Source organism: Sprattus sprattus, assembly GCF_963457725.1.
Source record: "Sprattus sprattus genome assembly, chromosome: 6".
Lineage (NCBI taxonomy): Eukaryota > Metazoa > Chordata > Actinopteri > Clupeiformes > Clupeidae > Sprattus > Sprattus sprattus.
Window position 1 is genome coordinate 29,476,037 of NC_137925.1, and position 144,179 is coordinate 29,620,215.

General features: G+C 42.5%; 6 protein-coding genes across 7 annotated transcripts; 2 read left to right on the top strand and 4 right to left on the bottom strand.

Moving 5' to 3' along the window:
• Positions 1 to 7,820: 7,820 nt before the first annotated feature.
• Positions 7,821 to 8,786, bottom strand: ora2 (olfactory receptor class A related 2; the record flags this gene model as incomplete). The annotated part of the gene is made up of 1 exon (XM_080841279.1): positions 7,821 to 8,786. The coding sequence occupies one exon, from the start codon at positions 8,784 to 8,786 to the stop codon at positions 7,821 to 7,823; it is 966 nt and encodes a 321-aa protein (XP_080697405.1).
• A 3,369-nt stretch (positions 8,787 to 12,155) lies between these two features.
• psma5 (proteasome 20S subunit alpha 5) lies at positions 12,156 to 20,746 on the bottom strand. The gene is made up of 10 exons (XM_080841257.1): positions 20,661 to 20,746; positions 19,223 to 19,266; positions 18,851 to 18,917; positions 18,036 to 18,162; positions 17,627 to 17,694; positions 14,981 to 15,088; positions 14,514 to 14,572; positions 14,303 to 14,405; positions 13,420 to 13,506; positions 12,156 to 12,647 (listed from the first exon to the last, which is right to left on the bottom strand). Exons 2-10 carry the CDS (start codon positions 19,249 to 19,251, stop codon positions 12,570 to 12,572), a joined length of 726 nt encoding a protein of 241 aa, XP_080697383.1. The 5' UTR covers positions 19,252 to 19,266; positions 20,661 to 20,746; the 3' UTR covers positions 12,156 to 12,569.
• Positions 20,747 to 27,596: 6,850 nt separating this feature from the next.
• Positions 27,597 to 96,326, top strand: myot (myotilin). Its single transcript, XM_080841023.1, has 17 exons — positions 27,597 to 27,755; positions 32,783 to 32,818; positions 33,304 to 33,427; positions 54,153 to 54,206; positions 54,326 to 54,467; positions 54,665 to 54,688; positions 66,427 to 66,546; positions 71,024 to 71,171; positions 74,026 to 74,889; positions 81,995 to 82,139; positions 85,651 to 85,752; positions 86,976 to 87,013; positions 89,016 to 89,151; positions 90,969 to 91,176; positions 91,447 to 91,612; positions 93,703 to 93,836; positions 94,730 to 96,326. Exons 2-17 carry the CDS (start codon positions 32,811 to 32,813, stop codon positions 94,858 to 94,860), a joined length of 2,544 nt encoding a protein of 847 aa, XP_080697149.1. The 5' UTR covers positions 27,597 to 27,755; positions 32,783 to 32,810; the 3' UTR covers positions 94,861 to 96,326.
• A 15,422-nt stretch (positions 96,327 to 111,748) lies between these two features.
• Positions 111,749 to 125,664, top strand: lnx2b (ligand of numb-protein X 2b). The gene is made up of 9 exons (XM_080840374.1): positions 111,749 to 112,198; positions 114,353 to 114,540; positions 116,279 to 116,475; positions 120,330 to 120,800; positions 121,115 to 121,246; positions 122,622 to 122,796; positions 122,934 to 123,177; positions 123,644 to 123,802; positions 124,379 to 125,664. Exons 1-9 carry the CDS (start codon positions 111,777 to 111,779, stop codon positions 124,512 to 124,514), a joined length of 2,124 nt encoding a protein of 707 aa, XP_080696500.1. The 5' UTR covers positions 111,749 to 111,776; the 3' UTR covers positions 124,515 to 125,664.
• A 4,363-nt stretch (positions 125,665 to 130,027) lies between these two features.
• On the bottom strand, positions 130,028 to 137,202 carry chic1 (cysteine-rich hydrophobic domain 1; the record flags this gene model as incomplete). 2 transcript variants are annotated; one of them, XM_080840120.1, is made up of 6 exons in its annotated part: positions 130,028 to 131,522; positions 131,801 to 131,834; positions 132,432 to 132,488; positions 134,541 to 134,696; positions 136,035 to 136,089; positions 137,060 to 137,202. In XM_080840120.1, the coding sequence occupies 6 exons, from the start codon at positions 137,200 to 137,202 to the stop codon at positions 131,443 to 131,445; spliced, it is 525 nt and encodes a 174-aa protein (XP_080696246.1). In that variant the 3' UTR covers positions 130,028 to 131,442. The 2 variants fall into 2 exon arrangements, with proteins under 2 accessions (XP_080696246.1, XP_080696247.1); XM_080840121.1 differs by having other exon boundaries at positions 131,775 to 131,834.
• Positions 137,203 to 138,728: 1,526 nt separating this feature from the next.
• On the bottom strand, positions 138,729 to 141,251 carry cdx4 (caudal type homeobox 4; the record flags this gene model as incomplete). The annotated part of the gene is made up of 3 exons (XM_080841051.1): positions 138,729 to 138,971; positions 139,069 to 139,214; positions 140,816 to 141,251. 3 exons carry the CDS (start codon positions 141,249 to 141,251, stop codon positions 138,729 to 138,731), a joined length of 825 nt encoding a protein of 274 aa, XP_080697177.1.
• Positions 141,252 to 144,179: the final 2,928 nt, after the last annotated feature.

Here is a 144,179-nt window from a genome sequence, read left to right on the forward strand (position 1 = left end):
CATACTAGTCGCATGTCTGTACTCTGAAAAGCATTTGATGATCGGATCAACAGAATTCTTTTAAAGGGGGGGTGCATATCACGACAGGCCAATTTCATACCATGCAGAATAAGCACCCCCTGTTCAATTCTACTAGGAAGGTGTCACATGCATGAAACTCACTGTGCTTACTCATACTAGTCCCATGTCTGTACTCTGAAAAGCATTTGATGATCGGATCAACAGAATTCTTTTAAAGGGGGGGGTGCATATCACGACAGGCCTATTTTCACACCAGTCAGAATAAGCACCCCCTGTTCAATTCTACTAGGAAGGTGGCACATGCATGAAACTCACTCTGCTTACTCATACTAAAGGGGGGGTGGGGGAGGGGGGTGGTACTTATTCTGACCGGTGTGAAAATAGGCCTGTCGTGATATGCACCCCCCCTTTAAAAGAATTCTGTTGACCCCAACATCAAATGATTTTCAGAGTACAGACATAGGACTAGTATGAGTAAGCAGAGTGAGTTTCATGCATGTGACACCTTCCTAGTAGAATTGAACAGGGGGTGCTTATTCTGACTTGTGTGAAAATAGGCCTGTCGTGATATGCACCCCCCCCTTTAAAAGAATTCTGTTGATCCGATCATCAAATGCTTTTCAGAGTACAGACATGGGACTAGTATGAGTAAGCACAGTGAGTTTCATGCATGTGACACCTTCCTAGTAGAATTGAACAGGGGGTGCTTATTCTGCATGGTATGAAATTGGCCTGTCGTGATATGCACCCCCCCCCCCCCCCCCCCCCCCCCCTTTAAAAGAATTCTGTTGATCCGATCATCAAATGCTTTTCAGAGTACAGACATGCGACTAGTATGAGTAAGCAGAGTACTGTATCATACTGTATCTTATACTATCTCATTATGTATATACCACTGCCATTCATATGCACATATTCTGCACTTTCTGCTTATTTGCACTTCCTGTTAGATACTAAACTGCATTTCGTTATTTAGTCTTGTGAAACACCGTGTCAAATTCATTCAACTTGCTCATTCAAAATTACATTAATTCATTTTGTAGTCATGGCTGGGGTAGGCTATATATTTCCACAGAACAAAAAGGTGTTCTTTTGCGTTCGCTATTATCCGAGGCTTTTGGAAGAAAAACATCGGTTGTTTGTACTCTTTAGAACAGTTCTAAAGACTGTAATCACTTGTGTTCTTCTCTTCCATCTCTTTCACAAATAATGAAATCGTAGTATAGTATTTTCCCATGCGTTTATTTAGGCGACCTGCTTTCCTTTCCGATCAAGCGAGTGGTGCGTCAAGGGGGTGCATAGAAAAACATCGGTTGTTTGTACTCTTTAGAACAGTTCTAAAGACTGTAATCACTTGTGTTCTTCTCTTCCATCTCTTTCACAAATAATGAAATCGTAGTATAGTATTTTCCCTGCGTTTGTTTAGGCGAACTGCGAGTGGTGCGTCAAGGGGGTGCATATTCTGACGGGGGTGCTGAATCGGGTACAACACCGGGGCTCTCGGACGAAATGGGTTGGAGAAAAATACGGAGAAAAAAGACGTGTAATCAAGGGATCAGCCTAGGCCTAGTAGAAGGCTTAAATAACAGTCAATACTAGTTATATTAAAATGACAAGGCTTCGTGGCAAATACGTAGGTCTATCTGAGTTATTTAATTTAACTTTCCACCTCACTTGACTCCGTAACCATAGCCTGCAAAATATTGTTACATTCGCGGCAGCCATGCCACTATCTAACAAAATCACAGATTTCCCTACAAAGTTCAAAGTTCAAAGTACTTTATTTGTCATTGCCACAAAGACAACGAGACAGTAGAGGCAACCAGACTTCTTACACAGCTAAATAATAATAAATAACAATGAATAAATAGATTCATAAATATCATACATAAAATAATAATAATAATAAAATTTCCATAATAATAATAATACATTTCCATCAACGAGAAAACTTCCATTGTTAAAGTTGATAGGCTAGAGAAAAATATCGAAAAGGAACGTATTGTGCATCCCTGGTGTTTCTATCGGCGATTTCGAAATAGAGGTTGCTGACCTGACCTCGTCTGGCATCTGGATGGGCAAGTTCAAATCACTGAACGATCAGCTGGAAGGAATCGCACGTCAGCGAGCACAGCTTGCGAGCGAACACAAGTGGACTGACATGGGAAAGCTTCCATCTCAAGACGAACTGCTTGGAAAAACTTGGAATGAACTGCCCATTAGGCTACATATCGCACATTGCAATATGTTAGTATTCCTGTACATATCGCACATTGAAATATGTTAGTAGGCTATTGCTGTGTTACCCATGTTCGGTTCCACTTATCCATGCGAGAAATCTTTCTCACATATGAAACATAAAGACGAACCTGAGCTCGTGTTTAAATGACGAAAGCCTCAATGCTTGCATGAAGCTTCACCTCACTGAATATGAGCCATACTACAAGGCCATCAGCAAGTCTATGCAGCACCAGAAGTCGCATTAATCTCTGGTAGGCCTAATGTTCAATTTCGAGTGTTGTGTTGTCAACGTTGTTAACTTCATGTCGTTGTTACGCTGTAACGTTGTTAACTTCTGTCATTTCCCATTGCCATTTACATTTCAAGTTAGTACAATAACTTTTAAAACTAGTAGAAAATGTATTTAAAAAATTCTGTTGAATAAAAGTAACTGTTAGTTAAATATCCAAACTTTTTCTTGTAACTCTCTTTTTGTGGCTCTTCTGAGATAAAAAAAATAAAAAAAATGGTAAAAGTGGCTCTCCAGGCAAAAAAGGTTCCCGACCCCTGCTCTATGGTTTCACAAACAAAGTCCTTAATAAACTCCAGTACATACAGAACTCTGCAACCCTTACTTACAAGTACCCACTCAAGTGACCACATCATCCCAGTCCTCCATGACCTTCACTGTCTCCTGCAAATATCGAGGACCAAATGCCTGTGGAACTCATTACCTATGCCTGTGGAACTCATCACCATGCCACATAAAAACTGCCCTTCACTGTCATCATTCAAAAATGCCCTCAAAACCCACCTCTTCAGCCTTGTCTTCCCCAACTACCACCCCCCACACCCCATGCTTTTATTCTTCTTTTTAGTTTTACCTTATTATATCTTTATCACAGAGTTTATTGTTTGTTTTCTTTCATCCCACAGTATCGAAAGTGTCTTTGAGAACTTTGAAAAGGGCTTTATAAGTCTGATGTATTATTATTATTAGTATGTATAAAGGCTGCACTTGTAAATTACTATACTTCATCTTACACATCCAAACTGGAAAACCATCTATTCATTCACTCTTATGACACTATGGAACAACTGGCCCCTACACAGAATTTGTATCTGAGTTTTCCGACATCCTATACACCTTGGTTGTAATTTTTGATAAAATAGTGGGAGTTTTTAATATGCATATAAACAATGAAAATAAGAGCTTTACAAGCTCCCAGATAAAAAAATCAGCTTTAATTAGCCAAGTAATAGCGCTCTGTGACGTGGATGCCCTGAGAGCAGAACCACAAAAGCAGCTTTCATTGTTTGGGTGCCACCAAATCCCTTGCTGGAGTGAGATATGCAGCGCGTATAGTCCACAATGTGCTCCAGACCAAAGCTGACACCCTGCCCTTTCATGTGCAAGGCTTTTAGCTGAAGGAGTACAAGCAGTTCCCACTGAGCAGTTTATAGAACACTGCAAGCTCTTAGCAGCGCTGGAATGCATTCATTCATCTCATTAAGGTCATGTCTGTGTAACCAAGGTTAACTTTAATATTTTAGATTCTGTAAATATGAATAAATAGTGAACAATAGTCTAATAATAAGCATTTTGTATTGGATGGATATTTATAAGTACTTTATGAATTTAGTATAGGAATTTAGTATATTGTAATGAATTAAATTAAATGTAATGTTGGAGCGCCCTCTGCAGGACGTAGCGCGTGCCTAATAGCTCGCGCAGCTTTTATTTTGAAAGAAGAAAAAAGACGTTGAGACTAACAGAGAAAAATACGGTTTCAGAGGCTACGGTCACTTTTCCAACGGTTCAACTTTTTAAACTAACAAGAAGTTAGCGTTTTGATGACATTAGTAATAAGAAGAATCAGTTCAATGATATTTTGACGTTTTATTATTTTATACAAGGTTATTGAAAGTTTACAGTTTTAAGTTTTAATTTATGATTGATGTTTTGATAACGGATCGCTAACGTGTAGCCTAGCCAGCTAGCTACAGCAAACGAGATCAGGATCTGCTGGATGTTTCTTCAATGATTTTTTGATTTGAATACCGTACCTTGATCGAGACGAGGATTGTCCTCCTGGAGTAATGATTACTGGATTTTGACTGACTAACTGACTGACTAAATACCCGAACTGGAACGACAACTGGATGGCGAGCTTCCCACCGAACTAGACACAAGTGACAGTTGCTAGCTGCGTAGCTGAAGACCAACGGAACCGTAAGACTATATGTTTTTAATTTAAGAAGAAACCCAATGAACTCTGATACTTTGAACTTTGAAAATTGAACATCGATTGGATATTTGAATGTATTAATTGTAAATTGAATTATTTATTTATGCTCAATGCTATTTACTATAAATGTATAGCCTGTAGGGGTGGGAATCTCTTGGCACCTCACGATTCGATTCGAAATCGATTCAGAGGTCAACGATTCGATTTAAAATCGATTTTGTAATTAAAAAAAAAAAAAACATTTTTTTTTTTTTTTTTTTTTTTTTTTTACACATCCATTTTATGTTGAAATGCAAGCTGCATCGACTATTGCATTGCTCATAGAAAGTTAAAATTGTGACCATTAAAAGCTTTTACTCTAATAAAGCAAATAGCGAAGGTAATTCATCTGTTGATTTTCTTCAATTTAGACTCTGAGTTGCAAACTCAAATGATTCAATAGTCAAAATGCATCGATAATCGTTTTATCGGTTTCAAATTGATATTCGATAATCAATCGATAATTGCATTTCAACATAAAATGGATGTGTAAAAAAAACGATTATCAATTCTAAACCGATAAAACGATTATCAATCCATTTCGACTTTTAAAACATTTGAGTTTGCTACTTAGAGTCTTTGCTACACTTCCTACTTTGTGTTTGATAATTAAAGAAAATCAACAGATGAATTACGTTCTCTATTTTTTATGAGAGAAAAAGCTTTTCCTTGTCACAATTTTGACTTTCTATGAACAATCCAATAATCGATGCAGCTTGCATTTCAACATAAAATGGATGTGTAAAAAAAAATTACAAAATCGATTATGAACTTTTCTGGATCGAGACAGAATCGTTTTAGAGAGAATCGATTAAAATCGAATAATCGATTTTTTTCCCCCCACCCCTAATAGCCTGTATAATTGTGTTAGGTTGTGAATTTAGGTTAAGAAGTAAGGTTAAGATTTGCGTGATCATTTAAATGAGATAAACCGTATTTATTAGATAAATAATATAAGAATATAATATATGATTAATCTAGATAATTAAATTATGTATTTATGTATTTATTAACTATTTATTAAATGCTATACATAATTTATATTAAAAGATAACTACATTTAACTCTTGTAAAGATTATAAAATAGAGATAAATAAGAAGCAAATAGATTATAAAATAGATATAAATAGGAAGCAAATAGGTTATAATAGAGTTAAATAAGAACAAATAGGAATTAATAAAGAGTTTGAGGTTGATTTAAGGTTCTGATATTGAGTTATTTTGATGAATGTTTTTATTTTACATTTTCTAAATGTTGACAGATTTGAGCCTTGTATACAGTATGTGTAAATAATAATTTGTCACTAAAATCTTATAATTATAAAACCCTGTTGTGGTGATTTGACTGCGCACCTGAAAAGAACAGAGATCTTCTGATAGCCCAGATCCAAGAAAGTAAGTAAACAAGTGTTTCAACTATATTGTATGACCACAAGTGTTACATCTGGGCTGGATTAAAAAGGTTTAGAAGAAGATACAAACCTTCATTTTACTTCGAATTCAGTCCGTTTTCCTTTGCATGTTGCAAACTGCTAGACAGCATAACTGCGCGACATGACGTATGGAAGAATAGCTTGTTTGGAAACTTGCTACTCAAATAATGAAACAACTGGGTTAAAGGTAAGTCACCCAGCGGCTGTAAGGTCTCTGACTAAGAAGCCCACTCTATACCACTTGCCCTTGAGACACCCTTGAATTTACGTTCATGTATTTGGCTGAGATTGTAAAACACATCTGATAGGTTGCAGAGAATGTCTTTATGAAAAAATAAATGCCTTTTGTGAATCAAGCCATTTAAAAGATGTTCACAAATGGTGAGCAGTTTGTAAATGTGAATTGTGTGACATTTATTTGTGAACTATTCTAACTCCCTAGAGTTAGGGACTCTAGAGACTCTTGAAACGCCCCTTTATGTTCATTCCCAAAATTATATTAATTTAAAGCCTCCGCCTTCTTGGCCAAACATTTTGGTTACTTCTGTGATGGGATATAAGATAATTCTACACACTACACACATATCCTCCATAAGTGGCCAAATAACTGTTTTGAAGGATTGGAAAAATATTATCGATAAAATATTGTTTACAGACTACTAAAACTAATGAATCTAAGGAAACAATACATACTTGTTACACTTATGCTGCATGGCAGGTAGAAAACATCCTCCACTTGGCTTTGTATTGTTCTGTTTCTATGTCTCATTCTGAAGATCCAATTTTTCTAGTTGCCTCTTGCAGTGACTGGAATCACACAAACAAAAAGCATTTTTTGGCAATGTCTCCTTCTGCAACACCAGCATCAGAGACTTGCCTCTTGTTCGGTCTCTTGCTTGCTTCATCTGACAACATCTCCCTCGGTTTCTTCGTCCCCTCTCCTATGATCCATACAGAGAATACTGTGCCAGCTAGCAGATGGGTCTAATTGTTGTTGCGTGAGCTGGTGCCATAAAGCATAACGCAGTCTTGCGAGACATGTTGTGTCGTGTCCACCAAAGCTGCATTGTGCATAGGTACCAGGGGTACCAGGCGTGATGTGGCACTGGCACATTCTCTGTATGACAAGTTAGTGTAAAAGGTCATAAAGTCAAAGTGAGTTTGAAGCTGTTATTTTCAGGTGAATTGTTACATAATGTTGATTAAAATGTGTAGTCTTAGAGAAGCCTCCTCTCATTGCAATGATGTGTGCCTTCTGCAACTATTCAATTAAGTAACATGATGAACATACGGTCTCAGTTTGGAGCGCTTCTCTCATCCATCTCTGCTACTGGATTTAATCAGTAAGGTTTGGAAATTGTAATCCTTTTCAGATTCAATCTGATCATTAAATGTGATATTTGTGTATTTTTCACCAGTAGACCAGCTTTTATCAAAACAAGCCCTGTTTTCACATTTTTCATAATGCTGCAATTACTCAAATACCCTTTCAGTGATACCAAAGATTTTTATTTACATTAAATAAAATTTTCTAAAATGTAGATAGCCACATAAGAGTATAGTATAGTTCCACAAAGCACAGATTATTTGAAGCACAGTTCTGAGAATTGTTTCATTATGTCTGGGTGGAAAATATTGTACATACCACACCCAAGCTTCATAAACACGTCCACTAAAACACTTCACAAACAATTTGAGAGCCAAAATGGTGGCTAGTATTAACGTTTAGAAAACCATGTTTAAAAAATGTCTATCACATGTGTGTAATGACACAAAGGCGAAAGAAAACTGACATGGCCACCTTTGAAGATTGAATGACCTTTATTCTTGCAGTGACATTGATGCATCATAGATGATCTTAGACGGTGGAAAGACCTGTGTCTGTACTCTGCTGAAGCTTCTCTTCAAGGCCACACTTCAGAAGTCGGTTGACCTTCTTGTTCGAGACGATGATGACAAAGGGGCTTACAGCAGCATACAATGAAGAGAAGAATATGCGCAGGTCTGACACCATTGATGACCTCATACTTCCCTTTACTGTGAGTGTGTACACCCACAAACCGTTGTCCACACCATAGACTATGACATACAAGGTCACCAAGGAAACCACTGTAATGGCTGCCCTCCGCTCTGCTGAGGGGCCTCCTCCCCTGCTGCTGGTGCTGCTGCGGAGGCCTTTGACCTGGTGACTATGGCGGTAGAGGAAAACCAGAATAATGAGACTGGCTGTAAACATTAGAGTCATTGGCACCACGTCTCTGCTCACCTGCACTGCTCCGTTGGCATCACGGGAAAGCTGGGAAGGAAAGCGCACAAAGCAGAACTGCACATTAATGTCATGTTGCATGAGGCTTGAGCTGTTTCTTGAACCCAGAGAGAAGAGAATAGCTGCCGTGCTCATGGATGTGTTGATGAGCCACAGCACCAGAAAGATGCCACCCAGGCTCCTGGCAGCGAGGGCACGGAGGGCAGCCCAGCGGGAGCCTGGGGCAGCGGTGCTCAGGCACTGATATAAACTCAGCACAAATGTCAGCCAGATGGAGAGGGAGCGGGACGTACGATATACAAATATGACCGCCTTGCACCCAGTGTCACTAAAGACATTAGATATCTGGAAGGTGGCAAGGCTTTCCAGAAGACAGCGCACCCCCACCACGATCAGGTTGGCGGAAGCTAGGTGTAACACAATGGCATCGGCTGGCAAGAGGTGACGCTCAAAGTACGCCAGCTGTAGAAATGCCCAGATCACGACGCTGTTGCCAGGGACACCCACCACAGTGAGGAACAGGTAGAGCAATCCACGGGTGAGAATCTCAGACTCCATTTCTGGTCACACATATGTGCAAGACATTACTGTTTTTATGCCCAACAAAGCCAGTATTTCTGTTCCTATGTTACTATGAATGAGAGCAAAGGAAGGTATAAACTGTATTTTTTGTAATATAGTTCAGTAGTGCGCAAGGCAAATAACAAGCTTCATATAATCTCAATAACTCAATAATCTTAAAAACACGCCTCTCAGACGTGTTCCTGTCCTGTGCAAGCTTCCTTGAGTTCTTTATGATGATGTCGTCCCATCATGACAAACACTCAGTATCTCTCTCTCCTTTTATAACCCTATGGAGGCACTGTGTAGTGAGATGGCATTAATCTGTTGCTTACACTTGACAGCAATAACTGCAATCTATCTGGCTGAATGATTCATTAGTTTACTAGACCAGATTGCCTTATTAGTTTCACTACAAGAAACGGCAGAAAGAACAAACAAAAGCATTACCACACTGGGCTGTGTTTCAGTTACAGTCGACTCATAAGGTATACTTTACTGAAAAGTTTCTTTACGGTTTTCTGTTTATGCCTTACTGCAATTAAGTAGTCATAAAGCACTATAGATGTTTAAATATTTATAATGTATTCATAATGCATTGTAGTGACTGGCAAGTCTATATAACTACTTAAAGACATGACTGCACTCATAAAATGTTAAGTCCTATACAACTATTAAGCTTGCATACAGTCACATACTCTATGGCTCCATGAAGCATTTGGTGAATACGTTTCATTTAACATAAGGCAAAGATGTCATCAGTATCATTATATACTATAAGTTTATATAATATATACCAAGAGCTAAAAGAAGCTTTACTATGCATTCTGATACTTCAAGCTGTACAGGCTTACACTATAACTTCGTAACGCTTTATGAGTAGTCATTCCTGATCATCGATAGACTTATGCATATTTAATAACCCTGCATGAATGTCTTTAAAATGCTTAAATAGCCCTGCATGTATGTGTTTATAATGCTGGAATAGCCCTGTATGAATGTCTTTATAATGCTTCAATAGCCCTGCATGAATGTGTTTATAATGCTTTGTGAATATTGCGTTTAGGTAAAGTTTTTCAGTTCTCATCCCAAATCTAGCCTAAGAGTTACCTAGACATAAACCATTCATATGGCAGCGTGTAGGTGTCTTGTATCCGCCTCTGACCTGACTCTGCTATCCACACCTTTCCCCTTGATGTCACCTCAAGCACCAGTTTGGCCCAATGATGATAAAGCCCTGAAAGTGACAATGGAGACACCAGCTTGCCTGCATTTGGCCCAATAGTGGAAACGCAGCTGTTGAAGGCAAAACCATGAAACCCCCAATCCATGACTGGGAGCAGGAAAGGGTTTGAAAATTGTCTGCAAAATTCCAAGCACAGACATTTTTCAGAGCCATACAAAACCACCTAATCTTGGAATTACATTTGGACTAATTATTTTCCAGTCCCCTTACTACAGAGATACAGACATGAGCATTAATCATACATTAAATTCATATTGTTCCAGTCTCCATGCAAGTGACTCAGTGGTAAACATGTTTGTGTCATTTATTTTCCTTTCCTCCTGAGGTGTTTAACTCAAGTACACTCTCATCAATAGAGACTTTATGAGATAATCCATAGAGACATTATAACTAATTAATTCACTAATGAGAAAGGCAGAGAGGAAGAACATGTTTAAACCCATCCAGGAGTCAGGAGGGGTTTGAGGAACCCACATGGCATCTCATATTATGACACACTGACACTGGAGAAAACAGGGAGGGCGATTCTTTAATATCAATTAAGTCATATCCAGATGGAGCTTTAGGCAGGTACCTTAAATATCAATAGTCACCCCAAATGGAGCTTTAGGGAGGTACCTTAAATATCAATAATCAAACCCAGATGCTTGACTGTTAGATTTCCACAGCTTTACTCAGTAAGCCGTGAGCAATGTGTTATTACAAAAGAAAAGGCTCGTGTGGTCAGTGTCATGTCACTTCTGTTAGTGTTATCTGTTTTTTGAGTAGTAAATACATTGTTCCATTTTGAACCAAGATATGCTTTGTATAAAGTATAATGCTAAAATATACAGAAGTGTTTTATTAGTGCATTACTCAATGATGTGTTTTAAATGGAAGTCCAGTTTTAGTGGATTAAAACAAAATATAAATATTACAAATACACTTATTACAGGTACATTTCTAAAACATATATAAACAGACACAATTTACTTGTTTCCCGGCAGTTTTCGCCATCTAGTTATCTTTTTTTACCTGTTTACACAATTATCCTTTTGAGCACATTTTATGGTTCAGGGCTACATCGTCAGTCACCCCCTCCTCCTACTGGCTTCCTCACACCGGGTCTGCACTTAAGGGGACGAAGGCGACAAGCAGCCATGGCGCCCGGGAGGGGTTCTTCTCTGATTAATTGGAAGCTGACCCTCAGACAGGCGAAGCCCCGGGGATGGGCTGTGCCGTTAATGATCCTTCGGCAGGTTCACCTACGGAAACCTGGTTACCACTTTTACTTCCTGTAGCTAGTCAGGTTTGATTGTCTTCTCAGCGCTCTTGGCAGGGCCGATCTGACAAGTGTGTACAAAGGGCAGGAACTTAACACAAGCTCATGACTTATGCTTGTTTTAATCACCAGTCCCAATCATGAATGGGGCTCAGCCGGTTACCAGAGTAGACACGCTGGTCTAGGATCAGCCAAAATGGAACTTCTCTGCCAGTCACTGGCTCCCAATTAAAATGCTAGAATTCAATCTCACACTACAGTCTCTTTAAACACTATGATTCAGCTCTATTCCTACACTTGACCACTTCTTTTCTCTAATGAGCTGCTGTTGTCTTAAGCCTCACTCAGCAGCAAAAGAGATTGCAGTCAAGACTCTAAGTGGTACCTAGTGATGGAATGCCCCACGCAGTGCTGTCTGTTCCAGCCACAGCCTTAATCCATTTAAAAAGCTTTTAAACAGCATTTATTCAATTAGTTAATTTGTTTAAGGCATACTTGTTATACATGAATCCATAGTTTTGGAATTATCATTATTGCATATTTTACTCTATATTGTTTTACTTAATTATTGATTTAATAAGGCGTATTAGTCTTGGTTAGTACTGGTTATTATCTCGCTTTGGACAAAAGCTTCTGCCAAATACCTTAACTATAAATATAACACTGTAATTTTTGAGCAATTAAGTTTGAAATGCATATAATAGAATGACCACATAGAGTGAACAAACAGTTTTCAGATAGAGAGCTCTATTGTTTTCAAATGCATATTCTATTGCGTTCTGCAGGAACCAAAGGCAATGACCTGAAATGTACAGTATAATTCAGTTTTTGTGTCCATGTTCTTGTCAAACAATGGTGAAAAAACAAGAAAGGAATTTTGATCTGAAATGTATTACATTTATTTTAACAAAAGCAGAAAAGCCCATAAATGACCACACAACACGGAGCATCTGGGTATTTGGCCCGAGATCCGGCCACCCAGCTGCTTATGGAATACAAATAGCATTTTTTTCTCAAACAGAATCCATACAAGTGATTTATGGACAGAAAATGTTATGTATTGTGAGATGCAACTAAACAGATCCAAGAAAGGGATTTGATGACATCAGTTCATCAGTTGATTCATATGAAGATGTCATCTATTACAGTTTTACTGGACTTAAAATGAAACTGAAAAATGATCCATTGAGGCCTGGAAAACAGCGGAGATGTTGGACAGGCTGTGTGATGATCCCCAAACCTCAAAGTGGAGCCAGTAGCATCATACAATCCATCAAATGTCCTTGATGACATCTTCCAGCTCTTCTTTGGAGTACATGTGGAAGGTCTTTCCAGGCTCAATTGTAGCGAGCTGAGGCATGGAAAGATAGTGCATTACAATTCGTAAGTTCAAGTTAATAAAACAATGCATCCATTTACATTTGTGTACACACTACTTCAAAAACATTTTAACAAGGGTTCATAGCGTAGAGTCAAACTCCAACTCCTTAGCATATAACAATGTGCTGCCACGCAACGAATGTTCTTAACCCTGACAAGGTACATTTCAACTCATCTTTTCCAATTATTTCCTAATCATCAGGTAAATAATTCATTCACTTGCACTGTTGCATTGAAAAAACAGTCTGAAGCACCTTATGAGAAATAGGTAGGTGTTCCAAAACCGCAGCTCTGTTGTGAAAATCCTACCCCAGCCACTAAAGCAAAACTAAAATGCTTCTACATATCACCATGTATTAACACAAAAGTGGGCTTGTGATCTCTTTTAATCATATTTCAAACTGCATTTTATTGACTTTATACCCGTACTCTGCACAGTGACAGTTAAGTTGAATCGGATCTAATCCTTCTGTGTATATATACGCCCACCATGAGTGTGTTCTAGAATGCCAAGTGCCAGTATATACGCCCAAAGAGCATCATTATTGGCATGGTGACATTTAACCAATTTAAACATTGGTACTGTGCTGTTACTACAGTGATGGTAAATATATCCCCCCCCCATCACCCCTATCTACATTCTTTTTTTGCTTTTGTATATAAATATACAGCTTAAACAGCTATCCAACAGCAAGGAATATTAATAGCCGAATAATGTAAGTGGCAGAGCAAACAACGGTTACCTCAATGTTTGTAGAATTCAGTTTCTCCTCCATAACTTGTTTCAGGATCGTGAGGGAGGACTTGATGGCATCTTTTAGTGTCATGGACTGGAAAAACATGGTAAAAATCACAAAAATATATGGTAAAACAATCAAACATTTTCCAACATTTTAAACATAGCATCAGTCATCGCAAGATGAAAGTATTATACCAACACTAGTACACAACAGAACTAGTACAGAATAGAAATCTAGGCAAACCTAAAAAAGGGCGTGCTCTCGGCACTAGCTATAGAAGCATGGAATGGATCATGCCAATCTCTGCATAATATGCTTTAGTTTCAGTCTGTGATGGAAGGCTAGCCAAGGAAAGGTTAACATGTTTTGACCCACATGGTATTCACATGGCATCAACACCTCTGAGAAGAGGAGCTCAAGTATCCACCTGACCACTGTGGTTATGTTGCCATTTCAAGTGCTAACAGCAGTCAATAGGCGCCTTTCCAATGTAGGAACAGGACGTTTTAGGGCAGCCGGCACTATGTGCTGGCTCAGTTTGCCTAACAGGACAGCAAACTCCTGGATAACTCCAATACGCTCTGTACTGTACGTAAATGTATAGGAGTATGGCAGTCCAGGTTAGATTAAACTCCCGGATAACTCCAATAATCTGTGTAGTGTACGTAAGTGTACAAGAGTATGCCAGTCCAGATACACCTCTTTAGGCAGCAAGGGTGAATTATGCCACCATGGTTAAAGTACCTTGTGATAGACCTCCATTATGCCAACACGGCTATAGTACGTTATGATAGACCTCCTGCAGCGAGGGTGAATTATGCCACCATGGCTAGAGTACCTTATGATAGACCTCCTGGAGTGAGTTATGCCAATACGGCAAAAGTACCTTGTGATAGACCTCCTGCAGCGAGCTCTGGGCCCCCTCTGAAGCGGAGCCAATGGCTCTTGCATCACACTGAACGAAAGTGCCTGATGGGTCCATGTGGTATCTGGGAACATGTCTTTGGTTAGCACGGCACCACATCTTTAAACCTATATAAAGTTTTTAAATATCCATAAATGACAGTTGGATGGGTGCATGCATGCCTGGCACTTACAGCTGGGGTCCTTTCTCATCCATGCCTCCAAACAGTAGTGCCACACCAAATGGACGACTCTGAACACAGAACAGCAATGAGTGAGGCGCAGCATATGTGGAGAATCATGCCTTTATTACCACTACAAAAAGCTTAAGGATAAATTAATATAAAATAATCTTTTATGGGAAAATGTGTTTTGTGTGTAACTAAGTTTCCTATAATGTTTGTCTTGCTTTTAAGAAACAAAAGTGTGATAACAAAATGGTGGCTGGTGAACAGATTTCATGTGAAAACACCACTGTTATACTATATTATAAAATAGCTCTATTTTAGCTCTGAAGTTTGTGTCTGGGGTATTCAAGAGGACAACAATAAACATGGAGCTCTCTTTACACATTTTTACCTTCTGATTTTCATAAAGCATAATTCATCACATGATACAAGAATGCCTATTCGAATTATGAAATAAAACCACTTCAACTTGCCATAGCTCCAGGGTCAGCGTCCTCCTCTCCAAACTGCAGTGCCAAGTTGGACACGGCTTGTGTCACAGCCTCAGTCGTCATGGTTTCATTGTACGTGAACCAATGGTTCTAAAAGAGCAGGAAAAAGCTTGCTGAGTGAAGTCCAGATAGAAACGTAAAATGTAAATCAGGAGTCATATAAATCAATCTATCTATCTACTTTTGCACTGAATCATTTAAATCTATACACTATGTGCACAATTATTAGGCAAGTGAGTCTTTTGACCATATTATCATTTGTATGCATATTTTCCAACTCCAAGCTGTATAAACTTGAATGCTTATTGGATTCAAGCATATCAGGTGATGTGTATCTGTGTAATGAGGGAGGGTGTGGCTTAAGGAGATCAACACCCTATATCAAGGTGTGCATAATTATTAGGCAGCTTCTTTTCCTCAGGCAAAATGGGCCAAAAAGAGATTTAACTGACGAAAATTGTAAAAAGTCTTACAGAGGGATGCAGCACTCTTAAAATTGCTAAGATATTGGGGCCTGATCACAGACCAATCAAACGATTTGTTGCAAAAAGTTGACAAGGTCGCAAATAACGTGTTGACAAAAAAAAAGCAAACGTGAAGCTACCAGGAACCCATTATCCTCCAGTGCTGTCATATTCCAGAACTGCAACCTACCTGGAGTGCCCAAAAATACAAGGTGTTCAGTGCTCAGAGACATGAGCAGGGTATGGAAGGATGAAACCCGACCACCACTGAACAACACACATAAGTTGCAAAAGTTGAAACGTCAAGACTGGGCCAATAACTATCTGAAGAAAGATTTTTCAAAGGTTTTATGGACTAATGAGATGAGAGTGACTCTTGACGGACCAGATGGATTGGCCTGTGGTTGGATCAGTAACAGGCACAGAGTTCCACCTGGACTCAGACGCCAGCAAGGTGGAGGTGGAGTACTGGTATGGGCTAATATTATCAAATATGAGCTTGTTGGACCTTTTCGAGTTGAACATGGCTCAAAATCAACTCCCAAACCTACTGTTAGTTTTTAGAAGACACTTTCTTCAAGCAGTGGTCCAGGACAAAGTCTGCATCTTTCAAGAAGACCATGATTTTTATGCAGGACAATACTCCAGCCCATGCATTAAAGTACTGCACTGCATGGCTAGCCACTAAAGGCCTTAAAGATTAAAGAATAATGACATGGCCCCTTTCCTCACCTGACCTAAACCCTACTGAGAACTTGTGGAGCCTTCTTAAACATGAGATTTACAGTGAAGGAAAACTGAAAACCTCTCTGAACAGTGTCTGGGAGGCTGTGGTTCCTGCTGCACAAAACATTGATAGTCAACAGATCAAGAAACTGACAGACTCCATGAATGGAAGGCTTATTACTGTTATTGGAAAGAAGGGTGGCTATATTGGTCACTGATTTTTTTTTTTTAAATGTCAGAAATGTTTATTTTTTTAGTTGTTGTTTATTATTCTCACTTTAACAGATGGAAATAAACAAGTGAGATGGGATTTTTCATTTAGTTGCATAATAATTCTGCACACTAATAGTTGCCCAATAATTCTGCACACATAGATATTCTCCTAAGAAAGCCAAAACCTCACTTTCACTTTCTTAAATATTCAGGTTTGAGGTTTACTGACATTTTGAATTGGCCGAGAGCACTGTAGTTGGTCAATAATAAGATGAATCCTCAAAAATACAACTTGCCTAATAATTGTGCACACACTGTATATCTATCTTCTATTGCACTGAAAGTTATGGGTCCTAATTACCTAGGCCTAAGGTCTCCTTGCCAAAATGACTCATACTATGATACTTAAACATTAGTTATTAACAAATGACACTCCTCCTCATACTTAAACATTGGTTCTGAAAAACAGGAGGGTTAAATACACTGGCCACATCTGGTCAACATTTCTGTCTCTGAATAGTTGAGTGAAAAGATTGTTAAAAAATGATCTCCAAAAGGCATACTGTTTAAGAAAAGAACAAGTTTTCTTTTCAATAATCTAAGCTTTAGGTTGGTGTATAACTTGATTCGTTTGTTAGGGCTATGGCTTGTTCACAATCATTAGGAAAGGGTGCATTTTCATATTTTTAATCAATAAACCTGTTTGTAATGTTTTTTCAAGAAATTAAAAAGAAATTGTTCTGGCTTTCCCGGGCAAGCTGAAAAACGACACAGCTTTCATGTAGGTCGAGGGATAGTGTTGATACAATAGAGAATGTAGGGCAACATTGGCTCCCTGAATGAGAGCTGCTCCACCAAATGGCAGTTCAAAGATGGGCAGGCCAAATCAAGGGAGATGCATGCAGGTAATATGGTTTTAATAGTCCACTAGTCATATATGTGCACTGTGCATGTCCTAGCAAACTACAATGGCTTGGAATTAAAAGAACATAATTAGCCAGATAAGATATGGTTATTTACTTTTAAAGGCTTCATATTTACCCTGGGCTCTTTAAAAAAAAAAAAAAAAGACATGTATTACTATAACCTCACTTCAAATCTGCATAATACTAAAAAGTGATTTCCAAAAAGAAAATTATATGTGTGGAATTATTGTCTCGTGCACCCAAATCCACACCAAAGTTGAAAAATAAAGTTAAATAAATTCTGCCTTATTTACACATACCTGTGTTTCCACTCTTGCTTTGTCTATAAGTGTTTTGGCATCAGCAATCAGACCACTCATGGCACAGCCTGACAGGAAAGGAAAGAGGTTTTTAAGACACTTGGCACACTTGCACTGGTATTGTGGACGTCCACATTGTTAAAAGGGGCACATTGATCTGGATCTCACATGTATATGTACAGAACAAGCCATTCATAAATCAGAAGCAGCTTTCAGTATTGTAGCCAAATATATGTTCACTTTCACAGAAACATTCAATACATTTCAACTTGAATTTGAAATCCTATACATAATAGCCAATTATATATCCCCAAATGAATGAGACTGTGTAACATTAACACAATTTCATTCAGTGTTACAATGACTAGTAGTGTTAACACATGTCATTTTCATGATCATAACTATTTACCTATGTGAGTATCAATTTCCACAATCTTCTCAATGCTGCTGGGCTCCATAAGAGGAGAGGTGATCCTCTTCTCCACCGCTAGACAGACACCTTCTGCTGTCTGAATGCCAATGGCTGTGGAGCCCAACTTTAAAGGAAAGAGGAAGCAAACATGATTCATTTTTACTCTTTTAAATAAATAAAATATATTGCATATCTATTAAGGTTCAAACTAAAATGTAAAACATTAAATGGTACTCAAATCTATACATTGTATATATTATTTACACACACTTAAATGCAATCCCATTATTGTTCACAAGTTCTCAGGGGTTTCAGCAGCGTAGCGTAGCTGAAGGAGCTCTATTGGTTCGGTTTTGATGATCACTACTTTTCTTTTCTCTGCAAAAGTGATGGGGCAGCAACAACTGTAAGGCACATGCAATTACATTCATTGACCTCAAAGTGGCAATGTCATTTTCAGGTTTACATTTTCACCATTATCTTGAAACTGCTCGATTAAATCAAAATTCTTACATAACTTTAATTTTCCCAAGTCATCTGCACCTTTGCTTAATTTCCTCTGCTCTAAATATTCTCAATTTTCCAAAAAAACAAAACCATCCAATCACATTTGGATATTAATATTTTGTGGGGAAGCTGGTCTGGCTGGACATATCAGATGCTCAGTCTTCAAGATTGAGCTGAAGATCTGAGGTCACTGAGGCATGCTGAGATTTGAGTCCAAACTGTGGCATTCACCACACACTCAAATACAAACATTGAAATTAATGAAATAGATGGACTACCGAATGTGTGAAGATGGAACAGCTTACCTTAATGGCCTCAATAGCATACTCCACTTGGAACAACCGTCCCTCTGGAGAGAAGGTGTTTACTCCTCTGAAAAAAACAATAATTGATCATTTCATTAGAAGCATTCGTGGACTAAACACCAAATCTGAAAATAAGCTATGAACAATTGAAATGTCATTTAGCCCCCCAATATGATATTTGATGTGACAAAATATATGTTACAGACTATACTGCAACGTTCCCAAATAAACCAGAATATATCAACAGACTTGTTAGGTTTGATCAGTGCTGTGTCTTGTGTCTGATGCCTCACTGCTTTAAGGTGGGCAGCAACCTGACTGATGAATGTTGGTGTGTATCATGAAAGTTTAGAAAAAGGTCACGTTACTTACCGATCATACTCGGACCTTGTCAGGAACATATTTGAGGATGTTTACTGGGAAAAAGTAAAATAATATGAATACTACTAATGTGATACAAATTCACATTGAGTGAAGCTTAGATTTGACTTTAGCAGTGAGTCATCATTATTATAACTAACATCATTAACTGCAACAACAATCACCAAAACAACGAAACAGCCCATTCAGTTTGGAACTTGAATTGAGTGCAAATCCTCCTCTTGTCTACATATGTGTCATCACACAAATTGGTATCGAATTTCATTGACGCATGAAGCTCATACACTTCATACCATTTTATTTTTCCGGTAGCAAAAGCACCAAAATTGGGCACTTCCAACAGTAAAACTTAAGAGTAAGATCAAGACGGATGAAAAAATGTTCACCATCATTAGACATGAAACGTCCCTTGAACAACTTCTCTAAATTAACTAACATTTAGATTGTTACGTTTTGGCACAGTCTACATGTAAAGTTTTCACACTAAGGTCTCCATCACGCAAGTAATGTTAGTGGGAATCCCTATGCACCTATATAGACCCTGTGCCATCTGGGGTCCCTATGATCCTGAATCGAAGGACCAGAGATGCAGAGCTGCATAGATACAGACGGAACTGCGACTCTTGCTCTCATTTTGCATATGAGCCAGCCATGCCACACAAGTTAGAAAACTTGCGGGGTGCATGACCAGCCGAAATGAAAACAAAGCGCACGAAGCCAGCGTAAACGTCTTAATTTTTGACGCAGCCACCATGCGCAAGAACGGGAACGGCAAGTATTACTTTTGCTTTCAGAGTGACGGTATTTCCGCTGCCGCGCATCGGCGACCATAAGTTCCCCTAACAATATTAACTGAAGAGAAAATACATAAAAACCTCAATAAGGGTCCAACCACCGAAGCTTACTCCCGGGATCTTTACCCAATCTGGTCCTTCTGCCCGTACCCCAGACGCGTTTATAAGCGCGCCAGAGTTCATAAGACATAGACTTAATACAATTATGAAAACTTGGATTCGCACAAAATAGTGTGAACACAAGACAAACTACTCTGGCAAGCGAGAAGAAATCGGTCAAACAAAACTCGCTTAACAGTTTCGGGTACCTTACCCTACATTCGGCGAAATAAAATCCTACCCTTTGATATGATAAGAACCATTCAGAAAAAAAGGCTGGTTTGATGTTAGAAAGGTTATTAGTTTACACTACATACAGAACATCAGTAACAAACGTGCTAGCAAGTTAGCTAAAGTTAGCGTGCCGCCTTGGCTCACAAAAAGCTACCTCTAGACCGGTCACGTTTACAACCAAGTTCTGTATAATGGCATATTATTAAATCAACAACTACATTTCGCGAACGTAGATAGGTAGACTCAGTGCACGACGACTTATCGCAGCAATTCACAAAATACGATGTTAGTGCTGCACATACCTGTCAGTGTACAACAATGAGTTTGCTACTTTCAACCGATTACTGAGGAAGTGCACTGAATTATGTGTCCGACCACTGGAAGTTCCATACAAATGTAACGTTCCGTCTGTGTTACACGTGAGTCGTTTCAGGCTTCGGCTGCTTTAAGGGCTTTCTTAAAGGCACCCAGTGCAACTTTATAGGCTTGAGACTCGAATAATAAGCATTCAATTTCTAGTCTTTTTTACACGTAGTAAGTTTCAATAACCCCATACCATTAATTATCGACATTCAAGGAGTAAAGATGAGACGTCGTTGTGTGGTGAGAACTGATAGAAAATCGTAAACAACAACAATCGCCGGTGGGGAGAGGCCATTTTTCCATTGACTGGAATCCTGCTTTATTTATTGGTGGCACCAACATTTTTTTCGTCATTTTTATTTTATTTTAAAGCTCTTATCAACATGGAAAAGCAATGTTATGCAATGTTTTATTTTATTGAAAAACAACATTGCCAAACAGGGCGGTACAAAATAAAATTATAAAGTGCACATTTCAGATAAACAAGGACTCAGCAGTTAATCCATGGCTTAATATTTTATTTTTTTCAAGTTTGCTGTGAACAATGAACCGTAACAGTTAGGTTACCAATAAAATGTAAGCCTACTTCTGTGCTTTCAGCCAGCTGCCTGTTGACATTTTCAGACAACAGTGAAGCTTGCTTCTTTTGCACAACACAACTTTTAAAGGTAAACTTTCTATTCAGAAGCTTTTTATCTTCCGTTTCGCCGTATCGCGCTCACCATTCACTGTAACGTAACGTTAGCCTACTACACATTAATAGCGTTAATCGCGCGATAAAATAATTGACAGCGTTAAAATGTGTTTGCGTTAACGCCGTTAATAACGCGTTAAACTGACAGAACTAATCCCAGATGATGAAAATGAAAAGCTTGAAGGTGAAGCAGCTCAGAACCTCTCTTTATCATCCTCAGACAGACAAACTGGTGGAAAGGTTCAATAGAATGCTGAAACAGCTGCTGCACAGGGTAATAGGCGTTGATGGGAAGAATTAGAATCAGTCGCTGCCCTATGTTCTATTCTCTATCCATGAAGTTCTGCCTGGACCTGGCAGCCTGGGAGCAGCAAGCCACCGGCGTGGCATCACTAAGCATGTGGAACGCACCAACGGATGACTCAGGTCTGGCTCTTTGTTTGGGAGCACATGTAGCAGACCCGCGCGCAACAGGCAATTGGTCCTTACGGCTAACATGCCTACCCAGGTTACACCCTCAGTGAAGATGGCTGTTCAGCTGTCGCACAGGCAGATACAACACCTCAGAGCTCCTTGACGGGAGAAAACATGGTTTCTCAGAGATCCCAGCTTGTTTAGAGGTTGGGCCTGCTCGGTTCATCTCACATTAAAAAAAAAAAAAAACTCACATTTTTCTAAAGCAGCTTGCACACTGCTCGACAAACGCCAACATTCTCCAGCAAACGCCAGCAGTTGGTGTTTGTTGGTCATTGTTGGGTACTGTCGGAAGAGTTCAACATGTTCAGTCAGATGATCTGGCTCAGATCGGGTAAAGTTGCAAAATGTCTGCCAATGTAGAGAGATCTTCAAAGAACTCAAACATCCTGACAGCTTGTTACCTTGAAAACAAGGCTCATTTTCTTGAATTTCTTGTGTTGTTGAAGTTTGGCAGTGATGGGAAAAATTCAAATGCTCATAGAATTTTTGTTTTTCAAGATAATCTCATTAAATAAATGCCATTTTGTATCTTGATGTGGCAAGCAATGCCAGGTCTTCAGCCAGTTAGCTACTGTAGACTTTGAAGTGATGAGAGCATACATGACAAGAACATTTGGGACTATTCCTTAGACCCAGTCAAAGTATGAATCACTCACTTCTGCAGAGAATGTAAGTCAGCCACCTCAATCTGCAGGTACTTTATAGTTCCAGAGCCTACCTCTAACAAGATGTTTATTTATAGCGCCAGAGCCAGAGCCTACCCCTAACAAGATGTTTAGACCTATTGTTCACCCACACTGAATGTTACATGTGCATGTAGGCCTATAGGCCGCTCCGTCTGGGTTGTTTTTATTCAGTATTTTTAATATTTTTTTACGAATGCATTTGATATTTTGTTAGATTTTCAGTTTAGTAGTTTAGCTAAGTGTAACAGTTATATATATAGTCCCTATTAGTTATTTTTTAGTTTACTTGTTTTACGTGTTTTGCGTTTCGGCTGGAGTCATCATAGTGCTGCGCTGACCTGCGCTTCTGAAATTGGTGGACGCCTGAGAAGTTTGACCGAAATAGACCATTGCCAACAGCAACATTGACTGGATTAGCCTGGGAATGAGGCAGCAATACACACCCAGTGAACTTTACAGTTTATGGGGAAACTTTGAGCCTCCTGCAGAGCTCCTATTCCAACGTGACATTCTCCGACGTCGGAAGTATATCCACCGCGGATCCCGTCTTAACAAGATTACCAACAAGGCGATTCCCTCTCTCTGGTCTGCTAACCGCTGTGAAGTGAAGCCTGATCGACGAGTTGATCACCGTGTACTAGCCTCCTTGCCCAGGTCAAATGTGCACACTCACTTCAACCGACGAAAAGTTGGACTTTACAACATCAGATCCATCTCCAACAAAGCTCCTTTGATCAACGAGTTTATTACAGACCATGAAATTGACTTTTTGTGTCTCACTGAGACGTGGCAGTAAAGCAATGACTTCTTCCATCTGAATCAGGCTGTCCCGTCTGGATTTGTTTACATCTGCAAGCCTCGCACCTCCGGGAGAGGGGGTGGTCTCGCCCTGCTCTATCGCGAGAACATCAAGTTAACACCGCTTACTCTGCCTGATCAATCCATGTTTGAAATGCTGGCTGTCGAACTTCAAGGAGCTACACCCACCATTATTGTGGTATTATACAGACCTCCTAAACCATCAAGTGTGTTTATTGCTGAACTGTCAACTGTCCTCACTGAACTGAATGCAATGTCTCCCAACATTATTTTAGTGGGTGATTTTAATATACACATGGATAAGTCTTCTAATAGATGCACAACAAAGGTCATATTTTAGATCTGGTCTGTTGTTCTGGTATAACACCTGCCAATTTCAGTACTGCTGAACTACCCATCTCAGACCACAAAGCTGTGCTATTTGACACCTGTCTGTCCATTAGAAAAGCAAAAGTTCAGCGTGTCATGTCTTACCGCAACATCAAAAAGGTAGAGCCAGAGGCATTTACTTCACTAGTTGCCTCCTATCCTTGCCCTTCTTCCAATGCTTCAGCAGCGGATCTGGTTGACCACTACAACAACTGTATGTCTACAGCTCTTGACAGTCTTGCCCCCTTAAGACACGGACTGTTTCATTTGTGCACTCTGCACCTTGGTTCACTCCTGATCTACGCCAAATGAAGTCCATGGGTCGACGTCTGGAACGACTTTCAAAAAAGACTGGTCTTGCTGTCCACCAAGGGATGTACTTGGAGCACATACTTCAATACAAAAAAGCACTCTCTTCGGCAAAGAGCTCACACTATGCAAGGGTCATTAATGAGGGAAAAGGAAACACCAGGGCTCTCTTTTCCACTGTGAATGGCCTCCTCAAACCACCTGATTGTACCATCCATCAGAGTGTCTCTGTTGAACGCTGCTCAGCCTTCCTGAACTTTTTCCATACAAAAATTGAGGCTATCCACCAGCAATTGGAATGTTCAATTTCTCAGCTGAAACAACCATGCTTGATGAACACTCTGGGATCTCACAACAATGAACTCTGTGAATTCAGTCTCCCTGCTGAAAGTACCATCTGTGGCCTGACCACCTGTCAGCTGGACCCTCTTCCAACAAGCCTGGTTAAGAGCTGCCTGCCATCCATTGCTCCGTTGATTACATCAGTACTCACCACCTCTCTCCTCTCTGGCACTGTACCATCATCATTTAAAACTGCTATTGTCAGACCAATGCTGAAAAAACCTGGACTGGACTCTGACAACTTCAACAACTACAGGCCTATTTCCAACTTGCCTTTTCTCTCCAAAGTTCTTGAAAAGATAGTGGCAACTGAACCCCAGGATCACCTGAAGGCCAATTTGAGCCATTCCAATCTGGATTCCGTCCTATGCATAGTACTGAAACGGCCATGATCAAGATTACTAATGATCTCCTCTGTGCAGCTGATGATGGACTTATCTCCATTCTGATTCTCCTTGATCTCAGTGCAGCCTTCGATACTGTCTCTCACCATCTTCTGCTGGAACGTCTAGCTAACATCGGAGTGTGTGGCAGTGCTCACCAGTGGTTCACCTCCTATCTCTCTGGAAGGACACAGTACGTTCAAATGCTGAGTTGCAAGTCTGAGAGTACTGCTGTGACAAGAGGGGTGCCCCAGGGGTCTGTGTTAGGCCCTCTGTTGTTCATCATCTACCTCCTCCCACTTGGCACTATCCTCAGGCAACATGGTGTTCAATTCCACTGTTATGCTGACGACACCCAGCTCTACCTTTCAACAAAGCCCACTGCTACTCTTCCGCCAGCTGTACTTACTGCCTGCCTCCATGACATCAAATTATGGATGACACAAAATTACCTGAAGCTTAATAGCAGTAAGACTGAGCTGCTAGTGGTTGGCTCCAAATCAGCTCTTGCTAAGATGGAACCTTTCACCATATGTGTAGATGGCAGCACCATCCCTTGCTCCAACCAGGTCAAGAGCCTTGGTGTCATACTGGACAATACACTTTCATTCAGTGCACACATAAACAGTATGTCAAGAAGTGCCTTTTACCATCTAAGGAACATTGCACGACTTCGCCCAGCGCTCACCCAGCAGAATGCAGAAGTCCTTGTGAATGCATATGTGACATCCCGCCTTTACTACTGTAATTCCATCTTGTCTGGAATCCCAAATAAGCTACTCCACCGGCTCCAACTCATCCAGAATTCTGCAGCAAGGATTGTAACACGCTCCAAATCCATCAGCCATGTAACACCATTGCTTATGCAACTGCACTGGCTTCCAGTATCCTACCGAATTGACTTTAAAGTCCTGCTCCTGGCCTACAAGTCCCTACACAACAGTACCCCCACCTACCTCTCTGACCTCCTGGAAGCTTACAATCCTGCCCGCTCACTGAGATCCTCCTCAGCAGGCCTACTGCATGTTCCTAAGGCGAACCTCAGCACCCTGGGAGAGAGGGCTTTCAGCTACATCGCCCCCAAGTTGTGGAATTCACTGCCAGACTAAATCAGACACTGTGACTCAATTACTGACTTTAAAAGCAGACTTAAAACTCATTTCTTCAAGATAGCTTATGGACTGACTGACTGACTTTTATTTTTCTTATTTTTATTTATTTCTATGAGATGTTTTGTAATTCTTACAACCTGTTTGTGAAGTGACCTTGGGTGTCATGAAAGGCGCTTTAAATAAAATGTATTATTATTATTTTTTTATTTAACATTGTTCACCCACACTGAATGTTACATGTGCATGTAGGCCTATTGTTCACCCACACTGAATGTTACATCTGCATGTAGACCTATTGTTCACCCACACTGAATGTTACATGTGCATGTAGGCCTATTGTTCACCCACACTGTTACATGTGCATGTAGGCCTATTGTGCACCCACACTGTTACATGTGCATGTAGGCCTGTTCACCCACACTGTTACATGTGCATGTAGGCCTATTGTTCACCCACACTGTTACATGTGCATGTAGGCTTATTGTTCAACCACGTTGTTACATGTGCATGTAGACCTATTGTTCACCCACACTGTTACATGTGCATGTAGACCTATTGCTCACCCACACTGTTACATGTGCATGTAGACCTATTGCTCACCCACACTGTTACATGTGCATGTAGACCTATTGCTCACCCACACTTTTACATGTGAATGTAGACCTATTGCTCACCAACACTGAATGTTACATGTGAATATAGCCCTATTGTTCAGCCACACTGTTACATGTGCATTTAGACCTATTGTTAACCCACACTGTTACATGTGCATGTAGACCTATTGTTCACCCACACTGAATGTTACATGTGCATGTAGACCTATTGTTCACCCACACTGAATGTTACATGTGAATGTAGACCTATTGCTCACCAACACTGAATGTTACATGTGAATATAGACCTATTGTTCACCCACACTGTTACATGTGCATGTACCTATTGCTCACCCACACTGAATGTTACATGTGCATGTAGGCCTATTGTAAACTACAGCAAGCCTTGTCAGAAATTAGTTTTCCATGCTATTGCATTGTGCTGCTGTATACTGGTTTTATGTAGACACATTTTAAGGGGGATTTGGGTTTTATTGTTATTCTAATTTAGCCAGTAAAAGCCTTTCACATACATTGACCACAATTAATTAAGTTTAAATATTAACCTTAAAATGCATGATCCTGCATTACAATTTGTTGAGCAAACAAGGAGAACATTTTAACAAAATTACAATCAATATAATAATAATAAAGCTCTACCAGCATAATTGTGAAAAATATTCTTTGAGGTGCAGCATGTTCACTGGAATATGTCTACTACTTTTGAGTATGGAGGGGGGAAATCAAACCCACAGCAGCTAACTTCTACAACTCCACCGCAAAAAAGCCCAAGCCCCTTTCAAACCCAAAGCAGGCAGGGCAGCATTTCACAAGTATGCACACAATGATTAACTAACACCTGCGATTCTCCTCACTGGCCACCGGGCTGACAGTGGGATGAGTCTATATTTGAGGTCTGACCAAGGTTTCAACCATAACTTGTGGGGTCTATTACTGGGGGCTGTAACTTGACACCACCCTTATCTTTCATGCCACACCCCCATCCCCACTCCCTCCATCTTGTTCTATATTAGTAGCTTCAACGGTTTGAAATAAGCTCCACCCCCACATCTGATCCACTGCATATCTCAACCCCTGAATGACTGAAGTCATGAGAAAGACCTGTGGATGTTTGAGCAGTGAGAGGGCGTCAGACGAGGAGACCAAGGGTAGAGCCCCTGCTGCTATCGCTTCTCACTCTGTCAGCCTCCTCTGGGATTAGTATCATCGCTGGTGGTGGCAAGTTGTGGGTAAGGGTCCCAGGGTTATTATAGCATACTTTTACATTTCTTTCAGTTGTAATTGTCTGACTTTAGTGCACAGGATGAACCTGAATGAGGGAATAGGACATGATTCAAACACCTTCATTAGAAATAGAAATGTAGAGAGGACATCCATGTTGTTATTTATTTTTTATTTAGATTGTATTGCTTTTTGGTGTCCTGATCTTCCAACTGTTTAATCTAATATCTTGATATCCATACCCGCGTAGTGAATTAATTGAACATAGTGATAGTGCCCATCAACTTTGAGTGGCTGTATGTGACTAGCTGTTGACTCTAGGAATGGTTGCACTGTATGATTACAAAGGCTGGTGCAGGCTCAATAATAGGCTTTAATAGGCTCTTGTGACTTGATTTGTGCATATAACATTTTGTGAAGGACCTGGAAAACTGTTGGCTTACTAAAGTTTATTTGAGATGCATTCAGTTTGATTCTGACTTTTCAAATCATGATGACTTTAATTGTTAGTCTGTGTAGGTTTGTAGAATAGTAGTTGCCAGTAACTAAAAGGTCAAATAAATCCATGGAAATAGCACGGAGGACTTGAGCTATACTTACTATGCTACTGGAAAAACCTCATGCTTCATGCAAGTCTATTTGAACACATCTTAATGAACTCATACTATAGTGACAAGGTTGTTAACTATCAACAACTATATGGTTGTTGTATGAGTTCAATCACATTTAATAGAGCAGTATAAGATTGACCACAGAAAAGGCTCACATGCTGTGATCTTATCAGTGTTCCACTGTGGTGGTTTATTGAATAATATTTATGAAATGTTATGATCTGCAAAATCATTCTAATATTCTCGAAGCGACATCCAAAAGGAAAAGATTGGCCAAACTGTGTCTCAAGCGGTGTAATGTGCTACAGGCCTAGGGTTAGGGTTAGGGTAGAAACCTGGCACTTGACAAACTGACAAGACACAGTTGGGCCTGCTGTAACTTTGTTGTTGGCCACTCTGCTATATTTAGTTTGAACAGCACTGGTATACCGAGTTATTTGTAAATACTAACTTGCTTAAATTTATATTGTTGTTTATGGTTGGTTTTGAGGATTCTCATGATTCTTTGTAAAACTACATCTAGCAGGAAGTGTTAGGAAGATTTATCTGAGCACAAGTGTTTCTAAATTCATCACACCAATAGCAAAACTAAATTAGACCAGCATTTGTCTCAAATTTCCCCTTCCCCCATTGGCTGCCTCACCCACTGGATATAAGCGGCCTCGTCCTCTGTCCAAAGAAAGACATTGGATCCTCCAAGTCAGCCTTATAAATTCTCAATGATTGAATCACAAAATGGCTTAGGAAATATCACATTCTCACAAATATATTATCTAGAGAAAGGGAGTGAAACAAAAAAGGAAAAGGTAGTCTACAAATGCCTGAATTCCCCCCAGTAACAGTGGGGTGCATGGTGTCAAACAATTTCCCTACCTTTCATATAGTGTTCAAATATTGTGCTGTTTTGCTGTATATAGTGCTGCTCCAGGCGTAGGACATTAAAGGCACAATATACAATTATGGTGAAAGGTTGTTGTTGCTAAACAGCCAAGTAAACTATACCCCTCCTTCCTGTGCTCCTGAATGAAATACTGGAACAGTGTATTAGGCTTGGTTCGAGCCTCTTTGTTTGTTTCCTATTTACAAAGCCAGGACTGTGTACAAACACCAGAGTCTCTTTTTGAGCACACACACAGAAGAGACAGCAAGAGGACCAGAAGGAGAAATGTGCTAAATTTGACAAAAAGTGTATTGGATTAGAATCACACACTGTGTCTTTAACTCATATTTAAGACAACATATAAATATATATATATACATTCTTGTGTTGATTATACCATTTGTGTAAGTGAAAAAGATATACGTTTCTTATGGTTATGGTTAAGGTATTTAGCAGACACTTTTGTCCATAGCGACTTACAAAGACATTACACACAACAAAAGGTAAAACAATCAATTAACATTAACAGCAACAACAATAATACATATTCCTCAAACAAAATAGGTAATTAAACAGATGATGAAAAGGTTAGTTTCTAAACACTTTTTAAATGTACCAAGGCTGTTCCTGGAACAGATTGCACTATTCCTGCTTGTCTCAGGGCCAACATGCTTTCATAACTCATATAGTTATCTCCACTGACAACAATGTCTCTAAACCTAAGACCTGGGACACTTTTTGTCCAAAATGACTTACATAGCATAACATTACATAACACTGTAAACAATACAATTCTAATTGTAGTATTTGGGTGAGACTCTAATTTTCAGAATACAGAGTTAAGTGACAACGCCTTAAGTCCAAAGCCAAATGCTCAGTGGAACCAAATTGGTCAGCAATCATGATGTCCACATTTCTTGTCTAGTTGGGGTCAGTGGTGATGAGCTCATTATTTACAAGTTCATTATTTATATTTATGTGGGATAGCCAGATTGGCTGGGAGTCCCAGGAGCTCAGTCATTGAAAAGGAGCTGAAGGTAGCAGTCCTTCATCCAGATATGATGAGATATCACTGAGGAAGTAGGAGATTTGAGTCGTTGTTGTGAAGGAATGGGGTGGGTCACTGGGACACCTGTGTGCCTGTTGCACAACTGATAAAGCAACTACTAGAGGAAGATGCTTGGCAGCCGTATCATACCAGGCCTTCTGGTGGGTTTGGGCTTGCTCTATGTTGGCCCGCACTAAGTCATTCATGCTCTCCATTTTCTCCATGAGCCAGGATGCTATTGGCCTCCTGTGTTTTAGGCCCCTCTCAGGCCTCTCTAAGCTGTCTTTCCTATAGTAGTTCAAAGGGCGAGAAGCCTGTGGATTGATGTAAGCAAAGAGCAAGTAGGGAAGCCAGTGGTCCCAGTCCTTCCCATTGGCTGCCCCAAACCTTCTCAGCACCCTTCACCGTCTGTCTGAATGGTCCGAATCCCCTTAATATCAAGCAAGCTATACACTTGCCTGAGCGTTTTTGATAAAATGGCTGTGCCCTGATCTGTAATAATTCCCTTGGGGATGCCTACCCTAGAAATTAGCTGGAACGGGGCCTGTGCAAAGGGGAAGGCAGCCACCTTACGCAAGGGAAAAGCCTCAGGGTAGCCGATGGAACAGTCACAGATGACTCAAATGTATTTGTACCCTCCTAAGGTTCTTTCCAGGGGTCCAACAATGTCCATTACTATGCGGGTGGATGGGACCTCTATGACTGATAGAGGCTGAAGGGCATAACTGTTAGCTTTCCTGCTACTGGTGATTTGGCATTAGTTTTACCATATTCCTGTACATCACTATATAGTCACACAAACTGGTTGATAACACTGCGGGAAAAATTTGCGAGCTGAGGATTATCATTGTTTTCAGTACTCTCGTCCATAGCCACAGAATACGCACTGTAACTTTGCCTTTGACACACAGCTTTATTTTCCGATAATTAATAATAATCCCGATTATTATTCGGTTACTTGTCAAAACGATAGAACACATTCCTCCTCAATACTTATTTTTAATGATTTTGTTGCCATTTCGTGACTTCCGTTAAGGAAAAAATTGTTCTTCATGCAAAAGAAAACTTTAAAGTTCAGGTGCTGCGTAGCAACCCATTACTTGCTGACTTCAATTAAGTTTCCATTACGTTAAATGACTGGACTACTTGCGGAATGATATGAAAGATGAGAATTAGAAGCATAAAACCCGTTGCCAATGGCAGCGGTGAACGTTGTGGTGGCCCATTCAAATCAACGGAACTATTTGCAACATTCTGAGGAGCTGGCGGACCAGATGAAATCGCTTGGCGGGCTGGGAGTTTAGACCCCTGATGTACACAAAACAAAAAAAATATATCAAAAGTCAAAAAGTAGTCAAAGTACCTAAAACTAGTTACACAGTAACGCAGTTATGCAGTATTTACTTAACCTCACAGCAGGCTAGTACTCCTTCTGACGCCCCCCCCTCTGAAGGAATGAGGCACCCTTTAAATAATCCTGCCCTTCGAGCCAAATTGATCCAATCAGCTCCACATTAGTCCCATAGACAACATGTGGCATTAACAAGTTAACCAATGCACCCAAAACCATACATTACATTATTTACACACCTTAAGCACACAACACATATTATTAACATGGCCATGGATGGTGAGCATAATAAACGATAATAAACGAGGTGAACAGTGACCATTGTGAACAGTGACCCTTGTGTTTTCTGTATACCATAGGAAAACCGCATTGCGACCTTGTAATGGAGTCAGCACATGAACTTACTTAACTCTCACTTGGTTTAACAATGTAGCTACATAGCAGTATGGAAAAGGTGGCTAATGATATATGTGGATATGACACATAAACGTGTGTGTATGTGTGAGTCAAAGTCTGCCTCCCACTCTTGGGGGGCAACGCAAGTCAGACTCCATTTTGGTGGGAGTGAGAAGCGGTGAGAAGGGGGGATTTCACCTTCTCATACTTGTGTACAGAATTGTTCATAGTGTTTTGCAAAAAAAGTGGTTTAGAGACAAGGTTTTGCATATTGAGTTTAATGAATTTTGAGTGTAATAGATAATAAAGGTTGATCTAATGTCCTACTTCCTGAGATGGCTGCATTGTGAGATGTTGGTTGCCAGCCAGCGGTTACAGGCATTGTGCCTCAACTGTTGAGTGTTGACATCTTGTTGTCATTATGTATTATCAATGATGACAGAGAACCAGGGATCTTTAACTATTGAGGAGCTCATAATGTATTATCAATGGAGATAGTTGTCATGAGGGTCCCCAATACTATCACATGGTCAGAGGGTGACAAGCTTTGTTGAACAAATGTATTTCATAGAATCATTTTAGCAGGTAAAAACTGTACAAGCATAAGAGTCTCCCTTTGCTATAGACACCAACAGCCGCTGTATTATCATTTGCTGACCAATTCCATTCCAATTTTCAAAACATTATTTGAAAAGATAATTTTGTGGTTACCAAGCTTAACAGCTTTACTTGAATCTCTCCTTGTGTAGGAATAACCAGGAGCTCGTCCCCTTAAATATGGCACAGTAAGTATTACTCTACTGTCAATGGATCTAACCCTAATCCTTAAATATGGCACAGTAAGTTCTACTCTACTCTCAGTGGATCTAACCCTTACACTAACCCTTAAATATGGCACAGTAAGTATTACTCTACTGTCAATGGATCTAACACTAACCCTTAAATATGGCACAGTAAGTATTACTCTGCTGTCAATGGATCTAACCCTAACCCTTAAATATGGCACTGTAAGTATTACTTTACTGTCAGTGGATCTAACACCAATTCTTTACTTTGCTATTCTAATCAGTAGTTTAAGTATAATTATTTGATCCGTACTATTAAACTAATTGTGTCCTTAGGTGATACTGCATTTATATATAAAGTAGAATGAGGGCTGTGAATGTCAATGAAATGTAAATAAATAAAGTAGTATGAGGGCTGTGAATGTCAATGAAATGTAAATCTAAGACATGAATATCGGTCTAAAAGGAGACTGTCCTTATTCTAGGGTTCAAAAGAAAACCAGTACGGTGTCCTTGACCATCTCTTCGTGCACCAGAGAGGCGTCTTCATCCACCATCACCCAGCAGAACCCAAGCCTGGCTCAGCCCCTTTGCACCAAACCTGAGAGGGTGCGCACACACCCAAAACACTTACACAAGCTTATACATTCACAGGCATTGAAATTGAATGTCTTTTTATATTACAGGATGTAGTTTTTATATAGGATTTTTATATAGGATTGATTTTTTCCTTGGGGTTCTCCGTCATTCTTTATGAATTCTCTGTGTGGTAGAAGGGGAAGGGAAACAACAAGTGGTAGATGTACACAGCATGCATTTGGTAGATGTACATTGTATATATACAAACATCGTATGTTTTTTCATTATACATACAAAAACAGCTTATTGGGTATGCAGTGTGCTCATAGGGTTACTGTTACAGGGGCAAGAAGAGTAGGAACAGAAAACCATGTTGGTGGTGGCAATGATATATATTGCATATAAATGCTACCATAGGGTATGGGGTAGAGTAAGTGTTCAGCAGTGACGTTTGTATATTTCTTCCTGATTAACGAAGAAGGTGAACCCCTGATGTAGACCCCATGTAGTCAAACCATTTATTTATAGCGCTGTGAGAAGCCATTTCTGCCAAGGCTGTATACCACTCAGAGTGAGAGGGAGGGTCTATCTACTGCCAGAGTCTAAGAATAATATCCGTCAGTGGTTGAGATCACGTGAACCACTACCGTCTCCCTCGGTATTTGCAGAATCTACAGAATAAGTTGGGGACTGACGTCTTTCAAAGAGAATAGTATTATTGTACCATACTATTCCTCGTCTTGAAAGATGACTTCAAAGTCTTCCTTTTAGACAGCTTTGGGGCATAAGCATTAGCATTAGCACTAGCAGGCCTACATGAAAGTGGTGGCTATTTATAGCTCCAGCCAGTGGTGGTTTGCCACACAGATGACATGTGAAATGAGCTAGGGCTCCAATGCACACAGAACAAGAAAACAAGACAATTGGTGCCTCGAATATTTAGCATTGATAGAAACACCATTGCCAACACAGATAGAATTACCGGTAGTATATTTATCAATTTGTTTTGCTTGGACCAGTCTGAACTACCTTCACTCTCCCTGCTGCTTGTGTGCTTACCCAGGGAGAAGGGACTGGGGATGGGGGTGGGGTGAGGTATAACATGGCAAGTATGAAGAAAAGAAACAACAACATAAAGAAAGGAAAGGAGGAGAAAGGGAGGGGAGGTAATCAGAAACATGGCAGATGCTTTCATACATACATGTCAAACTCCTACTGTGTTATTGGATGCTCTTGGATTCACAAGAAGACCAACACTCTGCAATTCAATTCGGTTTTTTATCTTTATCTAGCGCCAGTAACAATAGAAATGGTCTCAAGGCACTTTGCAGAGCCTGAGCCCCTGAGAGCAGGCACTGAGGCAAGGAAAAGGTCTAGAGCGGACCCAACTCATTATAGGGGGCCCATCTGTTTGGGACTAGCTGGGTAGAGAGATAGAAAGGGGGGTATAGAAGGGGTGGGAGGAGTAGAATGCAAATCAGAAGCAAGCAGATGGATTTATACATGCATCAGGATAAAACATATTAGCATACATGTAGTAAATACACTCAAGGGCACATCAGGATTGATAGTGGATAGAAATGAAGGGAGCCAGGATTCAAAGTATTGGTTGTAGAACATTTTTGTGGGTATACAGTGTTCTCATAAGGTTGCTATTATAAGGATAAGCAGAGCTATGAACCATAAAAACTATTTCAATGGAGGCATCTGTGGTAAAAAAAAATATGGGTAAAAAGGCTTGCACACAATATGTATACAAGATGTATCATAAGCAGATTAGAAGTTGTGCAGAAAAGTTTGGTGGGAATAGGAAGGAAGAGGGTTTCAGGAAGTGGATCAGGTTTAAAAACAGCAGCAGCCTCCCACAGTGGAGACAGTAGGAAAGGAAGGGAGAAAAGGGACTATCCTCAGTGAGTTGAGAGGACCTCAGGGATAAAAAAAAAAAAATACTAACCTCAGTGAGTTTAGATGACCTCAGGGAGAAAAGAGACTAACCTCAGTACGTTTAGATGACCTCAGGGAGAAAAGAGACTTACCTCAGTACGTTTAGATGACCTCAGGGAGAAAAGAGACTAACCTCAGTACGTTTAGATGACCTCAGGGAGAAAAGAGACTAACCTCAGTACGTTTAGATGACCTCAGGGAGAAAAGAGACTAACCTCAGTACGTTTAGATGACCTCAGGGAGAAAAGAGACTAACCTCAGTACGTTTAGATGACCTCAGGGAGAAAAGAGACTAACCTCAGTACGTTTAGATGACCTCAGGGAGAAAAGAGACTAACCTCAGTACGTTTAGATGACCTCAGGGAGAAAAGAGACTAACCTCAGTACGTTTAGATGACCTCAGGGAGAAAAGAGACTAACCTCAGTACGTTTAGATGACCTCAGGGAGACTACACGCACACACCTACACAAGCACCACACACACCCACATCCACACGCATGAACACAGCTGTACATTAGAACATTACACACATTAGCCCTGAAGAATACAACCCCATAGCTAGGTTGCCTTATGTGTATATGTAAGTATAGGTTAGGGATGATGAGGAATAATGTTATAACAAGTCCTACTATATGGGAGAGAACAGAGACAGGTTAGTAAACAGAATATCTGTCATGTACAAAAAAAAATATTTCAGGCCCATATCTCAGCATCTGAATGACACCCCTGTAAGCAAAATGATGTCCCCTCGACGTCCTGTAATGATCTCTCTGAACGTTCTAAAAACGTAAATGTGTATGGTTCCCTTGACAACTCTACGACGTTTTGCACGACGTTCCAAGACCGTACCGAGGACGTTGCGGTGAAAATTGACCTGTCGCTAAGCGCCCCCCTTAGAAAGCAGATGAACCAATGACATTTCAGCCTGAACTGGACTCGGACATCAGCTCCGATAACTCCATTGAAAACAACAGGGAGGAGACCTTTTTCAATAATTTAATGATCAATTGATGTTGCTTATGAAAAAAAAAAAAACATGGGTCAAACGATGTGCTTGGGGTACATGTAACACCGACAGTAGGTATCCCGATAGGCTGCAGAATGGGGTATATTTCATCCCTTTTCCCCAAGCCACAACGGGACAAAAACAAGTGTGTAATTGTGGTAATGTAGTTTCAACATAAATGGCCAAACGATGTGCATGGGGTAGATACAACACTGATACGAGTTATCGTGAGAAGATAGGCAATGGGGTATATCTCATTTCCTAAATGAAAACAAGACCGGTCCAAAATATCTCCGGTGGATTAAGCTGTGTGACAGACCACTCAGTGAACGCTACGTTCATTAGCTTTCTGCCATACTCTTGTACTAGAATTTCCCTTTGCTAAAGCAATCAACTAAGCCTACATGATAAAAGGCATAGGCCTACTCATTATTGACAGTACCTGCTTACTTTCACCACTGATGTTATGCTAGGCTTAGGCAAGTTATCTCTGGTTCAAATTAGCTAACGTCAATTATTCAATAGCTGCGCTAGCGTAACTTTGTCAGTTATGGGACAGTTTGTTAAAAAATCGGCCATTCTATTAAACAAACGATAGGTTTAATAATGGATTAACATGACAACGTGAACGAAACACACGCATGCCGGTAATTAACAAGGTTACATTAACAAGCTAGACAGTTAGGACCATAGCCTATGGTTAGGACACTGTCCTGTCAGGGGCAGGTTCCTGCTAGTTAATAAATGTAGGTGTAGGCTACGGTACCTTCCAGATTAGTTAAATTAACTGACTGTGAATTCATTGTATCTTCCCCATGCGGTGCATGAACAATGCTGGTATTGGATGTATTTATCTGCAATCGCGATGACCGTGAGTTGAGGCTTCTCCCTCTTGCATTGAGCTCTGTAAATTCTCGCCTCAAATTTAAGCTTGTTATCCACCATATCGAGTTTTAAATTGTATACATATCCCTCCATTGCATAATTAAGTCCCTTTAGAAGGCTTCTAGGCGAAATCAGGTCCTTTTCTCTCCAAAAGTTGTCTAGAGCCTCTTGGGATATAGTTTTGTCACTGATAGCTGCCATTGTAAACTCTAGTCAGCTCTGATAAAGTGTACGATTTAGCAACTGTCACAATGGGGGGCGGGGCTTAGCGATAGGTCAATTGGGAAACGTTTTCTATAGGTCCTGGGGACGCTCTGCAGGACGTTGCAAGAACGTCCCTAGGACATTCCGGTGACGTCTGGAAAACGTGTTTCTATAGGTCCTGGGGACGTTCTGCAGGAAGTTGCAAGAACGTCCTGAGGGCATTGTGGTGACTTCTGGGAAACGTGTTTTAGACGTCCTGGGGACGTTATTCAAGGCCGCACCACGGACGTAGCAGGCATGGTGGGGGTAACGACCTTTTGCTGAGCTAAATGATAAAAATAAAATAATAATAGATCGCGGGCCGTCATTTTGCTTACAGGGCACACCCACACACACACACAAGTTCAAGTTCAGGTTTATTTGTGTAGCGCCCCCTAGGGTACAGTGACTACGCCACCCCTTGAGTTATTGAGCAAGGGGAACTCGGTATCAATAAGCTGTACAGACACAGGTTCTTTCAAAGTATAAAAATACAGTTTTTTATTAATACAAAGTGGGTTGGTTGGTCAACAGAATCAAATTCATAAACAAAGAAATAAAAGGGGAAAGGAGTCGCCAAGCCTGCAGCAATGGAGCCAGAGGAGCAAACAAAAGACTCATGGACGGGTAAGAGTCCCAATACAACACGTGTTCACTGTCAGAAGACACACTGCAAATATAGATCACTCTGATAAACTTGATATGAGGATTAAAGAATTCACTTCACCGCAACTTCACATGTCTATTCTACTCCTTGAGTGCAAAAAGGGGAACTAGGGAGATGCCTACTCAATAGGGCCCTATAAGTTCCCCTGGCTCCACCACCACTGAGGCTGGCTATCCGAGAGGGAGGGGGGTGGACAAAACAAAAGAATAAAGAAAAGAAAGAAACCACTCTAGCCTGTGATGTGCAATTGATGCACTCTCACTACACTACAAACTACAACCAACAGGCTAGAGGAAAACTATAACAAAGGACATAAACCACACAACAATCACACACATGTAGAGAACAGCAACCCTAGCAACGCTGGTTGATCACTGTCTGAAAACATAAACAGACAATTAACACAGGTAGTCACATTCCCTTGTCCATGATTGCCTCACCACACATTACAGGGTAAATACGCAATATAACAATAACAGACAATTAAAACAGGTAGTCACACTCCATTGTCCATATGATTCACTCACACACAACACATTACAGAGTAAATACACATTACGTCAATAAACCGCCATCAGGCTAACGGGGAAATAGCACCAATGCGCTCGTATCCATTGCACGTTCGTCAAGCCGACAAAGAGAAAGAACACTCAAAGACATACCTGCCGCTCCTGCTGTAAATACAAATCGCTGGTAGCGGATACACCACGCACCACACAAGCCACAATACCCAGTGGGTGCTGGTGGAGAATAAATACACATGTTTACAATACTTTAGTTAAAAAAACAGTGTACTACAACAGTTACATTTAATTAGTCATTATCGTACCTTTGAACCGCAAACGGTCTCAAACCCAGGTACAGCCTGGTGCAGTCAGCTTCTGCTTTGAGTCACACACGCACTATTAAAACAAACATCGCTTAGCATGCTAACCGTCAGTGAAAATAAGAAACAAGAAAGCAGCCGCTTTGACATACCTCCGCACTTCAAGAGCGTGCCCACGCCTAGCTTCCTCACCCGTGTGCCAGCAACAGTAACAGACCTGTGTAAGGACCCCAGGTGCCTAAATATATACGCCTACCTCCCGTCAGGTAGGTGGCCAACTAGGTGCCCACTCCACCCCCCAATTAATGACGTGCTTGTACTGGGGAGAGCGAACAGAAGGGAGAGAGCGAGAGACAGAGAGAGAACCTAGGGGAACCTAGGGGAACCTAGTCTTAACCTGGTGCACAGGCTACAATCCACCCCCTCCAAATGAATCGGCGACCCGACGATGGCAATTCACACCCCCCGGTCCGGGGCTCCGCCCTCTGCAAGTGACCCCTCTTCATTCCTGGTGGCAACGGATTGAGGGAGCCGGTAGGGGTTGGAGTGCTGACCTGCTGTCGACCTGGCTGAGCGCCGCAGGGTTTCAGCCTCTTCTCCAGGCATGGTTTCCACCTCAACGGAAGCATGGGGTTGGGGGAAATCCAGGACCTCCTGAGTCCCGCCTGGTTGTATAATGACCACATCTTCTTGCCTTCCATCATCGCAGAATTGGGAGTCAACAGGTCGGCCAGTGTGGTTTGTAGAAGGGGCAGCCGCCTCTGCCTCTGACCGCAACCCTTCTGGAATAGCCCTCAGCTCGGACCGGTGGACCTGCCGGGTTGGCCCTTCCCCATCTCTAGGGGCCACAGTGTACACTGTTCCAGTCCCAGAGGGCCGCCGACACACCTGAAACACAGCAGGGTTCCAGTGATCCTGGATTTTATTCCGACCAGGCACATGGTTACGTAGGTACACTAACCCCCCCTCTTCAAGACCGGAATCGTTCACCTGGGCATTGTGGTTTCGGTTACGCCGGTGTGCCAGCTCCTCTGATCTCTGCCGGACGTGCTCTCGGGTGATCCGCACACTCTGTTGATGTTCATGAATCCAGTCCTCTATGGTGCCCGCGTCCTGTCCTGCCACCCCAGCACCAAGGAGGAAGTCCACTGGTAATCTCGGATGGTGCCCAAACATGAGATAGTATGGGGTGTGGCCAGTAGTCTGGTGAGGTGTGGTGTTGTAGGCAAAGGTCAGCTGTGGCAAGTGTCGGGGCCAGTGCCGTTTCTCAGCTGGCGGTAGGGTGCGCAACAGGTCATGTAAGGTACGGTTAAATCGTTCACACTGTCCATTACCTTGTGGGTGGTAAGGTGTGGTTCTACTCTTCTGTACACCATACATCTGGCAGAGTTGTTGAATCAGCATGCTTTCAAAGTTCCGCCCCTGATCTGAATGGATACGGCCTGGGGGCCCAAACCGATGGAACCACTGCTGGACCAAGACTTTGGCCACTGTGGGGGCTCTTTGGTCTTTGGTGGGGAATGCTTGAGAGTATTTTGTAAAGATGTCAGTCAAGACCAAAACATTCTCCCGACCATCACTTGCAGTTTCCAACAAGGTGAAGTCAATCGCTAGAATCTCATTTGGCTGGGTCGCCTGCAACGTTCCCCAATATGCACGCACCTTTGGCTGGACAGCCTTCCCCAGTACACACCTTTGACACTGTTGGCACCACTGCTCAGCATCTTTGGTCATGCGTGGCCAGAAACATCGATCCCGTAACAGCTGGAGGGTCCTCTCAGTGCCCTGGTGCCCCTGGTGGTCATGGACACTACGGAGGACTTCTTCCTGCAAGCACTGGGGAAGGAGCAGCTGGAAAGTGTCTGGGCCTCCACCTGGGGCATGGACAAGGCGGTACAATACCCCCTCCTGAGTAACCAGACGGCTCCATTGCCGCAGCAGTGCCCTGCAAGGGCTGGACAATGACGTCCGCTCTTCAGTTCCTGGCAGTATGCCGGCTTGATGATATTTGCGCACAGGCCCGATGACTGGGTCAGCCTCTTGCAATAGGCGCAGGTCTTGAGGCCTACGGCCAGGCAGCGCCACCACTTCTCCACAATAACCCTCGGCGACGGGCGGCTGGCCCATATCGGCTAGAGCTCCCAGCAAGGGGACTTCTGTCCCAAACGCAAACCGGTCCAGGTACTGACGGGACAATGCATCCGCATTCTGGTTGCTCTTTCCCGGGCGGTACTTGATGGTGAAATTGAAGGATGCTAGTTGAGCGGCCCACCGCTGCTCAATTGCCCCCAGCTTGGCAGTCTGCAGATGGCTGAGAGGATTGTTATCGGTCAAGATAGTGAAATGATTCCCTAACAGGTATTCCCTGTACTTCTCAGTCACTGCCCATTTTAAGGCGAGAAGTTCGAGCTTCATGGAGCTATAATTCTCCATATTCCTCTCGGTAGGTTTCAGTCCTCGGCTGGCAAAGGCGATAGGGCGAACTTTCCCGTCATGCTCTTGTGAGAGAATAGCCCCCAGGCCTCCATGGCTAGCGTCGGTTTCCAGAATGAAGGGTTTCTTGAAGTCGGCATAGGCCAAAACTGGGGCAGAGGTAAGTCTCTCCTTCAACGACTCAAATGCCTTTTCACAGGCCTCATCCCATGCTGTTGTTAGGGGAACTGGAGGGGTCTTCCCCTTTCTCCGTGGTCCAATGAGCTTCCCCACAAGATGATGTAGCGGGGCTGAGATCTTGGAGAAGCCTTCGACGAACCGCCGATAATAACTTGCAAAGCCAAGAAAGGACCTCAATTCAGCCAGGTGACCTGGGCGCTGCCACTCCTTAACTGCCTCAATCTTCGCAGGGTCGGTAGCTACCCCCTCTGACGAGACCACGTGGCCTAAGTAGCTCACCTGGTGTTTGAAGAACTCACACTTAGCCAACTTCACCTTGAGGTTCTGTTTCTTCAGTCGTGTGAACACTTCCCCCAGCCGCTCAAGGTGTTGTTCCACTGTCGACGAATATACAATCACATCATCTAGGTACAAAAGGACCGATTGGTTACGGCAATCTCCAAACATGCGCTCCATGAGGCGCTGAAACGTGCCGGGAGCATTGCACAGTCCGAATGGCATCCGGTTGAACTCAAAGAGGCCAAACGGTGTGCAAAAGGCAGTCTTCGACTTGTCTTTCTCGGCCATCGGGACTTGGTGATACCCACTCGCAAGATCGAGGGTGGAAAACCATCTTGCCCCGGACAGGGCATCTAAGGACTCTTCTATCCTGGGGAGGGGATAGGCATCACGCCGGGTCTTTGAGTTCAGCTGCCGATAGTCTACGCAGAGACGAAGGCTCCCATCTTTCTTGGTGACAAGAACGATTGGAGAAGAGTACGGGCTGCTGCTCTCTCTTATGACCTGACTATCTAAGAGCTGTTTGATATGGGCCTTCACCATGTCATACTGGGTGGGCGGGATTCGACGGTAAGGTTGACGGACAGGGGCATCATCAACTAATGGAATCTCATGAGTAATCAGAGACGTACATCCCAGATCTCCATCACCCTTGGAAAAGATATCGTCGTACTGAACAAAGAGGGCTTTGGCTTTGGAAGCTTGCTCAGGAGTCAGGCCCTCAAAGTCAGGGAAGGGAGATTCATGGACGCTGGAGCATGTGGTTGCCTCCTGAGTGGAGACGTAGGCGGAACACTCTTCCCATGAAGGCTTACCGTCAACAAGGTTGGTTCCAGCAGAGGTCGCCATCACTGCCTGCACAGTTCCAATGGTGCGTCGGGGGGAAAGCCACACGTCAGTAGACCCGACATTAACTACAGGAGCACACAACATGCCCCTTTTGGCAGTGACAAGGGTGGGGGACACCAAGAGACCTTCAGGCAGTTGCCCATCTTCATTACCTAATGGCTCAAACAAGAACTCCGCAGTATCTAACTGGGGGCATGTAACCGCAACCATAGTCAGGGCACCAGCCCCAAGGCAGACCGGAGACTTCCCCTGGACTTTGACCTTGAATGGCTTGGGGGCATTGAAGACGGCTTGGATCTTCTCACAATGTCGCAAAGCCCGTAGGGCTGCTGGGGCCGCCGACTTAACCGGAGGGGAGTGGAAGAGCTGTGCACCATGTTGCTCAAAGAGAACTCTATAGCACTCCGACAGTACGTTCATACCTAGTATACCAGGGGTAGCTACCTTGCGGTCATGAAGGGTCACATTGGGTGGGTCTCTGACAATCAATATTCCCCTCTCCGGAATACGCTGTCCCAAAACAAAAATATCCAGCTCGATATAACCAGTGTAAGGTATGTCTAGCCCATTAGCTGCCTTGAGGCCTAACCACTTGCAGTCTTTCTTCTGCAGATGACTGAAATATTTATTAAAAAAACTCTCAGTTACAGTAGTAACCATTGACCCAGTGTCAATTAGACAGGGGACCATCAACCCTCCAATGTCCACATGTAAAACAGGGCATTTTCCAACTAATTGTCTAAAAGACGGAGAACATGCAGAGCCAAAACCCTCCCCTCCCAGTGTGTGGCTCTGCACACTGGGAATTTCTAGTTTCCCGGCTGGCTACTTGAACTACGGGCAAAAGGCACTGACCGCTCGGTGGGATCTAGAACTGTGTGAGGGGCTGGTCTACGGTTGCTCGAAGGGGGAGCGGATTGACAGTACCGGGCTATATGTCCAGGTTGCTCGCATCGAATGCAGATGGGCTGACCGTCAGGGGTACGCTTAAAGCGTCCCTCCCGATATGGCTGCGGGGCGCGAGATCGACTGGTGGGCTGCCCTAGATGTTGGACCAGCATATCAAGTTGGGCTTGTTGTTTCAACACCAGTTCTTTTAACTCTGCCATCTCTGAGGGTTGTGCAGCGGTGGCTTCACACTGAGACATATAAAGCGCTTCACTTCTACGCCCTGGAGCACTTTGACTCCGTTCGCGACTTGTCTGTCCCTCCTCCACCCACCTAGTGGCTTCCCGTCTTACATCTAGCAGGGAAGAGGCCTCATTAGCCCGTACCATTCTTTTAAGTTCCCGTTTTAACGTTGGGTCACGAACATTTTCACAGAATTGGTCTCTAAGCAACATGTCTGCATTAGCAATAGAATCTTGTTTGGATTGTTTCACCTGTGCCATAAGGTTCATCAATGCATGTGAAAACTCAAACAATGACTCATGTTCTTTCTGCTTTCGGTCAAAGAAGCGCTGCTGCCAATAAACATATGATTTAGAACATCCATATACTTCTTTTAAGACGGAAATCATTTCTGTTGGGTTTTCTCTAACAGTAGCAGGTCTATATTTGATCTCGTTTCGGGCTTCGCCCTCTAAGTGATCATATAAAAACATTGCCTTTTCTAGATCGGACATGTACCTTGACCTAATACAGCCTTGTGTTTCTTCAGTCCACTCCTCAATGGAAAGGGTCCCAGTTGTTCGGGAGCCAGAGAACTTAGGGCACCGTCTCTCTCTGGGCAGATAGAGTGTCTGTTCTCTTCGCACTGGAAGGGGATCCCCCCCCCCAGCATCGTCACCTTGTGCACCGGATAGTCTCTGGTTTTCAGCTTGTAGCTGGGCCACACGTTGCCGTAGCTGCTGCAGCTGCTGTGCCCCAGAGCCTCCATCGTTGTCCTCTTCGCCGCTCATGTTGCCAGTTGCTGTTCTCTACACACAAACACACACACACACACACACACACACACACTCACACGGTGCTGCTCACTGTGACCAACCAACAACACTTTAAAGATTAACAGTGATCCTGCCGGCTACGCCAAAATGTAGCGCCCCCTAGGGTACAGTGACTACGCCACCCCTTGAGTTATTGAGCAAGGGGAACTCGGTATCAATAAGCTGTACAGACACAGGTTCTTTCAAAGTATAAAAATACAGTTTTTTATTAATACAAAGTGGGTTGGTTGGTCAACAGAATCAAATTCATAAACAAAGAAATAAAAGGGGAAAGGAGTCGCCAAGCCTGCAGCAATGGAGCCAGAGGAGCAAACAAAAGACTCATGGACGGGTAAGAGTCCCAATACAACACGTGTTCACTGTCAGAAGACACACTGCAAATATAGATCACTCTGATAAACTTGATATGAGGATTAAAGAATTCACTTCACCGCAACTTCACATGTCTATTCTACTCCTTGAGTGCAAAAAGGGGAACTAGGGAGATGCCTACTCAATAGGGCCCTATAAGTTCCCCTGGCTCCACCACCACTGAGGCTGGCTATCCGAGAGGGAGGGGGGTGGACAAAACAAAAGAATAAAGAAAAGAAAGAAACCACTCTAGCCTGTGATGTGCAATTGATGCACTCTCACTACACTACAAACTACAACCAACAGGCTAGAGGAAAACTATAACAAAGGACATAAACCACACAACAATCACACACATGTAGAGAACAGCAACCCTAGCAACGCTGGTTGATCACTGTCTGAAAACATAAACAGACAATTAACACAGGTAGTCACATTCCCTTGTCCATGATTGCCTCACCACACATTACAGGGTAAATACGCAATATAACAATAACAGACAATTAAAACAGGTAGTCACACTCCATTGTCCATATGATTCACTCACACACAACACATTACAGAGTAAATACACATTACGTCAATAAACCGCCATCAGGCTAACGGGGAAATAGCACCAATGCGCTCGTATCCATTGCACGTTCGTCAAGCCGACAAAGAGAAAGAACACTCAAAGACATACCTGCCGCTCCTGCTGTAAATACAAATCGCTGGTAGCGGATACACCACGCACCACACAAGCCACAATACCCAGTGGGTGCTGGTGGAGAATAAATACACATGTTTACAATACTTTAGTTAAAAAAACAGTGTACTACAACAGTTACATTTAATTAGTCATTATCGTACCTTTGAACCGCAAACGGTCTCAAACCCAGGTACAGCCTGGTGCAGTCAGCTTCTGCTTTGAGTCACACACGCACTATTAAAACAAACATCGCTTAGCATGCTAACCGTCAGTGAAAATAAGAAACAAGAAAGCAGCCGCTTTGACATACCTCCGCACTTCAAGAGCGTGCCCACGCCTAGCTTCCTCACCCGTGTGCCAGCAACAGTAACAGACCTGTGTAAGGACCCCAGGTGCCTAAATATATACGCCTACCTCCCGTCAGGTAGGTGGCCAACTAGGTGCCCACTCCACCCCCCAATTAATGACGTGCTTGTACTGGGGAGAGCGAACAGAAGGGAGAGAGCGAGAGACAGAGAGAGAACCTAGGGGAACCTAGGGGAACCTAGTCTTAACCTGGTGCACAGGCTACAATCGTATAGCAGATTTCACATGATATACATAGACACACACACACACACGCACTTACAAACTTGATTGCGAGACTTGAACCGGCAACCTTCCTATTACTAAACCACTCCTCTACCTACTGTGCTACCACTGTCTGATTACTATTTTGTCACTTTAACACGTTTATCACAGTGTGAGACGTAGTCATTTTTTCCGAGGGTTGGAGGAAAAGCATATTGTAGCGATCTTAGGCTGAATCCCATTTCTCCCCCTACCCCTTCGTCTTTCCCCTTCCCCTCCGTTTTGCGCGTTCATGTGGAGGGGTAGGGTTGTCCCAATTCACGTTAAGACAGAGGGGTAGGGGAAGGGGAAGCGCTTTCTCCGAGGGCACACTTCAAACGGAGGGGTAGACTGATTTCCCTCAATGCATTGCGAACCCGTGATCATTAAAGAAGAAACATCGCGGGAGTCCATTTAAAAATGTCGGAAACAGCAGGGAAAGCATCACACAAATGAAAGTATTTTCTTTGTAATTCATGATTTTAAAACTTGTTTGATGAAATGTTGCATTGTGTAAATAACAGCTGCAGGCGCCATGTTTGTTTATGTCTGGTGAGTGACAGCTGTCGCTCTCCGGTTACGTAACAGCCGACGCTTCGTACTGATGACGTACGTAATTGTTGAAGGGCTATCCCAATTCGAAGGGCTAGCGTTTCAACCCCTTCGGCTACCCCTCCGTTTGAAAAAGCGAAGGCAAAGGGGTAGGGGTAAGGGTAGGGGTAGAGATTAGAAATGGGATTGGGCCTTAGTCACTAGTACGCATTGAGGGTTTTCCGTAATGATTCCTTTTTTAATTAGGGTGGCAGAATAACTAGCCAAACTAATAATGATGAAATAAAATAAATATTAATGCTTCTCTACTGATCTGTGCTATTACAGTTTTTATCCATTGCTTTGGGCAATTTCACGAAACAGAAATTACATTCTCAAAACAACACCTCCAAACCACTGGGCACAGGTTCACAACAGATTGGCATTTCTCATTCCTTTAATCAAATTATAATTGTTTTAGAAACTCCTTGCAAATGACAAGTACAATTGCCTTCAGTTTGCACACATTTCAAATGATTTAGCACATCTGTGCAAATGGTTAGGTACAATTGCCTTCAGTTAGCCCAATTACCAATTGAATACATCTTGCTGGTCTAAACTGACTGTTGCTTCTCAGTCAAGTGGTTGTTTTCTGCAAAACATGTTGGCATAATTTCCATGAGTACATCACCTGCAGAATAGTTCACTCTACTGTCAAAATCTTTCAGGCACATAATACCATGAAAAACATCATGGTATATCCGGTAATATGGATCTCTTGGATCATCAGCTTACAGTAATTTTCAAGTGCAACTAGAACTTTACTAATCAAGGGGGAGATTCACACATCCGATCACCAATCACACAGTAAGTTTAGTTAGCTGACAGGTCCTATCCAGGAGTATAAATGCTTCCATCAAATATCTAGAGCTTGACCAAGTTCAGTACAATTTATGAACATGGAAGCACCTGGCCAGGGAAACAACCAAGGGCAACTGCCTGTTAGAGGAAGAGGAGGAAGAAAAAGAGGAGCAACGGTGGATGTCCCATCGCGGGGGCAACATCACCATGTGTGATGCCATTTTAGAAAATAGTGTAGTCTCCCACATTCCCAGTCTTGGCCCATACCCAGAAGCTCCAGGTTGTGTTGTTAGTGTAGGCTATACATCATTTCAGTTTTGATGTGCTTATTGTATGACAGTATATTGTGCTGTACGCATTTTCTGTTACTGTAACCACGATGTATGGCAATAACTGTAACAATTTCCATGGCAGTATGAGTGCAGTATGAGTGCTACCTTGTAGGCTACGCTTCAATTATTCTTTTTTCTGTTTGACACACAAAGTATTCTGGAAAGCAAACATCTACTGCAGTAAACATTCAGTGTCAAAGGACTGAGCCAAGATTGAAATGTGCACTTGAGGGATATTTCTATGGTCCATTGCCATACTGGCAAAACCTCTAAACGTTTTGACCTGCAGTGCTTAAACAATGCCAAAGGGACTTTTCATTTTGGGGGCACTGACTATTAGTATGAGAAAAGCAATTAGTTTTAATTGATGAGTTGTCTGTTTTATATGACCTTTTGCAAGTGTGCCATAGTGTTTTGATAAACCATCTAGGTTATTTTGGCAAATATATTTAAAGCTTGGAGAATGTCCTTTTCTTTTCGGGAAGGAACTTTTCATTTTGGGGGCACTGACTATTTTTATGAGAAAATTATTTGGTTTTGTAGCTTGACTACCGTAAATCCTCCAATTGTGGCCGGGGCTTTTATTTACTTAGGCTGCACAGCGCTCCGGCCTTTATTTGGGGCAGGCTTGTATTAGGGGCAGGCCTTTATTTCTTACTTATCTTCTGTTATAGAATTGTATTATTTAAATAATGGGCATAATTGCAGTAGGCTAATCTAATTCATTGCATATGCGTTCAACACTTCCTGCACATCGCGTAGCGCTTTAGGTGCGGTGTGTCAACGTAAAAAATAAACATCGGAGTTATGGTCTCCACTGTCAGTCACGGAGAAAAAGATTCCCAAAGCCTTGATTTTAATCATTTTTCTAGACACTCTATTATGCTTATCGCGGACTGAAAAAATGTATTCAACGACCTGGTTTGATATCCAGCCTAACTTTCTTTCTACCTCCACCTGCTAGTCTTAGCCTATCGCATTCGTCTCGGGTCAATGTCAAACTTCTTCGCTGCTTTTTCTCCCGAATGTTCTTCAGCAATCAATCAGCATACACCATCTCTTTGAATTTAATATCAAAGTTACGTAAGTCTACAACTGTTTTATGATCTCTTCTGGAAAAAGTAACCTAGCCAACTCAAACGTTACAGATAAACAACAGTAGGCTATACGATACGTGCATTTAGGCTAAACATTCGCCTAGTAGTCCTACGTGGGGAAATTTCTTTTTTTATTGCAAACAGCCCATGAAATAAGCCAACAATATTACATATTATAATATTAAACATGAGGAGAACATCTATTTGTGAAATGCATTCAATTAAATTGTGATGCCTACATTGAGCCGAAGGACTGATGCTGGTAGGCTACAGTAATAGGCTACTTTATTTTACCCCCGGCTTGTATTCGGGGCCCGGCCTTTATTTGTCCGTATGGACCACGACCCCGGCTACTATCTGAAGCCCGGCTTCTAATTGAATCCCGGCCACAATTGGAGGATTTACGGTAAACTGTTTTGGGTGAGATATGACCTTTTGAAGGTGATCTATGTAGTTGTGCTGAACCATATAGGCTATTTTGCCAAATGCACTAAGAGCTTTGAGAATGTAATTTCGGTTTTGTGAAATTGCCCAAAGCAATGGATACAAACTGTAATGTAATTTCTGCATGATTCCAATACAATATACATACATAGGAAGGTCTGTGTATAATATCAAGTCTCTAGCTTTAACATTGAGCTTTCCACAGGTCGTCATATATGCTGCAACAGAACGTAGAGTACATTTTTTGCGCAAATTCAAGCACCCCGAAAACTATGATATATCCAAGCCACACCCTTGGAAGTTCATATTCTTCAAGTAATGATATTTAAGCCAAGGAAGTTTGAATGAGCTAGTTTAAATAATTTTCTAGTTAGAGTAGGCTAGTGGTTCCCAAACTTTTACAGTCCCGTACCCCTTCAGACATTCAATCTCAAGCTACGTACCCCCCTGTTTTTTTTTCATGTTTGTAACTGCCAAAAAAAAAGTTCTTTACACATTTTGGTGAATTCCGTTTTATTCCATTTCTGCTCATTTTGTTCACCCTGAGTCAGATTGATGGCTTAAAATTAGTGAATAATATGTGCTGCAAGTGACCCAAACCTTCTAAGATTGTTGTTTGCCAGCCATCAACAGAACAGAAGACTAAAAAAACATTATTTGCAGGCGATTGGGAAGATGAGCGAATAAATGTGACAGGCTGTAGCGGAACTGTATAGGGGGGCGTGACCGTAGCGGAATTCAGTGTAGAAGTGACATTTTCTCAGTGTTTTAGTTTTTTAAATTAATGTTTGTTCATCATTGCGATCATTGTTGTGTTTATTTGAAAGAAATACAGCCTTGCTGGGAAAAAACCCAGATTTTGATGCACAGAATGATTGAATGAATGAAAGTTGCAATTCAATTTCAATTGCGAATTCATTTCGTTGAACAGAGACAACACAATGAACATGAACATGAAGACATCAACACATACAGGTCATGAATAGGCTGAAGAAAATTCCCTTTTTAAAAGAGAGCACTGAGTGCGATGACCTTAACTCCAGAGGTAGGCTATTCCAGAGGGTTGGGGCACAGTAACTGAAGGCACCGTGTGCAGCATTGGTGTTTATTCTTGGGGTCGTGAGAAGACATTTATTGGAGGACCTTAGGCAACGCAATGGATCATAAAAAGAAATAAAATTGGAAATATAGGGTGGGGCAAGGCCGTTTAGTGATTTATAGACAAGAAGGAGTATTTTAAACTCAATTCTTTGTTGTACAGGGAGCCAGTGAAGTGATTTAAGAACAGGGGTGATATGATTGAATTTTGAAGTCTTAGTGACTATTCTAGCAGCTGCATTTTGGATAAGGTGAAGTTTGTTTAACATCTGTTTTGATATACCAGCATAGAGTACGTTTCAGTAATCTCACCGACTTGAGATAAATGCATGCATGCAAGTCTGTTTCAGGCTCATGCGAACGTCCCGCAGTGGACCACAGGTAAAGGTAACGGGGACGTTTTTGAAGGACGTCCTGGGGACGTATGCTGAGAGACCAAATAAGAACGTTCCCTAAAAGTCTGTTTTAAGGCTCATGCGAACGGCACGCAGAGGACCACAGGTAAAGGTAACGGGGACGTTTTTGAAGGACGTCCTGGGGACGTGTGCTGAGTGACCAAATTATAACATTCCCTAAAAGTCCGATTTAAGAACGTCACAGAAGGACCAAACGTAGACTTGCTACGAACGTCAAAAACGTTCTGGTAACGTCCTCTAGCGAACGTTGTGGCGGGGACCAATTGGGGACGATTGGGGACGTTACGAATGTCCTGTTAACGTCCCCTGTTTGCGGGGACAGTGCCTAATTATCTAAACATAAATCTCATCCAGGCTAAGGTGCGGGTGGAGGAGTAGCCCCTTAGGGTAAGGGTAGGAATAAGATACCAATTCAGGTTAGGTTATGGGATGGGGTTGGGGGTGGGATATCTCCCTTGGAAAACAGACCCGGATTAGGGTAAGGGAGGAAACTGGGATTCGAACCCTCGTCTACTTAGGCATTTAAGGTTAGGGTCAGTGAATGACAAGTAATATGACAGCTTCAACATCAAAGCACTATATGACAAAGAGAGTGCAGAGGAGGTAGAAGGCCAGGTTGACCGCCATGGTGTATGGGAAGTATTTTGTGATAGGTGCCGGATCTTGATGCATTATTCCTAACTATAGGATCCACTTAACAGGAACATCTTTAGTGTAAGGCCCCGTCCCATTCATCTTCCCTTCACCCTACCACTTCATCGAAGTGAACTTCACTGCGGAGGGCCCATTCACAACGGAGTGAGAAGTGTTAAGGGATTTAAATCTTTACCTGAGAAATGGGACACCACTCGATCACTCATATCCAGCTCCACTGTAGGCTACGTTTCACCAAAAACGCAATGCAAACAGTGTTCCTATGTTTGCAAATTTCAACACACGTCAGGTTCTCAGGTTTTGGCAAACATATATACCCACATGTCATAAAATAGCGTTTTTTAGATCCTAACGTTAACGTTACTGGGCTACTCTCAGCAGCATAGACAGACGTTCATTTGTGAAAATAGCGATCTTTTTCTAACAATCATATTCTACTCAACTGTAAGGAATATTATTCTGCATAATTATCGGCTAAATATCCCGATGTGTTTCACATTTTTTAATAGTTATTTGCGAAGATATCCATAGATTTGTAAACTTCTTTTTCTGCACTGGCAGCCATCTTTCTTAATTTTTTTGGAGTCCGTTGGTAACCAAGGTGATCGCAAGGCATCATGGGAAATGTAATCTTTCCCTTCAAACGAAGTCCGGTTCTGATCACACTCCGTTTGAAGGGGTCATTTGAAGGGTTGAACAACACTTCCCCTTCGGTCCAAAAGAATTGGGACACCCTACCCCTTCACGCGAACGCGCAAACGAAGTGGAAGGGTGAAGTGCTAGGGTGAAGTGCTAGTAATGGGACAGGGCCTAAGTACTTAAAGATGGAAAGGGTGTCTGCATTTCAGATGGTGACAGAAACACCTTTAGTCTTAAAGATCGAAAGGGTGTCTGCTTCTCAGATGGTGACAGAAACACCTTTAGTCTTAAAGATCGAAAGGGTGTCTGCTTCTCAGATGGTGACAGAAACACCTTTAGTCTTAAAGATGGAAAGGGTGTCTGCTTCTCAGATGGTGACAGGAAGATTCTTCTACAGTAGGGGGGCTAGATAGCAAAACGCTCTACTTGCTATTGTGCTTTCTGATACTCTTGGAATAAGACCTGCACTCTAGAAATGGAGGGGCTTGGGAGGTAGGGGCCACTCTGGGAATGGAGGGATCTTGGGAGGTAGGGGACACTCTGGGAATGGAGGGGTCTTGGGAGGTAGGGGACACTCTGGGAATGGAGGGGTCTTGGGAGGCATGGGACACTCTGGGAATGGAGGGGTCTTGGGAGGTAGGGGACACTCTGGGAATGGAGGGGTCTTGGGAGGTAGGGGCCACTCTGGGAATGGAGGGGTCTTGGGAGGTAGGGGCCACTCTGGGAATGGAGGGGTCTTGGGAGGCATGGGACACTCTGGGAATGGAGGGGTCTTGGGAGGTAGGGGACACTCTGGGAATGGAGGGGTCTTGAGAGGTAGGAGACACTTCATTCCTTGGGGTAATATGGAGCTACACATAACAGTTTGGGTTGAACACAGTGTTTGGGTTGAACACAGGGTTTGGGTTGAACACAGTGTTTGGGTTGAACATAGGGTTTGGGTTGAACACAGGGTTTGGGTTGAAATAGTAATCCAGTATTTTTAGTGTATAGCTTGGTAAGAAACCTGAGAGCGACTGTCGACCTACAGCCAAGGGAATATGAGACAGATAAAAACGAATGCATACATACAACACAACTTCAGGATATGTGCCATCAGCTGAAACAAAATATGGGGTCCCCAAAATATGTGGTCTTGTGGCTCAAGTCCCCTCATGGTAGGGCTCAGTTGACCCAGAATGTGAGTCATTTACTGGTGGCTTGTGTGAAACCTTGTTGCAGTTTAGCAAGTTTACGTTGTACATTATAATAAATGTTTTAATGTTTTAATCAGATGCATTTAATCAGTAGTACATGTAAAAGGGATGAAAAATGGTGTATTGTTTATTAAGTGATCATTGCTTTGCTATTCTCTTTAGCCTTTGTTTAGGGTTGGGTGGGTGCAGGTATTCAAAATAACTAATCACTAAACTGTCCAAATCCCCGTTCCATAATAAGGAATGACTGATGCATGCATCAACCCCACATCTACACCAGTTTGACCAATTAAAAGGAGGCGTGATATTTTCAATAAAGTAGAAATAGTGCAGTCTCCTTCATGTCTCCTTACTCCACACCTCACCTCCTCTCCCTGGAGGTCTGCAGGTTACAAACATATTGCAAATAATCTAGTGCCCAAGGGCATATTTACCATACATCATAATGTGTGCATTGGAGTTTTCCTTATGGTAGGTTTAAGGCTCCATGTTATCTTATTATAAGAAATTGGTGATTTTTAAAATGGTATGACTGTCTTATTTCTTTTCTTCTATTAAGTGCAATTTATACATTCCTCAGACCTTGAGCCCATCATGCAATCCCCAGACTGGAGTGGCCCCCACATTTGTAAAGGTAATGGACAATGATGACTGTTGGAATCATGCCCTTTGAAAAATACATGGTGGCAAGAGGTGTCACTTTGCCTTTCATAAATGGCTCCTTCTTCATAGCTTGAATGAATCTTCTTTTAGGGTCTTCATGATATGAGTACAGTGAAGGGCCATCTGGCGGTTCTGGAATGTCGTCTTCGTGGAACACCCCCACTACAAGTCCTTTGGTACAGAGAGGATGAGCAGATCGTGGACTCTGCTGACTTTCGCGTCCTAAGGAAGAGTAGGTGACAGAAAATGACTATGTGACAATCATTTGTGTAATATATAGTTGTATATATAATATATAGGTTTTTTTTCTTTACTTTGACATAAACAAATAAAGGTCCTCAGAGGTACCTTCTACCTCTTCTTATTAGTTTTATGATAAACATATTTTTTCTGATTTGATGTTTTATTTCTCTTTTTCATCTTTGTTAGAAGCGAGTTCAACTTCTGTACCAGGTAAGTGACCAAATGAAAACACTGATAACGTCTCGGTTACTTACGTAACCTCGGTTCCTTAAGCACAGAACAAAGATATAACACGATATAACTGTCATAGGGACTTGACCTAGTGTCATGGACTTGTTCGAAGAACTTATTAATTCACACCGATAGGCAGGGAGACGTACGTCGCGCTCTGGCTCTGGCCCCACCGGAGCCCATAAATACCGCAGCGCACGTCTCCCTATTCCTTGGATCAAAATCTGAGTGTCGAAACACCCACCCAAAAGAAGAAAAACACTGTATCACGCAACTATTGTTATATCTTTGTTCCGTGCTTAAGGAACCGAGGTTAGGTAAGTAACCGAGACCATTAGCGCCTGTAAATACAGTGATTGCCATATCACCCCAACTTTATTACAGTGCATGAAATGCCCTGTATTGTTATTCCTAGGCTTCTTCTTCTTATTATTATTACAGTGCATGAAATGCCCTGTATTGTTATTCCTAGGCTTCTTCTTCTTCTTCTTCTTCTTCTTCTTCTTCTCATTCTTGTTACCTTTTTCTGCAATTAATTCAGCCCGAACCGCTTAACGTAGAAACTTCATTCAAACTTTGTCGCGTAGGTCTTGTAAACGACACTTATGCTATGTATTTTTCACTTTTCTAAACTTTATACTTTTTAAGATATTAAAGAAAAACGAATATAAATTTCTCCCATTGACTTACATTGGGCCATTATGACATCATAATAGGGTCTTTAAACTGGCTTGCACCTGTGCTTTACTGACACCTGTGCCAAATCAAAGGAACCTCTTCTCTCTCTGTCCCTCTCAATTTAACTGTAACTAGGAACATTAAGACACCATCCATTCTCTATTTTTTTTTCTCTCCATCTTTCTCTCTCAGTCAACTTTCTCTCACACTCAATCTCTCTTCTTCACTCCATTTTTATCTCCTTTTTTCAATATTTTCACTCTCTCTTTATCTCTTCATCCAGAGCCACTCTTGTTCACTCTTCTTTCCTTCTTCCACTCTTCTTTCCTTTCTTATTTTCTTCTTCCATTTTTCTTTCCTTCTTCCACTTTTCTTTCCTTTCTTCACTCTTCTTTCCTTCTTACACTCTTCTTTCCTTTATTCTTTCCTTCTTTCACTCTTCTTTCTTTTCTTATTTCCTTCTTCCACTCTTCTTTCCTTCTTTCACTCTTCTTTCTTTTCTTCTTTCCTTCTTCCACTCTTCTTTCCTTTCTTCACTCTTCTTTCTTTTCTTCTTTCCTTCTTTCACTCTTCTTTCCTTTCTTCTTTCCTTCTTCCACTCTTCTCTCCTTTCTTCACTCTTCTTTCCTTTCTTCTTTCCTTCTTTCACTCTTCTTTCTTTTCTTCTTCCTTTCTTAACCTTTGCATTTCATGCACTGGTATTTCCTTCAGGAAATGCATTTTCTAGTTACAGTGCATGAAATGCCCTGTATTGTTATTCCTAGGCTTCTTCTTCTTATTCTTGTTACCTTTTTCTGCGATTAATTCAGCCCGAACGGCTTAACGCAGAAACTTCATTCAAACTTTGTCGCGTAGGTCTTGTAAAGGATGCTTATGCTATGTATTTTTCACTTTTCTAAACTTTATACTTTTTAAGATATTAAATAAAAACTAATCTAAATTTTCCCATTGACTTACATTGGGCCATTATGACATCATAATAGGGTCTTTAAACTGGCTTGCACCTGTGCTTCACTGACAGCTGCACCAAATCAAAGGAACCTCTTCTCTGTCCCTCTCAATTTAACTGTAACTAGGAACATTAAGACACCTTCCATTCTCTACTTTTTTTTCTCTCCATCTCTCCATCTTTCTCTCTATCCCTCTCAGTCTACTTTCTCTCACACTCAATCTCTCTTCTTCACTCCATTTTTATCTCCTTTTTTCAATATTTTCACTCTCTTTTCCTCTTCCACTCTTCTTTCCTTCTTCCACTTTTCTTTCCTTTCTTCTTTCCTTCTTCCACTCTTCTTTCCTTCTTTCACTTTTCTTTCCTTTCTTCACTCTCCTTTCTTCTTTCCTTCTTTCACTCTTCTTTCCTTTCTTCTTTCGTTCTTCAACTATTATTTCCTTCTTTCACTCTTCTTTCCTTTCTTCACTCTTGTTTCTTTTCTTCTTCCACTCTTCTTTCCTTTCTTCACTCTTCTTTCCTTCTTTCACTCTTCTTTCCTTCATCCTCTCTTCTATCCTTTCTTCACTCTTCTTTCCTTTCTTCTTTCCTTCTCCCACTCTTCTTTCCTTTCTTCTTTCCTTCTTTCACTCTTCTTTCTTTTCTTCTTCCTTTCCTAACTTTTGCATTTCATGCACTGGTATTTCCTTCAGGAAATGCACTTTCTAGTTATTCTTCTCACCTTTTTCTGCGATTAATTCAGCTCGAACCGCTTAACTTAGAAACTTCGTTCAAACTTTGTCGCGTAGGTCTTGTAAAGGACACTTATGCTATGTATTTTTTACTTTTCTAAACTTTATACTTTTTAAGATATTAAATAAAAACGAATCAAAATGTTCCCATTGACTTACATTGGGCCATTATGACATCATAATAGGGTCTTTAAACTGGCTTGCACCTGTGCTTCACTGACACCTGCGCCAAATCCAAGGAACCTCTTCTCTGTCCCTCTCAATTTAACTGTAACTAGGAACATTAAGACACCTTCCATTCTCTACTTTTTTTCTCTCCATCTCTCCATCTTTCTCTCTATCCCTCTCAGTCTACTTTCTCTCACACTCAATCTCTCTTCTTCACTTCATTTTTATCTCCTTTTTTCAATATTTTCACTCTCTTTTTCTCTTTATCCAGAGCCTCTCTTGTTCACTCTTCTTTCCCTCTTCCACTCTTCTTTCCTTTCTTCACTCTCCTTTCTTCTTTCCTTCTTTCACTCTTCTTTCCTTCTTTCACGCTTCTTTCTTTTCTTCTTTTCTTCTTCAACTATTCTTTCCTTCTTTCACTCTTCTTTCCTTCTTCCTCTCTTCTCTCCTTTCTTCTTTCCTTCTTCCACTCTTCTTTCCTTTCTTCTTTCCTTCTTTCACTCTTCTTTCTTTTCTTCTTCCTTTCTTAACTTTTGCATTTCATGCACTGGTATTTCCTTCAGGAAATGCATTTTCTAGTTATGCTTTGCCCTCACGGAGGTTCATACAGCAGCTGGTGGTGAACGTTCATAGGGCCTTACCCGTGCTTGTGAACGCTAACTAGGTTCTCAATGTGCACATATGCCAAGGGGATCACCGATCTCCCTGATCATAGGATTACCCATTAATTAGTTCATTGCGTTAGCCAAGCAGAGGCTAAAGAACATATATCTTACTAAACCTTCTCACGTTTAGTATCTTGTTTATTGCACTCCTTCAAGTAGGGCCGATGAACACATAACACTCTCCTCAGGTTCTGGAGATTCGGAGATCGTCAGCCTACAGAGTTATTTTTAATACACCACTAAACTGTCAACGTTTAGGGCTTTGTTCACTGCGATCTACCACATAGAAGCTGACAAACACATACAATTCGTAACTCTCTGCAGGCTCTGGAGATTCGGAGATCATCAGCCTACAGAGTTATTTTTAATACACCACTAAACTGTCAACGTTTAGGGCTTTGTTCACTGTATTCTACCACGTAGAAGCTGACAAACACATACAACTCGTAACTCTCTTCAGGCTCTGGAGATTCGGAGATCGTAAGCCTAGAGTTATTTTGAATACACCACTAAACTGTCACCGTTTAGGTCTTTGTTCACTGCATTCTACCACGTAGAAGCTGAGAAACACATAAAGCTCGTAACTCTCCTCCGGCTCTGGGGATTCGGAGATCGCCATCCTGTAGAGTACTTTCTAATACCACACTAAACTGTCAACGTTTAGGGCTCTGTTCACTGCCTTCTACCACATAAGAGCTGATGAACACCTGTACTATTTAGTTATTCCTAGGCTCTGGCGATTCAGAGATCACTTGGCTGCAGAACGCATTTTGACAAAAAAATTGGTCTCAGCCACATCTAACATATAGAATCTAATGAAAGTGTGGCGAGAACTCCAGCTTGCTGCCTCATATATCTCTTCCACTGAGACGCCTTTTAACAAGGCTCAGGAAGAAGACAACCCGACGCGTCGAGTGTGCACGCAGCCTTGCCGGGGGTATACTATCCAACGATAGAGGCTCGGTTTAGACAGAGGTCTGCTTTTTTCCCGTGCCCCGAAGCACACAAACAGCTGTTCTGATCGTCAGAACCTCTTGGTGCGGTCTAACAACGGAGAGCGCGCACCGGACACAGCATATTCAAAAGCTCCTCCTCTGCCGAAGCAAACGGAGGAGGCGAGAACACTGCCAACTCAATCACCTGATTACGAAACGGGGCTGCTACCACCTTAGGTGTGTATGTAGCATTAGGTCTCATCCCTGCCTTGTCCCCAGCGATCGAGAACTGAAGGTACGATGGACTGACGGACAGGGCGTGCATGTCACCGACGCGCTTTGCCAGCAACAGCATCGTTTGCAACGAAACACATTTTATGTCCGCTGTCTATAGGGGCACAAATGGAGGCCCTGTAAGAGCATGTAACACAATCAGTAAATCCCATGACGGCACCGGGTGCCTGCCCGGCACTCTGATACGTCTCACACCAGCCACGCTGGTGGATGATAGCTCGGAGGTTTATTATAAATACCTACGTGGCAGGCGAAGATGGCTGCTAGGTTAACCTTGGGAGTGGAAGCAGCCTTCCACCCATCAAATAACTGCTGGCGAAATTCCAGAATGACGCCCAGCCAGAGTTGATAGGATCATGTTCAGGCGCAACACACCACCTCTCGAAACTGCGTCATTTAAGCGTATATAGAGACCGGGTCGAAGCGGTCCGTGCGCTCTGTATCGTTGCCACCACTGAGTCAGATGAACCTGGGGCTAAGAGCCTATGCCTTTCAGGTGACAACTCTGAGCCGCCACAGCTCTGGGGGAAAACGCATATAGAGGTAAGCTCGGCCATTGCTTAGCACGTCTATGCTTAATCGGGGGCTGTCAGCCCCAGCGAGAACAACAGTGGGCAACAGGTGTTCTCCCTGTTGGCAAACAGGTCCACCTCTGCTTTGTAAAAGCGTTGCCATATCAGTTCTAGCACCTGAGGGTGCAGGCACCTGTCTGCCGCCCTGGGGTTGCCTCTTGATAACAGGTCTGCTCCGTAGCTGAGCAGGCCTGGCATGTGTACTGCTCTGATCAGGGGGAAATGCACCCCTGTCCACGGGAGTAGGCGGTTCGCCCATTGAAACAGTAATTGAGAACGAACTCCTCTTTGGCAGTTTATATACGCCATAGCGGAAGTGTTGTCTGTTCTTACATGCACATGATGACCCTCTATCATGCATCTGGCGTTCACCACCAGCTTAACGTACCTGTCCTCAGTGGAGCTGAGCTTCAGGGAGAGGTACCATATTTGACATGGCCTCATGCGTAATAGCCCTCAAGGCAGCGCTACCGCGGTTGATGCCATCATCCACAGCAGCCTTTGATGGCAGAGGGACGTTACCGCCTGTGTTCGCTTGAACCGGCGTGTACATGATTGGATGGCTTTTATTCTCGCTAGGGACAGACTGACCTTCATTGAGGTAATGTCTAGTACAATGCCTAGGAATGGAGCGCACTGTCGAGGTACGGAGCGCTCTCACCCCGAGTCGATGCAAGTGTGCTACCACTAGATGGCAGTCTTGCACCACCGCTGACTTTGAGTGGGCACGAATTAACCAGCCATAGAGACAAGTGAGAATGCATATTCCTCCCTCTCTCAACGTAGCCTCGAAGCCAAGACAGGCCGAACGTGGGAACACGAAATTGGCATGCAGTTCCTCTGAATGCAACCCTCAGAATCTCTGATGTCTGTGGCGAGTCGGTATATGAAAATATGCATTCTTTAGATCTTAACGACACAAACCAATCGTTTGGTTGTATGAACTGAACGAGCGTGCGTGGGGTCAGTATCCTGAACTTCAATTTATGAAGTGCTCTGTTCATTGTACGTAGATGTAGTATTGGACGACAACTTCCATCCGCCTTGGGGATGATGAAGTGTTCGTGTATAGCTCAGACCTCGCCTCCTCGGGAGGTACACAGCACCCTTGCCTCTGTCTATTACAGTTTTTATCCATTGCTTTGGGCAATTTCACGAAACAGAAATTACATTCTCAAAACAACACGTGCAAATTTCCAAACTACTGGGCCCTTGTTCAAAACCGATTGGCATTTCTCATTCCTTTAATCAAATTGCAATTGTTTTAGAAACTCCTTGCAAATGACAAGTACAATTGCCTACAGTTTGCACACATTTCAAATGATTTAGCACATCTGTGCAAATGGTTAGGTACAATTGCCTTCAGTTAGCCCAATTACCAATTGAATACATCTTGCTGGTCTAAACTGACTGTTGCTTCTCAGTCAAGTGGTTGTTTGCTGCAAAACATGTTGGCATAATTTCCTTCTGTACATCATCACCTGCAGAATAGTTCACTCCACTGTCACAATCGTTCAGGCACATAATACCATGAAAAACATCGTGGTATATACTGTAATATGGATCTCTTGGATCATCGGCTTAATTTTTTCAGGTGCAACTAGAACTTTACTAATCTAGGGGGAGTTTCTCACATCCAATCACCAATCACTCAGTAATTTTAGTTAGCTGACAGGTGCTATCCAGGAGTATAAATGCTTCCATCAAGGGCTTGACAAAGTTCATTACAGTTGAGAAGTATGAACATGGAAGCACCAAACGAGCAAGGGCAACTGCCTCACAATGTGTGCTGTGATATCCGAAAACGGGGTAGTCACCCACATTCCAAGTATCGGCCCATACAACACCTTGAAGCTCCTGGTGTTCTTAGACCGCCTTTATGTTGATCTTATCCCTCTACATGAGGGGGGTTTGGTAGGGCCTCACTTGCCGACATATGTGATTGTGTGGGACAATGTCAACTTTCACCGTGGCCCGCTCATCAGGCTGTGGCTCGCTGCCCATCAAAGGATGGTGATGGTGCTCCTAGCCCCTTACTCCCCATTTCTAAATCCTATTGAGGAGTTTTTTTCAGCTTGGAGGTGGAGGGTCTACGAGCATCGGGCTCTAAATCAGAGGTCCCTCCTCTAAGCAATGGATGCTGCTTGTGACGATGTAACGGCTGATCATTGCAGGGGATGGTTGCGGCATGCACTCCGATTCTTCCCACGTTGCATTGCAAGGGAGAACATAAGATGCGATGTAGATGAGAATCTGTGGCCAGACAGACGTGAGCGTGAGGCTGAGCAGGAGAGAGAGGACGAAGACTGAAGACTTCCTTTCCTTCTGTATGTTTTTTTTACAGTAGTGTAGGCTATACTTAATTTTAGTTTTGATGCTCTTTTTGTTTGACAGTGTTTTTTGCTGTACACATTTTCTGTTTCTGTTTTGCAATTACATACTGCAACAATTTCCATCGCATGAGTCCAATACAGTTCGCCATGTGAAACCTTGGGGCAGCCGTGGCCTACTGGTTAGGGTTTCAGGCCGGAAACCGTAGGGTGGCCGGTTCGATCCCCGACCAGTAGGAAAAATGTGGGCGGGGGGAGTGGTAGACTACTGCTCTCCCATGCCCACATCCACGGCTGAAGTGCCCTTGAGCAAGGCACCTAACCCCGATCACTGCTCCCCGGGCGCCACCAATGGCAGCCCACTGCTCCGGGTTAGTGTTACTTCACTTCACTGTGTGTGTGTGTGTGTCACTTCCCTGGATGGGTTAAATGCAGAGGTTAATTTCAGAGTGTGTGTGTCTACACCACCTCTGCCATAGAGAGGACTTTCACTTTTCACTTTCACCTTGTTGGCTCCTCTTGAATTTGTTTCTGTTTGATACACATAGTATTCTGGAAAGAAAACATCTACTACAGTAACCATTCAGTGTCAAAGGACTAAGCCAAAATTGAAATGTGCACATGAGGGATATTTCTATGGTCCACTGACATACTGACAAAACATCTAAACGTTTTGACCTGCAGTGCTTAAACAATGCCAAAGGGACTTTTCATTTTGGGGGCACTGACTATAGGTATGAGAAAAGGAATTAGTTTTAATTGATGAGTTGTCTGTTTTGGGAGAGATATTACCTTTTGCAGGTGTGCCATAGTGTTTTGATAAACCATCTAGGTTATTTTTGCAACTATATTTAAAGCTTGGAGAATGTCCTTTTCTTTTCGGGAAGGAACTTTTCATTTTGGGGGCACTGACTTTTTTATGAGAAAATGATTTGGTTTTGAAGCTTGACTTAACTGTTTTGGGTGAGATATGACCTTTTGATGGTGATCTATGTAGTTGTGCTGAACCATATAGGCTATTTTGCCAAATGCACTAAGAGCTTTGAGAATGTAATTTCGGTTTCGTGAAATTGCCCAAAGCAATCGATAAAAACTGTAACAGGCCGGGTGGATGTCAGTGTGCTACCACTAGATGGCAGGCTTGCACCACCGCTGACTGAGTGGCGCATATGCAAAACTCTGAACTGACCGGGTCAAACCGCCGAACCTCGGAGGGGGCGGGTGAACTGCTGTGCGTAACCCACTGTTATTGTATTCAACACCAACAGTGACGCTGTGAATGTGCGCCAACTGTCCGCGCAGCTTGCCAAGCCGGGCTTCAAGTAGAATTTGGTCGGGACCTGGCCCGCTCATTATTCAATAGACGAAATCGGGTTCCCCACATAGTGTACGAATACAATTGGGTGTACGAACGCCGTGGGGGAAGTTACACAAGCATGCCTTATGTCTGGCCCAAAGGGGCAGTGGTTATGACACACTTTTACTGTGCTTGACATGGGCTCTGCCTTCAAGCAACATGTAGTTTTCCTTGGTGGCCATGGATCCACCTCCCCCCTTCGTGGTCAACGACCGAATCTCAGTTGGCGGGGTGTTTGTTGTGGCCCTTGCCACGACCAGCAGTGCGCTGCTGACCCATGTGGGTAGCGCCCTGCGTGGGGCGAGCTGGCTGCTGCGCTTGTGGCTGCGTAGCGGGCCAGAACTTGTTTAGATTCCCGCCGGCACCTTTGCCGAGGTGTGGGTGAGCGGAACTCACTTCTCTCATGCCCTGCACTCGGGGTTTGCTGTCCCGATGACTGCGGGGGCTCGGAGCTGCTTGAGTGAGGCATCCAAACCTGCAATGCCTCCTCGTTCTTTTTCTGCTCCTCAATTTGGCTTGCCACACTCGCTCCTATGACTCTCCCCAGAGTCTGGGAGTTTCAGCGTGTGAGACGCAGTGAGAGACGCGTTGCGGGACGGATCTCCTGACTGCTACCTAGCGATGCTGCCAGCTCTGTCAGGAGCTTCGCCTGCCAGCGCTGTAGCAGCGCAGCCGTGCTCGTAGAACATCCACCAGAGCCAGCCTATGCCTGACCACCCGTGTGGCAGGGAGAGGGAGACCGAGGTGGCGAGCATGGTGGATGTAACCAGGGAAGCCCGCGGCACCGATCCAGCTCCATACTCGCCTCCTCCTCCTCTCCTGTGGCATGTTCGTCAGAGAAGTCGAGCATACTCTCCGACTTAAGTCCCAATCTTTATGTGCTCCGGAGAGATCGGGAAAAACCTGAGGGTTGCACCACTATCTCAGGGTCTGGGGCGACCAAGAGGGCAGTCGTGACCGGCTGTCACCACAGGGTGGCTACCGGACACTGAACTGCCTGGGGCCGGAGGGACGCCCAGCCCTAACGGGGAACGCTCCCCGGTCGGCGCTTGACTCGCCCCCTCCCACGTCGGTGCGTTCTCATAACCCGAGACGCCTCTGGGCCCTGGCTATAGCCACAGAAATGTCACACGGGGGCGTCACCGCTCAAGCTGCCTCCAGCAGCGGCCGCCCTTCTCTCGAGCATGACCACCTTCAGGGTATGCTTGGTGCGACATATCTGAAACACAAGAAAGATTAAAAGAGATCACTATCACAGTCAACCAGAGGTTAGCAAACCAAGCTAGCAGGCTAGTAAACCCTGCTAGTAGGCTAGCAAAGCAAGCTAGTAGGCTATCAAACCACGCTAGCAGGCTAGTCAGTTTGTGTTGCGCATGAATATGTCCCGTTGGGAAACGTGAAACACTCCAATGCAAATGTCAACACCTTTGGTCCCGTCGTTTGAAGCAAACATTTTAGCTCCGCCATTGGTCTCCCATTATTAATCATTTCACGTTTGGACTGCAAGTCCAATTTTGAGAACTGCTTCAGCTTAGCAATACAACCTTCCATTTTCGCCGTCAAGTAGAAGCCTAGAAGAGGCCAACTTTAAAAACAACATATACCCGACAATTGCGCTCTCGCTCGCCTCCCTTCCAGAGGCAGTGGTACTGCCTGCCTCAGTAACAATATTTTTCAATCCGCTTTGAGCTCAACTTAAAGGTTCTAGGGTTGCGCACGCATGCGTAAAACCCAGTTTGTAGTGATTGCGCAATCCTTACTGAGGCACTGGCTCAGCTGCCCATAGACACCAATGCATCTGCCTCAGTCCACGGCACGTCCCTGTTTTCAGGAAGCGGAAATGCGCAAATTCAGCTATTTTGATAATAAAAATGCTCGAAATGATCGGAATCATGCAGAAATTAAACTCGGCCTCCCCTGCCTACTATGACCGCACGTCCCTGGTTTGCTACCATGGTGTAGTGTTTTTTCCCAGCTACGTGGGACTTTGTTTATTTAAGTATGGCTGCTGTGAGCCACAGGTGTTGGTGACTGGGCCGATGACACACCTGCTATTAATAATTGGCATGAGCCAATTGGAGGTGGTGTCTAGGCTACTTAAACTCCCTTTTCTTTTGTTCGAGAGAGTTGTCTGTTTAATAAGACGTTAGTCTTAGGTGCTCTCACTGGACTAGTTGCCTTAGTCCTTTTACCGATGTTTTTGTTTAAGAGTAGTCGTATTAATAAGGCGTAAGCCTTACGGGCTCTTCCATCAGACCAGCTAATGTGTTTTTTTTATTCATATAGTCGACTATTTATTGAGCTTATTTGTATTGAGGCTCTGATGCCTATTTGTATGTCTTTTGGAAGGTTTAATTTATATTGTTTTATTATTGTCATTGTTCTTACTGCCTTATGGGCCTTATTTGGGTGAAATAAAAACCCATCTTTATAACCATCTTCTCCCTCCTGAGTCCTCCTATGAGCATAACACCGTAGCTCTAACCTCGAGGCTATCCCGACCTTTTACAGACCACAACAATAAAAACAACTACAAAAAATGTCTGTTTTGGGCATTTTTACCAAGAAGGACTCCAAATCCATACCAAACCCTCTAACAACTAACATTGTATTGAATCGAATCTAAGAAGGTAAGAATGTATGCCTAGGCAGCATATGGATGGAGGACCCACGACCATCTTAGATTCTTCAGCCAAGTCACCAATTAGTACATCAAATTGGTTCATTTGCTAACCTTTCTGTGGCGATCATACCAGCAAAATATGGCCACCCAGGCATCCTTCAGATAGATATTACACATTGTTGGTGGTGAATTGAGTACTTTGTAAAAAAATAAATAAAAAAAAACTTGGGTATTGAGGCAAACACACTTAATGTTATTATTAAAAAACTTGATCCATTACAAATACATTACTAGGCCATCTGGTGTACAGGGAGAATGCATATTGAAGGACCCCCTGCTATTTGATGTTTGCCACAGTGTACACAAGTCTTTTACTTACTTTTGATGGCCATGACCTCTGCTTGCTTTCCTGTAGAAGAATTGTGTACCTTGGTCATCACTGAAGCCTTACCCGAAGATTCTGGAATATTCAAATGTATTGCTGGAAATCAATTTGGGACAATCTCCTGCAGCTGCTATCTGGAGGTTTATACAGGTAAGACTGAACATCACAAGTTTTAAGAGTGTGACATTTTGTCTAATTGGTGAACACAAACGTTAAGTATCACTAACGCAGACTAAGTATTCCTAGCAGACAGAGTATTCCTTTGTACATCTTATATATAATATGTTAAGCAATACATAGACAAATGTTTCACATTATTTCTTTCAATTACATGTTCCAACACTGGTACACTAAACGTATTCTTTCTTTCATGTAAATATGATCACAACAAACAGTGCAGTGAGAAGTTGAAGACATGTTCAAAAATGAAACAGAAATAACATTTATACATGGTAAAACATTCACTGAACGTTTGTCTATGTATTGAAACTGTAAATATGATGTTGAACATTAGTTGAGCATTAGAATGTTCAGCCAAGATAAGTAAAATTGTTTACTAATCATTTGTTGAATATTTGTATAGACGTGGAATATTAGTGTATCATCAGTTGAGTGAGAAGTTCAGATTGAGCAGTTCAATTATTCTAAGAATATGTGGGTATGTTCATGGATCCTCACATATAGAGTCTTTATAAACTAATAAGTTGCTGAAATGTTAGAAATACTTCATGTATCTACTATGAATAACAACGTATGAACATGTGTGTGTGCATGAGTCAAAGTCTGTCTCCTGCTCTTGTGGGGCAACGCAAGTGAGAGTCCATTTTGGCGGGAGTGCAAAGCAGTGAGAAGGGGTGATTTCACCTTCTCACACTTGTGTACAGAGTTGTTCATAGACAGTACATACACAATGATCATACATTTGTGGGATGAGCAGCACAGCTTAATATGTGGGTAGCGCCCAAGTAAAACTTGCCAAAATTCTCTGTCGCTCACCAGACTGGGGAAGGAGCCTAAACATCTGTTCGTTGATACCAACATTCATCATTTCGCCATGGCTACACTGTTCCACATATTGAAAATACATTACCAATGTAAAATTAGGACACCTGTGAGTTTATGTACATTAAATCTGAAAAGAATCAGATAAACTGTCTAGGAGCACCTAGATCACTGACAAAGCCACTCTTTAGATTCTGCTCACCTTGTGAAATTATGTGATGTACAATTAATGCACTCTCACTACAATACTACCTACAATCAACAGGCTAGAGGAAAAATATAACAAAGACTATAAAGCACACAACAATCATACACGTGTAGAGAACAGCAACCCTAGCAACGCTGGTTGCGGTTGATCAATGTCTGAAAACATAAACAGACAATTAAAACAGGTAGTCACATTCCATTGTCCATATGATTCCCTCACCACACATTACAGGGTAAATACACAATATAACAATAACAGACAATTAAAACAGGTAGTCACATTCCATTGTCCATATGATTCACTCACAACACATTACAGAGTAAATACACATTATGTCAATAAACCGCCATCAGGCTACCGGGGAAATAGCACCAATGCGCCCGTATTGCACGTTCGTCAAGCCGTCAAAGAGAAATAGAGCTCAAAGACATACCTGCCGCTCCTGTTGCAAGTACGCTATGCTGGTAGCGGATACACCACACAAGCCACAATACCCAGTGGGTGCTGGTGGAGAATAAATATACATGTTTACCATACTTTAGTTAAAAACAGTGTACAACAACAGTTACGTTTGCTGTGACATTATCGTACCTTTAAAACGTAACCGATCACACAAACCCAGGTACGGCATGGTTCAGTCAGCATCTGCTTCCCCACCCACACACACACTCCGCAATTCAAGGAAGCACCCACGTCCTGGCTTCCTCACACCAGTGCCAGCAACAGAGTAACAACATACCGGTGTAAGGACCCCAGGTATATACATATATATACAAGGGGGTGCAACGGCGGTCTCTTGAACGTCCGCAAAGGAGGCCATTTTAAGGACGGAATGCGGGATGGGATCAGTGGTAGGTTAGGTAACGTCAGTGATCTTCACAATCGTTTACACTCTTATCTCGCGGAAATGTTGACGGATTTACAAATGACTTGATTTACAATCGGGTTGGTTTGTTAAACATCTTACATTATGATTTCGACAGGAAATTGCTGACTTTATTGCCAATGAAGATGCCATAATTTTGTGCAGCCTGCTCTTTTGAATGCTCCCTTGAAACGAGACCTGTCAGAGACCTGTCAATGTTATTTTCATATGAAAACCCATGTTTATAATTCTTCATAAGTAGGCTATGTGTGCCATAAGAAACGTTTATAACAAACCAACCAGTTTGAAAATCGGTTGAAAATTGAGCAAGTTCTGGTTATTTAAAAAGTACCACTACCAACACAATGTTAAGGGGGAGTGAGCTATTCCGTCTCAAAATGGCCGAATTGTGCGGACTTTGACTCCGTCAGCCAGCAACGCGGGCAACTTATCTAGCCTTTATCTAAGTATATATACGCCTACCTCAGTCATGTAGGTGGCCAACTAGATGCCCACTCCACACCCCAATTAGTGACGGGCTTGCACGAGGAAGAGACCGCACAGAAGGGAGAGAGAGAGAGAGAGAGAGAGAGAGAGAACCTAAGGGAACCTAGTCTTAATCTGGGGCACAGGCTACACATGTATAGCGCCACCTAGTTACAAATGAAAAAGCAAAAATGGAGTGTTGTTAAACATTTTAATTGTAAGTTGACAAGGTCAGAACTGCACGAAATCGGAGGTATGGGATCATTATGACACCTTCTGACTGCACGTTAAGTTTCATGGAATTCCGTTCACGGGGGGGGGGGGGGGGGGGGGGGCATGCAATAAATTGATTTATATGATTATACACCAACTGGCCTATAGGTGGCGCGACACAGTTTTCTTCGAATATCCCGAGAACCGTAGGGCCTTGGAGGGCCAAATTGTTCTTGTATGTTTGTGTTAAGGGGCCATGTCAACCCATACCATAACCAGTCATTAAATGTATAGCGCCACCTAGTTAAAAATTAAAAAGCAAAAATGAGGTGTTTTAATCGAATATATGTCAAAGTGCTCGAAAAATTACCAAATTTGCCAGGGACATCAAGCCTGTAACCGTCCATCTTCAGTAGAGTTTTTGTCCATGGATGGAGAAAAATGGCTCTGTAGCGCCCCTAGAACATTGCAAAAACCCCTGCGCATTGGGGTTATTTTGGCGTAGCTTGACGGAATTCGGTACACGTCTTCATCATGCATGGACGCACCAAAAAGTCTCTTGTGCCATGGTGGCAGGTCCACAGGAAGTCGGCCATTTTGAGTGGAAGATGCGTTTTGACGGCGTTTGCACACCCCGCATCTGATCGAACTCCTCCGACAGATTTAATGGTAACGCCTTGAAATGTCGTCAGGTTACTCTCAGCCATGGGCGACTAAAAGTTATATTGGATTTTCTCATTAGACAGAAGGTGTGGGTGTGGCAGACCCTCAAACTTTGCCAACTTGTTAGTGCTTGCCACAAAACACAAAGTGTCTTATAACTCAATCACATGTATGTCAAAGTGCTCGAAAAATTATAAAATTTGCCAGGGACATCAAGCCTGTAACAGTCCATCTTCGGTAGAGTTTTTGTCCATGGATGGAGCAAAATGGCTCTGTAGCGCCCCCCAGAACATTGCAAAAAAACCTGCGCATTGGGGTTATTTTGGCGTAGCTTGACGGAATTCGGTACACGTCTTCATCATGCTTGGACGCACTAAAAAGTCTCTTGACGCCATGGTGGCAGGTCCACAGGAAGTCGGCCATTTTGAGTGGAAGATGCGTTTGCCAACTTGCCAGTGCTTGCCACAAAACACAAAGTCTCTTATAACTCTTGCGTACATTGTTTGATCCAGAGAAAATGTCTTAGGGTGGACGCTGGATCCGGCTCAAACGCATACATATGCGGCATGCCTGACTGATATCACCTATAGCGCCACCTGTTGGTGGTTGGAAACTTCACTTTGTTTCCACACCTCTTTATGTGACCTGTTTTAACAAACTACATTGCAAAATAAAAATATACCAAAACAATCCACAAAAAAAGAACTACACATAACATTACATAACCAAATCATCAAAATCTATCACAAATAATTCCTTAAAAATTACATAAAAATGAAACACAAACCAATTTAGACACACAAAACACATAAAAACACACAAACACACAGACAACCATGACTTATTCTGTGCCAAAACCTATACTGAACATTTCGGCGGTCATATTTTGTAACGCTTTGCGTTACGTCTAGTTAAAGGTTATGGTGGTGAGGAACAATGCTATCGTAGCCATCAGCATTTGCAGATAAGGGTAATGGCAGATACTTGGATACTAATCCTGGTCAAAGAGAACGACAAGTAATACCGTCACTTCATCAATATCAACAACAATGCACAGTATGATAAAGAAATGGAGAAGAAGAGGTAGGAGAGGTTGCCCGGCCGGCATGGTGTATGGGAAGTATTTTGTGATCAAAGTCAATCAAAGTTCTCTGAAACCTTTCCTTTTTTCCTGTGTCTTGTGCCTTCAGACATGGAGAAGGTGTTGGCAGATGAAGAGGAGGTTTTTCCTGAGCCCGCTGAGGAAGAGCTTGATGACTATCCCTTTATGCTACAAGATCCAGCTGGAATTCCACCACCAAAATGGCAGGAGAGCCCAAATGAGATGAGCCCAATGCTGTGAGTTACTGGCATTCTTTTTCATAAGCAGTAATATTGAAATGCCTTCATTTCAAAGAGTCAACTGTAAAGTTTTCAAGTATCAAATGATAATGCTGTCAAATATCCGGCAAAAGCAGAAAAAAAAAAGTTTCCTCCGTTTGTAAGCTAGAGCGCAATTGACCCTTCCGCGACCACTCCCCAAAACGGTAACTGATCAATCATAGCATAGCAACGGTTACTAAGCTCGGGACCTCAGTCAAGCGAGCCATTTTGATGAATGGAAGTCTATGAGAGAGACGTCTGCTCGAGAAGAGAAAATGAAACGTTGCGCTTATGGAGTGTGTAATTCTGACAGCCGATATCCAAAAAGGCTGGAGGGAGGGGTAACATTTTATCCATTCCCGAAACCCAAGACCCAGAGAGAGAAATGCCTGCTGTGGATCAAACAATGTGGACGACCCCCCCATCAGCTGAATGTCAGCAACGTAAACAGAAGCACCTACGTTTGTTCCAAGAAGCTATGTCGCTAAAATCTGCCCACTGCATCGAAAACGTGAGAAAACCCTTGCTTAAAATCCGATTCAGTTTTACCACCTTACATGTTTGCGTAGCGGCGACTGTGTAGATAATAGAACACATAAACATAGCTGGAATGAACCTGTTAGCCTTAGCATTTGTCTGTTTACAAACACGGCATGTAATGTCGTGGTTGTAGCCTATATAAGCATATTGCAGACGCTTTTGCCTGCTTCGATCTGAGATCTTGCCGTTTTTCCCAAAAATGCTTGTGATTTCTTTGGGTAGAGCTGAAATTGACACGGTTGAAAACATGTTACCACGCCATTCATACCAATGCTGAGAACCTGGGATATGCTTGACTGATATAGCAACCGTTGCTCAGGGGGGCGGAGTTTGCGGAAGGGTCCATTACTATGGATTCATTTAGTAATTGCATTGTTGAAGCTACTGGATGGCCTGGATGATGCCCACATTGAAATCCATTTTTATTGAACATTTTGAACATTCTGTACACTTTAGGGACCCATGGAAAAGCAAGTCTCAATACCATCGGGAAAGACAGTTAATACTGAGGAGTTTGAATTCTAGTTTTAGTAAAGTCGTCAATAATTTGGACGTACTGTATATCAGGGCCTAAACTCCTGCAATAACCACAGCAATAAAAACGCTTCAAAAGTTCTATACTGAAATTCATCATGGTTGCATATGTTAATTGATAATGTAATTCTAGCATACAAAATGTAATGCAAAAAATGTTCACAAGTGATAGCCAAGGTGGATGCAAGAAACAGCCTCCTTCACAGTGTCTGTGGAACCTTGTGGGAAGAAAGTTTTCCTGTACTTCGTACTCAACAGCAGAGTGCACCTATTTAGTGCAAATCCACTCATACCACCAAGCTTGACATAGCATTCAACAACAGCATGCAGATGGTCTCAGGATGTATAAGATCTACACCAACCTGATACCTACCAATCCTCAGAGGAATCCCATCACCAGCAATCAGCAGCGAAGCAGCCTGAGTTAACTTTGCACAGAGAGCTCAATGCAGAGCCAGCCACCTACTCCATCATGTCATCAACTCAAACGATCCACCACCACGCTTACCATCGAGGGTACCAATCTCTGCAAGACGTCAGGGGCTGATGCATGAGGCAAATGGTCAGCCAACTGCAGATAAACTTTAATATGTTTACAGTTTAAAATACACATAATTTCTAATGGAAGGGAACAAAAGGGGAGTGATTCCAGTCTGCATGAAGGTGCATGTCAAAATTATTTGGAATATGCTTCTGATGGCAGCAGGGGCAAGGGAAAACTCCCTGTAAGTCAGGAAGGAACCTTTAGCAGAACCATGGCACATAAGGGGGGACCCATCTGCTTGAGGTCAATAAATAACATCAAAATACCTAGGCTACCTGTTAAACTGTATCTTTTTTTCTCCACACATCATAAATCTGACGGACACATGGCCATTTGAGCACTAAGTATCCTTCAGAACATTTTCTCTCTAAATGCTCTCTTTTGGAGCCAAACTCATTTCAACCACTGCAGGGGTATAATAAAAGCGACTGGCTCTGGCAGGAGATTACCTACCGGCGGCTCAGCAGGAGCCGGAGGCGGAGCCCAAGCCCAAGCCCAAGCCCGAGCCCGAGCCCGAACAGGGTGACCGACTTGTCCTGCCACCCTTGTGGCGAGACTCCAGAAGGGTAGGGAAGTTTGAGAAGGTGAAATACATTTCCCTTCTCACCATGGCCCTAAAGGGAGAATCTTGGACTCCCCTACCCCAATGGTTGGGTCCGGCTTCTCCCACATCAGTGACATTGATTGGACCATTTCAGCCCAATGGGCGGCCCTATATAAGGTGTGCTTCACTGTGTAGTGAGGGGAGACACAGATAGAACACGCTGGGAGAAAGCTGTGGCAAGGTTCTTGTGAGATTCGGGGAATAGATGTGATAGACCTATTTGTGTCCTCTTGTAGTATGGAACTGTCCTGTCAAAGCCTGAGTATCTCAATTGGAAGAGCATCAGACTGAGATGTGTAGGGTAGGGTCCTAGGTTCATACATCCATCATCTTTTAATTATAGGGGTTATAAATCATTTTTGACAGAAAATACAAGGTAAATACTACTCACATGTCTGTGTTGGTACACAATAATAAATGTATGACGAGTGCGATGTGAATTATTTGTTATTGTTATTTGTTATTTTTTTAAATGTAATGTTATATAAATGTAATGTAATGTAAAATGTAATGTAAACCTCAATTCAGTGTTTCAGATTACTGTGTAGATTACTGTCAATTGCAAGTAATTCATTAATGAGTTTCAATCCAATGTCTTTTTTCTCTAGGCCCTCAGAGCCAGAGGATGAGAGTACAGACGTGCCTTTCAGAGCTACTGCAGAACAAACAAACTGCTCTGTGGGACAAGTGTCATCCAAAGCTACCCACACTCCCAGCGCCCCTCCCTCAGTCGAAATAAAAAACAGTCTGCCCAAACCGTTCACTCCTCCTTGCCAGCTAAATACTCTGGATATATCCAGTGGCAGCAGAAGTGTTGCCAATCTACCTGCTTTCTTACCCTCACTCTATCCACCCAGTGCTTTCAACTATGCCAGGCCAAGCCACTTCCTTCAATCTAAGTCGAACTTGAAGTCCCCAGATAATGTACAGGCCAACAGCCACACTAAAGCATCTCCAGCCCCCTTCACATCACCATGGCCAGATAATGTACAGGCCAACATCAACACTAAAGCATCCCCAGCTCCCTCCACCTCGCCATGGCTGGTAGCTTCAAAATCCGCCCCATCTTCCTTTATGACAGCATCCTCCAACACTGTATCATCCACTAAGTGTTCCAGTGAGACAGTCCTCTCCAGAGTTTCCAGTGCCCAGCTGGGTGACAAGCCTTCTCCAAAAGACTATCCCTGCTCAGGTCTACCTTATCAGACTAGCTCACAGACCATCAATATTTTTCCAACACCAAGGGATCACTCATTACCCCTAAGGTGCTCTCCCGTTTCTTCAGACCATGCTCCCAAATCCACAGCACTAAGTTGTCAAGCAGTATGTACCACACCAGTCTCTACTCTGCAAGTGTGTTCATCTCCAGCACCCTCAAGGATCTCTCCAACCCTGCCTAGGACCATGAGCCCACCACAGCAAAAATCATACATTTCCCTACCAGTGGGATATAACCAAGGGACCCCTAATATGTGAGTTTTTTTCTTGTTCTCTTCTCTTAAACATCCACATTTTGATTCGTTATAGGAATAAGACTGGGCAAATTCTCTCTGCTGTTTATTCTCTCAGCTGATAATTTTTTTGCAAATGAACAAAGGGCAGATAGACAATTAACACTAGTTGGCATGGCTTGGTAACACTGTATACAACGTAAAGTACTATGGTTGTTTGTGTTGGAAACACTGTGTACACCGTAAAGTACTATGGTTAATGTGTTGGAAACGCTGTATACACCGTAAAGTACTATGGTTGATGTGATGGAAACACTGTATACACCGTAAAGTACTATGGTTGATGGGGGCGCTGTTGAGCATCCCTAGAGAGTAGACGTGTCTACTGCAGCTCCTGCAAAATCCTAAATGTAATTCATATTTTGTGAACCTTTCAACTACTTAGACTCTAATATTTCGTTCACCAAACGTTTAATATCTATATGATGTCGCACAAGACTACTCGAGACAAAGTCGGTCAACCTCGAGAAACACGACGAACTCGGAGACTGCTGCTTCAAAAACTATGGATGCACTAGCAAAAGCCGTTGGTGGTATTCAAGCTTCCATCGACTCATTCCGAGAAGAAAACCGGGCGTCTATTTCATCTTTACACACAACGCAAGACGGCAGAACATAAGAATCATGGGGATAGAGGGAACAAAGCCAACGGAGTTCATCGCTAAACTACTTGTGGCCACGAGAGGGTGACAAACCGCGACCGTTCATCGTAACGCTACATCTTTTCCGGACCAAAGAGCGGATCCTGCTAGCCTGACGATGTCATACTCATAATTCTAGTCAGAATATGAGTCTGATACTGACCCATTGGGCTGTGATTATGGGGCGTGTTTCAACGAACCAGAAAAAAAAATGCTTCTTCGCTCAATCGGATACCTTCAACCAATCAGAGCAACGTAGTATGACCATCTGATACATTAAAACTTTTACTGGATCCCGTAGAAAGGACGGCAAAAACATATTTTCGATAGACAAATGCCTTGATGCCTTTCTCTGTTCCTCTTTCAAAATGAATGCGCTGTCAATATCTGTGAGATATGCCTGATCACGTTACACTTATTAGCAGCGAGGCTAGCTAGCTACTCTGTGTTTCAATGGATTTTTGTTCTGAACGTTAGCAATAACCTATCAATAATGGTTTAGAGCGCTTCAGTTAAGACCTACAATCCTCGGCAACATTCATGTTGCACATACACAACTAACCGAGTCAATGTAGACATAAAAAAAGTCATGTAGATAGCTTAAATCACATAAAATATGTCCGCCATCTTGGTACGATTTCTCATCTATCGTTAATTCAAATCAAGCGTTGGTTGGTCATCTGTCCATCATCGTATAAATCCCACCCTGACAATTTAATTGGTGAGATCGTTTTGCTGAAAACTGATACTTTCTCCCCAACGGCACAGAGCCAGACCGAACTTCCCCGACCAAACATACAGCCCCGACATTAACAAGCATCACGCAGCCTTCTCCGATTGCAAGCAGATGCTCCATGCTGCACACATCAAATTTGGTATGTACTATCCAGCCACACTGCAGTTCATCCACGACAAGAAGCGTATGAAGTTCAGTTTTTTTTACAAACATAGAGGTTCACAAAGTTTAGACTGCAGGAGAGTTGCAAATGAGAGTTTGAGAAAAGTTAAAGTGTTTCAGGGGGACTGTCATTGCCAGGCATTACATTAGGTCTCTGTTTACTATATGTTAAGTGTAATTGTATGTGTATATATGTTTTTATTGTTTTTTGTGCATCCATTATCTTATACTGTTCAAGTAGGATAGACACAGGTATATTTGATATGTTTACTTGCAATGACACATAATACTTCTAATGCAATTCTAGGCAACAGGGATGTAAACATTATAAGTTGGAATGTAAAGGGTCTTAATCACAATGTTAAAAGGAAGAAGGTTCTCTCACACTTGCAACATCTTGAGGTAGGCATAGCAATGCTACAGGAAACTCACCTACGCAACGGGGATCATATTAGGATTCATAGAGACTGGGTTTGAGACGCCTGTTTAACATAATTTATACCAAATCTGATAAAATAGTCCCTGAAGCAGTCGTATCTCTTGATGCCGAAAAGGCATTTGATAGGATAGAGTGGGACTATCTCTTTTATACACTACATTGATTTGGGTTTGGCCAAAAGTTCATTAAGCTAATCAAATTAATATACACTGACCCTACTGCTTCAGTTTTTACCTATTCTATCTCCTCTGATTACTTTGGTCTACACAGAGGGACTAAACAAGGTGACCCTTTAAGTCCACTACTTTTTGTTCTAGCTATAGAGCCACTTTCAATTGCTTTAAGAAACAATGGTAAAATAGAGGGTATTGTGTGTGGGGGCCTAACACATACTGTCTCACTATATGCTGATGATTTATTGTTATATGTCACTAACCCAGTTACCAGTGTACCTTGATGTTCTTGAACATTTTGGAAAAATATCAGGGTACAAGCTTAATTATAACAAAAGTGAATATTTTCCTATTAATAAAACAGCTGAAATGTATCCCAACTTGCCCTTTAAACTCTCAGCTTACTCATTCACATACCTAGGTGTAAAGGTTACCAAGTCCTATCATCACTTATTTAAAAACAACTTTGCTTCTCTTCTGGAACAGACCAAAAAAGATATTCAGTGGTGGTCCATTCTCCAATTATTGGGAGAGTACATTCTATAAAGATGAATGTAGTACCCAAATACCTGTATTTATTCCAAGCTATATTCATACCAATGTCATTTTTCATAGCCTTCAGCCAGTCAGTATCTTCTTTTATTTGGAATAGTAAAGATGCACGTATAAGAAAATAATTTATGCAGAGACCTAAAGCCTGTGGTGGATTGTCCCTGCCAAATCTCCGTTCATATTACTGGGCTGCTAACTTAAATGCTTTCTCTCTATGGCTAAAGGACTGGGATGGCACAGCCCCTACAGGGCTTTACATTGAACTTGCTACAAGTAGGCCACACTCACTTCCTGCTTTACTCTGTGCATATTTACCAACAATAGTGAATAATGTGAATGGAAATGTAATTGTAAATCAGTCTTTGCGCATCCTTAAACATAAAAAAAAAAATGCTTAGGCATCCAAAACATCTCTATCTACTCTCCTTTAACTAATAATCATCTTTTCCAGCCCTCTCTGTTAAACAATGGCTTCAAGATCTGGCGTGATAAAGGTATACATAGCATAAGGGACCTATATTTTGAAAACACTTTTGCCAGCTTTGAACAGTTGTCCGCAAAATATGAACTGACAAATGCTCACTTCTAGTAGAGTATCAATGGTTTATGCAGAGATCATGAACATACTGAATCCCTCTGTATCCCATTTAAGGGAGGAGTGGGTTAATGATATTGGGGTAACACTTTCTGATGAAGAATGGGAGATGGCTCTTTTCAGGGTACATGCCTCGCCTATTTGCTGAAGAGATGCCTTAATACAGTTTAAAGTCTTGCACCGACTACACTATTCAAAAGTTTGACTTGCAAGAATATTTCCAGATTTAAATCCTGTCTGTGACAGATGCAAACAGGCCCCTGCAACCAACGGCCATATGTTATGGTCTTGCTCAAAACTCACTGAGTTCTGGGATTCCTATTTCAAAACCATTTCCCAAATATATAACTACCGTATTCAGCCTTCTTCTGCAACTGCCATCTTTGGTATCACACCATGTTCAGAGGACTCCAATCCACCAGCAAACCTACAACGGGATATTGCTTTCTCCTCATTACTGGCTAAGCGTGCCATTCTTTTTAAATGGAAAGATCCAAAGCCTCCAACACATAATCAGTGGATAAGAGACATGATGCAAAACATAAAACTAGAAAAAATAAGATGCACACTGAATGGTTCAATAAAGACATTTCATAAAACATGGGATCCTTTTATACAACATGTAAATATGTTACCTGGCCTAGAACTGTAAATACATATTGTATTATATCTTGTCACTGTAGTATATCTTGTCACTATCGATCTGTCCTACTCATATGCTGAAATATAGGGATATCATTTTATGATGTTTGGAGGAGGAAACCGCCATATATATATATGAAATACACATGAATAATAATAACAATAATATATAATAATAATTAATAATATAGCTGCAAGCAGCGATGGCGGTTTCCTCCTCCAAACATTGCGAACCAGGGATAAATGTAATTTTGTGACAATTTGTCACTGCATAGAAAAATCCATGCTGCAGACTTGCCAATGGGATATTACATTTCAAATCCAACATTTACAATGCTTTTGCCCTGAAGTTTAGACTGAGTGGAGGTTGTGTGTGTGCGCTTACCCTGTGTGTCTGTGAGAATGTATGTGTGTGACACCAAGCTGTGTGTCTGTGAGAATGTGTGTGCGTAAAACAAAGCCTGCGCGTGTGTTAAGGGGAGACTGAGTGTGTGAGATTTAGGAGACGCGCGGATGAGGAGACAGAGAGACATTCTATAGAGAACCACGCTAGCAAGTAGTCAAGCATGCATGTTTCAAATATTCACCAAAAATCTACTTTTCATCTTACAGTCAACTTTTTTTCAGATTTGTGTGCTAAACACTCTCAAGTGTCTTCATATGAACTTGTGATTGAATCAGAGTTTCACTTTTTGACCTGCAGATGTGTAAAGCATTATTTTAGCGTTAACAATGTATCCAATTTGCTTTATATCAATCATTTTTCAAGATATGAAGTTGCCTTTGCACATGGGAACATGTTGTAGTGTCTTCCAAGTGACATACCAGTTTGGTGTTGATATCTCAAAGATTAGCTGGGATATGACTTCATTTCCTGTTTGACCGCTTTTCTGCTGAATTTGAGTGGCTGTACCGGACAAACCATATGGTAACTTTTTGTGAAATTTGGCACAATCATTAAGGACAGTCCCTTCTTTATTCATACAAAGTTTCATGTCTGTCATTATACCACTCTAGCGCCACCAACGGGTCAAAGTTGGACTTGTGTTAACACACGCAACTTATGACCGATTTTCAAAAATAAGGTACCATTGGATTCCCTGGATCAATATGAATTAAACACACACTGTGGCGTAAATTTCACTCAAATATTTGCTGACATATGACTTCACTTCCTGTTTGGCCGCTTTTCTGCTGAATTTGAGTGGCTGTACCGGACAAACGGTTGTGACGATCAAAATTCTAAATAGTAACTTTTGTGAGGCTAGGTCTGAAGATCATCTCTGGTGATTTTGAAGAAGATTTGCCAAAAATGGTAGGAGGAGTATGCTTTCAAAGGTTTTTGATCAAACCGGAAATAGCGGAAAATCTATATAACCGGAAATTGACGCCATGGGGTGGGTTTAATTCGTCTTGATCCAGGGAATCCAATGGTACCTCATTTTTGAAAATCGGTCATACGGTTTAAAAGTTGCGTGTGTTACAAAAGTCCAACTTTGACCTGTTGGTGGCGCTAGAGTGGTGTAATGAGAGCCATGAAACTTGGCGTGAATGAAGAAGGGACTGTCCTTAATGAGTGTGCCAAATTTCACAAAAAGTTACCATATGGTTCTAGGGGCTGCCATTGACTCCCATGGTACTAACATAATAATAGGAAAGCCTACAATAACAATAGGTTACCTCCTACCGGAGGAAACCTAATAAATATATAAGAATAGTGTATGAAATATATATATGAATAATAACAGTATATGGATAATACAAATAATATATACGTATAATAATGAACAATAATATATAACAATAATATATGAAATATATGGATGCTGTTTTGTTTTTTTGTCTTTTTGTCATTTTTTTTTCTTTCTTGTTCCATTAGGTCTGTCTGTCATTTGTCATGTGAGATGACAATTGTTGTTGTAACATAATTTTATATCATATTACTTCTAAAATGTATTGTCTGTAAATTGGTAAAAAATATCACAATAAATAAAGTGTTTAAAAGTACTATGGTTGATGTGTTGGAAACACTGTATACACCCTAAAGTACTATGGTTGATGTGGTGCACCTTCAATGTTTGAAGTTTCATCCTTTTGGGGCTGTATTTTAAAAGCAAATAATACAAAAAAAAAAATGCTTTCATTGGTACCGTGGTCGAGGTATTGTGTTTTCATTGCAGATTGTTTGTTAGCTTGTCTGTCTATTAGCAGGATTACGCAAAAAAAAACGAATGGCTCGATGTCTATGAAACTTGGAGTCATAACCCATCAGATATTGGAGCGGACCTGACTCACGGGCTGGCTCCACAAATTAAGTTTCACTTTCGCTAATGTAACGAAAAATGGCATTTAGCCTCGGTGGAGGTCTGCGCTCTCCAAGTGCCCTTCAAGATTCTGTTTTGTGTTTTCACTAATGAGTGGACTCTCCTGGCTTCACCTGGGATATGGCCGGATGATGGCATCATAAATGAAATATCTTGTAATAAGTATTTCCACTTGAGTGTAGGGAGGGGAATCAAGAACTTGTTGAGAACCGGTTCCCAGTGAATCGATTCCTTGGAATCATTAGCTTAATTCCTTAGCGATTCCGCTATCGGTTCCAGTGACGTTTGGGCATGCTTGGTTTTGTTTTGGTTAGACCGCAGCTAACATGGCATCTATGCAGAGGCGTTCAAAAGTGTTATATTTCACGTGAATAGATTACCACAGGGCCACTTGCAATGCTTGCAAAACTTCTATTTCGTCAAAGGGGGGAAATACTTCCTAATGTGCAGAAAGAATTGTCCACACATCATGCAGTACCTTTGCAGGAATGTCACGTTTTTGATGCGCTATGGAGTGCCGAAAAACGTTAATGAATCTTTAACTATCACAGTCGGGGGGTGTTCTGCATATGTGGCAGGCATTTTTTTTTAATTCTAAGCTGGTATACTGCTGGTCAAATTAACCATTCAAAAGAATTAAATGGTAATGGAAGCAGTTGCATATGCAGTCTTGGAGTCATCCGTACATTTACAAAAAATGTTCCTAACAATAGGATGTCTAATACGATGAATTCCAGTTATGTGTGTTATCCAGCTATTTTAATTTGCTGGCTCCCTTAACCTTTTTTTCTTAAAACCATAGCTTCCCAAAACCAATCTTAAAGAAGACCGTGCCCCGACCTGTCGCCAAGTCCACCGATGAGGAGATACAAGGGTCCAAGGATGCGCTCATACAGGACCTGGAGAAAAAACTGCGCTCCAAAGAAGCACGCAGAAGAAGCAGCCAGGTATTAGTATAAATATTACTAAAACAAAATAAAAATATCTTTCTGTACCTATTATCCATTTCTATTAAGATCTTTTGACAGTGAAATTTAACATGATTTAACATTGACAGTGACATTTACCATTAATGTAACATTGTTTGTTACTCATTTAGTTGTTTCATTGCAATTCTTTACAACATGAAAATTGCATTAAATGCATGCCACAAACGCATTCAAAACACCAAGATAAATACAGTGCGCACTAGTTTTACTACATTTCACTGTTCTATCTCAGTTGCATTATTATTGATCTGGAGGATTTTTTTTACAACAAAAACAAATTGCTCAGCTGCAGATTAACTAGACAGTCAGTTTTGAAAAACTTAATTTTCCATGTCCACCATATTGACCACTCTGTAATCAGTGTAGCATAGTTTTTGTCATGACAAGGAATTGCCTTTTTAAAGGATTGAGCCTTCAATTAGAAAGGTAGACTGCAAAGGAGAGGACAACAGGGCTAATAATGGGACTGGAAGTATGGAAGTACTTGGCAAGTAGCAGAGAACAAACAGGAGAGATAAATCTACATCTAACACCACATTTGTTATTCACTCATCGGAGTGTATATGGGACATGACATCCCCCAAAAATGTGTATTTATTTTAGATAAAACATTTTAAAGATTTATCGGGTTAGATTGTTGAATTGGTGAGCACTGGTTATATTTTTCTAAAATTATTTTTCTAAAAGATATTTTTCTAAAATTAACATTTGTTGCTGAGGACATGAGGCAAGGAAGACAACTGTTATTACATCAATTTGCAGTCCTTATAGTGTCTACCAGCAGAGATGGGCAAAAATACATCAAATTGTATTTTGATACAAAATACAAAATACCCCTCAAATAAATGTATCAAAATAAAATACAAAATACTGTTGCCAGAAAATGTAACAAAACACAATACATGTATTTTGTATTTTTAAAATATAGGAAACACTTTTTCTGAATTTTCTGTTTTCTCACAATTTGGTACAGCAGAACATTCAGGTTTGGGCTATACAGTTGGGTAACGTAGTTACCACAGGCCCAGGTGCAGGCTATTATGACGGGCCCTTGTCAGTGTTGTAAGGCAGTGGTTCCCAAACATTTGAGTCCCGTATCTTTTTTTTCATGTTTGTAACCGCCGCCTCCACGCCCCTCCCCCCGCACACATATTCCGCCTAGTACACCTGTCAGTGTAATGTTTTCGATGAATATGGGTATACATCAGTATTTTTGGCAAGGCGACATGGCTATTCAGACTATTTAGATTGACATAAATGGGCCATTCTACCGAATTTGTGTAATATGCAGTCCCTCAACAATAAAAACTATTTACAAAACAATTAGGTATTTAGGCATAGATATTTACTAAGAAAATGTTATGGTCTATATAAACCCAATGCATTAAATGAGATAGTGATAAGCTAAATATATACAAAATCATCATTTATAGGGTACTTTCTATTGGGAAGCAGCTGTCCCCAACCCTGACATCTAAATTTCAATGCCTGTAAATAACACTTTTCAAAGATCTTTATGATTGGGTTGAAACAGAACTTGGAATATTTAGATGTATTGTGGGTTTAATTTTTAAATCAATTAACTATACTCAAAAAATCATGTCCCTAGTTTTCATGTCACTACCGAAACATAAGAGTTTTAGTCCATTGGCTGAGCCTGTGTTTTAGCCACGACCCTGCATTTTTGACCATGCAGTGACACTGCATCCCTGTCCCTCTTGGTTGAATGGTAAGTAGCTAAATCCCATAGTTTTTATATAAATGTGTTCCAAAGTCTGAAAATCGACGTGTAACCTTAAGAATTGTCACTACCGAAACCCATGTTTTCTTCAATTAAGTAAACCTTTTGGGGTTTCATGCAAAATCCTATGTTTGTATGTGTGTACACCACTTCAAAGCTTTGTTTGTAAACCGTGTGCTTGCTAGAATTCTTTATTTATGCCTAAAGTTAGCTAGAATTGTCACTACCGAAACGGACGTTTTGTAAGAAATTAAGTATATTGAGTAATCAACTAAAATTTTATGATACTGATTGGATTAATGTATGTTCAATTTCATCAATCAACAACTCTGGAATCAATATGATCAATATTTTGCATTTTACAAAGAAATATTGCACTTAGATTTTGATGAATTGTATAAATTGAACTTGAAAATTTGGTAAAAATTTCATTTTTATGGATTTCATTGTGAAAACCTTCAAGAAATAGTTGTAAAAATACTCTTCAGAGAAGGGAAGGGAACACAATCTGAACAGGTCAATAATAATACTTTTTTACTATAGTAAATGTGATGTTTCGGTAGTGACAATTTTTGGAAGAGGAAAAACATTCCAACACATTCTGAAAATACAATATAAAAATTGACTGTTCTTTTACTAGATATGTGTACTTTAGATATGGTACAATATACATACAGACAAAGTTTTGGGAATAAAACATAAAAAAAATCAAAATATTTCCGACCTGACTTTGCACCAATTCGGTAGAATGGCCCAAATATGTCTATGGGCCCTGGCTACGGGGCTATATAATGTACACAAAGCTCTGGTGAACCCCGTAAAAAAGGAAGAACAGTCACAGAATGTCAGTGTAACTAAGCAAAGCTATTAAAAGACAACAACTTAACTGATTATATATATATATATATTTGCAGGCAGCAGCTGTGTAACTTTCATGTCTTTACAAAACAGGGCTCTCATTGCAATCTCTATGGCTTCCGGGAGGGCTATCCCCACCGTGCTTTCGTCATACGTAATTGCGTATAAGGACATCATACGGCTTTGATCAAGTCACATTCTGTCAAGATGGCTAACGTTCAGTGCAACAACTCGATTAACTCTTTGAAAGAACCTCATTTTAGTCGGTGTACTAATGAAGATAAATTGAAAAGGATCAAGACAGCTAAGTTTTCGAACACAGCCCTGTTTTGTGAAAAAAATGGATTTAACATGAGAGTCAATGAGAGAGATCTGGGGTGATTTCCTTTTCGCATCAAAAAGGTGCGGGCCATAGGAAGCACCACTTTTGGCAAATTGACTGATGCATGATTCGACAATGAAATTCAGAGGCAGATCAGATGGTTTAGTGGTAGAATCCGAAAGAAAAAAATCTCCTTCTGCCTAAACACTGGAGAAAGTATTTTGAGTAATTTAAATACAAAATGACTCCACTCTAAAGTATTTTGTTACAAATTACATTTTATTTTGTATCGCCCCTATCAAATACAAATTACAAAATACTCAAAAGTAAATTAACTAGTATTTCAAATACAAGTAATTGAAATACTTCTCATCTCTGTCTACCAGTAAGAATAAACCTCAACTGTTTGTTGTTATTATGGTGATTGGTGGTCCACTGTGGTTGAATGGTCACCTGGAATGCCACTGAAACGCACCTGTCCAAGAGTTGATCCCTCCTGGCAACAAGTCTATCCCTTCATATATCTCCCATTCTTCCCCTTACCACAGAAGTTATCCTACGAGGAGCGCATGGCTCGTCGATTGCTGGGCCCCGATAATGCTGCCTATGTCTTTGATGTGGAGAACTCATCTGGTTCACAGCAAGAACAGGTATTATTTGAAGACTCAATTGAAACAAGTGTAATTTGACCTTACTTGAGCAAGAAGAAGATTTCTTAGAAATCACACTAGCCTGTGATTGTCTCTATGTTAAGTAATATTTCATATGACAATATTAAAACAAACAAATATGATGTCAAGTTGGGTGGTTGCTAGGGTGTCCCTAGCGTGTTTATTGGGGTTGTTAAGGTCTTGCTATGGTGGTTAAGGTGGTTGCTAAGGAGGTTGCTAGGGTGTAGCTATTATACTCATGATTGATGTTAGGGTGTTGGACGTTGTAGAGGTTGTTGCTATGATGGTTGCTTGGGTATCTCTGTGATTGCTAACGTGTTTGTATAGTAGTTGAGGTGGTTGCTAGGGTGTCACTAGGGTAATTATGATGGATGTTATGGTCATTTCAATGGCTGCCATAGGGGTTACTAGGGCATGATGGTTGCTAGGGTGCCAAGTGTCAGAAAGGAGATAAAGGGGGATAGGGAGAGAGGGGGCATAAAGAGAGTGTGGGAAAAAAGGAGATGAGTTAGAGAAAGAGAAAAAGAGGGAGACAGACAGAGAGAGAGAAAGTAAAATGATTGGCTTAATTTTTTTCATTTGAGTTAGCAAAAAAAGAGAGATGATACAGCGAAGAGAGTTAGAGGGATAGAAGAGTGAAGAGAGTAAACATGAAAATGCAGTGACAGAAAGATGACAAGGGGAGTGGAAAAGAGATAGACAGATCAATAGGTTGATGGACACACTGCTTGGCACACCAGGAGGTATTTTCACACATTTTGTGTGAATTAACTGCAAATAGAGTTTACCTCATTAAAACTCTTTAACTCTCCATATTTTGAAATTAGCTTATTATTCTTGAATGTGGTCTTTTTTCTTCTGTTTTTGACATATTTAAGTATAATCATTTAAGAATTATTTATATATTTTAGCCTCAACCTGTCAAAACCCAGGTAACTGATTGCATGTGTTATAGTCACTGTGACAACGCCTCCGAAGGTAGTGACAGCACAGTAAGGAAAGATTAATGCTTACTGAAGCATACTATTGACAGATGTATTGACAGAAATCCCTTTCAATTCTATCAAGCATGTTAAAAGGATAAGGCTAACAGAAAAGATAAAACGCAGCTGCCACTGAAATGGCGTCACTATGCAGTCTGCCATGTATATGCTTCTGTATTTGCCAAATGTGTAAAATAAGCTTTTCTCCCGAATTCACAGCCTGATTCTGCAGAGGGACGGCACGTGGGTGGAATATGGTGAGTGAATGTGTACCTTTACGAGCAAAAATTCAGATGTCATTGTACCAATGTACTTCGTGTGCCTAGTAAAGCATTGTTCACTGAAAAGCACTTTCCACTTTTTTTTTTTAAAACAATGTATTTATTGATTTTCAGTTATAATATCAAATAAAAACAGATAATAAAAAATAAAATAAAAAGCACCTTCCACTTTATCCTGCAGGGACTGCCACCTAGACACTTGAATGTTATCAGCATTTGAAAAGTAAATCCATCAACTAACGATTGAGGTCAGGCGGGTTCCTGAAACCCTCCAACTGTTCGTACATTTGAGGGTCTTCAGGTCCACATAACAAAGTTCAGGAGAAAAACAGGAGAATTGGTGGACATTTTCTTTGTCCAGATACTCGCAGATACACCACTTTCCACGCAGTGTTTTTCAGTGGAATGTTGCTAAAGGGTGGGGGGACCTGCTGGTCCAATACAGTATCTGTGTCTCAAGGACATGGACAGAACTCGTTGTCTAAAGGCTTTCCAAAGGGAGTAGGTTTCCACCCAGAGAGAAGAAATAACCTGGTCATAGCGGGCACTGGATCACTTACTACCTTATCTCTCATCCGCGGAATGTCTCAATACAGAAAAACACACACTCTACCTTCAGCATATGTGAACAACATAAGGCATTAAAACATTAATATCACGATATTTATTTTGTAAAATGAATGCAGCTCAAAGTGCTTTTCATCACAACAAAAAAGGGGAAGAGTAATAAATAGGTCACACAATAATAGACATAGAAAAATCACAACGTATGGTGTGCTGGCTAGGGTTAGCGTAGGTTCACGTAGGGCTTTGATTTTATGTTCCAACCTTCAATCTTCTTAACAGAGTCTATCCTATCGAATGCTGAGAGGCGAGTAATAACTGAAGTGTCGTTCATCCTACTGCTCATATATTATTAGCAGAATTGTTTTGTTTACCAGATGCTCTGGTACATCAACTGATCATACTGTCAAAACATGTGGATCCCACGCTATAGAAGCACTATCACAAAGGGCACTGAAAACTGAGTTTTGACCCACAGGTAGTATGGAGGTGTTCAGAAGTGTTCACATTCCCTTTGCACACTGCCTTGCTATTAACATCAAAATCACAAAATGTGCCTATTCCTGGGATGGGGTCTGCCAAGCCTGCTAAGCATTTACTGCCTGATGCTGTTTGGCCTGATGAGGGGTTATGAACTCATTATCACTGTAATGCTCCTGAGGCTATATCTACAGGAAACTCTTCCCAATATTGGCAAACTTTCAGTGTTAATGCTTAATTGAAGCTCCCACATTCCATCCAACATGGCTGACTTCCTGTTGGGCGGAGTCAGCTGCGAACATACAATTTTTGTCTGACAAGATGGGCTCAATGACCACACTAAATTATCTGTGTACTGTATCTGATCAACTTCTTCCCCACCATTGCTTGTGTTCGTATGTGATATGGAGCTCCTCAACCGCACCCAACACCATGCACATCATATGTTTTCCTGAACTAATGTTAGCAACAGTTTTATGCTGTGCTAATATGGTATCTCATTAGTTTTGCCAGTGGAGATCCTATTGTGGGGGTACTAAGGTGGTGGAATAAATGACAGATGTGGTCTTTTTTGCACTCTGAAAAGTTCAACTACGTAAAAATGCTGGTCAGTCAGGCAGAGTCGGCCCAAAGTGAGTCCCTTTGGAACTGTGCCCCTGGGGCTGCTACCTCTTGCATCTGGATGCATCCTTAGTATTTACTATAAGTCATATAAACCTTTAGCAACAGTTAAACTTACAATATGCATTGTAATATATTGATATATTTAGTATAAATAAACATACTATATTTGTGTTTGTGTGTACTACCTCGTATCCATCTTCAGTATACTATATATTTGTGTGTGTGTGTAGTACCTCATATCCATCTTTAGTATATACATACTATCTATGTGTGTGTGTACTACGCCCTATCCATGAAACTTGTGCTGTAGGAGCAAACAGCAGCCTGGCAGCGATGGGAATGAGGGGGCTGCCACCACCCAAGAGAAGTGCTATGCCCCAAGGTTCCTCCAGGTTCCTCAGGACCTCACCATGGAGGAGGGAAGGTTCTGCAGGATTGACTTTAAGGTATGTTTGATTCTGGATGTACATATTCTGTAGGATTGACTTCAAGGTATGTTTGATTCTGGATGTACATATTCTGTAGGATTGACTTCAAGGTATGTTTGATTCTGGATGTACATATTCTGTAGGATTGACTTCAAGGTATGTTTGATTCTGGATGTACATATTCTGTAGGATTGACTTCAAGGTATGTTTGATTCTGGATGTACATATTCTGTAGGATTGACTTCAAGGTATGTTTGATTCTGGATGTACATATTCTGTAGGATTGACTTCAAGGTATGTTTGATTCTGGATGTACATATTCTGTAGGATTGACTTCAAGGTATGTTTGATTCTGGATGTACATATTCTGTAGGATTGACTTCAAGGTATGTTTGATTCTGGATGTACATATTCTGTAGGATTGACTTCAAGGTATGTTTGATTCTGAATGTACGAATACTGTAGTATCTCAGAGTAAAATGTGCTCATGTTGGGCAAACTTATTTGTTTGTATTTTTAGGAGCATGCCTTTGTGTTGTACATTGACTCAAAGCACCACCACACATTTTACATGAAAAAAATTGCCCCACTTTAAACCAGCACACAACACTGCTCTTATTAGCAGTAGATGACCTCACATCTGTGAACATTATTTGACATGAAAAACAACACCTGGCAGTTACTGTAACTCACAGTATGAACAATAGGAATTGTAGAGAAGAGTAATGAAATTGCATTCACATCACAGAAATGTAGTGAAATTGTAATTCTGGAAAATAATTATTATCTTACAAAGTTAAACTAAATGTTACTTATGTATGCGTAAGCATATTTCATAAAATGTTTTATCAAAACATTGAAAGTATACTTTAAAATAATAAGTGTTGAACAAATATGTTTTTTGAAAAAATACAAAAAAAAATCTAAAAATATGCTTATATGTTAGCATATTTCTTAAAAGCATAACATAGCAAATGTAAATTACACAAGTAGTAAAAGCATGACTTTTAATGACAAGAAGTAAAAGCATACGTTTTAATGATAAGTAGTAAAAGTAGTAAAAGCAAAGTTCCAGTGCACTGCAAACATCCTACATGCATTTCTGGTACATTTGAAATAATCTTAAGAGATCTTTTTTTTTGCTCCCGGGATCTCATGGGATCCCATCCCTATGAATGACTTTCTGTCACATGTTATCTGTAAAACATGAGAGGTTGCCTCAGACTAGACTTAAATGCCACACCTAAAAGTGTACACCAAGTTTAGATGGTTTGGTTGTATTATTTCATTGATAGAAATGAAATATTCAATAACATTTTAACATTCAATTTCCTCACAATTCAAGTGTGCAAAAGGATCACATAATTCATCTGCCCTGAAAGTATACTTTAAATAATAAGTGTTGCCTACGACAAGGTGCAATAAAAAGGCTTGAAAAAGGGTCTTGTCTAAAGAAAAAAAAAAAACTCATGAAATATTCCAAAATGTTCCACGTTTCTTATTATGTGGTATGTCTAGTTGTGTTTGTTTTTAGTGTTGTTTGTTTTTTTATTTTTTATTTAACTTGATTCTAGGACCATAGACAATTGCAAAACTTTCAAAACTTTGTAATCTCAATTCATCATGGCATTGTATATGCACAATTTATCTAAGGAAGACATTTAAGGAATGGGAGTTGAGCATTGTGAAACATTGAGCATTACATTTCTGACCCAAAAGCAAATTAAATTAAATTAATTAATTGTGTGAACAGAGTAAACAGGTCATTCCAACTTCACTTTCTGAGTAACGACAAATGACTACAAATGCTTCATGCTGGTGTATTCTGGACACAGGTTGTTGGCCTACCAGCACCTGATGTGGCATGGTATCTGGATGGGAAAGCCATTCGTCAGGATGACTACCACAAGATGCTGGTGAGTGAGAAGAGCATCCACTCCTTCATCATCGAGATTGTGACTGTTCACCACGCAGGCGTCTATGAGTGTGTAGCCAAGAACAGGGCTGGTGAGAGTCGCTTCTCCCTACGGCTTGATGTACTTGGTAAGAACTTGCAACTATTATTTAAATGCAATTAAATCACTTAATCACTTCATTTATTCATATGTATTGTCCCACAGTTTTAGACCTTATTAAACATGTGGGACAATGAACATTTAATTCAGATGTATTAAAGAAACACAAATTATACAGTGTGACACATAATTATGCAAATTTGGGAATGTATTATTCAAATGAAAATGATCTTAATTTGTGTACAGTTGTTTGTTTCGATCCTCATCTTGTATCATTCCACTTCCCTACATGCAACAGCACAGGAGATGATTCGCCCTCCCAGTTTTGTGATGAGAATGCAGAACCTACGAGTCATGGAGGGGGACATGGTGCGGCTGGAGTGCCAGGTGTCGGCCTCCCCACCTCCACAACTCTTTTGGAAGAAGGACAAAGAGATGCTGCGCATTGACCCGAGCAGAATGAGGTCTGAAAAAGATATTTCTTGAGATGAATATAGAGAAGGCCATAAAAAATATTTGTTAAGAAGGAAAGTAAAATACATTAGACCATCTTGGCCCTTTAAACTTGATATTAAGCGATAACATACATAACAAAACATTCAATAACCATAACACTGCGTAACAGATGATAACGTTCGTAATACATCCATTGTAGGGGGGTTCTAAAGAATTTAATGTCGAGAAGATCATGAATGACCTTTGGACTGGAAAGACAAACTTGCTCTATATGATGTTATCAAAAAAAATAGACCGATTGTTCAAATGTGTGAAGCTTTGGATACCAAGACATCAATGTCAAACTTTTTCAGAAGCTGGGTTGTGACTTGGAGTGTGACTGTGGGGCAGCCCATTTGGAATCATCGCCCATTTTCTAGAAACATTAAAAAAGGCCGACCTCATCAAGCCAGCTTGTTGCTCAAAGGCTTGTTGCCAAGCCTGAACAAGCCTGAACTAGCAGAATCCTGAGCTAGAACAAGCCTGAGCTAGAACAAGCCTGAGCGAGAACAAGCATGAGCTAGAACAAGCCTGAACTAGTAGAAGCATGAGCGTGATCAAGCCTAATCTAGAACAAGCCTGAACTAGAAGAATCCTGAGCTAGAAGAAGCCTGAGCGCATCTTCTGGACACACACAGACTACATTCACATCCTAAGGCAAATGTTAAATTCAGAATCAAAATCGAAGTTTCCTTATAATTTATAGTGAAAAAAAGAATTATGTAGACCACATATTTATATCAATTTGCAGTTGGTTTAGAGATAACTTGGTTTGGAGATAACTCATTAATATCGTCAATATGCAAGGGTGCCAATATTTTCATGTATTACTGTCCATAGTGAACAGCCTGATCAGGTAGTGGGAATCACCACTGTGTTCAATACTGTCCATAGTGAACAGTCTGATCAGGTGGTGGGAATGAGCACTGTGTTCAATACTGTCCATAGTGAACAGCCTGATCAGATGGTGGGAATGACTCATGGGAATGAGCACTGTGTTCAATACTGTCCATAGTGAACAGCCTGATCAGATGGTGGGAATGACTCATTCCCACCACCTGATCAGGCTGTTCACTATGGACAGTATTGAACACAGTGCTCATTCCCACCACCTGATCAGGCTGTTCACTATGGACAGTATTGAACACAGTGCTCATTCCCACCACCTGATCAGGCTGTTCACTATGGACAGTATTGAACACAGTGCTCATTCCCACCACCTGATCAGGCTGTTCACTATGGACAGTATTGAACACATCTCATCCCTAGTGAACAGCCTGATCAGGTGGTGGGAATGAGCACTGTGTTCAATACTGTCCATAGTGAACAGCCTGATCAGGTGGTGGGAATGAGCACTGTGTTTCTCTCTCTTTGTCATAATCATACACCATCATCTCAAGATCCAAATCATATCTTTACAAACCCATACATGAATGCTTCTGCATCATGTTGCTTTAACTATCTTACCTGTTGGCTTTTATGAAAAATCATTAATAAATCACATACTCACAACTCATTCTTAATTATTTTTCACACAGCACTTGCAAATCAGCATGTTCAATGGCTAACATAGAGAAATAATGTATTTATTAAATTAGGTGAAATCATGCAGGTGGACTGTAGATTAGCTTTATATTCTATATCAGAACACCAAGCATATATTGGATAAGATCCCAAGCACTGGGTTATGACACACACATGCTTACAGGACTTATTGTGGGGAGATCCACAAAGGCTTGTCCACGGAAATCCCCTACACATTTATTTTTTGGTTAGACCATAGTGGGCTTTTGGTAATCTCATGATCAAACTCTGCAGATTATCTGCTTTAGTCTGCAAAAATAGGATCAAATTGTACACCCACATCACACCCCTGTTAGTCCATTATTAGATGTTTGGTGGTTGTTTACTTAAATAGTTTCAAAGATGTGAAACTTGTAAGGGTGAATGCTTGGAGGCTGGTGGTGTTGGCATGAAAAGAAAACAAATATTTGATATGCAGGGAAGCTTTATTAAAATCTGTCTTTGTACTGCCATTGTGCTTGTGTACTGTTCACAGCCTTACCGAGGACCACTCAGGGAAACTATGCCTACTCATCGACCAGGTGAAGAAAACAGATTCAGGCTGGTACACTGTGTCTGCCATCAATGAAGCGGGCATGTCCACTTGTAATGCCAGGCTGGACGTGGCAGGTGTGTTTACTGCATTCATTCATCAGTCTTTATTTAGATAACTATTCATTCATCAGTCTTATTTACATAACTATTCATTCATCAGTCTTATTTACATAACTATTCATTCATCAGTCTTATTTACATAACTATTCATTCATCAGTCTTATTTACATAGCTATTCATTGAGACTTCATTCATTCATCAGTCTTATTTACATAACTATTCATTGAGACTTCATTCATTCATCAGTCTTTATTTACATAACTTTTCATTGAGACTTCATTCATTCATCAGTCTTTATTTAGATAACTATTCATTCATCAGTCTTATTTACATAACTATTCATTGAGACTTCATTCATTCATCAGTCTTTATTTACATAACTTTTCATTGAGACTTCATTCATTCATCAGTCTTTATTTACATAAATTGATTAAAGACTATTAATTGTTCATGTGAATTTTAAAATCTATCGCTATAAGAACTTTAGTGAAGTTAATAATCAGGGAGGATTGGAAGTCTGAAGACAGATAGAGATTCAGTGTAGCGGCCAGGGGGGTCTGAACGGTGTCACAAGAGTTTTTCAGTTTGGTTGTACAAGACTATGGATGAGATCTTCAAATGAAATCAGATATACAAATAATCACAGAGTTGATATAATGTTACAAGCAATTGTAATGAGAGTCTACTCTATCAAACAGGAAATAACTGTAGATTTACAAAAAAAAGGTAGAAACTTTGTTCAAACTTGGTTAAGCAGGTCTTGTAAACAACACTTAGGCTTTGTTATTTTCGTTTTTCTACACTGTATGCTTCTGAAGATGATCATACCAAAAATGAGTGACAATTTCTCAATCACTATCACTTTATCACATTATATTCTAATGTGTTTTTTCTCCACCCTTCCACAGCTCACTTGAACAAGGCGCCATCTCGTGTCAAGCCAGTTAAAATGGACCCCATTTTCAACCGGTTATCTGCAATGGCCCTTGACAGCTCCATTCATCACACAGCCCCCCTGTATGAGAGTGAAGAATTATAAAACAATAGGCTTTTCTAGATCTTGTGGAGCTACTTATTTGAATCATGGTTAGACTGATATATATTTTTGTATTTTCTGTTTGTTTTCCTGGAGAGAAAGGTACTTTCTGTTTCTACCTTATCAAGAGACAACATCTCACTTGGATAGTAGAAAAAATGAACATCATTATTATCAATTTCAGATTTTACTGTACGTAATTCTGATATCACATGTTTTCATTGGCTTGAGTCTAAGCATCCACTATTTAAAAACATGGGATAGCTGAAAGGATGTAACAAATCAGCTGGGAAGTGTGGTCCTCTTCCTGCTTCTATGTAGTCAAGGGCACATTCCCAAACTGGCCCTGATCCACTAAAACTGTGTATTATAGTGGGCCTGTACACATGAAGTACACATTAGGGTTGCCTAAGTAAACAACTATAGCATGAATCACAACTAAACTTAACTCAACTGCACTAAAAACATTACATTTGCAGTATATTTGCCACTTTCTCCATCCCAGTAACAAGATGCAGTTTGTGATGGGAAATGGGTTTGATTGGCTCAGAGAAATTAATAGTTTAAAGGGACAAACCATAAAAACTCATCAATTGCATAAATCCCCTTCTCCCTCAAATAGTGGCATTTATAATGTATCATGTCACCTTAAATAACCCTACATTTAACAGTTTATATATTCAGAGGGTGTTAAAAGATACATATACATATAACTTTCATCTTTTGTTGTTATTATGGTGAATGATATTTTGTGTCAAATGAATTAAAACTATTCTCCAAGTATTCTCTAGTTCTGCAAATATAAAAGAGTGTTATATGATGGTCTGCAGACCTGTACTTCACTGAGTACACATAAATTGCTTTCGTCTGTGAGTTGCATTCAATGTGAATGTATGCACAGATGTTCTTTGTTGAATAATATATTTGTAATATATCTGTACAGACAGAAAACAAATGTCATGGCTGATTTTCATCTTTACCATTCTGTCAAAATGAACATGAAGTCTGATTATGACTACTGTTATTATGCTTCATCATATAATCAGGCCATCAACTTTGGTAAAGACATTTGAGAAAATGTGCAGGTCCCCTCACTGAAGCTAAACACTTCCCAGGGCGAACCTACTGAAAGAAAGATCAAAAGAAAACGCCTGGTTTTTATATTTTTGATGATGTTATTCTGAACTGTAAGTCATTTTGTAACTTGGCACTGAAAATAGTGGGAGCTACTTATCACCATTACCATGCTTATTATTACCATGCAGAGCAATTCAAGGAAATGTCTCCTTATCCATTCATGTAGTGGGAAGAAGTGGAAATGTCTACTTAGACATACATGTAGTGAGAAGACTAAGAGGAAATGTCTACTAATACATACATGTAGTGGGAAGACTAGGTGTTTTATGTTGACATAAGACAGTGTACATTGGGTGGCAAATGAACAAACCAATACAAAAAATTGTACCTTACTGTTTATGGCAAACACTTTTGAGCTCTGAACATTAGTTAAAAATGTGTGAGGTGCACGCCAGCCACGGAGAGGTGCTTGGAGGGGGTTTGCATCGTCGCAAGGGGCTCTGCGTGTCTGCGGCCTAAGTAAAAGTCAGACCATAAATTAGGCCTAAAAGGTTCACCAGTCCGTCGAAGCAACTGCGTAATGCAGTGGTAGAAGCATATTTCAGCCTTCAGAGCAAGCACAATGGCAACAGGGGCAAGACAACTCCCTGTTAATCAGGAAGAACCCTTAAGCAGAAATGCAGCACATAAGGGGGGGCCCATCTGCTTGAGACCGGACCGGTAGAGATAGAGAAGGAGGGGGGGGGGGGGTCATGTGCCAGAAGGAGAGGGACAGAAGGGGTGGGGGGACAATCAGCAACATTGCAGAAGAAATCATACATGTAGCATGATGAGCAACACACCTGAATGACAGACAAATACAAAAATGTCAACAGAAAAGGGTCGATGCACGCAGGATCTTCAAAGGTAAAATAAAATTATATATAATATTAACTAGCTAGCCAGCGGAACGTGGGGAATGGAATGTTTGTGTAGAATGCGTGCATAGAACCAGTATGGTAATTAGGGTTCCGAATCAGAAAATCTACAATGTTCCTGTTGGTACATATCAGTTTATCAGCACTCTATATAAAGATATTCATAATGAAAGTTAAAATAATCAGGACAGTCAATAGGTGTCAAACTAAACGATACATTTGGTACATGAAAAGTTCCTAGCGAATTGTACAGCTAATCAGTGTGTCTATATAAAAATAGGTAGAAACTCATGGTCGGGTGAAAAATATAAATAAACTTTCTGCCCATTGATAAGACGGTACCAAAACCATCACAACACATACTAAAATCTAAAGTACATGTAACATACATTAAATTTTCTCATGTGGAACAATAGAATTGTAAGGGGCATTCTGCACAGTAAACCTAAACGTAGAGAAGCATACCGCTTCTGTCTGGCAACACTACATGAACACAACCTGCAGACCTGCAGTACACCATATCTCCAAAAGTGGCTCCAAAACACCATCATTGACTAAACCTGCTAAATTATGCCGAAACTCATAATTTCGTCATACTTATTGTTAACTCCGTTACACCAGTGACAATTATGTGTCAACAAATGTAACAACATTAGAAGCAATAATGGAAATGAGGTAAGAAACACTACTCGTCTGAGGCATTCATTTTAAAAGGATTGCTCAGCAATGCTGTTAGTCAGCTTTAACCAAACCTTTCACTAATGAACTTCAGCCTGGCGCCGCCCACTGAATGCCTCTGACCACACTTTGACCTCTTTCTCTTAAGAGCCATTTATGCACAACAGTGCACTTGCGTTTTGCCATTTATGAACAACAGTGTGTTTGCGTCTTGCCATTTATATACAACATTCATTTGTGCTCCAAACTCTTGGAGTAGCATGTATTAAGTACATGATTAGTGTCACATGGTTAAGTATTGCTGGAATGTGAACTGCAAGATAAAACAACCACAACAGGGTTTATGAGGATGAACTGGGATCAGTGTGACATTGGTGGAACTAAATTCCTGAGATGAATCAGATAAAAGTAAGCAATGGTGCTTCATTTCCTAAAGTCTGTTCATCATGTCAGCATTTCAAAGGAAATGTTCATACAGGTGTGATGATAGTGTGATTTGCAAAATGGGTTTGAAGGGTAGTTTCTAAATGAATAAAACACACAAATATATTCATCCTGAAGTTAATCCTTTCTTTCTTTTTACAACAGTAAGCACAATAGTCAAGTGTTCCTGTACATGGTCCTCCCCTTCCTTATCCTTTATGTCTTCACCATATGCAAATCTGATACTCAGCACTAGGGGTCACTATAGCCCAATAAGTGGTGACCTCTTGCCCAGTCAAGTTAGACTTCTGCAGATCTCTGTTGCATTTTAAGTTTGATACAATTTAATTTAATCCTTCAATGGATGTCAACCCCTAAATAATTGTGCAGAATTAGAAATGTTGTGAAAATGCTGAAACCAGACAGTTAAGAAACTACACACATGGAAACTGGTTTTCAGAATAGTATGTGTTTAGTGATACGTTTCAGACCTTTCTGCTCTATATTGACAATAGATAATGCAGGGAAGAGATATTTCCAAACAGAAATGCTCATATTACTCAGGGTATCCAGGGATGACACATGTGTGTGTGAAGACAAACATATCTCTGAGAGGCTGAAGGAGGATGGTCAGTGTCGGTAAACGATGGGTTGACTCAAAAACGATGGGTTGACAGATGTAATTCTAGAATATTGATTGGTTAAGATTAGTTACCAGGCAGGAACGGAAAACCCCGCTTTATTTGATTGGCTAATACCAGCTACAACGTCGTTTGCCTTACTTTTAATGTGGTGACACGTTTAACGCTGCTGTTCAACATTAATAGCAACTGAATTACACTTGTGATAGGTGTTATCTGTAGCAGTAAATATTATAAACGTAAATAACTGATAAAGGATGTATGTTACACTTCACAAACACATGTAATCATTGGGTTTTTGCTCAAAATAGAGGTCTTGGTATTAGCCAGTTCCTGCAAATCAAATCAAAATTTTACAATTACATCTGTCAACCCATCGTTTACCCACAGTGCCTTTATAAAACAGTTCTCAGAATGTCCCATAGAGGTTGCTGTTAGATCACAGCATCTGTCCTCTCTGTGACGTACCCCACGCTGTGTCTGCATCATCAAAGTGGCATGTCAGTATCAGTACAGTGTAACCCAAACACTGTAAACATGGATTAAGACAAATAAATGGATGTGTAAGCAAAGGCCAAATGAGTATTTAAAATGATGTGCATACTTTTGCTTTATTTAATAGGTTGCACTACCATGAATGTTTGAATTATATATTATTTCCTAGCATTTAGGTGTATCACATATTTTACTGACTTTGTTCATTGACATTCCTCATAGTATTATGTGATATTTTAGATTATGCACAGCCTTTCAAAAGAGTTCTGACAGACTATATTGTGTCCAGACGTAAGAACTAGGAGCACATTGCACCCTGATAGCCCAGTGGGGTCACAGAGCTCCTTTCCTCTGGTGGTCAGTGTTTGTTTTCTGCCTGCCAGGCCAGTCTCCCTCCCCTGTGGAGCTGACAACCTCAGCTGCCTGTGAAGAGTCCCCCCCCTGTCTGTGACTGGGCCACTTGGCTTCTCCACAAAGGCTACTGGAATAACAGAGCCCCTGAGAGGAAACGACAGCCTGTTCAAAAGAGCTTCCCACCGGGGGTGGGGCGCCCTGATGCAGGCTGATGGGGCAGGACCCAAATGCTGATCTTGAACAGGAAGTGAGTCAGAGACATACTCCATAGTACCACAACTTCATTATCATCTGGGCAGCATCCCAGTACAATCAAGGAGATGGCAACAACATAGAGGCCATTTTGTAACACATTGTTCAGTTACACACTGACATGGCACTTAAGACATGTGAAACAGCTGTCTTTTAAGCGTTGGATGGTCAGTGAAGTCCACTGAGGAGGTCCAGACCAGGGGAGAGTCTGGCCTTCAGAAAGCACGCTCTGTCAGGCAGCTCTCTCTCCTTGACAGCATCACTCAAGTCTGATTGAAGAATGTCAGAGCGGGGATGAGAGTTTCCTCTGGACGTGAGAGCAATAAAAGAGCCCCTGCCTCCTTTGAACGTGCCAGAAGCAGCCCCTTTGATCTCACTGTCATATACGTGGTGTTCCCAATACCAGATAATGGCCTGATGCTTCAGAAAGATAAGTGCCATCACTTGTGCATGTGCTCTACCCTTATCACAGCACCTGAGTGCTTTCACGGGACACCCGTGGTATGTGTATGTGATGTTTGTGTTATCTGCACCCTCCCCCTCTCTCTCTCACACATACACACACACACACACACACACACACACACACACACACACACACACACACACACATACACACACTGACACCCATTGTACTAGATAGGGTCCTGGCTTCCTCTTGAATGAAATAGTGCCCTCCTCTCTTTAGGCTCTTCTCATTGTGAGGATCCTGTGGCAGGAGCTTCCCGGCCTCCTGACTGCCTTTGTCTGCCGGCCGGCCGGGATCTCTGTCTCTGCGTCCTGCAGCCCACGACTGGGGCTGGAGCTGGAGCCCAAGCTGCAGGTGGAGGCTCAGGCCATTGTCATGCACTGCATGTCATGAAATACACATGCGCAAGCCTGCCCTTGATCTCCCACTTTGATGTGAAATGCTACAAGAGGAACTGAAAGTTCAAGATGACCTGTGACACTATATCCCTTCCCAACATGCTTTCTCAAGCGCTTGCGTACTCTTTCATATCAATGTATATGAGCTGTGCTGTAATCTTTCAACCTACAAGACAGTGTCACCTTCATCAACCTAAGTTGTTACCATGTCTTTTGCCATTTGTTTCCAGAGACAAATGTAATGACTTGCAAAATAAATAAATCAATTTAATGCCATGACAAATTTTTAATCTGTAATTCACAGAACTCTATTCACATAATTGTATCCATAAGGATTTCCAAGTCAATCCATAGTTTCAATGACACGGAATACACAAATGATGAATACAAAGCTCCCTTCAGCTGACAACAGGGGGCGCTAGTTATCAGTTGATGTTGGAGCCAAAGTCAGCCTGACAGCCTGTTCCTCACATGATGGTGCCAGGCCCGGAGACAGCAGCAATAAAGTTCTCACCTCATTATCTGAAACCCAGGAGGAGGGGCAGGGAGGAGAGAAGAAAGCAGACGGGGGAGGGGGAGAAGAGAGGGATGACATGAAATAGTTAAAGAAGAAAAAAGATTCAAGAGATGGCTCAAGTGCCGTGCCGACACCTTCCACCCTGAGTGGGATGAGACTGTGAGAGCGGCTCACTTTGCAGCTGGGGTAGACTTGTGGCACACAGGAGCACTTTCACCATGTGTCCTTCTCTGATCAAGTGTCTGTCTCTGATCAAGTGTCTGTCTCTGATCTCAGACAGAGGGCACTGCTTCACTGCAAATAAGTGCCCTGGAAAGGTGTGCTGAGAAATCCAAGACCACAAAATAGTAAACTATGCAGTCAGTCAGGGTTATAAATACATGCATCTATATGTATTGAATGGAAAGGCTGCACAATACTACACAGTTGTTTCTACTTAACCTGTGCAGCACATAGCGTAGTGAGTGGGGTCGTTAGTGTTTCCTCACAGAGACCAATCAAGGCAAACGCTGGCCTGCTTTGATGAGTGCCATAGTCCATTGTGTGTGCAAGGCTGGGCTGGGGTGTCTAGGGGGGACGTGGAGGATGCTGAGGGTGCTGGCAGCTGGTGTCCTCCTATCTTCACATGTACAGCCAATAAATCAATATCAAATCTAAGAGGCAGGAAGCCAGATGGCCCTCTCTCTGCAGACATTGAGCTGTGCAGGTCAGGGCCCTCTCAGAGCCAGCATGGCTACTGTAGCCCAGGCCCACCAGGACAAGCCTTTGAAGCCATACACATTCAACGAGGAGCCCATGAATGACTAAAGGGAACAAATAAGTTGTTACGACTGAAGGCAAAGTAGTGTTTGTATTAGGCTGCACATCAAAGGCTTGGGCTTGTTTGATATTCACCCCCCACACCTTGATCCAGGAGAGGAACAGGTAAAAGGGTTGGACTGATCCATTGGCAGAGGAGTAGGGAGGGGGGGGACCATCCTCAGCCCCCAGCTCTGGCCCGAGGGTGCTTGACCCAGACATGAGTTTTAGTGGTGCCTGCATTCCCTATGGAGCTACTTGCTGCCAATAAACAACCTCTGGCCTTCATCCGACAGCTTTAAAGAGTAACATACATTTGGGCTGAAGTAGCTGACAGAGGTGCTTAATGTTGTTTAATTAAAAATACTTAATCATAGTCTAAATTATCAAGAATATCCCTCCCATTTTAAATCCTCAATACTTAATATCAAATAATTCCAAGTTGTTGGTGCGGTCTGTCCCAGATGGATGAAAGGCAGGAAGATTGTGGCAGATGACGTGACTTTTCGTCTTAAAGCCGTCCCTCCAGACCTCTCCATGTCTTTGTGGGCCACAGGTCAGGTTAAACAGTAGTTTGATTGAATGGCTGTTCACAGAGCAGTGTGAAATACCAGCTCTATGGCGAGGTGTGACTGGGAAGAAGGGGGCAGCCCTGGTCTTTGTGTGCTTCCCAGGCTGAATGTGCAGCTTCTATTGTTAGACCGCCGAGCTAACCGGCCCCTCAGACTCTCTCCTCCACTGCTTTGTCTTAAGCAGTGGGACCATTTCCTTCATCCAGGTCAGGACAAGGTCATGACTTTGGACACCCTCTGCTTTTACTATATTTGTGCTGTATCTCAGAACATGCTCACTGTACATTACACAACTGAGACATGAGCATTGAACATTTGAAACCATTCTCTGCAGCTTTATTTGACTGACCGTTTGCAGATGCAAAGGAAGTAAGGGTAAATAATAAGCCATCAGTTCAAAGAATGGCAATGCACTGGCAATAAGAGTGGCAATAATACAGTGTGTGTCAACTAACAGTCTAGCTAATGAACTTTGAGGCAGATCTCATAAACTTCAAGGGCTAGGTGATGACCCAAGTTAACTCGCAATTAATGACTTAAGCGAGCTTCCCAATAAAATGTGAGAGTGTTGCTGCAGCCCACACACTGAGTGCAAATGATATACTCACAGGCACGCTTGCTAGAATTAACCTCTCAGTTAACCTAAATGGGATGAGCTATGTGGCCATGTGTAAAAAAAAAAAAAAAAAAAAAAAACAGGTGGTGTGTGTGTTACTGAGAGAGAGAGAGAGAGAGAGAGAGAGAGAGAGAGAGAGAGAGAGAGAGAGAGAGAGAGAGAGAAAGAGAGAGGGCAGTCTCTTCCCTCCAGCTACCTAACTCCAGGCTTTCAAAAGAAAGAGAAACGTCTCCCCCTCTCTCTTTCTCTCTTGTTTGATAAGAGGAGGAAAGCCCAAAGTGCCAGCAGGCACATGTGTGTAGGCTGTTCAGGCCAGTGCAGCACTGTAAGGAGGGAGGGGAGGGGAGGGGAGGGATATTACCTGATAGCGATCACTGAGAGCCTTTGATCTTTGCAAGACTGATAAGAGGTTACAGAGTGACCTGCTGGGGGAACGAGCAGAGCAACACGACAGGTACAAACAAGCCCACCAGGCTGAGAAGAGAAGAGAAGGGCTCAAGGGTTCAAAGGGGAGGCAAACAAACACTAGACACAAGGCAGGATTAAGAGGATGGGGCACCGGCCAATTTGTTCTAAGTGAGCCGCAGAATATGAGATGCCACCCACTCTCACACTCTGCTCTTGGGGTACAGTAGAAGATGGGGAGTGCATTAGTCCAACTGAAGTCTTCTGGCAGGAACAGTAACTCTTTTGTTTTTCATGTGCATGATTAGCAAAAAGGAACGACCTAATCTAAGCAGCCAGCTAATGGAATCCACTTAACAGGTCATGCTGCATTTTCGGTGTAGTTGTGGCCGAAATAGACGTGATACTAATTGGACAATTTGAAAATGCAACACATGCAGCACAGATCAGCCAACACCGTGGTATGCCTTTAAGATTTCAAAAAAGGTGTTGACTCAATTCAAAGACCCTGTTAAAGCGACACTCACATGACACACTGTGGCCTTCTGGGGCTGGGATGTGAGTGTAAAGTGTGTATAGTGTGTGCTTAGGACAGGGGGGAGGATGTATGTGTGTGTGTGTGTGTGTGTGTGTGTGTGTGTGTGTGTGTGTGTGTGTGTGTGTGTGTGTGTGTGTGTGTGTGTGTGTGTGTGTGTGTGTGTGTGTGTGACTGTAAGGGGAGGTCTGTCTGTGTTCTCCCTAGGCACTGATTTAGGGGCTGCATGTGGAGGCCAGACAGACCCTGGGGTTGGGGGTGCAGGCTATGGCCTGACACAGATGCCTGGCTGTCTGGCCTGGGGGAGGGAGGAGGTGGAACAGAGGAGGAGGGAAGAAGGGAGGAGGTAGAATGGAGGAGGAGGGGAGTCTGCTTAAAGTGAATGGGACGGGGGGGTGCTGCCTGTGGAGTTAATGTGTCCTCTGGTAGAGGCCTGCCCTCCCTCCCTCCCTCCCTCCCGCGTGCGTGCGTGTGTGTCCCAGTGCAAAAGAGGGCGCAATGGGACTCATGCGGGTGCAGGTGCAAGATTGGTGTTTTTTATGCATGTCACATTTTCATTGGCGGTGACACAAGTGAGATTGATAAATGTATCCTGTGCAATTGTCCACCTGTGGGATTTTGCAGGCTGGAGTGGGACAAAACGTGGAAGATGCAGGCAGGAGCAGGACAACATATTGTGAGAGCGGGACAGGATCTTTCGGGAGCGGGCAGAAGCGGGACTGAAACATCCGTCCTGCACTCTCTTGCCCGTCTGGCAACAGCACAGCGATAATAGTGCCAAATTCACTGCCACTGCAACCATCTCGGCCTGCATCGGTTTGAATGTGAGTGTACACAGCAACAACCTGTTGCTTGGGAGTGCCCGAGGCTGTCATGGGTCATTCACTACTATGTACGTGTGGAAGTGTCTGTGGTCTGCTCTCACTCACAAGAGTCAGAAGTTAGTTGGTTCAGAGGCCACCAAGCATCATTCACCTTCATGTCACCGCCCATTCATTTCCTGGAAAATGTTGTGTACAGAACCCCATGAATTTAATACCAAGACCTGTCCGCCATCTATAATACAAAAAATAAAAGCAATTTTTTGTAAAAATATAATTTGCTAAGGGAAAGGTGGAAAGGTTTATAGTTTTTGTTCCTAAATACTCCAATTAGTGAGCAAGATAAGACAGGATTTATCCTAAGGACCAATTAAAAGGATTAAGATGTTGGAGAGCTCCATTATCAGCTCTCTCCTACAGACATCACAGAATGTGAAGTGAACTGCAGCTGCCCTGACAGCGTGAGTCTCCCCTCGCCTCTGAAGTGCAGGGAGATTCATTTGTGTTGACAATGTTTACCAATCTCAGGAAAGACAAACAGCCTCATTCTTCCTCTTAGGTCTCCAACGCCAACAGAGCAGTCTTCACTCTGGGTGAGGTGAGAGGCAGGATGTGCTGCATTGTTAGGCCTCTGTGTTTACCTTTCCCCTCTGCCATACAGTCGTGTCTCAAGCAGCACCTGAATCTAACCTGTGGTTCTCGTCATGTATCTGATGATCAGAGTCCACTAGAGAGAACTGTTCAAATGCATCAACGTGAATGTGACTGGTTCAAAGGCTCAGGACCCAAAGACTCTATTTATAATATATGATGTATCTTACTCGATCTGTCACTCAGAGTTATGGAACCTTTGGAAGGGAATGGTGGGTAAAGTATTGGTCTAGATTACTTCTGTGCTCACTAGAGAGAAGGCATAAGGTTTGTGAGGGAACACAAATATTATTGCAGGGAATTGCAAATCTACTGTGAAACAATAAACAATGTTGCAGGGAAATGCATACTATCTTTCAGCTCTACACAAGTTCAGCTCTTCATACACAACACAAGCAAACAGTTTAGAAGACTAGTAAGCAATGATGCTTTTAAGATTTCATGTCCTCCCCATCTATACTCAAACAGACCACAGGATGTCACTCTCACTCACCTTCAATGAAGACATGCACAAGTCTAATGTTTCATTTAATTTAATTTGAATTCTAGGGCTAAGTGGAGTATTGTTGAAATCAAACTATTCCTATAGCCAGTACAGGTAACACCTGGTTTCTGACATCTATTCTCACACTCACAATGATGTGTTGTGTCTGTCATTGGTCCTGTTTAGTTACCATGGAAGTGGTATTTTTAGTAAAGCAGACAAATAACTGTTCTTGTGATCTTGTTGATGTCATAACCATATCAGCCATATACCATATAACCATATTGTCATGGTAGGCCTACTCCATATCTTAATTCTCTTTCAGTCTTGAATCCCAATGCAAGTTAGATGATGACAAACAGATGTGTCATTGTCACCATGCCCATAAGGTAGGCCATGGCATGATGTGCAAAGAGTTTGATGCATGTCCATAACAAGAAGACATTTCATAAAAACGGCAAACAAATTACTATATCAAACTGTGCTCTGATATCTAATCAGCTAATGTCATTGTGTCTGCTGACGTCAGAGGAGTGTAAATCACAATGGGAACAAGCCTACGAGGAGCAGTTTTATTACAGGAGAGAATTCCCTTTGCATCCTGCGGGGGGGCAGGAGACAAACACTGCCCAAGTGTCAAAGGTCTTTTAACTCACAGTGACCCAAACAAAGAATTATTACTTTATTGGGCATCATTCAGGTCTCTCTTTTACAGCCCCTGCCAAGTCAAGACACAAAAAGCAAAGAACAGATTGGAAAAGTTTCATTTTAACAGAAATAAACGTTTTTGAGGTGTGAAATATTGACCTTAATAAAAAGTGTATGGTCCAATGAAAACTCCTAAAATGGGAAGCATATCATAGAATATCTTGTAGGCTAGTTGATGATGAATTAACCATTGAGTAGCCTAGACTTGGTTAATAAACCCATTTAAGGCATAAATCGTAAGAGCTAAAGGGGGGGACGACGACGACGACGACACTTGAACTTGGTCAACAAATGGACTAGTGTCATTTCATTTTTGTTCACAAATCCTTGGTAATTGGTCCCGGTAGCAGACAACTGATTATAAGACAACAACAATAACAGTTAACAAACAGTAGCCTATTGTTAAATTCGTTTAAAAAACAGGGCTACTGTGAATAAGCCTACTGGCGCTTCAGAATAGTTAAGATTAAAAAAAAAAATCACATTACAGGTAGCTATCACGTTGCCAGAAAAGGTGACCTGCCAATTTAAGTACTAGCCTACCTGCATGGACTTCCTGGGGGGAAAAACAGCGTCAGATCCCAGCTACTTATGTTGTTCGAAACTGCAAATATTTGCTACGTCAACACCCATCAACAACACCTGGGGCGGTAAGAAGAGGTGATTCCCACATTTGATCAAGTCGAGTTTAATTTACTTTAAGGCTGTGAGGAAAGTTGTTGGAATCAACATTTAACAGCGAAAGTACAGCTCTTTGTTTTATTAGACGACTTCCGGAAAATCCTTCACAGGTAAGACTGGTTTCGGTACGCTACACAGTGTAGCGCACCACAATATTTTCAAATGCAGACGGGATTTAACACTACAGACGGAAAGATGAGTTCCTGTCAATATGTTCTTTAAGCCTAAGCTTTCGTAGCTAGTGGCAGTGTTCCCTTCAAGACAGAGACGACAGTTTAGGGTGAATTTACTGGCTATTAGCCGACACTCAGAAGCTACTACTGAAGATAGCCAACATATTTATCAGATAGAAAATATAACGTTTATATTCACTGTTTGAAATGTCTGTAATGATTTTGAAGCAATGCTTTGCGTTTTCCCTGCTGTTAACCTTGTCACAAACTGTCAGCTGGGTAGGATACTTTAATAATTTATGGCGCTTCATCTGAGTAGACAACGTGTCACCTGAGAAGAGGTGTCGTCAGGAATAGTAGGCTAGACTATAGCTGGAAATGTTATGTTTCCTGACTCTCACTCAGAATCGATGAGCGTTTATTTGTTATAATATAAACTCGGTACGTGGACTGTGAGCAAAGTAAATTCTTTGTCTTACCATCACCCAAACCTTTGAGGCAGTGACATTTTGTTCTTACATAATCATTTTAGTAAATTATTAACCTCACAAATGTGTACTGGTTTTTCCACGGTAGTGTGGTTGATGTACACCTACAGTTGTAGTAGCCTATGTCACAGCAGAACATCCAAATGATCAATTTAGTTTAAAACAAGAAGATGCAGTCCTTCAACTTTCTGTGATTGTCCCTATGTATGTGTGTACGGAGGGCAGTTCCACATTTGTCCCTGAGTCAACACTGGCAAGCCATTGTTATATAAAGGGTTTTCTGGGTTGAAATGCTGCACTATGTGGCTGAACCAGGCTGTCCAATAACATCCCCTGGTGAAAAGTAAGGGGTGCTTTAGAGACTTTCTGCCTATGTTTAAGCAAGGTGTGTTTTTACAGCGAAGACTGAAAGGGCCATGTGTGAGGTTAGGGCATGCGTGCTAGTCTCACAGGGGGGAGTGTGTGTGTGTGTGTGTGTGTGTGTGTGTGTGTGTGTGTGTGTGTGTGTGTGTGTGTGTGTGTGTGTGTGTGTGTGTGTGTGTGTGTGTGTGTGTGTGTGTGTGTGTGTGTGTGTGTGTGTGTGTGTGTGTGTGTGTGTGTGTGTGTGTGTGTGTGTGTGTGTGTGTGTGTGTGTGTGTGTGTGTGTGTGTGTGTGTGTGTGTGTGTGCGCGCGCTAATGCAAGGTAGTGAAAGGAGAGTTTACTCAGATCTTATTTTCACTTTTGGGCGGTTGTAGAGGTTAGTGATGTGCCTCTTGTTTGTGATCTATTAACAAACCTGGCTCAGCCGAGTTCTATTGAGTGTGTAGTCTAATGTTAGGCTACTTGCTGTTGTTCTGCTGGGTGTGTCTCAAATAATGATTCACACTGTGCTTGCCTAGACAGCACACGCACCCTAAACATCAGTGTTCTGTCATATATCACTCTGACTACAACTTGCATCACCTGGCAATGTTTAATTTTTCAGTCTTTTTTTCAGTTATAGTTTATTCACTTCTCACTGATTTAATGTGACGTCAGGTTTGAAATGTGATAGTCACAGGATTGTTTTGAATGGGTTTTGTATTCCTTTATGGAGTGGTCACAAGGCACATGCACACACACGTACACAACGCTGGTTCATGTTGTAGTCAGCATGAGCAGAGCAGAGCAGATGAGGGGCTGTGGGGGTTGTTTGAAAATGCAGACACGTAGCCCTGAGCAGTCGCCCCCGCCAGCCAGCCAGCACTCGTGAGGGGCAGCCTCAGCCCTGAGCATCGTAAAGCACAGCATTAGTATGGGAGAAGCAGACGTTGACACATAGCTCCCAGCAGCCCTGACTGTGGAGCGACTCTCCGCCCATACGGAGAGGCTGCCAGAGCGACCCCCATCCATCACCCGGGGCCAGGGTCACTGTCCCGCTGCCTCCTCAGCAGCACTGGAGAGAGCACGCCAGAGACTTCTGCTGGACGTCTTCTCCTCTCCCTCCGCTCACTTCTTTTTAGAATGTTCCAGGTGGCTTTTTTCAGTTTCATCGTGGTGAGCCGTGCACTAAGAATAGCTCAGGCATACACAAAAAAAAACAGTCCTATTTCAAACAGAGATCTGAGATAAGGGAATATTTCTGGCACAGCAAAGGAGAGTTTCAACTTGCTTCATGGTGCTCTCAGCCTTTGAAGTAGTTTGTTTATGATTTGCAATTTAATTTCCAGCTCAAGTCAGTTTTCCCCCCACTGGAGTTGAGGACTAGATCTGTGAGGAGGTATTCTTTTATTTAACAGAGACTTGGGATCTGTTTTCATTGCATTGGATGGCTAGTCTCTGCTGGAACACTGATATTTCTCATCTGTTTCCTTAATTAGAGTGGATGGGTAGGGGGAGAAGGGGGGTGATCTTAGACACTGGGCAGGCATATAGAACCCTGGAGCTGTGTTATTGCTCATTGGACACTGGGCAGGCATACAACCCTGGAGCTGTGTTATTGGTCATTGGCTAGGACTGGCCTTTTAGAAAGTGCTCTGTCAACGCTAGTGCGACATCAGCAGTCTGCACCACCCCCCAACATGCATGAATACACATAAACCCACACACCAGATACTCACACACACACACACACACACACACACACACACACACACACACACACACACACACACACACACACACACACACACACACACACACACACACACACACACAGAGCACTCCTTCACCCTCCCTCTCCCTATGTAGTCGTCTCGAGCAGGCGGAGTGCCTCTTCACTCTAGGCTAAGCTTTTTGCTCAGTCACACGGCTCTCGCGGGCTGCCTGGCCCCTTGCGCACGCACACACACATACACACACGAGAAAACAGCAACCCACTCCACCTCCCCCATCTCACACACACACACACACACACACACACAAACACACACTCCCTCCCTCGCACTCTCGCTCGATTCCGGAGATGAAGGAGTCTTGTTTCAGTGGGGCTGCTGGCAGCCTGCACAGCCGCTGGGTTTGAGTTTCTTGTTTGGATGCGGTGGCTGGTAGGAGAGGGAGTGGGAGAGGCACCGCGCTCAGAGCAGCACCCAGGCTGGCGGCAGAGATGAAGGTATATTCTGTATGAGATCTGCACACGGCTGGGACGGGGACAGGACCGACTCGAGGCTGGCTGCCTGTTTGTTTACTCTGCAGCTTTTATTTACGAGGCTGTGTGGCTGTTCGGACTTGTGTCGATTTGTCGGTTTTAAAGGGGAACGTGCTTGAAGCTGACTTAGAGCTAGTCAAATGCTCATCCGATTTACTCACTTGCCCCATGTAATAGTTCGGTTTTGTCCGTGCCTGATGGGGGTATATGGAAGTGATAGTAGCTGCATATGGCTAAGGCACTTAACATCTGTGAGGGAGTAATGTGTGCTAGTGTAGCTAGGGGGCTTTTCTTTCTAGCATGCTGGTGGCCATATGAATCTGGCAGAGTTGGGGCGACGCCAGTGTTTCCCAGAGTGGAGGGAATTAGAGCACATTAGGAATGTCACCGGGGGAAGCAGCCCCACTCCTGATGGGGCGCCACGGGGTCATTAGTGACGAGGGCTTTCATTTCTACCTAATTCATTCCAAGTTTTTTTTCCCCTCTCTCTCTTTTTTTACTCTTGCCTTTCTTTCTCTCTCTTTTCTCTCTCCTTCACTTTCTTTTGTTCTATCTTTCAGGCTGTCTGTCTTTAGTTCTTTTCCCTCTCTCTTTCTGTCTCACTCTGTCAGAGCACACTGTTCTCCCCCATTAGGCTAGGCTTGACTTTGTTGCTCTCTAATCATTTCATGGAGCTTAACCTTTTTAATGAAGCTGGCAGTGGTGACATTTCAGCTGCAGACCTTCAGGATTGGTCTGGCTGTGGAAGCTCAGGGGAGAGGACACAGCTGCAGGCTGCTCCATATTGTTGCCGTTTTCATGGATCTGTGTCATTTCCTGTCGAGCCAGAGGGAGGGAGTGGGGGGGGTGCAAAGAAAAAAAGTCTACGTCCTGCCTCAGTTTTCTTTGTTCATTTTTGTTCTTTTTCTTTCCACTAGAGAAACCCGCGATGAAGAGAAGAGGAGGACGGTCATCAAGCTGCAGCACAAACGTGTCTGCGTGAAGTGCTTCTCCAGCTTTTTGAGTTTTCTGTGCCATGCGTCTGATGAAGTAGATGTGCCAGGCTTTTTTTAAGAAAGGCAAGCGGAGGGCCTGGTGCTGAAGGCTGCTCCCTCGGGGGGGTAAACAGAGGAAGCGGAGGGAGAGGGGGAGAGAGGGCGTGGGCCTCAGGGCTTCAGCCATGACAGAGGCCAGGGTGCCCACAGCGAGTGCGTCCACCATGGCGGCCCCGGCGTCCGGGGCTCTTACGTGGGCACGCGTGTGCAAGGAGTGCGGACAGGTGCACGAGGGCCCCGAGGGCCACCTGTATGATTACCAGGACGACGTGGACGACGAGCTGCAGTGCCACATCTGCCTGCAGCCCCTGCTGCGGCCCATGGACACGCCGTGCGGGCACACCTACTGCTACCAGTGCCTGAGCAGCTTCCTGCGCGACCAGGACTTCTGCCCCGTGGACCGCCAGCGGCTCCAGCTGCCCCAGTGCCGGCCCTCCAGCCTGCTGGTGCGAAACCTGCTGGACAAGCTGAGCGTGCTGTGCCCCTTCCATGCCGAGTGCCAGGGCAGCATGCAGCGCTGCGAGCTCCAGCCTCACCTGCACAACAGGTCAGTGCCCACACCCACAACCCCTGTGCACCCTCACCAGCTCTACATCCACACTGGGGAACTGGACACCTTTCAGCCACTGAGCTCCACACAGCATCCAGCTGCCCGCTACTGTAATAGTGTATGAGGAAGGAGTAGGAAGGAGTAGGAAGAGGAAGGCTATGGGGGAAGCCACTAGACTAGGTGCTAATGGTCGCCACTCAGCAGCCAATAGTCCTCCTAGTACAACGGCCATGGAGACGGGGTTTTTTTCTACTAGTGCAACTAGCAACTAGCCACTAGCCCCAACAACCCTTGGGGAGCAGAGGGAGGGAGGGAGGGAGGGAGGGAGGGAGGGAGGGAGTGTAGAGAGGTGACATGTGAGTGGGAGGAGGCAGGGGACAGAGGGGTCGCTTGGAGATGGAGGGTGACTGTATATGGAGCTGGGTCAAACATATGAATATAAAGCACTTGCATCTTACATGAATAATGCAGAAACACATTAAGGCAAGGCTGCATACACACCCCAGAAATGAGAACATGGCCACCCAGTTCTCTACCCAGACAGTTGGACAAACATTCTCAAGAATATAGACGAGGAGAGGAAACGCTTAATCTCGTGACACAGGAAGCTGAAAAGAAAATAGACAGAGTGAGTGAGGGAGCGCTGAAGGGAGGGAGCAGAGGAGAAGGGTGAACTTCTGGAAAGGCCAGAATGATTCGGATGGACCAAGGCAGCACGTTTAGTGTTTAGAGTTTTCTGGGGGTGGTATCAGGGTGAGATCAGAGGGACTGTGAACTGAAAATGATGAATGGACACATTTTGAGTTTTGATCAGTCTTGCTATCTCATCTTGTAGTAACGAGGTGTGTGCGTGTGCGTTGTGTGATGCGTGTGCGTGTGCGTGTGTGTGTGTGTGTGTGTGTGTGGGTTGTTGAGTGGGTGATGGTGAGTAAGGAGGTTTAATAACACACTTCCTCAGCGCTGCCAGAGTTCCAGTGAGAACACCCTCCATGTGAAGATGCCTCCCTCGGGCAGCGGAGTAGCAGCCTCCGCACATGATCAAACTGCACTGTACTTGAACCCACCCAGGACGGCAGGCAGGCAGCTGCACAGCCCTCGATGCCTGAGCTGCCTCTTATGTGCCTCTTCACTCACACGCCTGCAGTGCCTGAGCTGCCTCTTATGGGCTTCGCTTGCACGTTTGCAGTGCCTGAGCTGCCTCTTATGTGCTTCACTCACACGCCTGCAGTGTTTGCTGTTCCACTGCAGCCATCCGCTTGCAAGAAGAAGCCAGAGGCGAAAGGTTGAGCTGTGCTCATTTCACGTGGGCCAGTGTAAACAGAGAGAGGAGGCAAAGTTCAGACGCAGTGCTGGGCTGTGGAGTGAGAGGGAGAGAGAGGGAGAGAGGGAGAGAGGGAGGGAGAGAGGGAGGGAGGGAGAGAGGGAGAGAGGGAGGGAGAGAGGGAGGGAGGGAGAGAGGGAGAGAGGGAGAGAGGGAGGGAGAGAGGGAGAGAAGGAGGGAGGGAGGGAAGGAGGGAAGGAAGGAAGGAAGGAGGGAGGGAGATGGAGGGTGAAAGTGAGATAGGAGGGAGAGGAGAGCTAGAGCTAGTGCTAGTAGCGGTGCTAGTGCTTCAGTTTTGACCTGAGCTCTGCTCCAGCCTGACCTGTTCCCCTCTCCCTCTCCCTGCAGTGCAGTAAAAGGAGTCTGCTTATCTGCATAGCCTCTCTGCCCCATCCCTCTCCTTCTCTCTCACTTTCTATCCATCTCCCTCTCTCATTCTGTTTGTCTCTACACATCCCTTTCTCTCCCTTGCTTCCCCTCCATCCTACTTTACCTCTCTTCCTCCCTCTTATTAGCCCCAGCCCAGGGGGTGTGCGCATCCTCCTCACCAGCGCCTCTAATTGAATGAACACTAATAAATGAACACAGATCCACTCCCACTACCTCTCCCGTCCACAGAGTGCAGAGTATGAACACTAAAGCGCTTGTCAGCATTTGTGTGGGGGAGATATTTTTAGTTGCCGCTGCCACTGCCATGTCGTGAAGGATGTCTTTTGAGGTTAATTACCAGTATAGGCAGACTACCCACAAATGTTTCTCTCTCTGACTCTCTCTTATGTTCATTCTCTCATCTATTTCTGTCTCTCTCTCTCTCTCTCTCTCTCTCTCAGATGCTCTGCTTTCAGGCGGATGCGTGAGGAGGCAGAGAGGAGGAAGAGGCCTCCTTGGAATGAAATTAAGGCCAGCAGCAAAGCAGAGGCAGAGGACGATAAATCCACCCCTCCCCTCTCCCGCGCGTCTCCCCGCCGCCCAGCGGAGCCCGGCCTGGTCAACCCTGCCTTCGAGGAGGGAGAGGAGGGTAAGAGCTCTCTCTCTGCTCATACAGCCAAAGCTGGGGGTTTGATTCATGAGCCTCAGCTGAGCTGAACGGAACGTATCACTAAATCAGTTTGGCCTGGGTTGGAGAGAAACACGCCGCAGGGCGGCTGCTGTTCAACTGGAAATACTCTATTTGCTGTCAACGCAGTTTCAGATAGATTCCATGGACTAAACTTAGAACGATGTCAATGCAGTTTCAGATCGATTCCATGGACTAAACTCAAAACGGTGTCAATATAGTTTCAGATCGATTCCATGGACTAAACTCAAAACGGTGTCAATATAGTTTCAGATCGATTCCATGGACTAAACTCAGAACGGTGACCTTTCGGTGATGAGAAGAAATGAAACAGCGCCATATTGGAAGGAAGAAAGGAAGGAAAGGAATGTGGGGTGGGGGGTTTGTCTGAAGCGTGAAAAGTCGACAAAGGCAGGCAGTGAGGAGGAAGTGGAGAGCCAGCTGTGTTGACCTACTGTCAGAAACAAAACAGCCCTGTCCTTTGATGTGTCCGTGCCAGTGTGTGGGAGGAGGGCGATCGTTCCCCGCGTGTTACACTGACGAACCAGTCACTGTCTGATAACATCACAGGGAGGGTGTCTACACGGAAACGTCTGCTGTAACCTGCGCCCTTGCAACGCCTCAACGTCTGTTTATCACACTGTAACCTGGCAACAAGGGGTTTTATGTGATTACACATGCACAAGTTGAACTCCAGTGGAAAGTCAGCACATGAACAGGATGATGTGGCATGATGACTCACAGGGGACTGTCATCACAAAATCAGGTGTGGGATTGTAAGTGTGGTGAGGTCATTACCCACACTCAATTTATTTCAACCCCTTATAATTGACTCCGCCACCTAACAGGGGGGGGCTGCAGGCTGACGAGCACTGAAGGATAAGATAAGTGAAGCTGGATGTTCCAAGTTAGGGAGGACAGGATGGAGATAAGAGCTGAACAGAGGCCCTTAAGAGCTGGACCAGAGAGGCAGGACACAGCTGCATGTTTCAGTCAAACAGGGGGTGAAAGACCCAGACCTCCTACAGTAGGAAAGGAACTCATTTGGGAATTTAAGATGAGTAGAGAACCCACTGGAAACGCATTAGGACACTTTCTAAAACAATATAGTAGCCGCTAGTGCTTTACTGTGCCCACAAACACACTAAGATAGAGAGCCATGAAGAACTGGCGATTGGAAGTTTTTGCTGGAGTGGAGAATCTGGTCAAGACGAGGCCAGAGAGACTGGAGTCTGAGAACATGGTCTGTGTGAAAGACTGAACAAAGCCACATGGCCATAGTGGTTCTCAGAGCTGGACTAAGAGAAGAAAAAAACAAACACCTGGCAGCTGTAACACTTGGAGCCCCTTGGCTGAGACTGGAGATATTGCCCAACTGTACGCCTGGCACTAAAGTCATAACATTCATTTGAAAACATCAGGTGACCGTCTGGAAGCTCAGAAGGATCCTAAGAAGAGCATACCTCTGAACTCTCATTAAACAATAACAAATCACTCGGTGCTGTGTACCAATCCCACTCGGTATTAACCAATGACTGACGACTTATATCCAATCATGTCAAGCCAGAAACGGAGAGAAAGGAGCTGTGTTTATGTTACTGAGTTTACTTTTATATTTCACAATTAAGTTTGTCAGCTTTAATGACTCAATGCGTGTCCTTTAGTGGAATAGTTTCTCACTACTGTTCTTCTCTTTTAGAAACTCACCTGAGGTCCAGCCTGGTGGCGGAGGCCGTGGTGGTGGAGCTGTTCCGGGACGACCCCGAGGAGGACCTGGGCCTGCGGATAGTGGGGGGGAAGGACACCCCTCTGGGCAACATCGTCGTCCAGGAGATTGTGCGCGATTCTGTCGCTGCACGTAGCAGCAAACTGTCCCCTGGAGACCACATTCTTGAGGTGAGAAGTCATCCAGGACGTAAAGGTGAAGGTAATAAAAGAAAACATAGGTAATATGTGTGATTCTCTGTGGAAAAGAACATGGCCGCTCACCTAGAACATTCCTTCTTATAAAGCTTATTGTTTGAGAAAGTTAGTTTATGTTAGAATATCTCATGCCAGTGAAGAATATTGTGGTATGTTTCACTGCAGGTAATTAATAATTATTAATTATGGCTATAAGTGTGTATTTTTTTTATTCCTTCCTGGTCACTGCAACGGTATGGAGTGTGTCCTGGGGGGTACCCCAAGTATGTGGTTTAGAGACAAACCTGCTTAAGTTCATTCAGAGGAAGGTCCAGGTTTGTCACTAAACCATGTACTTGGAAAACCTCCCTGGTTTCTGCTCAGTGTTGTAAGTGTACACACCGGAGTGGTATCTGTTTACATTCGCGTGTGTGTGTGTGTGTGTGTGTGTGTGTGTGTGTGTGTGTGTGTGTGTGTGTGTGTGTGTGTGTGTGTGTGTGTGTGTGTGTGTGTGTGTGTGTGTGTGTGTGTGTGTGTGTGTGTGTGTAAAACTCTCAAGCCTGAAGTACACTTCTGCATCCTTCTCCGTCCTCGAAAAAAAATGGGCGGGCGGTCGGATTCAGAAGGATTTGATCGTACTTATAGGCCCTATACACTTCTACGATGGCTGTGGGTGCTGAAAGTAATTTACCGCCAGACCATTATAGGATCCGCACCATTATTCAATACTGTTTTAACATTAGATGGTGGACCGGGATGAAAATGTGACCTGAACCTACGTGAATTTTTTTATTGTCGTCAGCGTATTTATTGCAGCGCGACCAAGGAATTTTTTTCCTTGGTCGCGCTGCAATAAATACGAGCATGAAAGTGTAGTGGGCGAAAGTCCTCGTTTGAGAGCCACTGACATAGCCTACACAGTATGCAGAATTTGGTTTATTGACACACTTATAAGGACGGCAACAGCGCTTTAAAACGTTGTTTTACATTATTCAAAGGTGAAAGATTAAAGGTAAGAGAATCGCCAGGTGTAGGCTACCTTCTCATTATGTGTGTGTGTTGTCAGTGTTTGTAATACAATGGTGTTGGCTGTAAGTTAACTCCACTTCGCGTTTTTGACAATAAAATAAATCCCATTTAGGATAACAACCTTCTTCCTATGCGGGAGTTTGTTTATGCCTGGGTGTGACAACGCGATTACCGCCGGAACATTCGTATAATGGAAGAAGTTTAAAAATAAACTGTTATCTGGAGAGTTTAAAACAATACAAAACGAGGGGAAATCTACTGTATGGACATATTTCTAGTCAATGCTGGTGTAGTATATAACGTGAGTTGTATTTAGGCATAGCAGATGCCAAGCATGTGTCGGCAATTTAAATCCGTTCTTGCAATGTGAATAATTTAATTTCAATATGCTTATCTCGCCCTTGCCCACGTTTGTGCGTTTAAAGGTGCTTGTTTTGTGTGAGTGAGTTCATTTTACTGTTGATGCTGGAGTTTAATAAAGGCAGGCTATTCATATAAAATTTACCTAAACGTGTCAGTCGTATGAGAGACATTGACTCGGTGGGGCTAAGGTAGTTTGTACAAAATACTTTAATAGCTGTCAGCTCTTGCTGGGATCAGGCACTACTCCGGCCAAGGGGGTCACTCACAGCCAAGGACTCTCTCCGACTTTCTACGAAAAGTTAGAAAAAAGCGTTCCTCTCCGACCAGCTCTCCGAGGGCTCGGATGGGCGTTAACACCTGGGGGAAGGTGCTGCCAAGGCGTGCCAAGGCGTTCTGAAGTGTCCCTCTACGACCAGATTGCAGAAGTGTAAATCAGGCTTCACAGAGATGGGACAACAATTGCTCCCACCTTTTTCCATTCTAGTTTCTTTCCACATGGATATGCCTAGGGCAGAAAAGTTTTGTTTGCTTTGTCCTAAAGTGTCCTGTTCAGTGAGACGTTGGGAGTGGGAGGATCACTTGTCAGATAATAAAGCGGTGAGCTTGGTCCCCCGGGGGCGCCATGTTGACCGACAGGAAGGACAGGTCTCAGAATGACTGGAATAGTGGAGAAAAAATGTTTTCCACTAGCTCTCTCACCGATATTACGCTATTGCTGTTAGGGGGTGAGCTATTAGTTTGGCTGGTCAAAGGATGTGGACTGTGTGTTGGCCCGTGTGTCCTGCCTCTGACTGCGAGTCTTTCTTGGAACTCAGCTGAAACTGTACGTGAAACATTAGCCCGTCTCCTGAGGTGAAGTGAGTTCAAATGTCAGCTCTGTTGGTCTCTCTCCAGGATTAATCCCACAATAGGGCCCTTATTCAGGGGTTTCACATACCGTTATCATCCGATTGATCTCATTGCAATGTCTGCCTGTTCGCTCCCTTTTTGCTCTCTCCCAATCTGTTTATGCATCGGCAGCTCCAGATTGGAAGAAGGCTTTTAAAAACACGTAACTTCCAGAGTTTGTGAAGTTAGTTATTCCTAGTGCGCAACCTTATTAATGAATGTGGTTTGTTCATGTGGAAGGTAGGCTCAGCGATGTGGAATCAAGGACAGTGAGTTAACCTCCGCCTCTGACATCACATTGTCCCAGTTTCGCCGTTGGCCCCTGGTCTTCCCAGTCCCAAGCTCTCCATTGGCCTCTGGTCTTCCCAGTCCCAAGCTCTCCATTGGCCTCTGGTCTTCCCAGTCCCAAGCTCTCCTAGGATTTCTCCCCCCAGCAGTCCTGGATTGCTGTGCCACACTAAACCAAAGCAACAGAGCTGCCTCACATTGGTCTCAGGAATCCCAGGCCTATCATTCCTTTAAGCCCTGTCTCTCCACTGACCAATCCCATGCACAGAGGCCTGAAGGAGAAGCTGTCCTGGCCAATGGGCTGCTGTGCAGTAGCTTGATGTGAACTGCATTTGGCTTTTGTGAGGAGCGTATTCGAGATATGGCCGAAGCAGTGAAGATCTGATTTCTCATTCCTTGAAATGGTATCTCTCTCCTCTCCTCCCCCCCCCCACCCCACCCTCCCGGTTCTGATCGATGGCATTGATTTTAGAGCCTGTGCTGTTTCCCCGAGTCAGAGCGGCACTGTGTTGCTGGTGTAGGCTTGCCGGCGAAATTATTTTGAGACTTTCTTTTAATACAGTCCTTGGAGGAGGAGAAGGAGGAGGAGGAGGGAAAGGAGGAGGGAAAGGACGCGAGGGCCAGAGATGGAGGTTACCCTCATTCACCTCTGAAATGTTCTACCCCGTCCTCTCGACCACAGCGCTCACACTTGTTTTATTTTTAAGAGAGGCGGCATTTTCCAATGCCCTGACCACAAAGTAGCCCCATTGCCGTCTACTCAAGCTGGAGTCACACAGTGATGTAGCTTCATTGCAGTCTAATCAAGTCGCAACCTCAAAATAAACAATCCCCTCAGGCATGCAGACGTCACTCACTCGTTTCCACTTGGGAATAATACCCAGCAGCTGAGCAGCTGAGCTGAGTGGAAATGTTTGGACGTCTAGTGGAGAGTGCAGCCTCTTCTTCCCACAATGCATCATGTTGTTAGGTCTTATGCGAAGTATTTGCTTCTGGTTGGATGTTAAATGCAGTTAGCTGTTTTTAAAGGCAACCGCTTAACCCCTTTCGTATTCCCTGAAAAGCCCACATCCATATAAACAGCCAGCTGTAGACTGTTGGCTACATATTTTTTCTTACCCGTCACAGCCTGGGGCACTCGTTGAGACTAGAGATGTCCCTCATAGTGTATCCTGTGTTAACAACATGGAGAACCTTGCCATGAGAAGTGTTCTCAACTGAGGTCTCAGACCCTCCATTTAACACCCTGCCTTCTCCCTGTCTCTGTCTCTGTCTTCCAGGTCAATGATACCAGCCTGGCGTCCGTGAGCCATAACCGGGCCATCGGTGTGCTTCGGCGCCCGTGCTCCCTGCTCCGGATCACCGTCATGCAGGAGAAAGGCTTCAAGCCACGGCTCGAGCAGCACCCTTTGTCCACCACCAACGCCGCCAACCTGTCCCCCTCCTCCTCTTCCTCGTCCAATGCGTCGCCGCAGGCCTCCAACCTCCTCCACCACCATGCCAATGCTGCCCACCAACACCACCCCCAGGGCACGGTCACGCAGGTCACGCTGGTGAAGCGGGAGCGCTCCGAGCCCCTCGGCATCAAGCTCATCCGCAAGTCGGATGAGTCGGGCGTCTTCATCCTGGACCTGCTCACGGGCGGGCTGGCCGCCAAGGATGGCAAGCTGCGCAACAACGACAAGGTGCTGGCCATCAACGGGCACGACCTGCGTCACGGCACCCCTGAGACCGCTGCTCAGATCATACAGGTAGGCACCAGCGTACAGTTTACTGAACATTAACAATAGCGCTGCTTAGATCATTCAGGTAGGCACAAGCATACAGTTTACTGAACATTAACAATAGTTAATAGCTGCTGTTGGGCTTGTCAAGTTAGGAAGTTTTGAATGTGCAACTGTCTTAAATCTAAATGCCATCAAGGAACTTGACCACTCTGTGTCTGTGTCTGTGTATGTGTATGTGTATGTGTATGTGTCTGTGTCTGTGTCTGTGTCTGTGTCTGTGTCTGTGTCTGTGTCTGTGTATGTGTTTGTGTTTGTGTTTGTGTTGTGGTGTATATCAGGCTAGTGAGGTGCGAGTGAATTTTGTGGTGATGAGGCACCCAGAGCCTGAGGAGGGGGGTGAAGTTGTGCCCCGGGGGGCAAGAAGAGTCCCTGAGCAGCAGTTCTTCAGACGGCGCTCCACCTATATGAAGGTAAGTGCCTCCCTGCCACTGGAGAGGTTTTGGTGTGTGTGTAGAGAAGGCACCGTGATCTGAAGAAGTGGGAACGGTAGAGAAGGCACCGTGATCTGAAGAAGTGGGAACGGTAGAGAAGGCACCGTGATCTGAAGAAGACGGTAGGGAAGGCAGCATGATCTGAAAAGAGAGTGAAGAACTAAAGGACGAGCACTTAACAGTGGTTGAAAGAGTGAGTGTGTCGGTGAGGGGGAGAGAGCGGGAGCAAAAAGCCTGCTGTCGGTGCTGTGAAAGTGCCCCTCTTCACACCGCACTGGGGTCACACCCTCCAGCGTGTCACTTCCTCTGCGCTGCGGGGAGGTGAAGGGAGCAGATGCAGCGCTGACCCCTCCTCTCCTCTCCTCTCCTCGCCTCTCCTCTGCTCTCTCTCCTCTCTTCCTCTCCTGTCATCTCATCTCCTGTCATCTCATCTCCTCTCCTCTCCTGGCCCCTCCCCTCCCCTCCCCTCCCCTCCCCTCCTGTCCTCTCCTCTCCTGTCCTCTCCTCTCCTGTCCTCTCCTCTCTTGGCCTCTCCTCTCCTCTCCTCTCCTCTCCTCTCCTCTCCTCTCCTCTCTTGGCCTCTCCTCTCCTCTCCTCTCCTCTCCTCTCCTCTCCTCTCCTCGGCTCCAGCCCCTCTCACTGATCAAAAGGTGTCTGCGGTAGGTAGGGGTCATTTCCCCTCTCTCCCCAGCCAGGATCCTCTGTGCTGTGTGGCGTTGTAGGGGGGATTTCAGTGGCAGAGGATCAAAGCTGGTGACAGTTAGCTTTAGCCTGCTGGGCTCAAGCCTTTGCTCTTGCTGGGGGGTAGGTTCCCCTGCTGGGTAGGAAGGAGAGATCTAGCCCCTCACCCTTTTCCTCACCCAACCCCCTCTAGCACCCGTCCCCTTCCACACGCTGAAGGGCCTGAGATCTCCTCTCCCAACCCCCTCTAGCACCCGTCCCCTTCCACACGCTGAAGGGCCTGAGACCTCGGGGGGTCCGGGGCAGAGGTGCTGTAATGGTAGCTGAGAGTTTTGGCACATGCTCTCCTCTGCGCGTGGTGTTTTCTGCTGGTTCAGGGATGTGTCACTTTGACGTGTTTGTTTGCACAAGCAGTATCCCCACAGGAGGTCACTCCATTATATTTTTATCTTGGCTCCTTTGGCCTCTGAGGAGAGACATCTTCATTTCCAGAGTGGGGAAGCTTTCCCAGCAAAGTAATTAAACCATCAGGACGACACAATAAAGTCCATACTGATCTCCTTTGGACTTGGCCGGTAGACAAACACAACAGCATGATATTTGCAGCTGTAAATGGTGACTGGTGACTGATGTCCTAAAGTCAAATGTCCTAATGTCAAATGTTGCGGTGCAGGAACCGCCCAGTGGGTTCTCCTGCCAAGAGAAGACGGTGAGCCTGAAGAAAGAGCCACGCCATTCCCTGGGCATCACCATCGCTGGCGGGAGAGACTGTCGCAGCCGCCTGCCCGTCTACATCACCAGCGTTCAGCCCGTCGGCTGCCTGCACCGGGACGGCACCATCAGAACAGGTTTGCTCTGCTCAGTCATCTGCGTCATCACGCCATTATCCAAATCATCTGGCTTCAGTGGCGCGCATCTGTCTGGTATGTTTTGCATGAAGCCTATTGAGTTGTGGCTAATTGTTGCTATGGTTCCTGTTGCCCAGGTGATGTGCTGTTGAGCATCAATGGTGTTGACCTTACCCAACTGACGTACAACGAGGCGGTGTCAGTGCTGAAGACGCAGACAGCCCAGCCGTCTGTGGCTCTCCGCGTCGTCCGGACCATCACAGAGGAGGAGGAGGAGGAGGGAGACGCTGCCAACAAGGAGGAGCAGGAGGCCGTGGAGAGTCCCTCTGAGGACGACATCAACTGGGCCCCGCTCTGGACCCGTTGGCTAGGCCTGCCGAGGTGAGACTCAGGCGTGGTCAAGCTGAGGGACATTCTGTTCTGCTGTGACTCTTAGTTTAGATGACAAGATGTTGGAAACGTTTCACCAGAAGGAATGACAAATCATTTTTCTAAATGAGGAGCTCAACATTCATTAGCGTAGCTATGTCAGTTATCGGACAGTGACATACATCGGCCATTCTCTTAAACAATGAAAATGCTAAGTTTAATAATGGATTAACAATCTATAACATTACAACGAGAACGTTTGCCGATAACACACGCGTCCGATAATTGACACGTTACGATAGATGTGTTTTGCAGACACGTTGTGCACACAGTTTCTACTAAAACTACCACTACTACTACTACTACTAGTACTATGCCTTCTACTTCTATGACTACGACACAAGCTCAGTCACCATTATTGACTTGGAGTTTAGTTGTACGGTCTCCATATCAAGATGTCTTTATTCTTCCGTTCAAGCAACATGCACTGGTGCCGTGACATCGTCCTGATGAAGACCAACAATGAGAGCTGGGGCTTCAGCATCGTCGGGGGCTACGAGGAGTCGCGCGGCCAGCAGCCATTCTTCATCAAGACTATAGTGCCTGGAACACCAGCCCACTTCGATGGGCGCCTCAAGTGAGTCAAAAGCATCCTCCACATGGCACAGCTGATGAGTAATAGGCCCTATGGTTCTTCAATTTAACTTTCACAAGAAAAGTGTTGATTTTACACTAGCCTCTGATCAAATAAGAACACAAAAGCCTGGACTTGACTTCACTATCATCAGTGATGGTGGGGGTATCAGGCTTCTCCTCTCATCCTCTCTCTCTCTCTCTTTCGGCTTGATTCAATGCTGCTCTTCCCTTCTCATGTCTCTATGTTTGATTCAATGCTGCTCTTCTCTTCTCATGTCTCTATGTTTGATTCAATGCTGCTCTTCTCTTCTTATGTCTGCTGTATGTTTGATTCAATGCTTCTCTTCTCTTCTTATGTCTGCTGTATGTTTGATTCAATGCTTCTCTTCTCTTCTTATGTCTGCTGTATGTTTGATTCAATGCTGCTCTTCTCTTCTTATGTCTGCTGTATGTTTGATTCAATGCTACTGTCCTCTTATCATGTCTGTATGCTTGATTCAATGCTGCTCTTCTCATGTCTGTATGCTTGATACAATGCTGCTCTTCTAATGTCTGCTGTATGCTTGCGCTCTCACAGGTGCGGGGATGAGATTGTGGCAGTTAACGGCGCCTCCACGGTGGGGATGAATAACTCGTCCCTCATCCCCATGCTCAAGCTGCAGAAGAACAAGGTCACTCTCACCGTGGTCTCCTGGCCCGGCAGCCTGGTCTAAAGACGCCCCTGTTAGCCTAAGTCTGTCGTCTGGACGCTGGTCTCCGTACGTTTGTGCATCGCCATCAAGAACTTGATACAAATGGTCTCAAGTCTCAAGTCCATTCTATCCTGAAGTCTCCGTTGGCCAGGGCGCAGCACGGGTGATTTGGGGTTCGGTGGAAGTATTTTAATTGCTATTGATGTTTTATTCAGAGTTTAATCACTGGCTTGGCGTTCTACAGTTACTTGAGGCCAGTTCCTGTGATTGGCTTACAAATGGCTGCCCCTGGAGACCAATGACAGCCAATCAGGGAAGAAAACTGACAATCAAGAACCAGGAAGTCATTCAGTATGAAGGATTATGTAAGGAATACACATTTATGTTCGGGCAAAAGTCTTGAAGGCGTTTTATCTTTTGGTTTCTGTTTGAATCTTGGATGGCTGTCTCATCAGTGTCATTTTGGTGTGAGGAAGATGGACAGGGGGGCCGGACGGACGGACGGACGGACGGAAGGTTTTACCACAGAGGACACTTTTAATGTCTGTTTTTAGAGAGTTGTTGAGATTGTTGAGAGTTGGCTGAATGTTACACTTAAGAGTTGCCTGTTTTGTGTTGAATCAGTAAAGCAATGTTACTCTTGTGATGAAGGCATGTTTAAAGGAGAACATGTAATATGCCCTCATCCACTTTAAGTACATCTCTGACGCATATAACTTCTTTTCCCTAGTCCATATGAGAACTGCAGACAAGTGGATGTTGAGTGTGGGATGATACTTCTGAGAGCAGACCAAATTTCTGAGTGGATAATAATTTGATGCTGATATTCTTCTATAATAAGTTTTACCAAACACTATTAAACTGTGCTAGAACATCATATTGACTTTAGATTTGCAGTATTAATTTGATACTATAATTGGCTATCTATTTGAAGTTTTGTTGGATGCAACGTGATGAATGTTGATTTCTGTGGGTGCCTTGCATATGTATAGGAAGGATGAATCTCGCACACCTGCCTTAAATGCCAATAGACCAAAAACTTGCAATCAACATTTCCTTTTTCTTTTCTTTTGGCTTCTCATGTTCTTAACCTGATGTATTATTTAGAATGAAAGTGTGATTTAATGTGTTCACACACAAACACATGGATGCATTCCATTTCGGCCTCTCTGATTGGTTCCTTTCTCCCCCTTGGGATGGCAGACGTAGAGGGCCACCCCTGGGATCCTGTGATTATATAATAAAGCACTATGGTTTCATCATGTGTTAAGGTTCACTCACTAAGGAGTTAAAAATGTGATGACGGGGTACACAAATATGTTAAGTAATTAAGTTAGTTAGGTATCACACACAGACCGTTATGACCAGACCGTATGAATACTTCGCAAAATACTTTGCAGAGAGAATAAACTGATGTAACAAATCTGTCAGACTTTCAGTTTGCTTACAAATAAATAACAAATTTAACTTGCATCTTTATAATCTTGCTGTTGAAATTAAGTATACCATCATGCAAGAATATGTTTGAATATTATGTAGAGATCAGAATACACGGCGTCTTACAAATAGATAGCATTAAATAATGTTCAAGATATTGTGAATGTGCTTTTTTTTTAGGTCATAGTTGTGGAATAACACTGAACCATCAATAATTTGTGCCATCACAAGACCAAGGATGCACAGATACAATAATTCAACTATATATCAACATGAAAATAAATAATATTTCAAGGGAGAGATGTCAACTATGATTTACAAGTCTGGGGGGGGGGGGGGGGCACTACACCAAAGCCTCTCTGAAACCCCCTCTGGCGGCATGGAGGCCCTCTGGCCTGTCACATTCTTTCAGGTGTTTGTCGCCTCCCTGCAGCTGCAGATGTGGAGGACGCAGCTGGCCTAAAGAAAACACAGGGTGGTGCCAGCAGACATGTCACCAATACACCCAGAGCAACACTTGTAGTGTACTTGTAGTGTATTGATGGACATCAGAAAAAAGTCTGCAGATTCCTACCATGATGCCAAGATTTCTCCCTTCTTTCCCCTATACTGCCCCCTGGAGGCCTGTGTGCTGACACATTGAGTGTACTAGGCTGTTTTAAGGGGAAGGAGTTGTTTTTATTTCACTGTCATAATAGTTTGGTTTGAAAATTGAATTGATATTGAAATTGAAGGCTGATTTTAACAACCATTGTGCCAATGATGATGGCAACATTACCGCACACAAAGAGTGTTGGCATGGAATGTTAAGCTCACTGCTCAGGGAACATGAATCTCAACATAATGAACCCAGAAGGAAATATTTTGTGGTTAATCCCAGAGAAACCCATCCCCCAGCATGCATCTGTACACAGTTCTGTCAGTAATATTCCCTGAGGATTGTTTGCCTGAGTCACTTAAGCCAGGTTTCCTCCCAACACTGATCGCTTTGCAAAGGGGGTTGGGTAGTGTCATAAGTAGCTACAAACCTGCTCTTAAATTTTTAAAGTGGTAAGCAATTAGAACCTTGCAAGTTAATGATTCAACACCTTGTTAAGCAAAGCAAATTGTCAAACAGACCACGAGGCCGTAGTTAGCCCATTACATTACCTTGAGTGGAAATGCTCTGTGATCTTTTGATGGATTTACATTTGATGATGGTCTTCTATGCTCTATGATGATTTAACAAGCAGTGTGTTGTTTAACAATAACCTAGTGTCAATACAACTAGTGTCATCACTAAAGAAATGGGGAAAAGATATTTTAAAAGCCTTTCCCTCTCCCTCTTTATCTCCTTCTGTATCATATTATGATAAGGCATTAATACTGATTAAGTGGCCATATTACGCAGTGTTTATTTATTACCTAAATGTATCTCTTTGTCTGTTTATCAAATTGCTGCTTTCTAACCACACTTTCTTTCTCTTATAGCATGACCTTTGCCTACAAATGCCAATGGCTGTAAAAACATTGTTCACCATACAACATTCATCACTGTAACCATTAGCACCAAGTACTTACACCCTCCGCAATGATTGGCACCCTAAGTGAATGTGCCCAAAACAGGCTATATGAAAAAATATATGTTTGCTGTTTATCCTCTTGGTCTTTCCCTCAAAATATTTACAAAAATCTTACCTTTTCATTGAAATAAAATTATTGAAAGAAAACTTTTTTTTTTCATTAAATAAATACTATTCTCCTAAACAGGTGTGCCACAATTATTGGCACCTCTTAATTTAATGTTTTGAGCAGCCTCCCTTTACCAAGATAACAGCTCCAAGTCTTCTCCTATAATGCGTGATGAGGTTGGTGAACACATGGCACAGACCCGAGACCATTCCTACATACAGTCTCTCTGCAGATCCTTCAGATTCTGAGGTCAACACATTTGCAGATTCGGCTTCAGCTCTTCCCACAGATTGTCTATGGGGTTTAGGTCTGGGGACTGTGATGGCCATGGCAAAACCTTTGTTCTGCTGTCGGTGAATTTTTGTGTTGATTTTGAGGTGTGCTTCGGATCATTGTCCTGCTGTTAGGTTTTGATTTAATATCTGCTGGTATTTGATGGAGTACATGATACCATGTATCCTAACAAGATGTCCAGGGCATTTGGAAGAAAAACAGCCCAACAACATCAGAGATCCGCCAACATACTTCAATGTGGGTATGGGGTGCTCTTCTGTATGGCTATCTTTCTGTCTACGCCAAACCCACCTTTGATGTTTGTTGCCAAGAAGCCTTATTTTGGTCTCATCTGACCATATAACTCTAATATAAAAGTCTGGCTTACTTTTGGCAAACTGTAGGCACTTTAGTTTGGTGTTGATTGACAGCAGAGGCTTTTTTCTGATAACCCTCAAAAACAACTTGTGGTGATGTAGGTGCAGTCTGATGGTAGTTTGGAGACTTTCTGACCCCAGGACTTAACTAACCTCTGCAATTATCCAGCTGTGATCCTTGGAGATTCTTTTACTAGTCGAACCATCCTCCTCACGGTGCGTGGGGTTAATTTAAAGATAGGTCCTCTTCCAGGCTGATTCCTGACATCTCCTGTCGCTTTTAACTTCTTAACTATTGCACTGGTTGTGGAAGTGGGTATTTCCAACTGTTTAGATATTTTCTTATTTCCCTTAATCCGGATTTCAGCAGCTCAACAACTTTTTGTCGCACTTTGACACTGAGTTCTTTTGTCTTTCCCATCTTGATGAATGACTAAGGGTATTTGGCATGTGTCACCTCATATTTATACCTCAGTGAAGCAGGAAGCCATGGTTGACCACTTAAGAGTTCCTAATGAAGGTGAACTCAAAAATGTAAAACATGACTGGTAATATACTTCAGATTTTAATTATAGGATTTTCTAGGGGTGCCAATAATTGTGGCACCCATGTTTTGGAGGAAAATATTTTATGTAATGTCAAAAAAAAATATTTCTTTCAAGAATTTTACTTCGATGAGAAGGTAAGATTTTTGTGAGTATTTGGAGGGAAATACCAAGATGATAAACAGCAAAGATATATTTTTTCATAGCCTGTTTTGGTCACATTCACTTAGGGTGCCAATAATTGTGGAGGGCACTGTATCAGACAGCCAAGCTCTGCTCTCTCACTGTGTCTCTTTTCCTCTCCTAGTCTAGAGCGTCTCTGTTGTAGGATGCTGCTGTAGTCTCTCCACCTGATGTACGCACACACACAAACACAATCTCTTAGTCTAGATTGTCTACGCTGTAGGATGCTGCTGTAGTCTCTCCACCTGATGTACGCACACACACAAACACAATCTCTTAGTCTAGATTGTCTACGCTGTGGGATGCTGCTGTAGTCTCTCCACCTGATGTACGCACACACACAAACACAATCTCTTAGTCTAGATTGTCTACGCTGTGGGATGCTGCTGTAGTCTCTCCACCTGATGTACGCACACACACAAACACAATCTCTTAGTCTAGATTGTCTACGCTGTGGGATGCTGCTGTAGTCTCTCCACCTGATGTACGCACACACACAAACACAATCTCTTAGTCTAGATTGTCTACGCTGTGGGATGCTGCTGTAGTCTCTCCACCTGATGTACGCACACACACAAACACAATCTCTTAGTCTAGAGTGTCTATGCTGTGGGATGCTGCTGTAGTCTCTCCACCTGATGTACGCACACACACAAACACAATCTCTTAGTCTAGATTGTCTACGCTGTGGGATGCTGCTGTAGTCTCTCCACCTGATGTACGCACACACACAAACACAATCTCTTAGTCTAGAGTGTCTACGCTGTGGGGTGCCACTGTAGTCTCTCCACCTGATCTACCTGCAGAACTAGTGCCTTTACTTACCCATCCCTACCACACTGTCATACACTTATTCTAGAGCGCCTTAAGCCTATTTCATTGTTTTTGTGCAGTAGACAGAATATTGAATGAAATTGAATGAAATACATTTTAAATCCTAATTTAAACCTTTCTAAAATGTTTGTTAGATCACAAAATCTATTTGTAAAATATAAAATGCACAAAAGAAAAGTAAAAATTGACCATTTATTGAAGCCTTTTCCATAGGATTGGGTAATGACAAACATTCACACGAGCTCTGTGACATGACCAATACTGAGAGGAGGTTTCTGACTCCCTGTTAGACCGATATATTAATGACATATAAACCATTCTCAAGGTTCATCTACACGTCCAGGAGGCACTCTAATGCAGTGGGCTGACTACATATAAAGGGAAGGAGATTAACTGTGCAGAATGACACCCTCTTCAGAGGCCAAACTTCCTTAGCGAGTCCCAGACCGTGTCCTCGGGTAGCACAGCTAGCATTTGAACATAAGGACACCTACAATGAGGATGCTAAACCCCAAGACTATGCTGCATTAAAAATGGCAGGAGAGGGTACGACAAAGTGCAGGTTTAAAAAAGAAAAAAGAAAAGGAAACCATCACATGATGACACTTCTCTAGTTGAAATAGATGACACGTCAGTTTGGTGCAAAATTGATTGGTAAGTTGGCATGATCATGCTTCAACAGCCAGTGGGTATCAGTGTAAAAGGCCCACTCTCTGGGAGTCAGACAGACAGCGGACAGGCACCCTCATCTCCTCGATTGCTCAAGTGCAATGTTCAGCCCTAAACTCTGGCAATATGTACATCAAAAGTTATGGCTTTCTAAGGTACACGGGTCAATATCACTTGGAGACGTTATGGAGACACTTGTTCATTAACAAATCTAAAGTACAGTTATATTATTGGCAAAACGGAAACAAAAAGACAAATGAACTGCTTAACATTATGTAAACATGGCATACCACACTGTACAGCTTATCTTAATGTATTTACAAGTCAGTCATGTGACATCCCCCCTAGACACAGCCTGAGGAGAATCTCCAAAAGTGCAGGAAACCCATGGTGCTGACGAGTCCAAGCATCCATACCATTTCATTCCCTTGTAGTAGGGGAAGAACAACTGGTTTCAGGAGGAGACAATGCCTCAAAGCTAACAACAACAGAGCAGAGCCTGTTAAACGGCAAAACAAGTTCTACACAACAAATCCCCCTGTAACACACATCTCTTTAGAAAAAAAGGTTGTCATTTAACATAAGGCAAATACGCACCGAAAGGTGAGCTGTTCTTGCACAGATATCTTGATACACCATGTGGAGGACTGATGGCTCTTTGGGCTAAATGCACTTTTAAACAGTTTCACTTCTCGGTTGTCTTTTTGTCTTGAGATCACAATTGTCATATGTAACAAAACCAAATGTTTTTCAGTGCAACAAAAGGAGCGTTTCTACTACATCAGGAAATGTGCAAAATCTGCTCTAAAACAAAGTGACAGTGTTGCAACTTCTACTGTACAAGGAGACAGGGGGGTGGGTGTGGAGGGGACGGGAGGGGAGGGGAGGGGAGCTGATGAGATGCCAGTGAGGACCCTCGCTCCAACATATGTACAAGGCACTAAGGATGGGAGAGAGGAATCACACACAAGAATCTCCCAGCAGGCTCCTCAGTCTGGCCGGAAAATTGGATATTTGGGTAAGAATTCTATAAGAATCACCTGTGGAGACAAGGATGAATAACAGATGAGGAGACTAGAAGAACACATTGGAACAGTAAACACAATGACAGAACTATACTCTGCTGCATCCCTTTCTTGACCACAGATGTTAAACTGATATCAGTGGTGAGTCTCTTCAGACTAAAGACTAAATGTATTCATGAATAGGGTACTACTAAAGCGTAATACCTCTATGACATAAGAGCTAATGAAAGCACACTCATTGATAAATATCCCAGAGTTCTCACTCACATATTCCATCATGTTACTGCTCTCACATTTCCTCCTGCTGAGTTTCCAGTGCAGCCCTAGCTGGGGAGGACGTGCCATAAGAGAGAGAGAGAGAGAGAGAGAGAGAGAGACGGGGTCAGACAGTCACACAGATAGTGCAGCACTTCCCAGAGGCCAAATATGGCTGAGAAGCACACACCATAGGAGGAGCCTGCTCTCTCCGTCAGCTGCCTAATCTATCTGAGCACCTAAGGACTTTAAGGACGAGTGTTCTTCCCCCTCTTGTTGCAGGGCCTTGAGACCTGAACTGTCTGGTGGGGTCAAACAGCGGTCACTATTCCAAGTGGTTTTGTTCATGTGTCTGCGCGGCTACTGGCTGTCTGTCATAGCCGCTGAGACACAACATAATTAACATGGCTTTAAACGGTTGACCCTACAGAGCCCTGGTGGCACTCACAGGCCTCTATTAACAGATCACATGACAATGTCTGCAAGGGAAATGGGTGCTTAGGAGGGTCAGAGTTGAGCTGTGTTAACAATCACCATCCACAACACTCTTAAAAATGTAAATACTTTCATAAGTAAAAGTTAACCTATGGGGTCAGCACTTGACACTTTCTGTGTTGCTGTCATTAGGGTTTGATATGCGGCCATTGGCCAGGGCTGTTTTCTGCTTACCTTGTGATACATTCGATTGTTTTCCCATTCTAATAATTTCTGGATGGATCTTCTTGTCTGTAGAAATAAACACACATATATACAGACACACATACAGAGTTCAAATGTGCACAGGTCAATCATTCTGTCAGCAAAGGACATCCATCTCCCCACCAGGGATAAGAGGAATTTATGTCACTTCTTTATTTCTACACCCTAGCCTCCACCAACACACAAACACCACTTCACACAAACACCACTACTACACAAACACCACTACCCCATGAAAAACCCTGCTTTTATTCCTCTACAGGTGAAATATCCCAATCACACACTAACTGGACACTGACACCATTGTGGCTATTTCAGCCATCCTGCTCTTTGAAGACGACACTGCCTCAGTGCTACAACACACTGAGTTCTAGTATTTGCCTGAAATAAATACTTTAGTTTGGCTTTTTTTCTTATGTTTGCTGGTTATTTTCAGAGATAATCTGCTTTAAACACTGAATACTCTTTAAGGTATAAATGAGGGGGAAATCCAAACAAGCCCAAAGGGAGTAGACTAAAGAGTGACGAGACAGCACGACTTCAACTTCTGAACATTCTAGAACTTCCATTCCACTCTTCAGGTCTGCAATGAGTTCAACACCAACATTAGACATATCAGTATATACAGTGCCACTTTAAAGTATGTGAACCCCTTGAGCACTTAAGAGTTTTCTGTTGTTTTACCATGATTTTTCATTATTTTCATCACCAATTTTCCATAGATGAAATATCAGGTTTATGTTTATCATTTGCATTTACTTGTTTGGAGGGAATTGTTTGAGTAGCCAAAAAACTACATGTAACATGGAATTAGTCCATTTCGAAAGTAAGTGAACCCCCAACTGAATTGGTAAAGTCAAGCAGGTAACAGATTCGGTGAAACTTATTTGGGTGCTTAATTAGTCTATTAAGCAAACCGATCAACTGAGACATCCTTAGGGAAAGGTTTGGGCAACACAGATTAAAAGAGAGAGGAAACCAACCAAACTACTGTAGTGCCAAGGTGTGCCCACACAGATCAACAATGCCGAGAGGAAACGAGATATCCGAGAACATCAGGAAGAAGGTACTGACAGCCCATCAGTCTTGGGAAAGCTATAAGACCATCTCGAAAAGATTCCAGCTCCATCCATCCATCTTTACCAATTCAGCTGGGGGTTCACTTACTTTTGAAATGGACTAATTCCATGTTTCATGTAGTTTTTTGGCTACTCAAAAAATTCCCTCTAAACAAGTACATGCAAATGATAAACATAAACCTGACATTTCATCTATGGAAAATTGGTGATGAAAATAGAGAAAAATCATGGTAAAACAACAGAAAACTCTTAACTGCTCAAGGGGTTCACATACTTTCAAGTGGCACTGTATGTACTATCATAATATGGAAAATTGTTATGGCTTGGTATTATTAGTACCAATGCCTTTGGAGCAAATGGGGAGCATAGGATTCTATTAATTCTACTGTACATCAAATTCATGTAATTCATTATTGAACCGAAATAGACCTTTTAGGGGAATGTGACAACGTGCTGTCATTACATTTGTTGTGTAAGACCGTCATACCAACAAGCCTAGATCAGGGTGCACGTTTGGTACCCCGTATACCCATGTTGGAGACCAGGTGGGGTACTGCTCTCTCCCTCCGCTGCATGTGGTGTCAGGAGTGGGATGGCCTGCCCGGAGGCCATTGGTGGCGTGCTCAGTGTGTGAGCCATATGAGGGGATGCATGAGGGACGTGTGTCCATGAATCACATGAACACACTTCCCGAAGGGGGGGGCAGTGTGACTGGGTGCCGTCACTAGGGCTGAGTAAGGTGCTCTGACTGCCATAATAACAAGATTGGCGTTGCGGTCAAGATGCAGGTTTGGTACCCCAAAGCCCTGGGATCGAGGAGCTCTCCCTCTGCTACAGGAAGTTACAGATAAAACATATGCATGCGTGGGATAAGAAAAGTCTCACTACTCTCAGCGTGTCACTTTGCTTCCAAACCTTCTGACGTGTCGTAAATGCATATCAGAAGAGCTAGAGTTCTCTCAGTGGGCTCTGAGGAAGCATCATGAGGCTGGAGACTCACTCTCTTGTTGAGGCAGATGACGGGCCACAGGCTGCAGCCCACGGTGCAGCAGCAGCACAGACAGCCACACAGGAGCCACTTCACATTGACAGGAAGGTTCTTCTTCAGACAGGCGTTCACCCGGCTAATGCTGCTCTTGAACTCTTCTGGAGCCACCTGCGCAAGAGAGGAGAAGAAAGAGAGGGATGAAGGGTGAAGGAGATGCGAGGCAGTAGGACCTGAGGTTTTGTGTGGTTTCAGAAATGTCTTTCTTTTCCTTCTGACTACACTGCATATATATATATGCAGTGTAGTCAGTCAGGCGAAATAAGTGGAAAATGAGTGACTTTGTTGCTTGGTCTATGATGTACGCTTATCAGAGCTTCTCCAAACTATGGGGGTCGTAGGGAGGAGGGAAACACTACAGGTAGAGGTTTGTGGAGATTAGAAGATATCAGATGAGATCTTCAGTTGTGTGCTTTTAACTGGCTAACCAACCTCTTGTACTGTCAAGGCAAAGGAGGGAACAAAAAGGGGCAGATAAGCTCACGGCCTGTGGCTGAGCCGTCCAAACAACATGAATGGATGCTCATTCCTCTCTCTGGGCATGTACGCCATAAAACTGGGGTCGTAATGTTTTATGACAGGATGCAAAGGTCTCTTTGCAAACAGTCAAAGAGCACAGAATAAAGCCCAGCAGGCCTGATCTGCAACCTTCAATCATCATAATCGTGACCTCATCCATCACGTCACCCAGGGTCACAATACTGGAGCTCCATTTTATTGCCCGGCACTTCCCTCAGCCTGCTTTGCCCCCTCCAGCCTTTTTGTGTTTCTGTGTCTGACCCAGGAAGCTCCTCTTTCTTGTGCGCACCCATGTCTTTTATGTCATTATTTTGTCACCTGGAGTTGTGTCCTCCCAGCACCAGGTCCCGTCCAACAGAGGACACAGAGATGGCTTACTTATTGACAGAGCTGTACCACAGCACAATCAGCCAGCATTAGACGCACTGGCGTGCATCACTGCAGATGCAGTACTATCAGATAGGAGACACTCAAAAGGCTTTAAAGAGCAAATTAAGGAATGCATGATTTGTCAAAGGCTCATGAGAAGAATAGCACAGACACAGTAGATAGGATAAAGCCATCATCTTGTGAGATATGTCTAATATGCAGTATACACATGGAGGGGGAGGGAGATTCTATACATAGGAAGTTAAACTGCCTATACTCAAACTATTTATATGCAGGTGCACTACCAAACAGTACATTGCAAGTGAACAAATCTGATTGTAACAAAACAATCTATAAAGAAAACAGATAAGCTATAAGGAGCTTACATTTTAAATAATAATCTGACTGCTTTTACTGCCTTTAAATGATCCAAGTCTAGATTGCCATTGCATTGGTTTTTTGTGTTAAAATGAAAAGACTTAATTTCCAAGAGCGTTTGTTCAGCTGTATTCATAGCTGATTGCCTAGCCCAGACAGGAGATAAATAAAACCATGTATTACCTTTCCTGTGAGAACTGAAGGAAATTCTGTATCAAACTTATTGCTCAGGCCAAACCTGTAGACAAAAACATGTATGAGGTTTATGAACATAAATCAAGATTATTCATTCAGCATTAATCAGTAATACATATAATACACCACACTGTATTGGTGGGAATATAGAATGATCTACTACTTCAATCACATAACCTTGACAGAAAAAAATGACTTGGAAACATAGGGGACAGCATTCATTAACACTCTCAACACAGTTTGTGTGTGAAAAAGAGAGAGAGAGAAAGAGATTTGCTGTTAGTAGGCCTTTTTGATATTGTACCTTTCTGTCGTGTAAAACTAAACTTAGAATCGATGATAATGTGGTTATTGTAGCAGGTAAATATTCTGAAGGTTCTTAAAGCTGCCCGAATAATTGTTACATAGAGGACACAATGATGCTGGAGGATATCCGCCTCTTTGACCTAAACCTGGGATAAACTGGAGGATGTCCTCATCTTTGCCCCAAACCTGGGATAAACTGTGAAATAGTCGACTGTGGCAAGTGCACACTAGCATACATTTTTGAAGCCTATAGTAATAAAAACATATTTTCATGGCTCTTTGCCTTTTAATCATTTTTATCGTAAGCATTTGTCAATACTAAAAAAGGGTATTCGGGGGGGGGGGAAACGGGGGGTAAGTTTGTTGGTTGACAGTTTACTAGACAGTTTCTTGTTTTGAAGTCATGTTGTGACGTTAGCTGGCTAACGTCCTTCCGAGTAACGGGGCAGAATTGATGCATGGCTTGCAATAAAGCAATACATCATTGCTGGCGCGTCTGAGTAGTTGTCAGAGACAGTGATTTGACTTAAAGCGATTACTGTCAAGGAACAGAACATCTCTACACAGATGTTTGGCCTGTGTTTTCATTATAGCTTACTACTACGAATCACAAATAACATGCACTCTTGGTTAGCTTGAAAGCTAGCTGACCTAACAATGTTCAATAAACAATCGTTACCAATACGCTAGACTGTCCACTAACTTACACGGTGATGTGTCCAGCTCCTCGCATAATGACGGGTTCAGGGCAGTATCTGGCGAGGTGTTCTTCACTCACTATCCGTTCATCTTCTTCGTCCAACTCATAAATGGTATCAAAGTCCGCCATGTTGGGCAGTAAGACGCTCATGACGTCTCTAGCACTGCCAAGATGACATCAGGCAATGTGTCCACAGTATTCACACGCGCCACTATAGCACAGGTGGCGCCTGAAATTACAACTATGTAGCCAGTGAAACAACCTAACGGGGTAACAATGTATCAGTTTGTGGCTATGTTTCATTATTTCTTTAAATTACATTTACCGTTTGCAAATGGAAGTAATTACATTGACATGTACTCTGCTTTTAATATAAGACTGCAGAAGATTGCTTTAAACGTAAGATCTGATAGGCTACTCTACAGTAACGTTAGTCTAGTGCAAACTTACACAGGGCTCCTCTTAATATCTAATATGTTTTGTTCTTCCCAAACAGCAAATGTTACAAGAGGGCCCATTTTTCAAAATAAATGTCTGCAAATGGGCGAAACTAAACATTTTAAGGGTATTCTGGACCATCAGAGTGGTGCTGAGGTAGGCTCACTGTCTACTTAGGCCATATGCTAAATGACTAAATGCAGAGTAGTAAACCAGAGTAGAGTTTCTATTATTCTGTTTAGTTATCCAGTCTACCACCGGCATAAGCAGCCTATGCTGTAGACCTTGTTCCAGATCTTCCTTAATCAGAACTATCCCTGGTCTGCCTTATATTTGTTGTAATTCTTTAGACCAATAGACCTTAACTTTTCAGACAGTGAGTGTGGCTGTGGCTAGTTCTGTCTACCGGCCTACATCGGTGACTAGCCTATTTGGAGCATAAGAATAAGTAGGTGAATGGTGTTTTTCTTTTAGATGAAAATACACTATAATTAAACCTCACTTTGACATTTTGTATTACTGTAATAGCTGGCCATATGTTTTACTTAAATGTAGCCTAACTATGTTTCATTTTTGACATAATTCATTACAACGTTTAGAGCTTGCTTAAATTGTATAGGTTACAAGAAATAACCAAGCAGTCAAAAAAATACGTTTTTCAGTGATGCAAGACACAGGCCCATCTGAAAGGAAGAAAAACGATTTATATAACTTACTTGGAAAAGCAATTTATTTACATATGGTCACATCACACAACGACCTGAATCACTGGTAGCTCACCCGTCTTTCATTTCAAACAATGTGAAAATGTGCTTGTGAAAAAAATGGGGCAATATTGCATATTGGCAAGCACTTTAGACATTTACCATTATTTGTTAAAACACTGTACCGGATTTTCTTATTTATTTACAAACACCTATACACTCACCACAGACAGGAAAAAGATATGTATATCTTATTTGGTCAAAACACACAAAAAAACATTAGAATATTTAGTTTTTCGACCAGACGTACAAGATTTTTCTTTTTTAATAAAAACTAAAACGATATGTCAAGAGCCTCCTGCATTTCGTTGCAAATACAACTTGATTGTTCCTTGTTGTAATCCACAATATGTGAGCTTCAGGACGTCTCGTAGAATTTTGTAATCCATGAGGACCACATAAAGGTTAAGTCAGGCGCACTGTCCTTACAGCGTGCGGAGTGCTCGATTAAATTGGATGATCCCAAGTTCGAAATTACTGTGTAACAGTAACTTGTTGTATGTTCCTCATCGGTGGTAAGGTGTTCATTCCTGCTGGTGGATAGAGTGAACCATGTGAACCATGTATTTCCGACGGACTCAGAGATCCAGGCACAGGTAAAGGGCTCACCGAACCTGGGTCACTATGTACTGATCCTCCGCTGCCATCAGACTGGCCCATCTTCTTTTTGATTAACTTTCGTTCCTTAGCTCTGCGATTTTGGAACCAGATCTTCACCTGTGAAAATTCAAAGATGTCAGATATTGAATGGGAATAGCCATAAAAGTTAATGTAACCGTGTTGCAATATGAATAAATAGCATTAATTAGCCTACCTGTCGCTCTGACAGTCCAAGGTTCACCGCCAGCTCTGCCTTTCGTCTGATGGTAATGTAACGGTTGAAATGAAACTCCTTCTCCAATTCAAGCCTCTGATGGTCGGTATACACCACCCGATATTTCTCTTTTGTTCTGGTTTTACCTGTAATTAAAATATTGATTGTTTTAATTTGTCTGCCCTTAAGCTTGCATATTACTGGTACATTTTATAAAGGCAGAAAATAACAGTTGGATGATCAAACGAATATGTGGGGAAAACAACCCAAACCAAACTAAAAATCAAATTATACGATTTTGGCCGAACTCTTCAGTTGTTCGAAATATTAGTAACAACGAAAACGAAAACAAAGTGTTTGTGCCTTTGTAGCCTAGACCATTTCGCCTCAGATAGTTATGCAAATTGTGTCTCTGATCTTCTTTGATGTCAAGTTATGAACAAACTGCCGAACAAAGAGACTTGAAGATATTACCTAAGGTCCATTGATGTGTTAAAAGGCACACGACTCACGAAGGGATTACAAGGCGATAGTATCTCAGATCCTTTCCTAAATAACTGGTGACGCTGTTTGATTAACAAACTTACGCACAGCATTTTAACACATTGTCGTGTAGCCACATGAAATACATGTCTGATGATGATAGCTTAAAATCAGCCACACATGGACAGTAGATTCTGTTATGGTTAAATGGTTCGTGACGTTGGGGATACATTTAAAGAACTCAGAAGATATCCTGAGGGATAAAAAAAAAAGCTGTGTAGCCTATATTGACGATCAAATTGAGCACACTGGTCGAAATTAGTTTAAATAAATGTTCCCTTTAAAGATATCACTCTAGACAATTCATGATTCGTTTTCATGATGCATCAACGCACAACATTTTAACCATGTGCCAGGGACAGGCGATTTTTATTTGCTGTGAAAATTGTCACCCTTTCCGGCAGTATGACTTTTGAGGCCTGAGACAGAGGAAGACACTTGGTGCATATCAAAGTAAAAACGAAGTGTTAAAGGGGCCGCCGCCTGCACATGATAGATAACCCCTAAAACGTGAGACAATGTAGCTGGGAAACGTAGACCTCACATTCAGTTTACAGGAGTTGAGAAATTAGCATCACAAGCAAGCCTGGCGCCATTTCCCAACACTTAGGCCTATTTCTACTGACAATTCTCACATGGTAAAAATAGATTTATGTTCATTTTAACGGACTATGGATTTTTTAAATCCAACAATGTATGACAAGTAGCTTATATTGAGCGTTCATTAATGAAATGATTATAATTAAACATATCATGCCCTGATATATTATCAAAGATGAATTATCTATCTTTGTCATTAAACCTCTTGCGTTTAGCGCCATAGATCACAAAAATAACTGCACAATACAAGCTTATAAAGATTACTTTATCTTATCAAACACTTTGCTGTTAATGCATACCCGTATGATTAAAAAAAAAACAAGTAATCATCATAAAATCAAAATAACAGCTTCAGTACAACTTCGAAATAGTGGCCTTGAGGTTAAAATATTTACGCCTTAACATTGATGTAATTACTGAGGAACGAATTAAATAACTGACGAAGGAAAAATGAAGAATAAAAGGTCTCTGAAACTCGGAATGTAGGTGTCATCTAAAATTGAACAGAATTTTGGCCCCAGAAACAAGACTGCCACTAGGAAATGGTTAGGCCTATGACAGCATGCAACTGGCAATTAAATCCTTTTTCTGAAATCCAACTCACCTGTTGAAGACGACTGAACGGTTTTACTCATCCATTGATAAGAATTGCGCTTCTCTCTCTCTGGAGAGAGCTGGGCCGCTGATATGTTTTCTGTAGGTGGAGGTAACACAGCTGATCCTGGAGCGTGCATGGGATTGTAATCAGCTGAGCAATAGGAAACTTGTCCCGTGGAAGAATTGTTCATGGGTGCCGGTATAGTATTAGGGGGTCCAAGACTATAGGCGCCCCAGTCCTCCCTTGGTGCACCATAAGGAGCTCCCCAAGACCCAGTGGATTGAGCGTGCGATTCCATGTTGGGCACATGATGATATCCTGTAAAATCAGAGTACTGAGGTGTTGATACGAAGTTCTGGGGTGGTAAATTGATGCTGGAACGCCGTACAGGTCCTTGGTGGTACATGCTGCTCTCTTTATCCAAAAGGTATCCCACGTACATGATTCGAAATTTTATATCCCACAAAAAATACGTTTTTAAGGCAACATACTAGCCATATAAGTGTCTTGTGAATGGAAATCAACCTGTTGTTGTCTCTTTAGACCTCTAGTCCAAAGAAGCTCCGCAGAATTGTCATGCGACGTAGTCCTCGCGTTGCCTCAGTCAAACATGATGTGGGTCTGTTGACAAGGTGGTTGCGGCTAAGGTATACCAAGTTCTTCCTGACGTCAGACAAGACTTCAAACCCTTCAGATTTGCATTCAAATGAAGGCCCAATAACGCCGCCAAACCCAGATTCCCCTAGCGTCGTTTGGATGCAGTAACTCAAGACAGCAATAAAAAACAACACACTTTAATAAAGACTTTGGTTGGCTATATTTGCCATCATGGCTAAAATGCAAAATCATCATCTGAATTTATGCCAAGTCAGCAATGACAGATATGGGAATGCCTCAAGGAGATTCAACTTATTTTTTAGTATATTGTAAAAATCTATTACAACATTTAATCATCAGCGTCATGATCATAATTACCATCAATAATAGGAATGATTATGAAAATTATGTAAATCGGCCTATTTTGCTTGACTTAGTTTTTTTTCATTAGATTTTTAGTCTTAGAATTGCGTACAATAATAATAACACTACCCTTTATATTTCTCTGATGAGGCAAGCAATGGTGTAAAACCATTTGCAAATGCATTTACATAGTGTTTAAATCAATCAAGGCAGTTGGAGAGAGACTTGTTAACATGGGAATCGCACTTATACAGAGTACCCCACGTTTCTCGACTAAGATATTCTGTTGGAGGGGTGTGAGGAAGGTGTAAAGACTGAGCCAGCAGCTCCTGTAGCCGGTCGAACTTTTCACATTCGATACTGTTCACACCTTTACACTTACACAGGTCACACTTCACGGCTAATTCCGGTTGAAGGGAATCATGTTCTAAACTATCCTAGGCTCCCACGCCATGACAATACCTTGTGTGTGTCACCATTTAAGAAGTCATTAGGTAATTTTACCCCAAATCGTTGAGTGAATTTACTTGTCATCCCAAGTCTCTTTAATTGACTCTATTTGCATCTTATTAAATGTGACACTTCTGCAATTACTTTATATTTCTGAAACCGGACCCTTTGTCACCAGAGAGACACCGAAGACTCCAAGTGTTACGCCATTAGTCCTTGCGTTGCATTACTTTAAAACTCGTTTATTTTCGAACAAAAAGTTTTGTTTTTAAACATGACGTCAATCATTCCAAATTTGGACATGTAGACCAAGATTTTTTGTATAGCCTACTTCTTCTGTTCGTGTAGAAGAAAGTCCCCTCACGCACTGGCAGATGTTCAGGCAGATGATGGAAGTGGTGTCAAATTCGTATAAGTGGACTGTAGCCTGTACATACCTTGTCTTCAACTCAAAAAAAAACAAAAAAAACTTTTTTATTCGTTTTAAGAAAGAAAAACAACAAAGATTTTTCAGTTCTTCATTGTTTCTTCTGTGTACGTCCTGTAAGCACCTTACCGATGCATGGGGTACATAAACACACCACCCATCTGTCGTGTGCTATTATGCTTCCACTGGTAGGCCTAGACTTTTCGTATAGCCTACTTCTGTCCGTGTAGGCTTAAGTACGTCTCTATACCGCACTGGCAGATGTTCAGGCAGATGATAGAAGATGTGTCAAATTCGTAAAGTGGACTGTACCGTGTGCAGAGCTTGTCTGAAACTCGAAAAATGTAAACGTGTTTATTCGTTTTAAGAATAATTCAACAAAGATTCTTCAGTTCTGTATAGTTTCTTCTGTGTAAGCACCTTACCGATATATTGGGTACATAAACACACCACACATCTGTCGTAGGCTATTTCAATGTGTCATTAAAACGCTTTGCTTCTTCTTAACCTTTTTTTGCCTCAAACCATCTTTTGCCCTCTGGTGGCCGACGACTATACTCCAGAGGCTGCCGAGATAGTTCAGTTCCGGTTGGCATTGTCAAATGCAGTACACAGGTAGATCACCGGACCACATCTTCATACCACGGTGTTAACATTTATTAGTCTGCAGTTTGAGCTTGTACGATGAAGACAACGCTGACGCGCAATAACATAACTTCAACGGAATAAAAAGACACTGCACACCCTCACACAACACCATGTAATTACAAATAATCCCCTCAAGATGGGGATGTTTACCAAAGAAAGTTAAGGGCGTGTTTTTGGGCTGACACGTTTGAAGTGAATCTCAATCCATAATGGTAATACAGGAACCATTTTCTTGTTTTGTTCAGTAGACCAAATCTACTTTCTGTCAATGATTATGTACCCCTCCGTTCCTCAAAGGCTTCACTTAATAGCAATAATAATAATAATAATAAGAAGAAGACGAAGACGAAGATCACATCATGTCCTGTGTGCATCTGAAATTATGATGTGCTGTAGTATAAATAAATCAATAAATACATCAGGAAATCAATAAATGAATCTGTATGGCACCTAGAGGGCACCATTTCTCCAAAGATTTGACATATTGTTTGACTCAACTATTCTCCACACAGCTTCTCCTGGATCTTTAGGAGTCCTCCTGTAATCCAGTATGGCTTATTTGAGACACATTCTAAATCTACATGATGACTCTCTCACAGCATAAGTCTTTTTTTTTTCTTCTTCTGGAAATTGAAGATGAAATCATTAGCAGGTTGAGATACACAGTCACACACACACAGTCACACACACACACACACACACACACACACACACACACACACACACACACACACACACACACACACACACACACACACACACACACACACACACACACAAACAATAACACACACACACACACACACACACACACACACACACACACACACACACACACACACACACACACACACACACACACACACACACACACCCTGACCACCA

Excerpts from the sequence above, each read along its gene's own strand:
- psma5 (XM_080841257.1), bottom strand. The coding sequence starts at position 19,251 with ATGTTCCTGACAAGGTCCGAGTATGATCG. Across the intron at positions 14,406-14,513 it reads GATGAGAAAGGACCCCAGCT|ATACCACATGGACCCATCAG; the intron begins GTAAGTGCCAGG and ends ACATGTTCCCAG. Across the intron at positions 12,648-13,419 it reads TGAATTCTACAAACATTGAG|CTCGCTACAATTGAGCCTGG; the intron begins GTAACCGTTGTT and ends TCCATGCCTCAG.
- myot (XM_080841023.1), top strand. Across the intron at positions 87,014-89,015 it reads CGGCACGTGGGTGGAATATG|GAGCAAACAGCAGCCTGGCA; the intron begins GTGAGTGAATGT and ends CTTGTGCTGTAG. Across the intron at positions 91,177-91,446 it reads CCTACGGCTTGATGTACTTG|CACAGGAGATGATTCGCCCT; the intron begins GTAAGAACTTGC and ends TACATGCAACAG.
- lnx2b (XM_080840374.1), top strand. The coding sequence starts at position 111,777 with ATGACAGAGGCCAGGGTGCCCACAGCGAGTGCGTCCACCATGGCGGCC. Across the intron at positions 120,801-121,114 it reads CCGCTGCTCAGATCATACAG|GCTAGTGAGGTGCGAGTGAA; the intron begins GTAGGCACCAGC and ends GGTGTATATCAG. Across the intron at positions 123,803-124,378 it reads CACTTCGATGGGCGCCTCAA|GTGCGGGGATGAGATTGTGG; the intron begins GTGAGTCAAAAG and ends GCGCTCTCACAG.